The sequence below is a fragment of the Trematomus bernacchii genome, unplaced genomic scaffold, assembly GCF_902827165.1.
Source record: "Trematomus bernacchii unplaced genomic scaffold, fTreBer1.1, whole genome shotgun sequence".
Taxonomy (NCBI): Eukaryota; Metazoa; Chordata; class Actinopteri; order Perciformes; family Nototheniidae; genus Trematomus; species Trematomus bernacchii.
This window is the reverse complement of record NW_022987839.1, coordinates 5225440-5369618: the sequence shown is the minus strand read 5'-3', so window position 1 is coordinate 5369618 and position 144179 is coordinate 5225440.

Here is a 144179-nt window from a genome sequence, read left to right as displayed (position 1 = left end):
GAAATAAACTTCTTGCAGTGGTTACAGACCCTACCATTTAGACTGGCAGTCATATGCAGCCACACTTTAGATTTTCAAAAGTGACTTGGTTGCGGAGTTTCACTGCGAAATTGACATCGTAATTCCGACGGTTTGGGCACAAGTTTAAGGATATTATGCCTCACTTTTATAAAAAAATAAAAAAAGTATCGAAAACCGGATCTGATTTCGGTACGGTATACCGTAGCCACCAGTAACCGGTATTTCGGTAATACCGGGAACCGGTATGCACCCCTAGTGCGTACGCATGGGTTAGAGTTTGTGTGGAGGACCGCACATTTTCCCGTCAAGTTAGTATTTTATAAATCGCAAACATTGCGCAGAAACTGGCGTACGCCATTTTTTTGAGCGTATATCCCTTTATAAATGAGGCCCCAGGTCCTGATCTAAAACCACTATACATAAACTCATCAAACCTAGACTGGATTATCCCAGAGGGTCTAAAGATTCTTTATAACACAGTTTGAGATTTGTGAAACCTTTATTATTTTTGTGAAAATACAAAAACGGGAGATATCAGTGCTTTTTTCGCATTGTCTTGTCTTCCCCTGTGCTCCATGTCTGTTCGTCGTCGTTTCTCGTCTATGATACCTGTTAGTCTCTTTGCAGAGTACGAGGAGGAGCTGTCTCTTTCCAAGGAGGAGAACAAGAGACTCCAGAAACTACTGGACGCTGTTTTACAGCCTCAGCTTCGGATACACAGAACAGGTCTGTTCCCTTTACCCTTAATTAACACTTTACACTCTTCAGTAGCACTTTATTATCACATTAATAACACTTTAGACCAGGGGTGTCAAACTCAATTTCATCGCGGGCCACATTAGAATTATGGTTGCACTCAAAGGGCCGGTGGTAACTTTAAATAAATATACATCGATAAATATATATAATATATATAAAATAATGTATTATTTTACAATATTTCCTCTGCATTGGATTATTATTTAGGGTAATAACTTCATAATTAACTAAGTCTGAAAGCAGAAGTCTAGGGCAAATAATTGCAAGTCTCTTCAGTGCGCATCTCACAAAATGAGATGCATTGTGGGACATGTAGTTTATGGGCAACGTGTTCCTGTAAAGCGGCACGTAACCTTATAATAAATTGATTATATTCTTTGCAAGCTCTTGTGGGCCACATCAAATGAAGTGGCGGGCCGGATTTGGATCCCGGGCCTTGAGTTTGAAACCCCTGCTTTGGACCCTTTATCAGCACTTGCTGCAGGTAGTAGATCCTGAAGTAAAAGTACAAACACCACACTGAAAATACTCCATTACAAGTTAAAGTACTGCATTCATATCTTATTTAAAGGGGACCTATCATGCAAAATGCACTTTTGTAGGTCTTTTATACATGAATATGTGTCCCCGGTGTTCCAGGGAACTCACCAAGTGTCAGAAAACACAACCCTCTCTCTTTTCCTCCATACCCAAATCTCTAAAAACGGGGCTGCAACGGATCTGATAAAAACTGATCCAGATTTGAACATTCATCTGACGTCAGGACGGCGGAGCTGACCTATCAGGGGAATGAGAGGTTGCCGTGGCATGGTGACAGCATGGTAACACAACGCTTGTAACTCGGCCCCCTCCTTTGCAGGGGGGCGTGGTCAGCTGCAGCTCATGCAAAGACAGGGTGGAGGAAAGCAAAATAGAGCAAAATGAGGCATGGCTAAAATGCATGATCCGTTTGGTATTTTGAAAAAGAAAACGTGTAAATATACCTTTTTATATAGGTATGGCCCTACAATATATTATTCAAATATAGCATGATAGGTCCACTTTAAGTAAAAGTATGTAAGTATTATTACACACATGTACTTTATTATAATAATGAAAATGTATTACGGAAGAGTAAACTATATATTCATAAAAATACATACATTGAATAATATGCCATTTAAAGGTGGGGTAGGTCATTTTGGAGAAACCAGCTCGAGTGCGCTAGAATTTGAAAATACACAGCTGGAAAAAATCTGCCACTTCCTTACAGAGCCCCTCCTCCAACACACACAAACGCGCACATGACCAATGAGGGCATGAGATAAGTTTGTGCACAGATGGAAGGCTGACAGGCAGGTAGGCCATCCAGTTATTTTAGCCGGGCCGGCTAAAATGATTGGTCGTGCTTTTTCCAGTACTACGGCTTCCACAGATGACATTTTTTTTATGGATTTATTGTCAAAGCACTTCATATATTCATTCACGGTGGGAACCACTCATGCAGAAACCATCCGCTCACCTTCTCTGCGTCTCACAAAGACACGGAGGTTGGAACCAAAAATCTCTAATTTGGACCCATCAGACCAAAGTACAGATTTCCACTGTCGAATGTCCAATCCTTGTGTTTCTTGGCCCAAACAATTCTCTTCTTGTTGTTCATCCTCAATAGTTGATCTTTGCAGCAATTGGACCATGAAGACCTAATTCACGCTGTCTCCACTGAACAGTGCATGTTAAAGGTCCCATGTCATGCTTTTCCTGTTATTACCCGTCCCCTTGTGTGTTAAGCAGCTTTTTCTGCAAACGGTCTGCAGAGTCACAAACCCTCAAAGTACACCCTGTAGCGAGTAAAACTCTAACACAGAAAATACATGTCTATTGTTACGACCCACCCTCTACTCCGTGGTAGTGGCTCGTGGGGAGACCCGCAACATAAAATAATACACGAAAAAAACAGTACTTATCATGCAGGGGACCTATCATGCAAAATGCACTTTTGTACGTCTTTTATACATGAATATGTGTCCCCGGTGTTCCAGGGAACTCACCAAGTGTCAGAAAACACAACCCTCTCTATTTTCCTCCATACCCAAATCTCTAAAAAAAGGGCCTGCAACGGAGCTGATAAAAACTGATCCAGATTTGAACACTTTACTGACGTCAGTAAAGTGGCGCTATGGCTATTTGGTCAACTCCACCAATCAGGAGGAGACAGCCACGGCCATTGCCGTTCGAAAGCGCTGGAGAGGCTGTAGTACATATTCCAGGCCTGTAGGTGGTGCTGTTCTCACAGAATCAGCCCTTGCAAAAACAGGGATAAATAAGTGCAAATTGAGCGAAATGAGGCATGGCTAAAATGCATGATCTGTTTGGTATTTTGAAGAAAAAAAAGTATAAATATGCCTTATATAGGTATGGTCCTACACTATATTATTATAATATAGCATAATAGGTCCACTTTAAATAAGGTTTGAATGCAGGATTTTAATTTGTAACAGAGTATTTTAATGTTATACTGTAGGCGTAGTGTATCTCTGAACGATCCCAAATACAATTCCTTGTTTACATTGCAGCCAGTGCTACGCCAGAAGAAAAAACCCTTTTTAATTTTTAACTGGAAGTGGAAAGGGGCTGGGCTACATGAGGTGAATTGAGCCAACAAATATACACAATAGGTGGGACTAAGAAAGATAATGTGAAAATATAAAAACAAAGGCATTAATTAGGGCTGCAAAATGTCTCATTTTAATGGTGATTAGATTTTGAAATGCTAACACTTAACAGTTTGTTCTGACTGTGTGTTTCCTGTTTCCTGCAGATGTCCAGCTGCTGGTGGTGGTTAAAGAAGAGCTTCTCCCTGAACAGCAGGAGTGGAGCACCAGTCTGGACCAGGAGGACCCAGAGCCCCCCCCACACATTAAGCAGGAACAGGAGGAACTCAGGATCAGTCAGAAGGGAGAGCAGCTTCAGGAGCTGGAGGAGGCTGATATCACCAAGTCCACTTTCACTCCTGACCCTGTGAAGAGTGAAGATGATAAAGAGAAACCTCAGTCCTCACAGCCTCATCAAAGACAAACTGATCACATGGAAACAGAAGCTGATGGAGATGACTGTCGAGGACCAGAACCAGCCAGGAACTCAGATCCAGAGAGCAGTTTACAACCAAAGACTGAGGACGACACTGAAGACTCCTCTGAACCTGACACTGGAGACTCTTCTGAACCTGACACTGAAGACAGTGCTGATTGGAAAGATACCAGAGAACCTGCATCAGGCTCAAACTCACTGAAAAATAGACATGAAGCTGTCAGTGATCCACAACGTAGTGCTGAAAATAAACCATTCAGCTGCTCAGTCTGTAAGAAAGCTTATTCACGGAGTGGACATTTAAAGAGACACATGAGAATCCACACAGGAGAGAAACCATTTAGCTGTACAGTCTGTAAGAAAGCTTTTTCACAACGTGAAAGTTTAAAGGAACACATGAGAATCCACACAGGAGAGAAACCACACAGCTGCTCAGTCTGTAAGAAAGCTTTTTCACACCGTGGAAGTTTAAAGGAACACATGAGAATCCACACAGGAGAGAAACCATTTAGCTGCTCAGTTTGTACCAAATCTTTTTCCCACAGTGGAAGTTTAAAGTCACACATGAGAATCCACACAGGAGAGAAACCATTCACCTGTACAGTCTGTAAGAAAGCTTTTTCACATAGTGAATATTTAAAGAAACACATGAAAATCCACACAGCAGAGGAAAAATAGAGCTTCAATGTTTGTGACAAAAGATTTAAATGGCATAATCGTTTCAAAAGACACAAGTGTGTTGGTCGTCAGCTGCTTCTGTAACTGTAAGGGAATGCATTTGTCTATTTTGTATCCTGATGACGTAATGCCGTTACATGTAATACGTTACTCCCTAAGCCTGATTTCACCCACCTGCAACCGATTCGGGAATAATCACAAATGTTCATTTATTTGACCCCTTGACTTGACTATTTCTTGTTTAATAATCGTTACATCTCCTCAGGACCAAGTTCCGGTGTCCTGCCTTTCACCTGCTGATCACCCACTGCTCACTTAAGGTGGACTGACCTTTACAAGGGACCAGCTAGTCTTAGCGTTTTAATGCAAACGTTTTGTAAAGTGATGCTGGACCAAAAACGTGCTGTTGGGTTGTGTGCTCTCTGCAGGACGGTGTCTGTACTCAAAGATTGTTTATGAAATGAGAGCTTCATTCTGTTTTTGTTGTTTAAACAACGCCAACAGAGCGATACGTCTTCTTTCCAGCAGATGGCATAAATGTTACATCATCCAGTTCAACTATCATCCACATATTAATGATTCAAAACAGCAATGTGTAAGATATGGCTAGTAATTGACTATTTCAACAGAATGTGAAGAGGTTACAGTCTTGAGTCCATGTCCAATATGTTTTTGTTTTGTTTGATTAAATCTACTGAAATGAGCATTCAATGACTAAATGATTCTTAATTACTGTCCTTACATCATGGGTTTGCATTGCAATATTAGAACGCATAAAACCCAACTTTATTTCTTCCAAGTTGCGGGTGTTCATTGTTTAGAAGTCCGCTGTGTTTCATCCAAGCTGTGCAAGTGTAATTCACTGGACAGAGACAAGAGATAGTGGATGAATCCAGAAAAGAACCAGAAGATAGTCTGTATAGAGCCTTCAGGTTCTGAAAATGATCAGGGATAGAGCTAGAAAAAAACCTGAATAGAGCTAGGAGATAGCCAGTACAAAGCCAAGAAAGACCCAGTAGAAATACAGGAAGGAGCCAAGCTCTTCTCTTAAGGTATTAGAACTTTCTATCTCAACATGTATCCTTTTATTCCAATTAAACATTTTTTTACATTTTTGCTGCCAATTATTGAGATTGTTTCACAGCTTTATCTTAAATATTTAGACTTTTTTTCTTTACATACAGTTGAGGCCTAAATTATTAGCCCCCCAGGAGTTATGGAACATTTTCCTAACATTCTTCCTAATGTTTCCAGCATTGATAAAACTTGATATAATCAAACATTCACCAGTGCTATTTAGTAGCTTTTGGTACATTTTGGAAAATAAAATACGTTTTTAGGCTGGCTTTATATCAAATATAGTGAAAAATGGGTTGGTCAAAAATATTAGCCCCCATGTGAATTTTTGCTTTCAAACCACACCTAATCAACAAATCCGCTTTCAAGCCACACCTGAGCATTCAATCAGCATAAAAGGACTCCAAGAAACAGGCAATTGAATACCTTATTGAGAGGGACTATACTACTACTCCTACTCACCATGCCAAACACAAAGGAAATCAATCAATCAATGTTTATTTATATAGCCCAATATCACAAATGTTACATTTGTCTCAGTGGACTTCACAGTTTGTACAGAATATCAGTATGACAATACGACACCCTCTGTCCTTAGACCCTCACATCGTACAAGGAAAAACTTCCAAAAAATGAAAAACCCCACAGTTTAAAGGGAAAATGGGAGAAACCTCAGGGAGAGCAACAGAGGAGGGATCCCTCTCCCAGGACGGACAGACTTGCAATAGATGCCGTGTGTAAATCGAAGAGATAATACATTTTACAGCATAGGCAGACCAAATGTTTGGAAATGCATGTGTCTGTAATAAGAAGATGAATCCACGAAGATGTCAACAATCCTGTGGGAGCCATCAGGGAAGTAGTATGATGAGAGTCAGGCAGGACCGCAGAGACAGGTTCAGCCACGACTCGAAGTCCAGGACTCAAATCCAGAACTCAGGATAGAGGATCCAGGACACAGGACCACAGCAACAGGATCAGCCACGACTCAGGATCCCGGCGTAGATATAGACACCAAAAAGAAATTTGGGGGAAGCTGGGTTATTCGGAACATGAGAGTACACAGGTACAGACAGACAGAAGGAAGAAGTAAGGTGTCCCCCGACAGTCTAAGCCTATAGCAGCTAAACTAACGTGTCTACATACATGCACTCCCTTAGGATAGGTTGAGGGATAAGGGGTAGCAAGTAAGAAGTAAGGAACAGAGGTGGAGAGGCACAACGTGTCTACGTACATGCACTCCCCACTGCAAAAACAGCCCTTCCAAAAACTAGTAAAAAAAGAATGAAAACAAGATGTTTTCTCTTGTTATGAGCAAAAGAATCTGCCAATAGAACAAGTGAACATTAGCTTGGTAAGATTTCTTGAAATAATATGCGATATTTAGATACATGAGATCTTGAAACTAGCTGGGAGAACTAATTTTGAACTTAATTTTACCAGAATTAGGAAATCTTATGTTACAGAAATGAGCCAAAAATGATCAAAAACAGTATTTTTCCCTCAAAATAAACTTTTCGATTTTTTCATTTCAGGACCATTTACCCTTATTTCAAGTTATATGATATGAGACTCTTACTTGAAATAAGATGTGCAAGTATTATTTAAGAAAAATTGCATACACGGCAATGTACTTACATGGAAATGAGCACAAGAAAACACGAGACGTAATTTCCAAAACTGTACAAACTGCTCCAGAATTGAAAAAAACACTTTTCCTTGGCCCATGATATACCCATATACTCAAATTCAAAAATAAAATGGTTAAATTCAACCTTTTTTCTTCTTATCTTATTAAAAATAGGTCATTAAAATGTTTTTACTGTGATAAATATGTTGCCATTGTGCCTGGCCCTTGCATAAGTAATGAATGTGTTGTCAAATTCCACAATAGTACTGGGTAGAACAAATCCATATGGTACTTTCCTAAAATATTAAATACTGCATTCTTGTTGCTTTGGACAGTCAAAATTATCCTGCTACATTTTACACACTCACCTCGAGGACATGCAGCAGAGCCTCACTTACATCTCTTAGCTTTTTTGGAGGAGCAGACGGAGAGGGGAACAGTGATTGCAGCACACGCAGGATCCTTATAGCCTGTTCAGCTGTTTGGAAAAATACATGACTTTTACAGAAATTGCAGGAGGTAAAATCTGAACAACAGTCTAGTACAGATGTGATGCTTTAAAAACATGAACATTCAACAAACAGTTAAACCTCCATCGCAGATGAAAAGAATGAAGCCAATACAACAGCATATGAAGTTGGCAATAAACATGCCTTAATGTATGTCCAACTAACCCTGTTCACATAACATTATAACTTACCTTTGTCCATTCCCAATGGAGGTTTCAGCATCTTTTTCCATATGCCATAAAACTGCACCTTCTGGCAGAAGTCTTGCCATCTTTCCTTCATTTCATCAATGCTGTGGCTGTTATCCTTGTCCAGAAGACGTCGAAGCTCATCCATTGCCTATGAAATATCCAATAAACCAAAACAGAGATTGAAACTATCACTTATAGGAGGAGCGAATTGAAAAATAATACCTGTACCTGAGTGGCATCAGAATCAATGAATGCTCTTCTGGCTGCATACTCCAAATCCAAGAGCTGAGAGACATACTCATAGTCAGGATTTTTCTTTTTATTATACCAAGCCTGAAGGGTCCTGTAGTGCTTGGTCATGGAAGCTCGACTGTCAGTGTCTGGACTATCAATGTTTGTAGACCTGTTCGCTATAAGACACAAAAATACATAATTACTTTTCAGAAACAGAATCAACTCGAAGGGCACACAAGAAAAACACGAGACATCATTTCCAAAACTGTACAAACTGCTCCAGAATTGAAAAAAACACTTTTCCCTGGCCCTTGATATACCCTTCCACAAAGTTTCATATTAAAAAGCCTAGTTGTTTTTACCTTACAGTAATACAAAAACATAACTTCCTTAGCAGAGATAATGAATGTTCTTCTTGGTACATATGCAGAGCTGAGAGACCAACTCATAGTTAGATTTGTATTTCCTTACACAGAGTCTGTAGGGTGCTGTTGGGATTGGCCATGGTTGCTGGACTGTCAGTGTCTGGAGTATCGACTCCTGCATCTGTTTTAAGTGTAAAATACAAAAACACGGATTTAGAATATCACAATATTTGAAATGAATTGGTGTTACAGGACGTAGAAATGTTACAACACATTTGAGTTTCAATGCTTTAGGTCTCTATTTTGACGTCTCAAAAATAAGTATGCCCCAAGCACATATGGCAAGAGCACATCGACTCACATTTGATATATCTTATTTGACCAAAATGCAGCGAGACACTACAGGTGAATAGGGTAATATTTTTTTAACTTAAAGATATCAGCTAGACATTTCTCCAGTTAATTACTTACAATAAGGCAATTGTTTTTTGTATTACAAGTTTTCTGAAATAGCATGTTTAAATATGCAAATGATCCATACCTCACATATTTTAATACATTTTTGTAGTCATATTAGAATCTAAAGTTTTTACAGAAGGGATTTTGGATATCTCTTTTTATCACTCCATAAATCAGAAAATACTGTCAACAGCCCTAAAATATCAATTTTCGCCATGTTTTTAGGTATAACATGTTATATAATTCAGGCTATGAATGATATATGAACAAACCCTTCTGTAAAAGCCTTCATAATATTGATAGGAATATAACTGGAAAGTTTGGTGTATGTAGCCTACGTGCTACTGAAGTGGACATTTCAGACTCAGAGTAGGAGAAAAAACTCATTTTGAGAAAACGACCTTTAAAGATTGCTCGGTGGCGTTAAACCCTCCTGTTCTTTGGATGACAGCTTGCGCCTCGACGCACTCCGTGAAGGTATTTCATGTTCGGGGTCATTTGTTTTTTGTATAACCTTGCTTCGTGCAAGTGACAATTGTTGTTGTCTTCTCTGTGAACGTTTTTTTCGCTGTTCGTTTGCCATTTTGAGATTTAAATTTCCAGCGGAAAGCTAACCAGGAAGTGTTTTAGCACACCACGTGACGCATCTGAACGAATCACGTTGTCAGAAATTGACACCAGCCAATGAGATTTCGTTGTTTTGTTTAAGACCCCTTTGTACTTTCACGATTGGTTGCTGATACAGAGGAAATGACCATATTTGTATCCGATGAGATTGTGCAGGAGAGACGGAGCTTTCCAACGATACCTCTGATTACATGGTGCAAACAGCGGTCGCAGTACTTTATGTTACGTTAGAAAGCTAACTTTTGGTGAATTTAGGAGAAACCTACAGACGCAAATAGACAAACTATAGTCAAAATAAACACCTAAATGTGTATTTTGTACGTTTTCCTTCCAAAAGCCTGAAAGAAAACATGTTATGGAATCAAAATAGCACAACATCTCAAAATTGACCAGTGCATGAAAAACGATGTTTTTGCCTGCCGTGTCTCGCCCGCCTCAAGCGTTGGTGTCAAATGGCCTTTAAGCGCTAAAGCTTTGTCGGAGATTTTAGTTTAGTCGTTGCTTTGACTAGCTTTCCTCTCCACAGCCACATGGTCAGCTGCTCTCATTAAAACAATCTCCAGTGGAGAATTTAAACCTCAATGACATTGTGTTTCTTTTTCTGTCAAAGTGTGAAGTCTCTTATTTCTCCCACTGAGCTGCTGAGAGGAAACAAAGGGGAAAGCTGAGAACTGTTCCAGCGATTTCCACTATAATCAAATGGACTACCAAATTCAGATATTCACAGTTTTTGACTTCCACACTGAGAAAGCAATGGCACAAAAGTCTCAAAGTTGCTATTTTTATTGAATGAGTCTAGTGAGGCATTGCACAAGTTTTACCCCGAGTTAATAACATATATTTGTTTGTTGTTTCAGATCGACCAGAACCCCAGAGAAGACTTCAACCTGACATCAGACGGAGAATTCAACGGCATCAAGTCGCTGGTGCTGGGCAGAGTGCACGGTAAGAGAGAGGCGCAGTAAAGCAGAGGCCTTTTTAGTCAGAGTCAGAGAGCAGCTTTAATGTCATCCAACATATGTTTTCTTATGACAATCTGCAGGAATACATTAAGTATAAGTACTAAGAAGTAAATATAAACACGGTTTTAGTACTGACTGCTGAGTAGAGCTGGGTCACGAGGAAAACAGAAAACTAAAACAGCAGATGGTAAAGATTGAATTAGTCACATCATGTTTACAGAGGACATATGGCTAATGGCCAACTGCAGTCCTTGGGCAGGTACACAATAAAACAATCTCTATCATACTCACTATTATAAAACAGACTAAAGTATAAAATAAAAACCGTAGAAAACAAGCACGCATTGTTTTTCTTTTAGTAACATCCATGGGAGTAATTATTTTTTCCATATGTGAGTGCTTGTAAAGAATGTCTTATCTTATCTTCTGTTGTTTTGAATGGTGGTGCAGACACTTGTGTACAGCATGCTATGCAACGTAAGCCAACTATTTCCTTAGCAATACTTTAAGAAGGTGGAAGACTATTCCCGTATCAACAACCTGGCGACATAAACTCTGACCCAACATGAATAAAATGACATCAAGACCAGAGCTACTCAATATCTGTTTCCTCGTGTGTGTCTGGTTCAACAAAATGTCTTCACAACCAAACTTGACCAAATTAATTCAGACTATTTGTTACAGTTTTTAAGCCTCAGTGATCAATCCTCTTTATTGTCTTAGTGCTCAAACACCATCTTAGTTGTAAAAAGCAACAAGTGATAGAAAACTCTGCTGATTTCTCTGAGATGTTTCAGGTACATTAGTTACTGCCTCAGTTCTATTCTCATATCAGTTTCACATTTTCTCCATCAGCTTTGTATGATAACATAAAATGAAGACCAAAACAACCTTTTATTTAAACACCTTTATTCATTATGTAAACCTCCATTTTAGATCAAGCATCCCATCAGTAAAGTCTGTTCAATGATTACAAGATCAGATTCACTTCATCCACAATCAATGTGTTTAACCAGAATCTCAGCTATTAAAAGAGAATGAGAAATTATTAACTTAAAGTTTTATAAAACATCATAACACTACATTTGTACAGTGATCAGGCAACAACAACAACAACAACAACAACAACAACTACAACAACAGGTAGTCTGCAAAAATAATGAATGTTATAATAAAGGTGTAGATGTTGGAGTTTCTTTAGGCGGCGCTCCTTCCTGTGTCTGTTTAGCCATGGAGGCTGTCACTGCTCAGGAGGATTTCTGTTAACCTCAACTGATATTTCTCTGCTTTGAAATGTAAACTTTGCTCTAAATATTTGTTGAATATCGACATTTTATTCTCACTGCTCTGTAAAAAAAAAAAAAGACACAATTATAATGACATGTATTATTTTGACAGATTAAATATTATTGTTGCTGCCCATATTAAGTAACAAATGAGGTATACCCAGATCTTTTAAAATGTATTTAATCATAAAGTGTTTATTTTAAATGATATTACTTACTCTCAGGATCATAATCAATAAGTAAATCATTTTTTATTCTCCTGTCAATATTCAAGAGTCTTTGTGTGGGATTTTTTAATATATATTATTACAATTTCTTATTGCAGACTTACTGTGGTTGTTGTTGTACACATTAACTACTATGATGTTTTATAAAACTGTAAATATCATGATAATAATCAACAAGTAAATCATTTCTTATTCTGTTTTAAATAGCTGAGATTCTGATTGTGTGGATGAAGTGAATCTGATCATGAAATCATTGAACAAGAGTCATTGCACAGACTTTACTGATGGGATGTGTGATCAAATTAAATGTTTAGATATTAATAAAGGTTTTGGATTTTTCAAATATAAACAAAGGATGTTGTTGTATTATTTCCACGGTGCCATACATCGCTGATGGAAAACTCACAGTTGCTTTGTACACATAATAACACATATATGCTGAGTGATATGGTATAATGCAGTACTGTACTTATTATCTACAGTGTCTACATTTCGTCCACATTTATCAACTACAATTCTCTTATAAAATGCTCTTATATGTATAAAACAGGATAAAACAATAACCATCATGATACTGTGAAAACACACATTCTGCATATGGAGTAGTCACCAGCAGAATACTTTTACTTTTTGTACTTTAAGTACATCTTGATAGTGTTTGTAATTGTTCTTAAGTAAAGGATCTGAGTACTTCTTCCAACACTGCCAGAGAGGTTGTGCTTTGATTGACAGGTGTGCTTTCTCCTCAGCATCCAAACTCATTGTGAAGAATAGCTCGACGCGTGCAGCTTCACAAACTGCAGCGGCGTGAAATGAGCTTTAATTACTGCCAGTTGTTACAGCTCTGATGGGGTTTGTGCTTTGTTCCGCTCCAGAGGAGGCGTGTGGTTTGTAGAGGAGCTCAATATGTTGCTGAAGGTGAACATCTTTATAGGAATACATTTATCATTTATCCCTTTAAAATGATCCAAGGCAACATGTTCTGTCAGGAGAGTCATGAGTATGAACACCATGGGTGCAATAGAGTATTTTATTACAAAGGGGAGCGGCAGAGATTGTTAGAGTTCAGGAATGACTTTATTGTAACTCATGACCTGTTATCTCCCTTCTAAAGAACTGACAGGGAGGAGCCAGCTTCTTCCATGCCTATCACCCCATGTAGCCACGCCCCTTTTGATCTAATATGCAGACCTTTTTCATAACTCTTGTTTTGTCTTGCTGGCTCTGCTATGACGACCAAAACTACAGAAGCAGGTCAACCGGTCGGACTGCATACTAAAGCTCATGTCAACAGTTTATAATAACTCTCACTGCCAGAAGGGTAGAAACTTGTCCACAGTGATATCATGTAAAATAAAACGACCTTAGTTTAGTTAACCTAGTCCTAGAGGCTGAATTTAAGTAACCTATCAGTGTTCTACTAAGCTATTAAAACTAAAAAGGGCCCAAATAACCAATCAGTTTATACAGCAGAAATACTCGCAGCAATTATTGGGCTACAATGGGTTGAAGAGGTCAGACCTGATAGGGTGGTGATATGCACAGACTCACTATCTGCTTTGGAAAGCATACAGTCGACAATAACAGTTAGAGAAGATGTAATCATTGAACTTAACCACTGCTTACTGAGACTTCAGAGGAGGGGAATAGATGTGCAGTTATGCTGGGTGCCTGCACATGAGGGGGTTCAAGGGAATGAGCATGCTGATAAATTAGCAAAAGAGGCGTTACAAAAGGAAATAGCAATACCAGTGTCACTTGGAAAAGGAGAAGGAAAAGCAATAATTAAGAAGGGTATGGAAATATGACAGAAAAGGTGGGAGGAAGATCAGAAAGGGAGGACATACCACAAGTTACAAAAATCAGTCATAATAAAGATCTCCACAGAAAGGAACAGACGGGAGGAGATCATCACCACTAGACTCAGATTGGATCATACAGGATTAAACGGCACAATGTTTTTAATGGGAAAAAGCGAAGTTGAAGAATGCAGGGGGTGTGGAGTGAAAGACAAATGTGGAACACATCATATTACACTGCAACATGTACAAAACAGAGAGGGACAAACTAAGAGACAGGGTCAGAGAGGCAGGAAGGGAGTGGAGCCTGATGGGGATACTGGGAACAGAAGGTGAGGGGTAAGAGCTACCAGGAAGGCCATTCTTAAGTATTTGAGTGAAACAGGATTGATTGGAAGAATTTAAAACAACGTAAATACAGTGGTATAATTCGACAAGTGGTGATAGGATGATATGGTGATCCACACACTTGTACAGTAGGTGGCGGTATGCACCTTAAAGTTGTTTGCAATCCGCCAAAAACTGAGAGAAGAAGAAGAAGAAGAAGAAGAAGAAGAAGAAGAAGAAGAAGAAGAAGAAGAAGAAGAAGAAGAAGAAGAAGAGAAGAAGAAGAAGAAGAAGAAGAAGAAGAAGAACAGAAGAAAGAACAAGAACAAGAACGAAGAACAAGAACAAGAACAAGAACAAGAACAAGAACAAGAACAAGAACAGAACAAGAACAAGAACAAGAACAAGAACAAGAACAAGAACAAGAACAAGAACAAGAACAAGAACAAGAACAAGAACAAGAACAAGAACAAGAACAAGAACAAGAACAAGAACAAGAACAAGAACAAGAACAAGAACAAGAACAAGAAGAACCTTTTTAACCTGGATCGAGCATGGTATCGAGGTGGCGTCTCGTCGCTACGGTTCTCTCTCTGTGTTCCTGAGAAAGTGTGTGTGAGCTCCAGCACTACTGATCCATCATCTGTGTGTTTGGATACACCTCTGAATTGACTGCGTGCTCTTTTTTCTGGAGCGTTTACCTCGGACTATAGGAGCTAGCTTAGCATGCTAGCTGAAAGAACGTGAGCAACACTAGTCGGATTGAGCGTTTGATGTAGAGAGAAACGGTGTGTTTCACGGAGTTTGCAGGAAAATGTGATCTAGTAAACACGAGTAAAGTCCAAATGCTGCTGTCGTTGAAGAAGCAGCGACTCACTGCTGCTGCTGAAGATATATTTGCTCTGTTTGAAAAAACGATAGCCGAGTACGAGGAGGAGCTGTTTCTTTCCAAAGAGGAGAACAAGAGACTCCAGAAACTACTGGACGCTGTTTTACAGCCTCAACTTCGGATACACAGAGCAGGTCTGTTCCCTTTACCCTTAATTAACACTTTACACTATTCAGTAGCACTTATTGTCACATTAATAACACTTTAGACCCTTTAGATTCTTTATAACACAGTTTTAGATTTGTGAAACCTTTATTCTATTTGTGAAAATATAAAAAAAGGGAGATTTCAGTGCTTTTTTCGCATCTTGACCACATTGGACCAGGTCCTGATCTAAAACCACTATACATACACTCATCAAATCTGGACTGGATTATCCCAGAGGGTCTAAAGATTGTTTATAACACAGTTTGAGATTTGTGAAACCTTTATTCTTTTTGTGAAAATACAAAAACGGGAGATATCAGTGCTTTTTTCGCGTTGTCTTGTCTTCCCCTGTGCTACATGTCTGTTCGTCGTCGTTTCTCGTCTATGATACCTGTTAGTCTCTTTGCAGAGTACGAGGAGGAGCTGTCTCTTTCCAAGGAGGAGAACAAGAGACTCCAGAAACTACTGGACGCTGTTTTACAGCCTCAGCTTCGGATACACAGAGCAGGTCTGTTCCCTTTACCCTTAATTAACACTTTACACTCTTCAGTAGCACTTTATTATCACATTAATAACACTTTAGACCAGGGGTGTCAAACTCAATTTCATCGCGGGCCACATTAGAATTATGGTTGCACTCAAAGGGCCGGTGGTAACTTTAAATAAATATACATAGATAAATATATATAATATATATAAAATAATGTATTATTTTACAATATTTCCTCTGCATTGGATTATTATTTAGGGTAATAACTTCATAATTAACTAAGTCTGAAAGCAGAAGTCTAGGGCAAATAATTGCAAGTCTCTTCAGTGCGCATCTCACAAAATGAGATGCATTGTGGGACATGTAGTTTATGGGCAACGTGTTCCTGTAAAGCAGCACGTAACCTTATAATAAATTGATTATATTCTTTGCAAGCTCTTGTGGGCCACATCAAATGAAGTGGCGGGCCGGATTTGGATCCCGGGCCTTGAGTTTGAAACCCCTGCTTTAGACCCTTTATCAGCACTTGCTGCAGGTAGTAGATCCTGAAGTAAAAGTACAAACACCACACTGTGAAAATACTCCATTACAAGTTAAAGTACTGCATTCATATCTTATTTAAAGGGGACCTATCATGCAAAATGCACTTTTGTAGGTCTTTTATACATGAATATGTGTCCCCGGTGTTCCAGGGAACTCACCAAGTGTCAGAAAACACAACCCTCTCTCTTTTCCTCCATACCCAAATCTCTAAAAAAGGGGCTGTAACGGATCTGATAAAAACTGATCCAGATTTGAACATTCCTCTGACGTCAGGACGGCGGAGCTGACCTATCAGGGGAATGAGAGGTTGCCGTGGCATGGTGACAGCATGGTAACACAACGCTTGTAACTCGGCCCCCTCCTTTGCAGGGGGGCGTGGTCAGCTGCAGCTCATGCAAAGACAGGGTGGAGGAAAGCAAAATAGAGCAAAATGAGGCATGGCTAAAATGCATGATCTGTTTGGTATTTTGAAAAAGAAAACGTGTAAATATACCTTTTATATAGGTATGGCCCTACAATATATTATTCAAATATAGCATGATAGGTCCACTTTAAGTAAAAGTATGTAAGTATTATTACACACATGTACTTTATTATAATAATGAAAATGTATTACGGAAGAGTGAACTATATATTCATAAAAATACATACATTGAATAATATGCCATTTAAAGGTGGGGTAGGTCATTTTGGAGAAACCAGCTCGAGTGCGCTAGAATTTGAAAATACACAGCTGGAAAAAATCTGCCACTTCCTTACAGAGCCCCTCCTCCAACACACACAAACGTGCACATGACCAATGAGGGCATGAGATAAGTTTGTGCACAGATGGAAGGCTGACAGGCAGGTAGGCCATCCAGTTATTTTAGCCGGGCCGGCTAAAATGATTGGTCGTGCTTTTTCCAGTACTACGGCTTCCACAGATGACATTTTTTTTATGGATTTATTGTCAAAGCACTTCATATATTCATTCACGGTGGGAACCACTCATGCAGAAACCATCCGCTCACCTTCTCTGCGTCTCACAAAGACACGGAGGTTGGAACCAAAAATCTCTAATTTTGACCCATCAGACCAAAGTACAGATTTCCACTGTCTAATGTCCAATCCTTGTGTTTCTTGGCCCAAACAATTCTCTTCTTGTTGTTCATCCTCAATAGTTGATCTTTGCAGCAATTGGACCATGAAGGCCTAATTCACGCTGTCTCCTCTGAACAGTGCATGTTAAAGGTCCCATGTCATGCTTTTCCTGTTATTACCCGTCCCCTTGTGTGTTAAGCAGCTTTTTCTGCAAACGGTCTGCAGAGTCACAAACCCTCAAAGTACACCCTGTAGCGAGTAAAACTCTAACACAGAAAATACATGTCAATTGTTACGACCCACCCTCTACTCCGTGGTAGTGGCTCGTGGGGAGACCCGCAACATAAAATAATACACGAAAAAAACAGTACTTATCATGCAGGGGACCTATCATGCAAAATGCACGTTTGTACGTCTTTTATACATGAATATGTGTCCCCGGTGTTCCAGGGAACTCACCAAGTGTCAGAAAACACAACCCTCTCTATTTTCCTCCATACCCAAATCTCTAAAAACTGATCCAGATTTGAACACTTTACTGACGTCAGTAAAGTGGCGCTACGGCTTTTTGGCCAACTCCACCAATCAGGAGGAGACAGCCACGGCCATTGCCGTTCGAAAGCGCTGGAGACGCTGTAGTACATATGCCAGGCCTGTAGGTGCTGCTGTTCTCACAGAATCAGGGATAAATAAGTGCGAAATGAGGCATGGCTAAAATGCATGATCTGTTTGGTATTTTGAAGAAAAAAAAGTATAAATATGCCTTATATAGGTATGGTCCTACACTATATTATTATAATATAGCATGATAGGTCCACTTTAAATAAGGTTTGAATGCAGGATTTTAATTTGTAACAGAGTATTTTAATGTTATACTGTAGGCGTAGTGTATCTCTGAACGATCCCAAATACAATTCCTTGTTTACATTGCAGCCAGTGCTACGCCAGAAGAAAAAAACCTTTTTCATTTTTAACTGGAAGTGGAAAGGGGCTGGGCTACATAAGGTTAATTGAGACAACACAAATACACAATAGGTGGGACTAAGAAAGATAATGTGAAAATATAAAAACAAAGGCATTAATTAGGGCTGCAAAATGTCTCATTTTAATGGTGATTAGATTTTGAAATGCTAACACTTAAAGTGGACCTATCATGCTATATTTGAATAATATAGTGTAGGACCATACCTATATAAGGCATATTTATACATTTTGTTTTTTCAAAATACCAAACAGATCATGCATTTTAGCCATGCCTCATTTCGCTCAATTTGAAAAATGTTAGCTCTGTTTTTGCAAGGGCAGATTCTGTGAGAACAGCACCATCTACAGGCCTGGCATATGTACTACAGCATCTCCAGCGCTTTCGAACGGCAATGGCCGTGGCTGTCTCCTCCTGATTGGTCGAGTTGGCCAAATAGCCGTAGCGCCACCGTCCTGACGTCAGGACAGTGTTCAAATCTGGATCAGTTTTTATCAGATCCGTTGCATCCGCTTTTTTAGAGATTTGGGTATGGAGGAAAATAGAGAGGGTTGTGTTTTCTGACACTTGGTGAGTTCCCTGGAACACCGGGGACACATATTCATGTATAAAAGACGTATAAAAGTGCATTTTGCATGATAGGTCCCCTTTAACAGTTTGTTCTGACTGTGTGTTTCCTGTTTCCTGCAGATGTCCAGCTGCTGCTGGTGGTTAAAGAAGAGCTTCTCCCTGAACAGCAGGAGTGGGGCACCAGTCTGGACCAGGAGGACCCAGTGCCCCCCCCACACATTAAGCAGGAACAGGAGGAACTCAGGATCAGTCAGGAGGGAGAGCAGCTTCAGGAGCTGGAGGAGGCTGATATCACCAAGTCCACTTTCACTCCTGACCCTGTGAAGAGTGAAGATGATAAAGAGAAACCTCAGTCCTCACAGCCTCATCAAAGACAAACTGAACACATGGAAACAGAAGCTGATGGAGATGACTGTCGAGGACCAGAACCAGCCAGAAACTCAGATCCAGAGAGCAGTTTACAACCAAAGACTGAGGGCGACACTGAAGACTCTTCTGAACCTGACACTGGAGACTCTTCTGAACCTGACACTGGAGACTCTTCTGAACCTGACACTGGAGACTCTTCTGAATCTGACACTGAAGACAGTGCTGATCCACAACGTAGTGCTGAAAATAAACCATTCAGCTGCTCAGTCTGTAAGAAAGCTTTTTCACAGCGTGGACATTTAAAGAGACACATGAGAATCCACACAGGAGAGAAACCATTCACCTGTACAGTCTGTAAGAAAGCTTTTTCACACTGTGGAAGTTTAAAGGCACACATGAGAATCCACACAGGAGAGAAACCATTTAGCTGCTCAGTTTGTACCAAATCTTTTGTGCAGAGTGGAAGTTTAAAGTCACACGTGAGAATCCACACAGGAGAGAAACCATTCACCTGTACAGTCTGTAAGAAAGCTTTTTCACATAGTGGAAATTTCAAGGAACACATGAGAATCCACACAGGAGAGGAAATATACAGCTGCAATGTTTGTGACAAAAGATTTAAATGGCATAAACGTTTCAAAAGTCACAAGTGTGTTGGTCGTCAGCTGCTTCTGTAACTGTAAGGGAATGCATTTGTCTATTTTGTATCCTGATGACCTAATGCCGTTACATGTAATACGTTACTCCCTAAGCCTGATTTCACCCACCTGCAACCGATTCGCGAATAATCACAAATGTTAATTTCTTTGACCCCTTGACTCGACTATTTCTTGTTTAATAATCGTTACATCTCCTCAGGACCAAGTTCCCGTGTCCTGCCTTTCACCTGCTGATCACCCACTGCTCATTTAAGGTGGACTGACCTTTACAAGGGACCAGCTAGTCTTAGCGTCTTAATGCAAACGTTTTGTAAAGTGATGCTAGACCAAAAGCGTGTTGGGTTGTGTGCTCTCTGCAGGACGGTGTCTGTACTCAAAGATTGTTTATGAAATGAGAGCTTCATTCTGTTTTTGTTGTCTAAACAACGCCAACAGAGCGATACGTCTTCTTTCCAGCAGATGGCATAAATGTTACATCATCCAGTTCAACTTTCATCCACATATTAATGATTCAAAACCGCAATGTGTAAGAAATGGCTAGTAATTGACTATTTCAACAGAATGTGAAGAGGTTACAGTCTTGAGGCCATGTCCAATATGTTTATGTTTTGTTTGATTAAATCTACTGAAATGAGCATTCAATGACTAAATTATTCTTAATTACTGTCCTTACATCATGGGTTTGCATTGCAATATTAGAACGCATAAAACCCAACTTTATTTCTTCCAAGTTGCGGGTGTTCATTGTTTAGAAGTCCGCTGTGTTTCATCCAAGCTGTACAAGTGTAATTCACTGGACAGAGACAAGAGATAGTGGATGGATCCAGAAAATAACCAGAAGATAGTCTGTATAGAGCCTTCAGGTTCTGAAAATGATCAGGGATAGAGCTAGAAAAAAACCTGAATAGAGCTAGGAGATAGCCAGCACAAAGCCAAGAAAGACCAAGTAGAAATACAGGAAGGATTTTTTTTTATATTCAAGCTCTTCTCTTAAGGTATTAGAACTTCCTATCTCAACATGTATCCTTTTATTCCAATTAAACATTTTTTTACATTTTTGCTGCCAATTGTTGAGATTGTTTCACAGCTTTATCTTAAATATTTAGACTTTTTTTCTTTACATACAGTTGAGGCCTAAATTATTAGCCCCCCAGGAGTTATGGAACATTTTCCTAACATTCTTCCTAATGTTTCCAGCATTGATCAAACTTGATATAATCAAACATTCACCAGTGCTATTTAGTAGCTTTTGGTACATTTTGGAAAATAAAATAAGTTTTTAGGCTGGCTTTATATCAAATATAGTAATATCAAAAATATTAGCCCCCATGAGAATTTTTGCTTTCAAACCACACTTAATCAACAAATCCGCTTTCAAGCCACACCTGAGCATTCAATCAGCATAAAAGGACTACAAGAAACAGGCAATTGAATACCTTATTGAGAGGGACTATACTACTACTCCTACTCACCATGCCAAACACAAAGGAAATCAATCAATCAACGTTTATTTATATAGCCCAATATCACAAATGTTACATTTGTCTCAGTGGACTTCACAGTTTGTACAGAATATCAGTATGACAATACGACACCCTCTGTCCTTAGACCCTCACATCGTACAAGGAAAAACTTCCAAAAAATGAAAAACCCCACAGTTTAAAGGGAAAATGGGAGAAACCTCAGGGAGAGCAACAGAGGAGGGATCCCTCTCCCAGGACGGACAGACTTGCAATAGATGCCGTGTGTAAATCGAAGAGATAATACATTTTACAGCATAGGTAGACCAAATGTTTGGAAATGCATGTGTCTGTAATAAGAAGATGAATCCACGAAGATGTCAACAATCCTGTGGGAGCCATCAGGGAAGTAGTATGATGAGAGTCAGGCAGGACCGCAGAGACAGGTTCAGCCATGACTCGAAGTCCAGGACTCAAATCCAGAACTCAGGATAGAGGATCCAGGACACAGGACCACAGCAACAGGATCAGCCACGACTCAGGATCCCGGCGTAGATATAGACACCAAAAAGAAATTTGGGGGAAGCTGGGTTATTCGGAACATGAGAGCACACAGGTACAAACAGACAGAAGGAAGAAGTAAGGTGTCCCCCGACAGTCTAAGCCTATAGCAGCTAAACTAACGTGTCGACGTACATGCACTCCCTTAGGATAGGTTGAGGGATAAGGGGTAGCAACTAAGAAGTAAGGAACAGAGGTGGAGAGGCACAACGTGTCTACGTACATGCACTCCCCACTGCAAAAACAGCCCTTCCAAAAACTAGTAAAAAAAGAATGAAAACAAGATGTTTTCTCTTGTTATGAGCAAAAGAATCTGCCAATAGAACAAGTGAACATTAGCTTGGTAAGATTTCTTGAAATAATATGCGATATTTAGATACATGAGATCTTGAAACTAGCTGGGAGAACACATTTTTAACTTAATTTGACCAGAATTAGGAAATCTTATGTTACAGAAATGAGCCAAAAATGATCAAAAACAGTATTTCCAGAATCAAAAACAGTATTTCAAAATACACTTTTCGATTTTTTCATTTCAGGACCATTTACCCTTATTCTAAGTTACATGATATGAGACTCTTACTTGAAATAAGATGAGCAAGTATTATTTAAGAAAAATTGCATACACGGCAAAGTACTTACATGGAAATGAGCACAAGCAAACACGAGACGTAATTTCCAAAACTGTACAAACTGCTCCAGAATTGAAAAAAACACTTTTCCTTGGCCCATGATATACCCATATACTCATATTCAAAACTAAAATGGTTAAATTCAACCTTTTTTCTTCTTATCTTATTAAAAATAGGTCATTCAAATGTTTTTACTGTGATAAATATGTTGCCATTGTGCCTGGCCCTTGCATAAGTAATGAATATGTTGTCAAATTCCACAATAGTACTGGGTAGAACAAATCCATATGGTACTTTCCTAAAATATTGAATACTGCATTCTTGTTGCTTTGGACAGTCAAAATTATCCTGCTACATTTTACACACTCACCTCGAGGACATGCAGCAGAGCCTCACTTGCATGTCTTAGCTTTTTTGGAGGAGCAGACGGAGAGGGGAACAGTGATTGCAGCACACGCAGGATCCGTATAGCCTGTTCAGCTGTTTGGAAAAATACTTGACTTTTACAGAAATTGCAGGAGGTAAAATCTGAACAACAGTCTAGTACAGATGTGATGCTTTAAAAACATGAACATTCAACAAACAGTTAAACCTCCATCGCAGATGAAAAGAATGAAGCCAATACAACAGCATATGAAGTTGGCAATAAACATGCCTTAATGTATGTCCAACTAACCCTGTTCACATAACATTATAACTTACCTTTGTCCATTCCCAATGGAGGTTTCAGCATCTTTTTCCATACGCCATAAAACTGCACCTTCTGGCAGAAGTCTTGCCATCTTTCCTTCATTTCATCAATGCTGTGGCTGTTATCCTTGTCCAGAAGACGTCGAAGCTCATCCATTGCCTATGAAATATCCAATAAACCAAAACAGAGATCGAAACTATCACTTAGGAGGAGCGAATTGAAAAATAATACCTGTACCTGAGTGGCATCAGAATCAATGAATGCTCTTCTGGCTGCATACTCCAAATCCAAGAGCTGAGAGACAGACTCTAATGGCGCGTTTCCACTACAGCCCGCAGCCCGGTTTAAGAGGGCTGTTACGTCAGCGGCCCGTCTTTGGTTGCGTTTCCACTTGGCCTAGTACCGGCCGGCGGGTCCTAATTCACAGTTTTTCTGGCCTCATAAAATCGTGGGTCCAGGGCCAGAGACAACGAGGCTGAGTCGGGCTGAGTATGCTAAACTAGAGAGAGCGTCGCTGGCAAGGGGGCAACAACTACCGTGATTTAATTGTAATACACGTTTCAAAATGATGCAGAAGTAACAACATACTGATACCGGTTAGTAAAAACCATGAATTAATGCTTTGTCAAGTCTGCAGACAGACGGCAGGGGAAAAACCTTTTAAAATGCTTGTTTTCTAAATGGAGATTGGCTAAGCTAACGCAGTATATGCTCCGACCGTCCACACTCACAACAACGGCCTATACAGACATAAATAAAGCAGCGACTGTATTCACCATGACACAGGCAGTCTGTGGTTTGTACTTGTTTAACTTTTGTCTAGTTTCTGAACATATATGAGGAGCTGTGAGCTCTGAGTGCTAACAGCTAACGGCTGTGTTGTTTTTCTGGGGTCCTCTGAAGATCACGTCACGGCTCCGCCTACACTGCGTTACTATAGATACTGCCCCAGTTCCTAAACTGTAATGGAAATGCGCCATAAAGTGAGCCAGTCCTAACGAGGCCCAGCCATACCGAGCGGGGCCGAGCGAGGCCGTGTAGTCGAAACGCGCCAATAGTCAGGATTTTTCTTTTTATTATACCAAGCCTGAAGGGTCCTGTAGTGCTTGGTCATGGAAGCTCCACTGTCAGTGTCTGGACTATCAATGTTTGTAGACCTGTTCGCTATAAGACACAAAAATACATAATTACTTTTCAGAAACAGAATCCACTAGAAGGGCACACAAGAAAAACACGAGACATCATTTCCAAAACTGTACAAACTGCTCCAGAATTGAAAAAAACACTTTTCCCTGGCCCTTGATATACCCTTCCACAAAGTTTCATATTAAAAAGCCTAGTTATTTTTACCTTACAGTAATACAAAAACATAACTTCCTTAGCAGAGATAATGAATGTTCTTCTTGGTACATATGCAGAGCTGAGAGACCAACTCATAGTTAGATTTTTTTTTCCTTACACAGAGTCTGTAGGGTGCTGTTGGCATTGGCCATGGTTGCTGGACTGTCAGTGTCTGGAGTATCGACTCCTGCATCTGTTTTAAGTGTAAAATACAAAAACACGGATTTAGAATATCACAATATTTGAAATGAATTGGTGTTACAGGACGTAGAAATGTTACAATGTAGTGATCACTGATTCATACACTGAGGTTACATAATTCAATCCGGGAACTACAGGTTGGGGGTATTGTTTCCGCCTGGACATATATGTTGACGGTACCTCCGGGGTACCTACTGTGTGTCCTCCTCTTTCACTTTCTCTTCTCCTCTTTCCTGCAACCCGACAGCACGTCGATTTCTGCTCCCCAATAAAGAGAGATTTGCACCTCCGATGCACCGCCTCCGTCTCCCTTCTCTCGGCACTACATTGGTGACCCTGACATAAGTCTCGCGAAGGATCCGAGACTGACTCGAACACGGCAAGAAGCGCAGCTTCTCTCGAAATGCCGGAGATTCTTGGAGACGTCCGTGGCTGCCTCGTGCGCTCGGACTGAGGCTCGGTGCGCCCCACGGAATGGCTGGGAACGTCGCTCACCATTCCCGCTTCGTCTCGGCGCTGGAGGGCAGCAAGCCTTCCTACTACGAGGAGACGATGCACGACCTGCTAGGTATGGAGGGACCCGTCTTCTGCCTCGTGGAGCTGGTTCTTCGGGACATGCTGCATGTCCGGGCTGCGCTAGCTGACTCGGCTAGTGTTGAGCCCCGCGCTTTGGCCGAAGATGCTGGCCGGTTCCTCCTGGCCGCCCGGCGATTTACCCCTAAGGTGCTTGCCACTGCACGCTGCAGCACCTTCCCTGGTAAGGGCACGCCGCCTAGCAGAGGCTCCGGGGCCGCCGCCGCCGTCAGCGACTACCGGCCGTCGAGACCGGCTGGCCTCGACGGCTAACGACAGCTAGCCACGACAGCTAACGGCTAGCTGCTACCAACGGCTAGCGACGACTGCTAGCAACGGCTGACGATGTCTAGCAGCTACCAGCGGCTATCGACATCCGACTGTTTTATTTTTATTTTTGTTTTTTGTGGTGCCGGAGAGGAGGTTCGATCATGTCTGGTCGGCCTCGCGTGGATCCTCTCGCTATTTCGCCCACCTGTTTTTGTTCGTGGACGGGACGACCATTTTTGAGCTTTTTCTGGTGTCTGAGAGGAGGTTCGACTGGTCGGCCTCGTGTGGACCCTCTCGCTTTATCACCACCTCGACGGCGGTTTCGGACGTCACACAGTGGCGCGCTTCTGGACCCCGTCTCGCCTCTTCCCTCGCCTCGGCGGTTCCGGACGTCGCCCATGCCTTCATCGGCCCGTGGGTGGCGCGCTTCGGGACCCTGCCTGGCCTCACCTCTAACCGCGGCTCACGGTTCGCCTCGACGGCGCCCCGTCTGGCCTCTCCCCTGTCCACGGCTCCTTCCTCCCGGGGACACGGCTCCTTCCTCCCGAGGACTTCGTGCCCGCCGCCGCTGTGCCTTCGCCTGCGGCCGGGCAGCGCTCCTCCCTGCTGGGGACCACCCGGTTTTTTCACGCCCGTCCCCTGGTCTCGACACAGCGACCCTGCTTTCTGCGGCCCCCTGACGACGGCCCGTTCCGGCCCGCCACCTGCCCTCCGGTGGGGATGCCCTCGCCTTCGTTGGGGCCCCTACCCTCTCCTGCGGCCCCCTTCCGACGGCCCGTTCCATGGCCCGCCCTCCTCGGCCCCTGTGGTGCTTCCTCCCGACGCGAGGTTGTGTCCATGGTTGAATTCTGGGGGGGCTTGTGTAGTGATCACTGATTCATACACTGGGGTTACATAATTCAATCCGGGAACTACAGGTTGGGGGTATTGTTTCCGCCCGGACATATATGTTGACGGTACCTCCGGGGTACCTACTGTGTGTCCTCCTCTTTCACTTTCTCTTCTCCTCTTTCCTGCAACCCGACAGCACGTCGATTTCTGCTCCCCAATAAAGAGAGATTTGCACCTCCGATGCACCGCCTCCGTCTCCCTTCTCTCGGCACTACAAGTGCACAACACATTTGAGTTTCAATGCTTTAGGTCTCTATTTTGACGTCTCAAAAATAAGTATGCCCCAAGCACATATGGCAAGAGCACATCGACTCACACTTGATATATCTTATTTGACCAAAATGCAGCGAGACACTACAGGTGAATAGGGTAATTTTTTTTTACTTAAAGATAGATAGCTAGACATTTCTCCAGTTAATTACTTACAATAAGGCAATTGTTTTTTGTATTACAAGTTTTCTGAAATAGCATGTTTAAATATGCAAATGATCCATACCTCATTAAATATGCGCATATTTTAATACATTTTTGTAGTCATATTAGAATCTAAAGTTTTTACAGAAGGGATTTTGGATATCTCTTTTTATCACTCCATAAATCAGAAAATACTGTCAACAGCCCTAAAATATCCATTTTCGCCATGTTTTTAGGTATAACATGTTATATAATTCAGGCTATGAATGATATATGAACAAACCCTTCTGTAAAAGCCTTCATAATATTGATAGGAATATAACTGGAAAGTTTGGTGTATGTAGCCTACGTGCTACTGAAGTGGACATTTCAGACTCAGAGTAAGAGAAAAAACTCATTTTGAGAAAACGACCTTTAAAGATTGCTCTGAGGCGTTACCTAAACCCTCCTGTTCTTTGGATGACAGCTTGCGCCTCGACGCACTCCGTGAAGGTATTTCATGTTCGGGGTCATTTGTTTTTTGTATAACCTTGCTTCGTGCAAGTGACAATTGTTGTTGTCTTCTCTGTGAACGTTTTTTTCGCTGTTCGTTTGCCATTTTGAGATTTAAATTTTCAGCGGAAAGCTAACCAGGAAGTGTTTTAGCACACCACGTGACGCATCTGAACGAATCACGTTGTCAGAAATTGACACCAGCCAATGAGATTTCGTTGTTGTACTTTCACGATTGGTTGCTGATACAGAGGAAATGACCATATTTGGATCCGATGAGATTGTGCAGGAGAGACGGAGCTTTCCAACGATACCTCTGATTACATGGTGCAAACAGCGGTCGCAGTACTTTATGTTACGTTAGAAAGCTAACTTTTGGTGAATTTAGGAGAAACCTACAGACGCAAATAGACAAACTATAGTCAAAATAAACACCTAAATGTGTATTTTGTACGTTTTCCTTCCAAAAGCCTGAAAGAAAACATGTTATGGAATCAAAATAGCACAACATCTCAAAATTGACCAGTGCATGAAAAACGATGTTTTTGCCTGCCGTGTCTCGCCCGCCTCAAGCGTTGGTGTCAAATGGCCTTTAAGCGCTAAAGCTTTGTCGGAGATGTTAGTTTAGTTGTTGCTTTGACTAGCTTTCCTCTCCACAGCCACATGGTCAGCTGCTCTCATTAAAACAATCTCCAGTGGAGAATTTAAACCTCAATGACATTGTGTTTCTTTTTCTGTCAATGTGTGAAGTCTCTTATTTCTCCCACTGAGCTGCTGAGAGGAAACAAAGGGGAAAGCTGAGAACTGTTCGAGCGATTTCCACTATAATCAAATGGACTACCAAATTCAGATATTCACAGTTTTTGACTTCCACACTGAGAAAGCAATGGCATAAAAGTCCCAAAGTTGCTATTGTTATTGAAGTAAAGCAGAGGCCTTTTTAGTCAGAGTCAGAGAGCAGCTTTAATGTCATCCAACATATGTTTTCTTATGACAATCTGCAGGAATAAATTAAGTATAAGTACTAAGAAGTAAATATAAACACGGTTTTAGTACTGACTGCTGAGTAGAGCTGGGTCACGAGGAAAACAGAAAACTAAAACAGCAGATGGTAAAGATTGAATTAGTCACATCATGTTTACAGAGGACATATGGCTAATGGCCAACTGCAGTCCTTGGGCAGGTACACAATAAAACAATCTCTATCATACTCACTATTATAAAACAGACTAAAGTATAAAATAAAAACCTTAGAAAACAAGCACGCATTGTTTTTCTTTTAGTAACATCCATGGGAGTAATTATTTTTTCCATATGTGAGTGCTTGTAAAGAATGTCTTATCTTATCTTCTGTTGTTTTGAATGGTGGTGCAGACACTTTTGTACAGCATGCTATGCAACGTAAGCCAACTATTTCCTTAGCAATACTTTAAGAAGGTGGAAGACTATTCCCGTATCAACAACCTGGCGACATAAACTCTGACCCAACATGAATAAAATGACATCAAGACCAGAGCTACTCAATATCTGTTTCCTCGTGTGTGTCTGGTTCAACAAAATGTCTTCACAACCAAACTTGACCAAATTAATTCAGACTATTTTTACAGTTTTTAAGCCTCAGTGATCAATCCTCTTTATTGTCTTAGTGCTCAAACACCATCTTAGTTGTAAAAAGCAACAAGTGATAGAAAACTCTGCTGATTTCTCTGAGATGTTTCAGGTACATTAGTTACTGCCTCATTTCTATTCTCATATCAGTTTCACATTTTCTCCATCAGCTTTGTATGATAACATAAAATGAAGACCAAAACAACCTTTTATTTAAACACCTTTATTCATTATGTAAACCTCCATTTTAGATCAAGCATCCCATCAGTAAAGTCTGTTCAATGATTACAAGATCAGATTCACTTCCTCCACACAATCAATGTGTTTAACCAGAATCTCAGCTATTAAAACAGAATGAGAAATTATTAACTTAAAGTTTTATAAAACATCATAACACTACATTTGTACAGTGATCAGGCAACAACAACAACAACAACAACAACAACAACAACAACAACTACAACAACAGTTAGTCTGCAAAAATAATGAATGTTATAATAAAGGTGTAGATGTTGGAGTTTCTTTAGGCGGCGCTCCTTCCTGTGTCTGTTTAGCCATGGAGGCTGTCACTGCTCAGGAGGATTTCTGTTAACCTCAACTGATATTTCTCTGCTTTGAAATGTAAACTTTGCTCTAAATATTTGTTGAATATCGACATTTTATTCTCACTGCTCTGTAAAAAAAAAAAAAGACACAATTATAATGACATGTATTATTTTGACAGATTAAATATTATTGTTGCTGCCCATATTAAGTAACAAATGAGGTACCCAGATCTTTTAAAATGTATTTAATCATAAAGTGTTTATTTTAAATGATATTACTTACTGTCATGATCATAATCAATAAGTAAATCATTTTTTATTCTCCTGTCAATATTCAAGAGTCTTTGTGTGGGATTTTTTAATATATATTATTACAATTTCTTATTGCAGACTTACTGTGGTTGTTGTTGTACACATTAACTACTATGATGTTTTATAAAACTGTAAATATCATGATAATAATCAACAAGTAAATCATTTCTTATTCTGTTTTAAATAGCTGAGATTCTGATTGTGTGGATGAAGTGAATCTGATCATGAAATCATTGAACAAGAGTCATTGCACAGACTTTACTGATGGGATGTGTGATCAAATTAAATGTTTAGATATTAATAAAGGTTTTGGATTTTTCAAATATAAACAAAGGATGTTGTTGTATTATTTCCACGGTGCCATACATCGCTGATGGAAAACTCACAGTTGCTTTGTACACATAATAACACATATATGCTGAGTGATATGGTATAATGCAGTACTGTACTTATTATCTACAGTGTCTACATTTCGTCCACATTTATCAACTACAATTCTCTTATAAAATGCTCTTATATGTATAAAACAGGATAAAACAATAACCATCATGATACTGTGAAAACACACATTCTGCATATGGAGTAGTCACCAGCAGAATACTTTTACTTTTTGTACATTAAGTACATCTTGATAGTGTTTGTAATTGTTCTTAAGTAAAGGATCTGAGTACTTCTTCCAACACTGCCAGAGAGGTTGTGCTTTGATTGACAGGTGTGCTTTCTCCTCAGCATCCAAACTCCTTGTGAAGAATAGCTCGACGCGTGCAGCTTCACAAACTGCAGCGGCGTGAAATGAGCTTTAATTACTGCCAGTTGTTACAGCTCTGACGGGGTTTGTGCTTTGTTTCGCTCCAGAGGAGGCGTGTGGTTTGTAGAGGAGCTCAATATGTTGCTGAAGGTGAACATCTTTATAGGAATACATTTATCATTTATCCCTTTAAAATGATCCAAGGCAACATGTTCTGTCAGGAGAGTCATGAGTATGAACACCATGGGTGCAATAGAGTATTTTATTACAAAGGGGAGCGGCAGAGATTGTTAGAGTTCAGGAATGACTTTATTGTAACTCATGACCTGTTATCTCCCTTCTAAAGAACTGACAGGGAGGAGCCAGCTTCTTCCATGCCTATCACCCCATGTAGCCACGCCCCTTTTGATCGAATATGCAGACCTTTTTCAAAACTCTTGTTTTGTCTTGCTGGCTCTGCTATGACGACCAAAACTACAGAAGCAGGTCAACCGGTCGGACTGCATACTAAAGCTCATGTCAACAGTTTATAATAACTCTCACTGCCAGAAGGGTAGAAACTTGTCCACAGTGATATCATGTAAAATAAAACGACCTTAGTTTAGTTAACCTAGTCCTAGAGGCTGAATTTAAGTAACCTATCAGTGTTCTACTAAGCTACTAAGAAGAAGAAGGTATCGATGTGGCGTCTCGTCGCTACGGTTCTCTCTCTCTGTGTTCCTGAGAAAGTGTGTGTGAGCTCCAGCACTACTGATCCATCATCTGTGTGTTTGGATACACCTCTGAATGGACTGCGTGCTCTTTTTTCTGGAGCGTTTACCTCGGACTATAGGAGCTAGCTTAGCATGCTAGCTGAAAGAACGTGAGCAACACTAGTCGGATTGAGAGTTTGATGTAGAGAGAAACGGTGTGTTTAACGGAGTTTGCAGGAAAAGGTGATCTAGTAAACATGAGTAAAGTCCAAATGCTGCTGTCGTTGAAGAAGCAGCGACTCACTGCTGCTGCTGAAGATATATTTGCTCTGTTTGAAAAAACTATAGCAGAGCACGAGGAGGAGCTGTCTCTTTCCAAAGAGGAGAACAAGAGACTCCAGAAACTACTGGACGCTGTTTTACAGCCTCAGCTTCGGATACACAGAGCAGGTCTGTTCCCTTTACCCTTAATTAACACTTTACACTATTCAGTAGCACTTATTGTCACATTAATAACACTTTAGACCCTTTAGATTCTTTATAACACAGTTTTAGATTTGTGAAACCTTTATTCTATTTGTGAAAATACAAAAAAGGGAGATTTCGCTGCTTTTTTCGCATCTTGACCACATAAGACCAGGTCCTGATCTAAAACCACTATACCTAGACTCATCAAATCTGGACTGGATTATCCCAGAGAGGCTAAACATTATTTATAACAGAGTTTGAGATTTGTGAAACCTTAATTCTATTTGTGAAAATACAAAAAAGGGAGATTTCAGTGCTTTTTTCGCATCTTGACCACATAAGACCAGGTCCTGATCTAAAACCACTATACCTAGACTCATCAAATCTGGACTGGATTATCCCAGAGAGGCTAAACATTATTTATAACACAGTTTGAGATTTGTGAAACCTTAATTCTATTTGTGAAAATATAAAAAAAAAGGGAGATTTCAGTGCTTTTTTCGCATCTTGACCACATAAGACCAGGTCCTGATCTAAAACCACTATACATACACTCATCAAATCTGGACTGGGTTATCCCAGAGGGTCTAAAGATTGTTTATAACACAGTTTGAGATTTGTGAAACCTTTATTCTTTTTGTGAAAATACAAAAACGGGAGATATCAGTGCTTTTTTCGCATTGTCTTGTCTTCCCCTGTGCTCCATGTCTGTTCGTCGTCGTTTCTCGTCTATGATACCTGTTAGTCTCTTTGCAGAGTACGAGGAGGAGCTGTCTCTTTCCAAGGAGGAGAACAAGAGACTCCAGAAACTACTGGACGCTGTTTTACAGCCTCAGCTTCGGATACACAGAGCAGGTCTGTTCCCTTTACCCTTAATAAACCCTTAATGCTACTTTTCACTCTTCAGTAGCACTTTATTATCACATTAATAACACTTTAGACCAGGGGTGTCAAACTCAATTTCATCGCGGGCCACATTAGAATTATGGTTGCACTCAAAGGGCCGGTGGTAACTTTAAATAAATATACATAGATAAATATATATAAAATAATGTATTATTTTACAATATTTCCTCTGCATTGGATTATTATTTAGGGTAATAACTTCATAATTAACTAAGTCTGAAAGCAGAAGTCTAGGGCAAATAATTGCAAGTCTCTTCAGTGCGCATCTCACAAAATGAGATGCATTGTGGGACATGTAGTTTATGGGCAACGTGTTCCTGTAAAGCGACACGTAACCTTATAATAAACTGATTATATTCTTTGCAAGCTCTTGTGGGCCACATCAAATGAAGTGGCGGGCCGGATTTGGATCCCGGGCCTTGAGTTTGAAACCCCTGCTTTAGACCCTTTATCAGCCCTTGCTGCAGGTAGTAGATCCTGAAGTAAAAGTACAAACACCACACTGTGAAAATACTCCATTACAAGTTAAAGTACTGCATTCATATCTTATTTAAAGGGGACCTATCATGCAAAATGCACTTTTGTACGTCTTTTATTCATGAATATGTGTCCCCGGTGTTCCAGGGAACTCACCAAGTGTCAGAAAACACAACCCTCTCTCTTTTCCTCCATACCCAAATCTCTAAAAATGGGGCTGCAACGGATCTGATAAAAACTGATCCAGATTTGAACATTCCTCTGACGTCAGGACGGCGGAGCTGACCTATCAGGGGAATGAGAGGTTGCCGTGGCATGGTAACAGCATGGTAACACGACGCTTGTAACTCGGCCCCCTCCTTTGCAGGGGGGCGTGGTCAGCTGCAGCTCATGCAAAGACAGGGTGAAGGAAAGCAAAATAGAGCAAAATGAGGCATGGCTAAAATGCATGATCTGTTTGGTATTTTGAAAAAGAAAACGTGTAAATATACCTTTTATATAGGTATGGCCCTACAATATGTTATTCAAATATAGCATGATAGGTCCACTTTAAGTAAAAGTATGTAAGTATTATTACACACATGTACTTTATTATAATAATTAAAATGTATTACGGAAGAGCAAACTATATATTCATAAAAATACATACATTGAATAATATGCCACTTAAAGGTGGGGTAGGTCATTTTGGAGAAACCAGCTTGAGTGCGCTAGAATTTGAAAATACACAGCTGGAAAAAATCTGCCACTTCCTTACAGAGCCCCTCCTCCAACACACACAAATGCGCACATGACCAATGAGGGCATGAGATAAGTTTGTGCACAGATGGAAGGCTGACAGGCAGGTAGGCCATCCAGTTATTTTAGCCGGGCCGGCTAAAATGATTGGTCGTGCTTTTTCCAGTACTACGGCTTCCACAGATGACATTTTATTTATGGATTTATTGTCAAAGCACTTCATATATTCATTCACGGTGGGAACCACTCATGCAGAAACCATCCGCTCACCTTCTCTGCGTCTCACAAAGACACGGAGGTTGGAACCAAAAATCTCTAATTTGGACCCATCAGACCAAAGTACAGATTTCCACTGTCGAATGTCCAATCCTTGTGTTTCTTGGCCCAAACAATTCTCTTCTTGTTGTTCATCCTCAATAGTCGATCTTTGCAGCAATTGGACCATGAAGACCTAATTCACGCTGTCTCCTCTGAACAGTGCATGTTAAAGGTCCCATGTCATGCTTTTCCTGTTATTACCCGTCCCCTTGTGTGTTAAGCAGCTTTTTCTGCAAACGGTCTGCAGAGTCACAAACCCTCAAAGTACACCCTGTAGCGAGTAAAACTCTAACACAGAAAATACATGTCTATTGTTACGACCCACCCTCTACTCCGTGGTAGTTGCTCGTGGGGAGACCCGCAACATAAAATAATACACGAAAAAAACAGTACTTATCATGCAGGGGACCTATCATGCAAAATGCACTTTTGTACATCTTTTATACATGAATATGTGTCCCCGGTGTTCCAGGGAACTCACCAAGTGTCAGAAAACACAACCCTCTCTATTTTCCTCCATACCCAAATCTCTAAAAAAAGGGGCTGCAACGGAGCTGATAAAAACTGATCCAGATTTGAACACTTTACTGACGTCAGTAAAGTGGCGCTACGGCTATTGGGCCAACTCCACCAATCAGGAGGAGACAGCCACGGCCATTGCCGTTCGAAAGCGCTGGAGACGCTGTAGTACATATTCCAGGCCTGTAGGTGGTGCTGTTCTCACAGAATCAGCCCTTGCAAAAACAGGGATAAATAAGTGCAAATTGAGCGAAATGAGGCATGGCTAAAATGCATGATCTGTTTGGTATTTTGAAGAAAAAAAAAGTATAAATATGCCTTATATAGGTATGGTCCTACACTATATTATTATAATATAGCATGATAGGTCCACTTTAAATAAGATTTGAATGCAGGATTTTAATTTGTAACAGAGTATTTTAATGTTATACTGTAGGCGTAGTGTATCTGTGAACGATCCCAAATACAATTCCTTGTTTACATTGCAGCCAGTGCTACGCCAGAAGAAAAAACCCTTTTTAATTTTTAACTGGAAGTGGAAAGGGGCTGGGCTACATAAGGTGAATTGAGACAACACAAATACACAATAGGTGGGACTAAGAAAGATAATGTAAAAATATTAGGGCTGCAAAATGTCTCATTTTAATGGTGATTAGATTTTGAAATGCTAACACTTAACAGTTTGTTCTGACTGTGTGTTTCCTGTTTCCTGCAGATGTCCAGCTGCTGGTGGTGGTTAAAGAAGAGCTTCTCCCTGAACAGCAGGAGTGGAGCACCAGTCTGGACCAGGAGGACCCAGAGCCCCCCCCACACATTAAGCAGGAACAGGAGGAACTCAGGATCAGTCAGGAGGGAGAGCAGCTTCAGGATCTGGAGGAGGCTGGTATCACCAAGTCCACTTTCACTCCTGACCCTGTGAAGAGTGAAGATGATAAAGAGAAACCTCAGTCCTCACAGCCTCATCAAAGACAAACTGAACACATGGAAACAGAAGCTGATGGAGATGACTGTCGAGGACCAGAACCAGCCAGGAACTCGGATCCAGAGAGCAGTTTACAACCAAAGACTGAGGACGACACTGAAGACTCCTCTGAACCTGACACTGGAGACTCTTCTAAACCTGACACTGAAGACAGTGCTGATTGGAAAGAGACCAGAGAACCTGCATCAGGCTCAAACTCACTGAAAAATAGACATGAATCTGTCAGTGATCCACAACGTAGTGCTGAAAATAAACCATTCAGCTGCTCAGTCTGTAAGAAAGCTTATTCACGGAGTGGACATTTAAAGAGACACATGAGAATCCACACAGGAGAGAAACCCTTTAGCTGCTCAGTCTGTAAGAAAGCTTTTTCACAACGTGAAAGTTTAAAGGAACACATGAGAATCCACACAGGAGAGAAACCACACAGCTGCTCAATCTGTAAGAAAGCTTTTTCACACAGTGGACATTTCAAGAGACACATGAGAATCCACACAGGAGAGAAACCATTTAGCTGTACAGTCTGTAAGAAAGCTTTTTCACAACGTGAAAGTTCAAAGGAACACATGAGAATCCACACAGGAGAGAAACCACACAGCTGCTCAGTCTGTAAGAAAGCTTTTTCATGTTGTGGAAGTTCAAAGGAACACATGAGAATCCACACAGGAGAGGAAAAATAGAGCTTCAATGTTTGTGACAAAAGATTTAAATGGCATAATCGTTTCAAAAGACACAAGTGTGTTGGTCGTCAGCTGCTTCTGTAACTGTAAGGGAATACATTTGTCTATTTTGTATCCTGATGACCTAATGCCGTTACATGTAATACGTTACTCCCTAAGCCTGATTTCACCCACCTGCAACCGATTTGCGAATAATCACAAATGTTCATTTATTTGACCCCTTGACTCGACTATTTCTTGTTTAATAATCGTTACATCTCCTCAGGACCAAGTTCCCGTGTCCTGCCTTTCACCTGCTGATCACCCACTGCTCATTTAAGGTGGACTGACCTTTACAAGGGACCAGCTAGTCTTAGCGTTTTAATGCAAACGTTTTGTTAAGTGATGCTAGACCAAAAGCGTGTTGGGTTGTGTGCTCTCTGCAGGACGGTGTCTGTACTCAAAGATTGTTTATGAAATGAGAGCTTCACTCTGTTTTTGTTGTCTAAACAAAGCCAAAAGAGCGATACGTCTTCTTTCCAGCAGATGGCATACATGTTACATCATCCAGTTCAACTTTCATCCACATATTAATGGTTCAAAACAGCAATGTGTAAGATATGGCTAGTAATTGACTATTTCAACAGAATGTGAAGAGGTTACAGTCTTGAGGCCATGTCCAATATGTTTATGTTTTGTTTGATTAAATCTACTGAAATGAGCATTCAATTACTAAATGATTCTTAATTACTGTCTTTACATCATGGGTTTGCATTGCAATATTAGAACGCATAAAACCCAACTTTATTTCTTCCAAGTTGCGGGTGTTCATTGTTTAGAAGTCCGCTGTGTTTCATCCAAGCTTCCACTTCGTGCTCCGATAATGCTGAAAGTATCTGTTGTATGCTTTACCTGCTCCAGTAACACAAGTGTAATTCACTGGACAGAGACAAGAGATAGTGGATGGATCCAGAGGAGAACCAGAAGATAGTCCGTATAGATCCTTCAGGTTCTGAAAATGATCAGGGATAGAGCTAGAAAAAAACCTGAATAGAGCTAGAAGATAGCCAGCACAAAGCCAAGAAAGACCCAGTAGAAAGACAGGAAGGAGCCAAAAGAGTTTGTATTTTTTAATATTCAAACTATTCTCTTAAGATATTATAACTTCCTATCTCAACATTTATCCTTTTATTCCAATTATTGAGATTGTTTCACAGCTTTATCTTAAATTTAGACTTTTTTCTTTACATATAGATTACATAGGATGAACAGCACAATCCACTCTGCTGGATTCTGCCCAAATCTGCTCAAAATGCATGCAAACATCTCGCTTCATCCATACTGCTGCAGTTGTATTGTTCTGGATTCATAGTGAAGTGTATTAAATGTTCTGCACTCTTATTGTTATGTATTTAATATAAAGTGAAATACCCATAAAGTCAGAAAAGAAAAGAGACTCACTTAAGGAAAAAGGTTCTGACCCAGTGAGAGTCCTTCATTTGCACATAAACATGGTCAAATATTTAAAGTTATGACCCGATGGTGTCGCCCTAATCCGTGTATCTACGGTCCATTTGTGTTTCTTTATTACACAAGTAAGCGGAAGAGCGTCTGAGATGGTCTAATGGTCATTGGAGCGAGGGGCGGGGCGAAACTCGCTGATGTGATTTAAAAACAAAAGCCCTCGTTTGCTTGGAACGGTGATATTATAAACAAGGGGAAACAAGGTGAATTTAGCAATCACAACGAAAACGGCCAAGACACATATTGAGCCCAGCAAATGAATGTTATTAAGGGCTGTAAATATAATAGGCCTATGTCTAAAATGGACAACATTGTTAGGAGATTTAAACTATACAGCGATTCTGCACTGCGGTCACCTCAGCCATCTCTCGAGTTTGTTTTTTCAAATCAACTGCTCTTCACTTTTTTTTCTTGCTATATTCAATGAGTGATACAAATATTTTTTACCACAAGTTCTTAATAAAACTGACACCGTTGGACTCGGTTCTCATTTGACTGCTACCAGAAATGAAATGAAGTACTTTTACTGTGTACTTTGTGAGTAATCCTCTGTCAAATTCCCCTCCATAGTACATAATGCATGTTTTCTGCTGTCTTTGATGAGTGATAAAAATACAATTTTACCATTAGTTCTTAATGAAACTGATACGGTTTGACTTTGTATTAGTTAGCCTACTACTAACAATACATTTGTGGGGGAAACTTCTGAGTTTTGATGGCAAACACTGACGGTTTATTTGGAGCTTCGACATATCACGGGCCACGAGTTGACCACACGGTTGAGATGCCACAATCAATTCTGAAGAACTCTACCCCAGACCCATGTATTTAGCTAGTTCAGAGAGAATAATCAACATTGTGCATAACAAGATAGAACCATAACACCTCTATCAGCTGACGCCAACAGGCAGGAACAGGGAGACAAAACACTGAGAGCACAGCAGCCAAGGTTACAGGTGCGTGTGCTCAGTCAGGACAGTATGAACTGATAAACTGGGTCACAGTTATGGGCCTTGGAAAATATTTCCCCAACAGTTCCTCTCTTTTGATCAATTTTGATAACCTAAAAACCTTAGTCTAATAATATTTTGTCCGATACTTAAATCAACGGGAATCTTCAGATTTGAGTGTGGACTTACACAACATCAATTAAATCAATAACAATCACATTAAGAACAACATAATAAGATTGAAACATTCAATCACAATGATTGAGACAGCCAATCATAATAGAAATATCATCTCTCGTCAGTGTTTGGAGCATCTTTTGTCAAAAGCATAATAATGAACACATATACAATCACAGATACATAATAGCAAAAACATTTATTAAACTAATATGTTTTAATATTTAATCATTAGTTAATCTTATTTATCAAACTATAAAATCAAAACCAGCTTGCAGCTTAAAGATTTACTTTAAGGCAACCACTAGTCAAAAGCATTTCAAATCAGGATCATAAGAGATCCAGCTAAGGTATAAGAAATTCACACTGGTGATCTAATCAATCTGTAATCTGTAAACTGTATAGAGAGGCGAAGTCCCCCCCTTTCCGGTGGACCTCATGGCACCTTATTTCGGAAAAATTATGTATTGAAGTCAATGGCGAGAGAAAATTGAATTGTGCCACGAATTACACATATGATGTTTGTCAATCTTAAAAAATCATTTCCAGTTTGTCGTAAAACTGTTGAAATATAAGACTGAAAAATACGCAACTAGAAAGACTACAAATCCCAGAGTCGCGTAAGGGATGTCATAACTGATGTCATAATTGTTTTCCTCCACTAAATATAAGAGATAGCTAAGATAAGAAAACTTTAACAAGATGCCTGTGTGCTTTGTACCAGGTTGTAATCATACCAGCAATGGGTCTTGCTCGTTCTTTCGCTTCCCGTCTGATGAAAGGACCAGGAGTGGTTGGATCAAGTTAGCTAACTAGCTAGTAGTAAGCACGTTAGTTAGCATTACAGCCTTAGCCTTGTCATTTTTATTAGCCTTAACACATAGCCGTGGGAAGTCATTTTACTTAGGGGGTGCTGCCGAAAGGCGGTGTCGACCGTCAGCGAGCGATACGAGCCGGCCCGCTGACATATAGATACAGACATAATCATAGTTATGATTTTACTTTATTTTAAGTCAAATCCTAACTATTTGATGTAGTTTGATCATTTTTATTTAGGTGGTCGCTCAGTTTTTCAAATGTACACCATTCACCAACAGGGGGTGCTGCAGCACCTCCAGCACCCCTACTTCCCGCGGCTATGCCTTAACATGAAGTAACATTAAGTAACCCAAAATGTGAAACAGTAAGAGTAGTAGTCATATTTCGTGAACCCTTTGAAAAGTACTGTCACACCGGTGTGATCATTCTATAATACACCGTTTAAGCCCGGGTGCCCCCGGGGAGATATGCTAACGCTAACGCTACATTAGCATCTGCGATCTTTTGTACTTCATGCTATCTGCACAAATGGTTAACATTGAACATTAAAAAAAACAGGCAGTTCAGGGAGAATCGAAGGGAGGCAGGCAGGCAGGCAGCTTTGCATGACATTCTTCTGGACGTGTTTCATTGTGGTGATAGTGAGGGTAGTCAATCCCTTGTTTGGCAAGACAGTAGTGACGTTTTTTTTTAACTTGCAAAATTATCTTTTAAATTGACAAACATCTATGTGTAATTTGTGGCACAATTCAAACGGGATCAAAAGATAACTTTTCTCTCGCCATTGACTTCAATACATAATTTTCCCGAAATAAGGTCCCATGAGGTCCACCGGAAAGGGAGGGACTTCACCTCTCTATGTTTGGCCGAAAAGCAATGCTTTTCGAACTGGGACAAGAAAACAGCGGAGAAGTAACAGGGCAGAAACTAGGGCTGTGCGATTATGGCAAAAATCATAATCACGATTCTTTTGGTCAATAATTGATATCACGATTATTAAATACGATTATTCATTGACTTTGAAAACATCCATTTATTGAACTTTTAAATACAAATAATAATTTGAACAGTATCTTTTTAACTGTTGATTTCCCTGAACGTATAATTCAACTGAAAAACCAATACAAAAATAAATAAAATAAATGATACATTTATATCTACATTTAAATAAATAATATCAAAATAATAAATACCAATAAACAAGATCAACAAATATTTTGGAGCACACTTCAACAAGCTACTAAACATATATAAATATGATAAATACAAATACATTTGATCAAATATGTTGCAGTACACTGTCACAACCTAGCAAAGCAAAATAATCGTTTTTTTCGATTATGTTGTTTTCGTAATTGTGGCAGGCCAAAATCGTAATTGCGATTAAAATACGATTAATTGCACAGCCCTAGCAGAAACCCTCCTTTTTACACAACGGTCCAGACATAGACATCAAATGGCAAAACATATTCAGTTGCCAGTTACTTTGGCATTAGGGCAGGGATATCTAGATACTTTCCAAGGTTTGACATAATGAATTGTGCTACTTTTAAAGCAAGCAACGATGTTTTCAAATCTGTAATCAAACAGGTCCGCAAAAACACTATCGAAGCAGTTCCTGCCGTTGCCACGTTCAAACAGTAACAACGGACTATTTTTCTTTGTGGATGCATGTCATTTAAAATCAATAATAGCCTACTATTTTTTAAATCAATAAAAACATTTTCTAAATCTATAAAAGCATTTCAATTAATATTGGGAGTCATGTCGTTACTTTGTTGAGAATGTGGCCTTGTAATAAGCGGGATAATGTGCAGCGAGGCGGTCATTAAAAGAACACCCGACAGGCTTAGGGTGGGGGAACAAGTGTTCATTCTGTTTGGCTTAGCCTATTATCATACTAAAAGGAATGTATGCACAACCCCCTTCCAGGTGTCGGGATGCAACAAGTATCTGAATCCTATTTACATTGTACTTAAGTCACACAATACTACCTGGCTTAGCCTATTATCATAATAAAAGGAATACCTACACCCACACATGCAGGTAAACCAGTTCAACAAGTCACACAATGCTGTCTGGCTAATGATAATAGGCTAATTATCATACTAAAAGGGGTACATCAAAGTGTCCCAAAACATTTCAGAAAGAACTGTTTCTGCCAGAACCAGAGAAGAGTTATATGTATTTTTGTAACTAATTAACTGATGAGATACAAGTAGAGTTTATTGCTACAGATTTAATTTCACATACTGCTATCAGAAATAATGTATTAATGTATTCAGTTCTGGTGTTAATTCAACATCTTAACAGAGGACACATTTAGAACCAGTGGCGGCTGGTGGAAAATATTTTAGGTGGGGCTGTGGAAATGGTGATCAAACAATACTAGGGGGGTCCTGGGGGATGTTCCCCCGGTAATTTTTTTTGAGAAAAGACCCCTTAAATGATGACTTCTGGTGATGTTAGAGGGGGGGAAGGACAATTTGAGGCTTAAAAATATGAGAAGACTGATCAATACCTCCATAACTTCAGTGTGGTTAGAGCTATGAATCTTCCAAAACTTCCAAACACCTTGTCCTGGACATAGTTTCTACAGCATAAACTGTGCAACAGTACAGTATGCCCACACAAACTGCAGAACACCGGGGCTTTGGGAACACTGATTTAATTCCCATTTAACCTGTTAAGGGGCTTTTTTCCCCCGTTTTTTTTCTCACGAAACTGTGTCTCAGGGCTTCTTAAAATGTAATAAACTATTCATGTGTCCTACTCAGAGGAAACGCATCTAACTGATGATATGAACCATGTTTACCGAAACAAAACACAAGTCTCACAAGAAGCGTCTAAATGAGCCCTGAGCGAAAAAATGCTAACGCACTCTAGGTATAAATCAATCGATATACTTATCGGATATGCACAAACAAGCTTACAAACTGAGATTCCACAAATTCTAGAAATATAAGTATCATCACTGAGCGATCAGAACTCGCGACAGGGGAAGCAAATACAGACATCACACAATGTTGCTTTAGGTAGCAAAACATGGAGATATGCTCACCTTTTGCAGAATAACAATTCTGATCAAAAACGAGAAAAACGCAGCTGAAGGTTAATCCATAGGTTAATCCAATGTGTCTGTCACTTTGAAAAATGATTGATGATCCATAATTCCATTTTTATGTCAAAAACGGAGTTTTCATTAGCTGCTAATGGTAGCTTCCAGAGTGTATGACAGCTTCCTGTTTTGTCTCCTTGGATGCGAGTCCAAACAACTCACAGACTGCACCGGGCGCTCACGTAGGAGCCCTGTGACTATCAGATTTGACGACGCTGATTGGCTGAAATTATGTTTCGGCGGCATAGTTTAAATATAGCAACAGTTGGCTTCTGCTGCACTTGCTGCACTCTCGTCTGGGCGCTGTGCATAGCGCCAAGACGAGAGGGAGTAATGATACACGGGCAAGGCCAGGCAGGAAACATGTGACTTATCAGTAACTTTAGACATCGTAACACAATTTTAAACGAGATTTTATTGTAGATTATACATTTTACTGATACCAATTATATAATATTTACCTTGTTTATTAAAAATAAAAATAAAAATAAAAAATATATTTTTTAAATATATATATATATTTTTTATGTGGGAAGAGGGGGGGCGGCGCCCCTAGCGCCCCTATGGGCCGGCCGCCACTGTTTAGAACTTAGTTATAGTGAATTATCAAAGACATTATATTTATATTTTATTTCCATATGTGAACATTTAAGAAGGTAGCCAGGGCCTGTCATTAAAGGAGGCAATCCAGGAAGCCTTCACTCTCTCAGACCTGCTGCTGACTCCAGAGCCTCTTTGTGGTCTCTGATAGATTTGGTCATTATGCTGCCATCTTGTTAGGGCCTGAGCACGAAGTGTGCGAAGACCTATTGAAATCGGTAGTGTTCTTATTCTTATTTTACCGGGTCTGCGCTTTGGACCTGTTTTTGAGGGGGTTCCCACACTATTCACGTAGCGACATTTGGCAACGCCGCCAGGACGGGTGAAACATTTTACATTCTGGATTCGATGGTTGCAAAATTTCCGACATGCTCGCTAGCGCCACCTGTCAAAATTCAGTTTTCGAAAAATGTACATAGTCGCAGCGTAAATCGGATGGACCTGAAATTTTGCACACTTATCCGGGTGGAGCAGCCCTACATATTGTCCTCTCATATCCCTAAGCTCCGCCTACTTTGATTTTTTTTTAATTAGCATAATGTGAAAAACAGTGAAATATTAACTACAATTTCAATTTTTGGCTTTTCAACACCAAACTTAGTGTACAGCATCAGTGGAGGGTCAGACACACTACCGTAGAACATGAGCACGACGTGTGGAAAAATGTGCCCGACATCAATCGCAACGTATTAGCAAAAAGGTGTGGCTTAGACATAAATGCTCCTAATTCATCCGCAATGTATCCAAATATCACAGATTTCGGTGGATAGGTGGATCAGTCTGTCTTGGGGAATAGGCACAAAAAAGCATGTTCATTTTGGACAATAGGGGGCGCCAAAAGCACAACAAATTTATACCTCAAGATCCGATGGACGAAATAAATATATTTTGTCATACACATACTGGCAGGATGAGTATGAACTGAGATTTAAAGGGGCGCAACCAATGACGGAAGTGGGCGTGACCTATTCAGTTTTTTGTCGAAATCGAAGGGTTAAAAAACTTACCGGGCCATAAGTAGCGGGAAAATACAGTTACGGCCTTTAAACTTGGAACACACGTCACAGACCACGGCCTCCTCCAGACTGTACAAAAACATTGTGCCTTTTTGCAAATACGGCTCAGTAGCGCCCCCTATTGTGCGGTAGTCACATATAGTTTCTCTGAGCGACCCGAGTCTTGGCACAGACATGCCTCATGGAATTGCCGACATATTTCAAAATGGCTTCTATTAGATCGACGATTTCAATGGCACAAATTTGCTAAAATGAGCTTCGGACGTGAAACTTGGGACACACGTCACCGCCCACAACCTTTTCCAGACTGTACAATAAAATCGTACGTTTTGTGAAATCAGCTCAGTAGCGCCCCCTATTGTGCGGTATTCACATATAGTTTCTCCCAACTACCCGAATGTTGGCACAGACGTTCCTCATGGAATTGCGGACATATTTCCAAATGGCTTCCATTAGCCCCGCCCCCCAGAAAGTTGGCCATTTTCAGAAGTGGCCGTTATTCATGCATTTAACCACATTTTTGCTCACACCTCCAAGGGAAATGATCGGGAAAATTCCAGTCCAGGACACGTTCAGCCCATATCCAACATCATGCTAAATGGCGAATAAAATAGTTGCTAGCTCAATCGGGGCGGACGTTAGCTAACAGAGAATGTACCATTTTTGACGAGGATTAGGGTTAGGGTTAGGGTTAGGGTTAGGGTTAGGGGTTACTCCAAACTACTCGAATATAGTTTTCCCGATATTCACCACACGCTGTATACACATTGCTCTTATGATTGCACACATATTTCAAATTGCTTTTCATTAGCCCCGCCCCCCAGAAAAATGGCCATTTGGAAAGATGGCCGTTTTTCATGCATTTTCTGCACATTTATGCACACTGCTCTTGGGGAAATGATCGTAAAAATTCCACTCCAGGACCAGTTGAGCCCATATCCACAGCCATGCTAAATTGGGAATAAAAAAGTTGCTAACTCAATCGGGGCAGTCGTAAGCGAACAGAGAATGTACCATTTTTGACGAGGGTTAGGGTTAGGGTTAGGGGTTAGTCACTCATCGCATATAGTTTTCCCCATATTCATGACACGCTGTATACACATTGCTATTATCATGGCACACATTTTTGACATGGCGTTTCATTAGCCCCGCCCCCAAGACAAATGGCCATTTTGAAAGATGGCCGTTTGCCATGCATTTTGAGCACATTTTTGCACACTGCTCTCAGGGAAATGATCGGAAACATTCCATTCAAGGACAAATTATGCCCATATCCACAGCCATGCTGAATTGGGAATGAAGAAGTTGCTAGCTCAATCGGGGCGGTCGTAAGCTAACAGAGAAGATACCATTTTTCACCATTTGGTTTCATGCAAAATATCAACTGTTTATTTGTAGATATCTACTAAAGCATACAAATACAGTGTGTAATGTTGGCCTGTTACTTATATTACTGAGTGATATACAGTGGCGTTTTTATATGTACAAAAGTGGTGGGGCACAAAAAACTTAGATGTCTATATATAAGCTTCTGCAGTGACGTGCAGTGACGTGCAGTGAGGTTCATGGCTGGTGAGGCACTGGCACTGACTCTTCAGGTTTACAAATATTATATTTTGACCTAAACCAAAATATAATATTATTTTCAAAAGCTTTTTTTGTCTGATGCTTCGATTAATTTTAAACAGACAGTTCAACAAAAGGATACCCAAAAAATGTCATTTTATCATTTAAATATTGAATTGTTCTCTCTTAGTAAGATCCCATTTTCAATAAAATGGCGGTCTTACCTTGACTTGAAGATGAAGTCCATTTGCCTATCCTTCTGGACAAACATTTCTATTACTTTTTTGTAAAAGTCCTCCTTATGTTCTTGTAGTTTCAAAAGTCTATCATAAATCTAATCCATAGATTTATGATAAAAAAATTATATAAGTAGGGTAGACATGTGGATGTTATCCGGCTAATCAAAACGTGCATTTATCTAACAGGTACGTTTCCCACAGATCTTATTTCGAGCTATTTTCTAAAATCCTCTGGAGAAATCTCATTGCTTTTTTGTGCTTACTTCCTGGTTTTAGGACGCGCCACTGCAGCTCTCTCGTCTCCTCTTCACACAGCACACTTTTCGCGGCACACGTACTTACAGCCAATCAGCTCTGAATGATTTGAGATGACGTATGGTGGGGATGGTAGCTCCATGCCCCTCTGGTCATTATTTTTTTGCCACACACATTTCATTACAAAATACTCTGAGCATGCGCAGTGAAGTTTTTACAGTCACCGTTGACTTCACAGCGAGAGGAAGGGGCATAATCAGGTTTTGTCCCACATGGCTCTAAACAGCTCAATAGGCACACACTGTGACTGTAGACACACTAATTAGAAGAACACAGACTAAAACAGCAATGTACAGACGAATCAGATGATTAAACATGATCTTAAAATATATTTTATATATTTTTTTATTTTATTTTTTTGCATTTTTGTAATCATTATTTGTAATACTTTCTGCTGACACTAGGTGGGGCTGTGCCCCACCTGCCCCTAATGACCAGTCGCCACTGGTGATATATATTATACACACTCTTCTGCTTTCTGCACTGGCCTCAGCAGCTGTTGTCACTGTAAATGTCGGCTCACAATTAAAGCAGTTGTATTAAAAATATACATGGCCTAATATCCAGAGGAGATGCGTTTCTTGAGTAAACAAACGGTAAAGGGCAGAAAGTCTGCACAACCCACTGCATCACACGCCACGGTTACTGCTCCTCCAGACAGCCTCCGCCATAATCGATCCTCGACGAGCCTTTACAGAAATTCCATTTCATTCCAGGCGGCGCGCCCACATCTGTTTCCGGGTCGCTGCCAAGCGGCAAACTCTGGGGAAGAGCCGGGACGCCAATACGGAAGTGCCACAAACTGCAGTTCATATATTGGCCGATAGGCGATGACTGCAGAAAGGAGCAATTTCCATAGACCCCAATGTTAAAATGCCCATTTTCACAGCAGAAAAAAAACGTTTCTAGCCCTGGCTCCATACATTTTATTATGTATATAGTTAGATTCCACCTTCGTGATTATGAATCTGTGAGTGAATTGTTTTCTAACGCGACCCTTTTATTTATATTAGGTCTTAAAGTTTTTGCATAAATTAGGGCGTGGTCACATTGAGTGACAGCTCTGTCAGGTGACTGCTGCTGTTAGCTTTTTGTCTCTCTGCTAGCTGCTCCGTCCGTGAAGCCACAGGGACACTGCCTGCCCAGTTCATCCAGGGAACACAACTTGATCCCGGCCGTGTTTGTTTGTTCTTCATGCTTATATATCGGACTATTGTGACTCGCTCTGCGGTTAAAACAGACGGTGCATGAATGCCGTTTTGCGGTAAGTGAAATTCGAGTACTTTATTTATGTGTTTATGATACGTAATGAATGTTAAGGCTTGGGTTTGCGTGTAAGCGAGTGGTAGCTATGCTCAAGTATGTAGACAAGCTAACGTCGAAGTAGTGTATGTGAAATCAACCTCACAATAAGATGTGTGTATATTACAATTATTAATGTCATATTTTCAAGATGATTACTTAGATATTACAATATGGTTGGTTGAGCTGGAGTTCATTATTGAGTTTACACGTTAACGTCACAGTCATCTGAAGAACGAACCCAAACGTTGTTGTTTTTATTAATTGCATTACCAAATTGGTATCAAATAAACAGTAACACAACAGCATTGGTAACACAACTTCCAAAGTTACAGTAAAATAAAAAGAACCCTGACTCGGACAATACACAATCCAACATGTTCAACAGAAGAGAATAAGTTATATTGTTTGTACACATGGTTCTTTACATATATATCTGTTTGTTTAAAGTTTCCAGGTGATGCAGACAGGATGGACCAGAGAGTGAGAGACAGAACTGGACTCCTCACAGCAGTGAACTTCAGCACAGGTACAAATACTCTTTTTTCATACTGTACAAAGAATCAAGAAAGATATTGGTTTAAATAAATGAAGTATTGACTTTAATACACTGATATACATTCCATTAAACAATACTAAATACTAGATCACCTACACATCAGTGAAGTTGAGGGTTTTTTCCATGCAAAGGGTTACATTTAAATGTTAACAAGCAAGTCAGCTTTCTAATTTAAGGTATTGAAGGCAAAGCTATTAGTGAGAACTGCTATTTATCTCTCAATATTGTCTGTAAAAAACGTGGTAAAAGTTATGATTTCAGTGAGAGAACAGAGCAAGCTTCTACAGTTGCACTAAGTTTTGATAACAGTTCAATATTATTTTGATAATAAAATATATTTCAATGTTGATGAATTTCATACTGTTCATTCATAATCTGATTGTCTTTGTAGCTCACTGTTGAAATAAAATAAAACATTACAATTACAAAATAATTATATCTACAGCCCCTAAACACACAAACACACCTCTTTCATAAATAACACACTTGTTCTGCAATAATATGTTTTATGTTTCCTGTAATTTTTGTTAGGAAAGGACATGCCTGAAAGACACGACTCAACATGTTCTCCTTCTCTGAGGGTCAAGAAGAACATCCAAGAGGAAAATTAAAAGCTGATGTTATGAGATTTTAAGACCAGTACAGGACATTCACTAAGAAACTACTTTTATTGTGAAGTCAGCTGATCGAATGCACCTATTTCCACATCTACACTCCATCAGCTGATTAATTCTATTTGCCTCACTTTATGAGCTTCACAACATGTACCTTGTACCGCAGAGTTTGCAACGCAAATAAATGGGGCCAATCTTCAGTCAGATGTGAATGTGTAATCTAACATTTTCAGTAAGAATAATGGACAAAAGGAGTGCAAATACAAATTCAATTTATTGAAATCTGAACCAAAAGTTAATCAAACATGTTTTAAATAAAAAAGCACATATGGACAGAAGGTGTAAACCTATTAAATGTATAAGTAAACACATTTAGTCAAATAAAGTGACAGACTAGGCCTGATCAGGTGGTATCAGCTATGCATGGGCTCCTCCATCAGGTCTGATCCTCCTCACAGAGGAAAGCCCCTCAGTCCTCTCCAAACCAACAGACTGGACGTCCATCACACGGAGGTTTCTCCCTGAAGTCTCTGCAGCTCTCTGGACACCACGCTGTCTCAATCCGTCCACACTGAATATGAGAGGGGAAAATGAAAATAATAAATGCTTTAGACAATAAGAAATATAAAGTTGACTGTTGAGTTGCTCAGTTTTTTTAGATTGTCAATACTATTACTGTATAACTAATATCCCAGGTTAAGAGGCACCTTCAAATAAAGATTGGTCTTTAAATACATTTTGTCTTTTGTATTGTTTGTCTAAAGTCAAGGATCTAGAACTGGTACTTATAGTTTTAATGATACAGTCTGGTTATAATGCGGTTTGGAGGAGGCCTCACAGGTAAGAGCACTAACTAGCTACCATCACATGCACCTTAGCTTAACTTAAATGTATTAAACGTATAATTAAGTGATAGCAAAATATAAATAACTAATGTCATACAAACATATTAATATTTGCTTGATTCCAGTGTTGCATTTAGCACATTGCATACTGGGATTTCATTGTTAAGGGATTTTAAGATTCTGAAGTATTATGCTAAAAACTCAATAACTTAGATTATTATTTATAGTTTTGCTGAATAGTTTCATGTCCGCTTACCTTAGAAACGTAAAATGTGACGGCAGTGTGCTGATGGGGAAGCATGTTAGCTTAGCTTCTTAGCTTGAGCTAGCTCTGTTACTTCCCAGCTGGAGGCAGCAGGTCCCGCCTCGGCTCCGCCTCTTTGCCCTTATTTGGAGCAGGCTGGAGCAGGCGGGAGTTAGACTCAGACGTCACTGTCGAGCCGTTAGTGGCCGACTCCGCCTACTAAGGGCTTCTCGGCAACTCTGCAGAATCCTATGGGTGACGTCACGGACCCTACGTCCATTTATATATACAGTCTATGGTCGCTGCCGGAGGACCTGGGACTCCGGGACGCAAACATTTGACAAACGGCTCATTTCGGCGGACTCGCGCGCGTCCGCTGGACGCCGGGACGACCGGCGACACTCCCCTACAGGCGCTCGGATGCGAAGGTCCGCCCACAACTGCGTGCACGTCTGTGACCACAGTTTTCATTTTTAGTATTGTTAAATGTGTGTGTGGGAGGGCGAGGATTTGGGTAAGTTTGGGGTTCCCTCTACCTCTCTTCACGTAGGTAAAGTCTGTTAGACACACTAGGTTAGTAGATTGTTGCCACCCTGTAGTTGTTTTGTTTCCTTGTTAGTAGAACAGATAGTGAGGGCTTTTTGTTTGAGTTTTGTTATATTCATTTATTTAATTTGGCATAATCTTCTTTGTCTCCTCACTTAAAGAACATTTGTTGGCATTTATTTTGGTGTAAATAAATAAACTTGTGTTCTCTTTCACCCTGACTGTTATTGGTTGTTGTGTGTTACTGTTTCCATTTCCCCTACACTTTAATAGGGATGTAACAAACACATGAATGTATAAAAAATGAAATAATCCAGTAATTCAATATATATGATTCTAAAATTAGACATTATGCACAGTAAGTAGTAAGTAGTAGTTGATGCCAATACGCCTCAGTTTATGCTGCTTTGTACTTCTACTGCACTACATTTTAGAAGACAGTATTGTACTGTTTACTCCACTGCATTCATTTGACAGCTTTTATTTAGATATAGATTAGTAGATAATTCAAAAATATAAATCAATTATTAAATACACTTTGACAGTTATTTGTAGGATAAGATAGCCAGCAGCAGGACATACAGTTATTCAAATTAGCTCTACATTTACTCACTGATAAAACACATCAATAATCATTATAGTAACCCAGTAACTCAAAATATATATATATACGATTCTGAAAAGGGCCATTATGCATAAGGAGTACTTTTACTTTTGGTACTTTAAGTATATTTTGATACCAATGCTTTTGTACTTTTACTTGTTACACAGTATGTTTACCCTGTAGTATTTCTACTTTTACTTTAGTAGAATATCTGAGTACTTCTTTCACCACTGCTACCATGAGTGTGGAGCTGTGTGCTACAAAAGCCTGCATTTAAAACAAATATTTTACAGCTGAAGACTGTTTTCATATGTAAAGCAGGTTGTAAGCGAGGCTCCGTTTGTAAATGAGGAAACAGTTCAGAGTGTCAGCGCTGCTCCTCCTCCTGGAATGAGTCAGAGTTTGATAAGCCCTCCCTCTTCTTCCTGCTCTCAGACCAAGCGGCAAACTCTGGGGAAGAGCCGGGACGCCAATACGGAAGTGCCACAAATTGCAGTTCATATATTGGCCGATAGGCGCTGACTGCAGAAAGGAGCAATTTCCATAGACCCCCATGTTAAAATGCCCAATTTCACAGCCTAAAAAAACATGTTTCTACCTATGGATCCAATAAATATTATTATAGATATAGTTAGATTCCACCTTCATGATTATGGATCTGTGAGTGAATTGTATTCTAACATGACCCTTTTATTTATATTAGGTCTTAAAGTTTTTGCATAAATTAGGGCGTGGTCACATTGAGTGACAGCTCTGTCAAGTGACTGCTGCTGTTAGCTTCTTGTCTCTCTGCTAGCTGCTCCGTCCGTGAAGCTACAGGGACTCTGCCTGCCCAGTTCATCCAGGGAACACAACTTGACCCCGGCCGTGTTTGTTTGTTCTTCATGCTTATATATCGGACTATTGTGACTCGCTCTGCGGTTAAAACAGACGGTGCATGAATGCCGTTTTGCGGTAAGTGAAATTCGAGTACTTTATTTATGTGTTTATGATTTTAATCAGCTACGTAATGAATGTTAAGGCTTGGGTTTGCGTGTAAGCGAGTGGTAGCTACATCGGTGCTAACGATGCTAATCGTATCCTCAAAGTTAACTTAAAACCATAGACTGTATATATAAAGGTTAAAATGAAATAGACAAGTGTTAAGCGTTAAGTGAGATAGTACTGTAGAACAAAAGGCTTCTGTTTGAGGTTGATAAAATAAGGTCATCCTTGTAACTTAGAGAGATATTTTATTATGTAGGTAGGAACTGTATGCATGCTAAGGTTAATTTAAATTGGCTATGCTCAAGTATGTAGACAAGCTAACGTCGAAGTAGTGTATGTGAAATCAACCTCACAATAAGATGTGTGTATATTACAATTATTAATGTCATATTTCAAGATGATTACTTAGATATTACAATATGGTTGGTTGAGCTGGAGTTCATTATTGAGCTTACACGTTAACGTCACAGTCATCTGAAGAACGAACCCAAACCTTGTTGTTTTTATTAATTGCATTACCAAATTGGTATCAAATAAATAGTAAGCATTGGTAACACAACTTCCAAAGTTACAGTAAAATAAAAAGGACCCTGACTCGGGCAATACACAATCCAACATGTTCAACAGAAGAGAATAAGTTATATTGTTTGTACACATGGTTCTTTACATATATATCTGTTTGTTTAAAGTTTCCCGGTGATGCAGACAGGCTGGACCAGAGAGTGAGAGACAGAACTGGACTCCTCACAGCAGTGAACTTCAGCACAGGTACAAATACTCTTTTTTCATACTGTACAAAGAATCAAGAAAGATATTGGTTTAAATAAATGAAGTATTGACTTTAATACACTGTTATACATTCCATTAAACAATACTAAATACTAGATCACCTACACATCAGTGAAGTTGAGGGTTTTTTCCATGCAAAGGGTTACATGTTAACAAGCAATATTACTTTGTCAGCTTTCTAATTTAAGGTATTGAAGGCAAAGCTATTAGTGACAACTGCTATTTATCTCTCAATATTGTCTGTAAAAAACGTGGTAAAAGTTATGATTTCAGTGAGACAACAGAGCAAGCTTCTACAGTTGCACTAAGTTTTGATAACAGTTAAATATTATTTTGATAATAAAATATATTTCAATGTTGATGAATTTCATACTGTTCATTCATAATCTGATTGTCTTTGTAGCTCACTGTTGAAATAAAATAAAACATTACAATTACAAAATAATTATATCTTCAGCCCCTAAACACAAGCACACCTCTTTCATAAATAACACACTTGTTCTGCAATAATATGTTTTATGTTTCCTGTAATTTTTGTTAGGAAAGGACATGCCTGAAAGACACGACTCAACATTTTCTCCTTCTCTGAGGGTCAAGAAGAACATCCAAGAGGAAAATTAAAAGCTGATGTTATGAGATGTTAAGACCAGTACAGGACATTCACTAAGAAACTACTTTTATTGTGAAGTCAGCTGATCGAATGCACCTATTTCCACATCTACACTCCATCAGCTGATTAATTCTATTTGCCTCACTTTATGAGCTTCACAACACCTGTACCTTGTACCGCAGAGTTTGCAACGTCACAAATAAATGGGGCCAATCTTCAGTCAGATGTGAATGTGTAATCTAACATTTTCAGTAAGAATAATGGACAAAAGGAGTGCAAATACAAATTCAATTTATTGAAATCTGAACCAAAAGTTAATCAAACATGTTTTAAATAAAAAAGCACATATGGACAGAAGGTGTAAACCTATTAAATGTATAAGTAAACACATTTACTCAAATATAGTGACAGACTAGGCCTGATCAGGTGGTATCAGCTATGCATGGGCTCCTCCATCAGGCCTGGTCCTCCTCGCTGAGGAAAGACCCTCCGTCCTCTCCAAACCAACAGACAGGACGTCCATCACACGGAGGTTTCTCCCTGAAGTCTCTGCAGCTCTCGGGACACCACGCTGTCTCAATCCGTCCACACTGAATATGAGTGGGGGAAAATGAAAATAATAAATGCTAATAAGAAATATAAAGTTGACTGTTGAGTTGCTCAGTTTTTTTAGATTGTCAATACTATTACTGTATAACTAATATCTCAGGTTAAGAGGCACCTTCAAATAAAGATTGGTCTTTAAATACATTTTGTCTTTTGAATTGTTTGTCTAAAGTCAAGGATCTAGAACTGGTACTTATAGTTTTAATGATACAGTCTGGTTATAATGCTGTTTGGAGGAGGCCTCACAGGTAAGAGCACTAACTAGCTACCATCACATGTACTGTACCTTAGCTTGACTTAAAAGTATTAAACGTATAATTAAGTGATAGCAAAATATAAATAACTAATGTCATGCAAACATATTAATATTTGCTTGATTCCAGTGTTGCATTTAGCACATTGCATACAAACGTTAAGGGATTTTAAGATTCTGAAGTATTATGCTAAAAACTCAATAACTTAGATTATTATTTATAGTTTTGCTGAATAGTTTCATGTCCGCTTACCTTAGAAACGTAAAATGTGACGGCAGTGTGCAGATGGGGAAGCATGTTAGCTTAGCTTCTTAGCTTGAGCTAGCTCTGTTACTTCCCAGCTGGAGGCAGCAAGTCCCGCCTCGGCTCCGCCTCTTTGCCCTTATTTGGAGCAGGCGGGAGTTAGACTCAGACGTCACTGTCGAGCCGTTAGTGGCCGACTCCGCCTACTAAGGGCTTCTCGGCAACTCTGCAGAATCCTATGGGTGACGTCACGGACCCTACGTCCATTTATATATACAGTCTATGTCTCAGACACAGCCAGCTCCACTCTGTATTCGACAAAGGCCACGCCCCTGATACATCTGCCGACCGTTATAGAATATCACCAGTTGTTCGTCCCACATTGTATTCGGTAACAGCGTCTCGTCGCTACGGTTCTCTCTCTCTGTGTTCCTGAGAAAGTGTGTGTGAGCTCCAGCACTACTGATCCATCATCTGTGTGTTTGGATAAACCTCTGAATGGACTGTGTGCTCTTTTTTCTGGAGCGTTTACCTCGGACTATAGGAGCTAGCTTAGCATGCTAGCTGGAAACACGTTAGCAACACTAGTCAGACTGAGAGTTTGATGGAGAGAGAAACGGTGTGTTTAACGGAGTTTGCAGGAAAAGGTGATCTAGTAAACATGAGTAAAGTCCAAATGCTGCTGTCGTTGAAGAAGCAGCGACTCACTGCTGCTACTGAAGAGATATTTGCTCTATTTGAAAAAACGACAGCAGAGTACGAGGAGGAGCTGTCTCTTTCCAAAGAGGAGAACAAGAGACTCCAGAAACTACTGGACGCTGTTTTACAGCCTCAGCTTCGGATACACAGAGCAGGTCTGTTCCCTTTACCCTTAATTAACACTTTACACTCTTCAGTAGCACTTTATTACCACATTAATAACACTTTAGACCCTTTATCAGCACTTGCTGCAGGTAGTAGATCCTGAAGTAAAAGTACAAACACCACACTGTGAAGATACTCCATTACAAGTTAAAGTACTGCATTCATATCTCATTTAAGTAAAAGTATGTAAGTATTATTAGACACATGTACTTTATTATAATAATTAAAATGTATTACAGAAGAGCAAACCTACCAAAATAAATATATTTATAAAAATACATACATTGAATAATATGCCATTTAATTTACTGATTTAAATATTACCCATACATGTAGGCACTAGTTGGTTAAATGTGACATACATTGATACTTTAGTTTTAATGTGCTTCTTTATTCAGCTATTCTTTTTAAATGTGTAAAAGCAAATACAAAAAACACTTTGGATTCATTCAAATTGCGCGAGAATAATTCATAAAGAAATCAATGAATAAATATGTTCAATAATAAATTAAACACATCTAAAATGTTACTTGATAAAGAATAGGGGAACTAGTACAAAGGCCATTAAGTAATTAAAACATTAATATCAATTAATGTAAAATCTCATCAATCAATTATTGCCGACATTTATTTATAATATATTCTGTATGTGTATATATATTAGGGCTGTCAGTCGATTAAAATATTTAATCGCGATTAATCGCATGATTGTCCATAGTTAATCGCGATTAATCGCAAATTAATCGCACATTTTTTATCTGTTCTAAATGTACCTTAGAGGGATATTTTTCAAGTTTTTAATACTCTTATCAACATATGAGTGGACAAATATGCTTTATATGTTTGTTTATTATCATTTGAACAATGACAAATATTCTCATGAATATTAAACACAACAACCTCTGAACATTACAAATATTCGCCTCAATTCAACCTGGAACCTCTCTCATACAATAATACAGTGTGTGTGTGTGTGTGTGTGTGTGTGTGTGTGTGTGTGTGTGTGTGTGTGTGTGTGTGTGTGTGTGTGTGTGTGTGTGTGTGTGTGTGTGTGTGTGTGTGTGTGTGTGTGTGTGTGTGTGTGTGTTGGAGCTATGTGCAGCTCAAGGCATATATGCTCGAATGGGAGCTGCCTGGACGCTGCAATCATGTTGCGCGTACTATCCGTGCTGAGTGTGCTGACTTTTCGTACAATGTCCCACTGTCTGGCTACCTGCATAAAGTCAAGGGCTCGGCGCAATTGTCGGCGAAATGTCATTGAAACAGCTCCTTATATCCGTTAGCGCTAGCTAGCACCAGATGCTAACAACAACAACAACAAGTAAGGTGTGCCTCGCTCGCGCGAGTCGTGCCACACATACACACTCCCTCCCGGTCCTCCCGATGGCCTGTCCGGGCCTGCCGGTGAGCGTGGAAGTGTGGTCTGCCACACTTCGGGCAGGAGGAGCGGGGCTGTCAGCATCAGCTTGTAGATGGTATTTTACACTCGATGCGCTCTGAAACTACGGCGGCCGAGGACAAAAAATACACATGCGTTAATCGCGTTAAAATAATTAGTGGCGTTAATTTTTTTTTGCGTTAACGCGTTATTAACGCGTTAACTTGACAGCCCTAATATATATATATATATATTTACACAGAATATATATTTTGAGAGCGATATACACTAGTATTAGACGCAATCTTCTCTTTCTAAGTTTTTATTTATTTAAATTGGTTCTACTTTGTAGATTTATACTGAAGACATCAAAACTATAAAAGAACACATATGGAATTATCTAGTAAACAAAAAAGTGTTAAAAAATCCAGAATATGATTTATATTTTGCTGGCTACTACAGAATGCTGTTGTAGCCATGCTGGTTAAGGTTGCCTTGAATTCTGAATAAATCACCAACAGTGACACCAGCAAAGCCCCCCCCCCCCATCTCACCTCCCCCTCCATGCTCCACGGTGGGAACCACTCATGCAGAAACCATCCGCTCACCTTCTCTGCGTCTCACAAAAACACGGAGGTTGGAACCAAAAATCTCTAATTTTGACCCATCAGACCAAAATAGAGATTCCACTGGTCTAATGTCCAATCCTTGTGTTTCTTGGCCCAAACAATTCTCTTCTTCTTGTTGTTCATCCTCAGTAGTGGATCTTTGCAGCAATTGGACCATGAAGGCCTAATTCACGCAGTCTCCTCTGAACAGTGGATGTTAAGATTGTCTGCTCCTTGAGCTCTGTGATCATCTATGTGGGCTCTAATCTGAGGTGCTTTAATTTGCGGTTTCTGAGGCTGGTAACTCTGATGTATTTATCCTCTGCAGCAAAGGTAACTCTTGCTCTTCCTTTCCCGGGGGGGTCCTCATGAGAGCCAGTTTCATCATAGCGTTCGATGGTTTTTGCGACTGCACTTGAGGATACATTCAAAGTTCTTGACATTTTCCGGATCGACTGGCATTCATTTCTTAAAGTGATGATGGTCGGTCGTTTCTCTTTACTGAGTTGAGTCGTTCTTGCTATAATATGGATTACAACAGCAGTCAAATAGGGCTTTCCACTGTGCACTAACTCTACCTCTGCACAACACAACTGATGGTCTCAAACACATTAAGAAGGCAAGTCATTCCACGCATTGACTCTTGACAAGGCACACGTGTTAATTGAAAACCATTCCAGGGTTCTTCCTCATGAAGCTGACTGAGAGAAGCCAAGAGTGAGCTGTCATCAAGGCAAAAGGGGGCTACTTTGAAGAATCTAAAATAAAAATCATATTCTTTTTTTTTTTAACACTTCTTTGTTAACTAGATAATTCCATATGTGTTCTTTCATAGTTTTGATGTCTTCAGTATTAATCTACAAAGTAGATACAAATTAAAATAAACAAAACACATTGAATGAGAAGGTGTCCAAACTTTTGACTGGTACTGTATATAAAACACACACATTTTAATATTTAGCAGGTTCCCTCATCTATAATCATTTATACAAGCGCAACTTTGAACATGTACAGCAGTAAAATGCAACATACGAAATAATCAAGAAACATCATCAATTAAACACTGAAAGGGAACATTTTACTGCACCATCATTACTTTTAAGAAGGTACCGTAAAATGTTCTGTTAATACTTGCATACTTTTACTTAAATAAGGTTTGAATGCAGGATTTTAATTTGTAACAGCGTATTTTAATTTTATACTGTAGGCGTAGTGTATCTGTGAACGATCCCAAATACAATTCCTTGTTTACATTGCAGCTAGTGCTACGCCAGAAGAAAAAACCCTTTTTCATTTTTAACTGGAAGTGGAAAGGGGCTGGGCTACATAAGGTGAATTGAGCCAACAAAAATACACAATAGGCGGGACTAAGAAAGATAATGTGAAAATATAAAAACAAAGGCATTAATTAGGGCTGCAAAATGTCTCTCATTTTAATGGTGATTAGATTTTGAAATGTAACACTTAACAGTTTGTTCTGACTGTGTGTTTCCTGTTTCCTGCAGATGTCCAGCTGCTGGTGGTGGTTAAAGAAGAGCTTCTCCCTGACCAGCAGGAGTGGAGCACCAGTCTGGACCAGGAGGACCCAGTGCCCCCCCCACACATTAAGCGGGAACAGGAGGAACTCAGGATCAGTCAGGAGGGAGAGCAGCTTCAAGAGCTGGAGGAGGCTGGTATCACCAAGTCCACTTTCACTCCTGACCCTGTGAAGAGTGAAGATGATAAAGAGAAACCTCAGTCCTCACAGCCTCATCAAAGACAAACTGAACACATGGAAACAGAAGCAGGAGATGACTGTCGAGGACCAGAACCAGCCAGGAACTCAGATCCAGAGAGCAATTTACAACCAAAGACTGAGGATGACACTGAAGACTCTCCTGAACCTGACACTGGAGATTCTTCTGAACCTGACACTGAAGACAGTGCTGATTGGAAAGAGACCAGAGAACCTGCATCAGGCTCAAACTCACTGAAAAATAGACATGAATCTGTCAGTGATCCACGACGTAGTGCTGAAAATAAAACATTCAGCTGCTCAGTCTGTAAGAAAGCTTTTTCAAAAAGTGGAAATTTCAAGAGACACATGAGAATCCACACAGGAGAGAAACCATTTAGCTGTACAGTCTGTAAGAAAGCTTTTTCACAACGTGAAAATTTAAAGAAACACATGAGAATCCACACAGGAGAGAAACCATTTAGCTGCTCAGTTTGTACCAAATCTTTTGCGCGGAGTGGAAGTTTAAAGTCACACATGAGAATCCACACAGGAGAGAAACCATTCACCTGTACAGTCTGTAAGAAAGCTTTTTCATGTTGTGGAAATTTAAAGGAACACATGAGAATCCACACAGGAGAGGAAAAATAGAGCTGCAATGTTTGTGACAAAAGATTTAAATGGCATAATCGTTTCAAAAGACACAAGTGTGTTGGTCATCAGCTGCTTCTGTAACTGTAAGGGAATACATTTGTCTATTTTGTATCCTGATGACCTAATGCCGTTACATGTAATACGTTACTCCCTAAGCCTGATTTCACCCACCTGCAACCGATTCGCGAATAATCACAAATGTTCATTTCTTTGACCCCTTGACTCGACTATTTCTTGTTTAATAATCGTTACATCTCCTCAGGACCAAGTTCCCGTGTCCTGCCTTTCACCTGCTGATCACCCACTGCTCATTTAAGGTGGACTGACCTTTACAAGGGACCAGCTAGTCTTAGCGTCTTAATGCAAACGTTTTGTAAAGTGATGCTAGACCAAAAACGTGCTGTTGGGTTGTGTGCTCTCCGCAGGACGGTGTCTGTACTCAAAGATTGTTTATGAAATGAGAGCTTCATTCTGTTTTTGTTGTCTAAACAACGCCAACAGAGCGATACGTCTTCTTTCCAGCAGATGGCATAAATGTTACATCATCCAGTTCAACTATCATCCACATATTAATGATTCAAAACCGCAATGTGTAAGAAATGGCTAGTAATTGACTATTTCAACAGAATATGAAGAGGTTACAGTCTTGAGGCCATGTCCAATATGTTTATGTTTTGTTTGATTAAATCTACTGAAATGAGCATTCAATGACTAAATTATTCTTAATTACTGTCCTTACATCATGGGTTTGTATTGCAATATTAGAACGCATAAAACCCAACTTTATTTCTTCCAAGTTGCGGGTGTTCATTGTTTAGAAGTCCGCTGTGTTTCATCCAAGCTGTACAAGTGTAATTCACTGGACAGAGACAAGAGATAGTGGATGGATCCAGAAAAGAACCAGAAGATAGTCTGTATAGAGCCTTCAGGTTCTGAAAATGATCAGGGATAGAGCTAGAAAAAAACCTGAATAGAGCTAGGAGATAGCCAGTACAAAGCCAAGAAAGACCCAGTAGAAATACAGGAAGGATTTTTTTTTTATATTCAAGCTCTTCTCTTAAGGTATTAGAACTTCCTATCTCAACATGTATCCTTTTATTCCAATTAAACATTTTTTTACATTTTTGCTGCCAATTGTTGAGATTGTTGTTTCACAGCTTTATCTTAAATATTTAGACTTTTTTTCTTTACATACAGTTGAGGCCTAAATTATTAGCCCCCCAGGAGTTATGGAACATTTTCCTAACATTCTTCCTAATGTTTCCAGCATTGATCAAACTTGATATAATCAAACATTCACCAGTGCTATTTATTAGCTTTTGGTACATTTTGGAAAATAAAATAAGTTTTTAGGCTTGCTTTATATCAAATATAGTGAAAAATGGGTTGGTCAAAAATATTAGCCCCCATGTGAATTTTTGCTTTCAACCCACACCTAATCAACAAATCCGCTTTCAAGCCACACCTGAGCATTCAATCAGCATAAAAGGACTCCAAGAAACAGGCAATTGAATACCTTATTGAGAGGGACTATACTACTACTCCTACTCACCATGCCAAACACAAAGGAAATCAATCAATCAATGTTTATTTTTATAGCCCAATATCACAAATGTTACATTTGTCTCAGTGGACTTCACAGTTTGTACAGAATATCAGTATGACAATACGACACCCTCTGTCCTTAGACCCTCACATCGTACAAGGAAAAACTTCCAAAAAATGAAAAACCCCACAGTTTAAAGGGAAAATGGGAGAAACCTCAGGGAGAGCAACAGAGGAGGGATCCCTCTCCCAGGACGGGAGAGGGAGAGACTTGCAATAGATGCCGTGGGTAAATCGAAGAGATAATACATTTTACAGCATAGGTAGACCAAATGTTTGGAAATGCATGTGTCTGTAATAAGAAGATGAATCCACGAAGATGTCAACAATCCTGTGGGAGCCATCAGGGAAGTAGTATGATGAGAGTCAGGCAGGACCGCAGAGACAGGTTCAGCCATGACTCGAAGTCCAGGACTCAAATCCAGAACTCAGGATAGAGGATCCAGGACACAGGACCACAGCAACAGGATCAGCCACGACTCAGGATCCCGGTGTAGATATAGACACCAAAAAGAAATTTGGGGGAAGCTGGGTTATTCGGAACATGAGAGTACACAGGTACAGACAGACAGAAGGAAGAAGTAAGGTGTCCCCCGACAGTCTAAGCCTATAGCAGCTAAACTAACGTGTCTACGTACATGCACTCCCTTAGGATAGGTTGAGGGATAAGGGGTAGCAACTAAGAAGTAAGGAACAGAGGTGGAGAGGCACAACGTGTCTACGTACATGCACTCCCCACTGCAAAAACAGCCCTTCCAAAAACTAGTAAAAAAAGAATGAAAACAAGATGTTTTCGCTTGTTATGAGCAAAAGAATCTGCCAATAGAACAAGTGAACATTAGCTTGGTAAGATTTCTTGAAATAATATGCGATATTTAGATACATGAGATCTTGAAACTAGCTGGAAGAACTCATTTTTAACTTAATTTGACCAGAATTAGGAAATCTTATGTTACAGAAATGAGCCAAAAATGATCAAAAACAGTATTTCCCCCTCAAAATAAACTTTTCGATTTTTTCATTTCAGGACCATTTACCCTTATTTCAAGTTATATGATATGAGACTCTTACTTGAAATAAGATGTGCAAGTATTATTTAAGAAAAATTGCATACACGGCAATGTACTTACATGGAAATGAGCACAAGAAAACACGAGACGTAATTTCCAAAACTGTACAAACTGCTCCAGAATTGAAAAAAAACACTTTTCCTTGGCCCATGATATACCCATATACTCAAATTCAAAAATAAAATGGTTAAATTCAACCTTTTTTCTTCTTATCTTATTAAAAATAGGTCATTAAAATGTTTTTACTGTGATAAATATGTTGCCATTGTGCCTGGCCCTTGCATAAGTAATGAATGTGTTGTCAAATTCCACAATAGTACTGGGTAGAACAAATCCATATGGTACTTTCCTAAAATATTGAATACTGCATTCTTGTTGCTTTGGACAGTCAAAATTATCCTGCTACATTTTACACACTCACCTCGAGGACATGCAGCAGAGCCTCACTTGCATCTCTTAGCTTTTTTGGAGGAGCAGACGGAGAGGGGAACAGTGATTGCAGCACCCGCAGGATCCTTATAGCCTGTTCAGCTGTTTGGAAAAATACATGACTTTTACAGAAATTGCAGGAGGTAAAATCTGAACAACAGTCTAGTACAGATGTGATGCTTTAAAAACATGAACATTCAACAAACAGTTAAACCTCCATCGCAGATGAAAAGAATGAAGCCAATACAACAGCATATGAAGTTGGCAATAAACATGCCTTAATGTATGTCCAACTAACCCTGTTCACATAACATTATAACTTACCTTTGTCCATTCCCAATGGAGGTTTCAGCATCTTTTTCCATATGCCATAAAACTGCACCTTCTGGCAGAAGTCTTGCCATCTTTCCTTCATTTCATCAATGCTGTGGCTGTTATCCTTGTCCAGAAGACGTCGAAGCTCATCCATTGCCTATGAAATATCCAATAAACCAAAACAGAGATTGAAACTATCACTTATAGGAGGAGCGAATTGAAAAATAATACCTGTACCTGAGTGGCATCAGAATCAATGAATGCTCTTCTGGCTGCATACTCCAAATCCAAGAGCTGAGAGACATACTCATAGTCAGGATTTTTCTTTTTATTATACCAAGCCTGAAGGGTCCTGTAGTGCTTGGTCATGGAAGCTCGACTGTCAGTGTCTGGACTATTAATGTTTGTAGACCTGTTCGCTATAAGACACAAAAATACATAATTACTTTTCAGAAACAGAATCAACTCGAAGGGCACACAAGAAAAACACGAGACATCATTTCCAAAACTGTACAAACTGCTCCAGAATTGAAAAAAAACACTTTTCCCTGGCCCTTGATATACCCTTCCACAAAGTTTCATATTAAAAAGCCTAGTTGTTTTTACCTTACAGTAATACAAAAACATAACTTCCTTAGCAGAGATAATGAATGTTCTTCTTGGTACATATGCAGAGCTGAGAGACCAACTCATAGTTAGATTTGTATTTCCTTACACAGAGTCTGTAGGGTGCTGTTGGGATTGGCCATGGTTGCTGGACTGTCAGTGTCTGGAGTATCGACTCCTGCATCTGTTTTAAGTGTAAAATACAAAAACACAGATTTAGAATATCACAATATTTGAAATGAATTGGTGTTACAGGACGTAGAAATGTTACAACACATTTGAGTTTCAATGCTTTAGGTCTCTATTTTGACGTCTCAAAAAGAAGTATGCCCCAAGCACGGCAAGAGCACATCGACTCACACTTGATATGACCAAAATGCGGCGAGACACTACAGGTGAATAGGGTAATTTTTTTTAACTTAAAGATATCAGCTAGACATTTCTCCAATTAATTACTTACAATAAGGCAATTGTTTTTTGTATTACAAGTTTTCTGAAATAGCATGTTTAAATATGCAAATGATCCATATCTCATTAAATATGCGCATCTTTTAATACATTTTTGTAGTCATATTAGAATCTAAAGTTTTTACAGAAGGGATTTTGGATATTTCTTTTTATCACTCCATAAATCAGAAAATACTGTCAACAGCCCTAAAATATCAATTTTCGCCATGTTTTTAGGAATAGAATGTTATATAATCAGGCTATGAATGATATATGAACAAACCCTTCTGTAAAAGCCTTCATAATATTTATAGGAATATAACTGGAAAGTTTGGTGTATGTAGCCTACGTGCTACTGAAGGTTCAAGGTTCAAGGTTCAAGGTTCTTTATTGTCAATCTGACATAAGTAGTGTTACCAATCCCGCTTCAATCACATTAGTATGCATAAAAAAGTGACAGGTCACACCTTCTAAGTCCCGCCCCCTAATTATGCTAATGAGCCCCCTTTGATATGCTAATGAGCCCCTTTGTTCGAGGTGTTATCGCGTACAGGTGTTACATCCTCCCGGTAGCCCCCACCCCTCTCAGCCCCCACCCCCCCTTAGCCCCCACCCCTTCTCAGCCCACCCCCCTCCCCCTCACATACAGGTGTTACATCCGCCCTGTAGCCCCCACCCCTCTCAGCCCCCACCCCTCTCAACCCACCCCCTCCTCTCCCCTTACAGTAGGCGTCACATCCTCCCTGTCGCCCCCCACCCCTGAAGATAGTGAGGGGGTGGAGTCAGTCATAAAAATAGAAATCTATGCAAAACTAGATAAAAGCCAGTCATTTGAGCTTTGAAACAAATTGATATGATTCGATATTAAACCAACTAATTATAGTAGATTAATTAACTATTCAAACGTGTACAGTAATTTACAATAACACGGGAATAATAAACGGGTCAGCAACAGCGGGTCTCCCCCGTCAGATTAGACTTTACTAGATTAGACTTTACTAGCGTTTATACCCATATCGATCAGATCTAGCTAGTTCTAGCTAATGATATGACTACCTGCTTATTAAAAGACACCTAAACAATAAGCGTCACTATGCAACGGGGTGAGGCCACAAAGTATAGTACAGCATTATGCATTTTGTTTACATGCCCACCGGAACCCCGAGGCATTACCAACAGATCAACGCGCAATCAACCCATACAGGACATCTCTTGCTACACATTATGTGTAGACATTATAATTGACTATTCTTGTCTGTCACATACTCTTTTGTCTGTCACACACTATTCTTGTATGTCACATAAGTGGCGCAACTGATGCGGTATTGCGCTAAAGGGGGCCAGTCAAGAAACGGGTGCAGTATCTGTGCCGGGTTCAGACCCTCCGTCTGAGGCTCTTCATGAAAAATGGAGTCTGGGTGTGTGAGACTGTCTCCCCTCATACCCCCTCCCACCCCCTCCCCTCCCCCCTGCCTGTCACCTCCTGATCTTGCGATCAGCTGTTAATTCTCATTCACTAAGTCACCTAAAACTTTTATTGGAATTGGGTTTTCTTTAGAGCTGTTTTCAGTGAGACAATGCAGTTTCTGATCATTTTAAGTTTCAAGTTTCAAGGCTTTATGGCATATGCCCATTAGCTACAGTGTAGATATGTCAATGAAAAACATAGGTCACAGGCTCCTCCAACAGTGCACATAAAACAGATAAAATACTGCAATTTGTGCGTAATTCTCTCACAAAGGAACTGTAAGATACACGTTTATGTATGGAAAACTATATAACTTGGTAAAATATTCATTCATTTGTAATGAATTGAGTTTTCTTCAAGAATCAAACTCTAAATGGAGAGTTTGTGATTTTAACACTGTTTCGATGAAACAATGCAGTTTTGATAACTTGACTTGACTAACATTACTTTTTTAAATATATGTTTTTTAGATGCTTTACTTTTTGATTTCTTTCATATTATTTTAACACAACATTACTTTTTTCATATTTTTCAACATACATATATATAACATATATATATATTTTTTTCTCTCCATTATATTTTTGAATATACAGTGATTTTTATCAAAATACAACATGCAACTATTACATTATACAATATTACGACTTTTTGCGATATTTTCAACACAATATACCTTTTTTTTGTAGGGCTTCAGGATATTTGGCATGTCATGCCTAAAACCGGTGTCATCTTTCCTGAAACTGACGTGCTGTCCGTTTTACAAACAAGTTATCTTTCTGCTTCTTCCCCCTATGAATTTTCCTCCCCCGTCCCTCTTACTACAGCCATCACAACAGCAACCAAGTCAGATCTGTGAAATTAAACACCTCTTCCCAAAGCGTGACTTCCCTATTGAGGGAGTGGGGCAGTGGGGCCTAACCCGCTTTGGCCAAATATACTAACATGCAGAACATATGGTATGTTTGAAAAAAGACTAACCATCTATCCAGTTCAAGCTGTCTTTAAGATGTGACATTGCGCTCTGACTTTTCCCCGTAAAATCGTGACAAACTATTACTTATTAAATTTGACCTCATGCTGCTTGGTTGAAAATGATAGATGAGCATTTACCAACAGATCAACGCGCAATCAACCCATACAGGAGATCTCTTTCTACACATTATGTGTTATCACTATAATATCATGTCATTATTTAATGTTGTTTTGTTTGTGTGTGTGTGTACAACGAAGTCTCTTTGAGAGGAAAATTATAATTTAAAGATCTTAATACCCCCTTATTGTTTAATTACTTCACACAACTATTAAAGAATCCCTATATGAAGTTACATGAGGCTACATTTACTGGTGTGCTTCCCTAGATGATGTAAATAGTCTAAGTGTCATGTTAGGGGGGCATTACGGACCTCAGGAGTCCGCCCTTGGAGGCTTGGAGAGCGGATAAAGAGAGGTGTATTTACTGGGGTTGAGCCCTGGATGATATAAATAGTCCACGTGCCATGGAACTCAGGAGTCCGCCCTTTGAGGCGTTGTTAACATTAATGCTTTTTGCTTTTGTTTTTGTTACTAAGATACTTTTTTAGCCTTATGATAGGATGAACTTAAGCTGTAGTCAATAAAGACATGTTTAATAGAGTGTTGCTGTTAGAGAACATACCTGCGCAGCACTCCACCACGTCTTGGCTTTGGCTTCATGGCCTTCACTGTCCTCTCCCTTTGAGTTTTTTCAAAGGCTGGGATACATTTTTCCAAATGATCACTTGTTACATGGTGACAAACATATGGTTATATAACCTTAAAGAACTAACAAAAAATAATTAAGTATTTGCAATGCATAAACATAGAAGTTATCACTGTCAATATTATTCACCTGGGCATTAGTGGGCTTGAGGGTCTCAGGGAGCGTGGACAAAGTGACTTGTCTCTGTATTTGAGGATTCTCAGTGCAGGCACTAACAGGAAGCTGCTGTGCATTAGTGGAGAGTCCTCTGAAGGCAGCTGTTATTTCATTCACACACTCATCTGCTACCTGCTGACTCCTCATAGTAAGTCTAGCCAAGTTAGCTGTTAAGTTGTCCATACCATCGCTTGATAACTGGTAACTTGTGATTGACAGTCCAGCCATGGCAGCTGCCAACTCGTCCATATAATTCTTAAGAACGTGGTGACAATACTACAAAAAAAGTGTATATATTAGGTCAGTTAACCTTGAAGAGCTAAACAGTTCAAGTGGTAAGTAACTAAGTATTTGCAATGAATAAACATAGAAATGATCACTGTCATATTATATAATCACTTAATATGGAGATAAGTAAAACTGACACAGACAGTTTAAACTGCTTGTTAAAACGCTATTGCTTATTGTGTTTTCTCAGCACACTAACATAAATAAGGATGTATAATATAAAAAACTAGAAAACGATATAGTATTTTCAAGTCTTACTTTAGTATGGTAAAATTAAGAATAAGTCACATTAAAGTGTGTCATGATTTTCCGTAAAAAAGTCAAGTATAGTTTGTCAAAAGAATATGAAAAAATCATTTTGTAGAGTAGTATGTTGAAAATCTCAGTGTTTAACTGAACACACCTACATGTGATAACGCCTCGAACAAAGGGGTAATTAGCATACAAAGGGGGGTCACTAGCATCAGTGGGGGAAAGGTGCTACGGGAATGAACTTTGAGGAGGGGGAACTTGTAAGAATTTCCAGCTTCTGAAGATAATTATATGGTACCCGTCCTTACAGCTAAACAAATCCTATGCCAGGTATTCTACAGACCACAAGAAGCACAAGAAGCCCCAGAAAGTATTACATTCAGAGCTAATAATGGTGAAACCGAAGAAGAAGCAAAGCAGATTATAATCGTTGCGGGTGAAAGGATAGAGAATTTGCAAGTGATGTTAATGCACTTATCTGATATAAAAAAATGCATTCATTTACTTCCAAGAGACCCCTAAACATCTACTTGGGCAATGTGAATTGAACGATAAACCGATCACTGTAAATGAAACGCGGAGAGAAGCAGCAGTGCAAATCGTTAAGTCTATTACCTTGAATGCACTACGACATTAACTTGGTCAAATGTAATATGTCTTTCTGAAAATGTGGCGAATGGTGTGTTTTTCAATTAAGCAACCATAACAAATTAAAATGTGTTTTATTCTTGCTTTCATATATAGTAATAGTATTAACTCCTTTGACTAGACTGTACTAAAATAAGACGTTTCACTGTTAAATAAAAAAATGGAAGTAGAAAATCGAGATAATGATGAGGTTCGTTATGTATCCAGTAACTATGAACAGCAGTTGAAAATGTTATTTAACCCTTTAACTCTAATAGACAAATCTAAAATAGCCTCTAGCTTATCTATAAGTTTGTGATTTTAACACTTATTCACTGACACAAGGCAGATTTTGGCTTTTTTCTCATGCCAAGATACTTTTAGACACACTTTGAGGTATGCAAAACCTTAAAACTAGAAAATGAAGTACATTGTCTGATTAGATTTTTTCTTAAAGACTGTTTCTCTAAAAGGCAAGTTTTGTGATTTTTAACACTTATTTACTTTTTTCTCTCTTTTCTTGTGTTACCAAGATACTTTTAGATACACTTTTGATGTATGCAACACTTAACAAAAGGGTATAATATGAAGTACTTTGTAAGGAATGGGGGTTTCTTTAATACCCCGTTTTTTTATTTTTAAAAACACTTGTACAGTTAAATAATGTAGGTTTTCTCTGATATTTTAGTTATTTTCAGCTACCAAGATACTTTTTTGATACACTTTAATGTAGGAACATTTGGCAACTGGTAGAATGTCAATTATTTTGTAATAAAATGTATTTTCTTAAAGACTGTGACTCTAAAAGGGGAAGTTTTTTTTTTTTTTTCTCCCGTTGTCTTTCACTTACTTTTTATGGATACAGTTTTATGTATGACAACTTTACAACTGGTAGAAAGTTAAGTACTTTTTTCTGAACAGATTTTCTTTAAGACTGTGACTCTTAAAGGTAAGACAATCCAGTTTTATGGAAGTAACTTAAATTATTTGTTTTTTTGTTTTTTCTCCTACAAAGATACTTATAGTTACACTTTAATGGATGCAAAACTTTATAACTTGGTAAAATATTCATTATTTTGTAATGAATTGAGTTTTCTTTTTTGTTTTTGTTTTTCAACATACTATTGTACACAATGACTTTTCCATATATATATATATATTTTTTTTTCAGACAAACTATACTTTTGACTTTTTCCGTAAAATCGTGACAAACTATTACTTATTCTTACATTTGACCTCTTGCTGCTTGGTTGGAAATGATAGATGAAAAAGCTACAAAGCTTAAAGAACTTTTCTAAAAACTCTCAATTCTACAGATGACTCCCCCCACTCAACGCAATAAGTCCACCCCCCACTCAGCAAATCATCTAAAACGAAGGACCCCACTAAGACGCCCGTTGAAAACTAGCCAGGGATCTGAGAAAAACCAAGTCTCCCCCCGCGAGATGCAGCCAGGAACAAACTCCTGGACTACTATCGTCCCCAGCATTGTGGACACCCAAATCTTGCAATACTACAGCTGCTGATGTTACTCCTGGGGCCAAGACGTCTCTGTTTTTGAACATAGTGAAATCGGAGTTGGTTGATATTCTGGAGAGGGTGCTGCATCGGTACAGAGAAGAAATCTGCAATGGATCCCGAGTCAGTCACCCCAGCCAGAGGCAACACGATTGTGTGAATGACATTCCAGAATATTTCTTCAGAAACAATTACAACGCGTTAATGAAAAAGACTTTGGCTCGCCGACTTCATTACTGCGATTGACCAGAGTCTTAATGATATAAACATTTACATAGCTGAATGAAGGATCCAAGGCGCTTCGGAGGCTTTTCTGCACAATCTCAAAAACTGCAGACGCCTCAAGGAGAGACTTGAAAAGATCCACGCCGAGCTGGATGGAGAGGAAGAAGACTAATAACCAGCGGTTGATTTGAAGCCGGGGATTTTTTCGATACTTTGACTTTTCTTTAAAGTAAAATAAAAATGGGTAACTACTATGGAAAACAATCTGTATTTATCTATCAGAATGCAGTCAATACCTGTTTAATAAGTGTGTTGTTGATGACGATTGAAAACAGAATGAGTAGTGATCCCCGTGTAAACAGAACGGCTGAAGTTTGTAAACTAGAAGACATTTTGGATATCGTTCATTCTGGCAGTACTATTCCGGGTCATTGGGAAACGATTGTAAACGAAACATTTAAAGTGGTACTGGAATCTTCATTTTCCGAAACATTCTGTAACATTACCGAAGAAATGAAACAAACACCAAAAGTGTATCATGTGCTCGCATTGTATGCTCTGTTTGTAGATGTAATGCATCTTTGTGTCAAAAACAGCATACACATGAATACTTTGGCCGAAGTGCAAAAACTCCATTATAATATTTCCCTTCATCTGGGGGATTCTATGCTGGAAAAGATCCTGGGGATGTTGCAATCAGTATAAATGTATTATTGATTCCTATGGGGTGAAAACAATAAATTGTAAATATGAAATTCTGCAAATAAAAAAGTGTTTTTTACATTTAAAAAAAACTTGTCTTCAAATCATAGTATAGTATTTCCTACATATCATTTTAAAAAAGAGTCACAGTGTAGAATGTCCAAACATTTAATTTAAAAGTACTAGTATAGTATGTTAAAAGTATCTTGAAAAAAGTCCAAGTATAGTATGTAGTTAAGAAATATATTATATAGTTTTGTCTGCAATGTCAGTATAGGATCTCTAATAAAAAAATAAAAAAATGAGAGAAAGTCATAGTATAGTTTGACAAAAAGATCCTGAAAAAGTCATGACACTGTGTGTTGAAATGGTTTTGAATAAACACATCAGTATTTTAAAAAGTAAAATTGTATCAAGTGCATCAGACAACTCAAATTACTTCATTTGAACCATATTATAAATAAGTAAAGAATGGTCATAGTATATAGCAGGGGTGTTTAATAGTTTTCTGTGTGTCGGTGTTTCAGTGTTTCAGTGTTTCTGTGTTTCAGTGTTTCAGTGTTTTGTGTTTTTGTGTGTCAGTATTTCAGTGTTTCAGTGTTTCAGTGTTTTGTGTGTCAGTGTGTCAGTGTTTCAGTGTTTCAGTGTTTCAGTGTTTCTGTGTTTCAGTGTTTCAGTGTTTTCAGTATTTCAGTGTTTTGTGTTTCAGTGTTTCAGTGTTTCAGTGTTTTGTGTTTCAGTGTTTTTTGTGTTTCAGTGTTTCAGTGTTTCAGTGTTTTTGTGTTTCTGTGTTTCTGTGTTTTTGTGTGTCAGTGTTTTCAGTGTGTCAGTGTTTCAGTGTTGCAGTGTTTCAGTGTTTCGTGTTTCAGTGTTTCAGTGTTTCAGCGTTTTTGTGTTTCAGTGTTTCGTGTGTCAGAGTGTCAGTGTTTACAGCCTTTCTTTGCTCTGATCAATCCCCAGGGATCCTCCCCTGGAAGGAATATAGCAGGATGAGAGAAAAACATTTAAAAAAAACGTATCTTAGAAGTGGCTATAACATTTGATGCAATTCTAAAAGATAGTCAGATTCCTAAAAAGTTACAAACGGATGCTGGAAAAGAATTATTTGTTTCTTCAGCAAGGCTTCAAAAATCTTGTTAAATAATTCTTTTCCAGCATCCGTTTGTAACTTTTTAGGAATCTGACTATCTTTTAGAATTGCATCAAATGTTATAGCCACTTCTAAGATACGTTTTTTTTAAATGTTTTTCTCTCATCCTGCTATATTCCTTCCAGGGGAGGATCCCTGGGGATTGATCAGAGCAAAGAAAGGCTGTAAACACTGACACTCTGACACACGAAACACTGAAACACAAAAACGCTGAAACACTGAAACACTGAAACACGAAACACTGAAACACTGCAACACTGAAACACTGACACACTGAAAACACTGACACACAAAAACACAGAAACACAGAAACACAAAAACACTGAAACACTGAAACACTGAAACACAAAAAACACTGAAACACAAAACACTGAAACACTGAAACACTGAAACACAAAACACTGAAATACTGAAAACACTGAAACACTGAAACACAGAAACACTGAAACACTGAAACACTGAAACACTGACACACTGACACACAAAACACTGAAACACTGAAACACTGAAATACTGACACACAAAAACACAAAACACTGAAACACTGAAACACAGAAACACTGAAACACTGAAACACCGACACACAGAAAACTATTAAACACCCCTGCTATATACTATGACCATTCTTTACTTATTTATAATATGGTTCAAATGGAGTAATTTGAGTTGTCTGATGCACTTGATACAATTTTACTTTTTAAAATACTGATGTGTTTATTCAAAACCATTTCAACACACAGTGTCATGACTTTTTCAGGATCTTTTTGTCAAACTATACTATGACTTTCTCTCATTTTTTTATTTTTTTATTAGAGATCCTATACTGACATTGCAGACAAAACTATATAATATATTTCTTAACTACATACTATACTTGGACTTTTTTCAAGATACTTTTAACATACTATACTAGTACTTTTAAATTAAATGTTTGGACATTCTACACTGTGACTCTTTTTTAAAATGATATGTAGGAAATACTATACTATGATTTGAAGACAAGTTTTTTTTAAATGTAAAAAACACTTTTTTTATTTGCAGAATTTCATATTTACAATTTATTGTTTTCACCCCATAGGAATCAATAATACATTTATACTGATTGCAACATCCCCAGGATCTTTTCCAGCATAGAATCCCCCAGATGAAGGGAAATATTATAATGGAGTTTTTGCACTTCGGCCAAAGTATTCATGTGTATGCTGTTTTTGACACAAAGATGCATTACATCTACAAACAGAGCATACAATGCGAGCACATGATACACTTTTGGTGTTTGTTTCATTTCTTCGGTAATGTTACAGAATGTTTCGGAAAATGAAGATTCCAGTACCACTTTAAATGTTTCGTTTACAATCGTTTCCCAATGACCCGGAATAGTACTGCCAGAATGAACGATATCCAAAATGTCTTCTAGTTTACAAACTTCAGCCGTTCTGTTTACACGGGGATCACTACTCATTCTGTTTTCAATCGTCATCAACAACACACTTATTAAACAGGTATTGACTGCATTCTGATAGATAAATACAGATTGTTTTCCATAGTAGTTACCCATTTTTATTTTACTTTAAAGAAAAGTCAAAGTATCGAAAAAATCCCCGGCTTCAAATCAACCGCTGGTTATTAGTCTTCTTCCTCTCCATCCAGCTCGGCGTGGATCTTTTCAAGTCTCTCCTTGAGGCGTCTGCAGTTTTTGAGATTGTGCAGAAAAGCCTCCGAAGCGCCTTGGATCCTTCATTCAGCTATGTAAATGTTTATATCATTAAGACTCTGGTCAATCGCAGTAATGAAGTCGGCGAGCCAAAGTCTTTTTCATTAACGCGTTGTAATTGTTTCTGAAGAAATATTCTGGAATGTCATTCACACAATCGTGTTGCCTCTGGCTGGGGTGACTGACTCGGGATCCATTGCAGATTTCTTCTCTGTACCGATGCAGCACCCTCTCCAGAATATCAACCAACTCCGATTTCACTATGTTCAAAAACAGAGACGTCTTGGCCCCAGGAGTAACATCAGCAGCTGTAGTATTGCAAGATTTGGGTGTCCACAATGCTGGGGACGATAGTAGTCCAGGAGTTTGTTCCTGGCTGCATCTCGCGGGGGGAGACTTGGTTTTTCTCAGATCCCTGGCTAGTTTTCAACGGGCGTCTTAGTGGGGTCCTTCGTTTTAGATGATTTGCTGAGTGGGGGGTGGACTTATTGCGTTGAGTGGGGGGAGTCATCTGTAGAATTGAGAGTTTTTAGAAAAGTTCTTTAAGCTTTGTAGCTTTTTCATCTATCATTTCCAACCAAGCAGCAAGAGGTCAAATGTAAGAATAACTAATAGTTTGTCACGATTTTACGGAAAAAGTCAAAAGTATAGTTTGTCTGAAAAAAAATATATATATATATATGGAAAAGTCATTGTGTACAATAGTATGTTGAAAAACAAAAACAAAAAAGAAAACTCAATTCATTACAAAATAATGAATATTTTACCAAGTTATAAAGTTTTGCATCCATTAAAGTGTAACTATAAGTATCTTTGTAGGAGAAAAAACAAAAAAACAAATAATTTAAGTTACTTCCATAAAACTGGATTGTCTTACCTTTAAGAGTCACAGTCTTAAAGAAAATCTGTTCAGAAAAAAGTACTTAACTTTCTACCAGTTGTAAAGTTGTCATACATAAAACTGTATCCATAAAAAGTAAGTGAAAGACAACGGGAGAAAAAAAAAAAAAACTTCCCCTTTTAGAGTCACAGTCTTTAAGAAAATACATTTTATTACAAAATAATTGACATTCTACCAGTTGCCAAATGTTCCTACATTAAAGTGTATCAAAAAAGTATCTTGGTAGCTGAAAATAACTAAAATATCAGAGAAAACCTACATTATTTAACTGTACAAGTGTTTTTAAAAATAAAAAAACGGGGTATTAAAGAAACCCCCATTCCTTACAAAGTACTTCATATTATACCCTTTTGTTAAGTGTTGCATACATCAAAAGTGTATCTAAAAGTATCTTGGTAACACAAGAAAAGAGAGAAAAAAGTAAATAAGTGTTAAAAATCACAAAACTTGCCTTTTAGAGAAACAGTCTTTAAGAAAAAATCTAATCAGACAATGTACTTCATTTTCTAGTTTTAAGGTTTTGCATACCTCAAAGTGTGTCTAAAAGTATCTTGGCATGAGAAAAAAGCCAAAATCTGCCTTGTGTCAGTGAATAAGTGTTAAAATCACAAACTTATAGATAAGCTAGAGGCTATTTTAGATTTGTCTATTAGAGTTAAAGGGTTAAATAACATTTTCAACTGCTGTTCATAGTTACTGGATACATAACGAACCTCATCATTATCTCGATTTTCTACTTCCATTTTTTTATTTAACAGTGAAACGTCTTATTTTAGTACAGTCTAGTCAAAGGAGTTAATACTATTACTATATATGAAAGCAAGAATAAAACACATTTTAATTTGTTATGGTTGCTTAATTGAAAAACACACCATTCGCCACATTTTCAGAAAGACATATTACATTTGACCAAGTTAATGTCGTAGTGCATTCAAGGTAATAGACTTAACGATTTGCACTGCTGCTTCTCTCCGCGTTTCATTTACAGTGATCGGTTTATCGTTCAATTCACATTGCCCAAGTAGATGTTTAGGGGTCTCTTGGAAGTAAATGAATGCATTTTTTTATATCAGATAAGTGCATTAACATCACTTGCAAATTCTCTATCCTTTCACCCGCAACGATTATAATCTGCTTTGCTTCTTCTTCGGTTTCACCATTATTAGCTCTGAATGTAATACTTTCTGGGGCTTCTTGTGCTTCTTGTGGTCTGTAGAATACCTGGCATAGGATTTGTTTAGCTGTAAGGACGGGTACCATATAATTATCTTCAGAAGCTGGAAATTCTTACAAGTTCCCCCTCCTCAAAGTTCATTCCCGTAGCACCTTTCCCCCACTGATGCTAGTGACCCCCCTTTGTATGCTAATTACCCCTTTGTTCGAGGCGTTATCACATGTAGGTGTGTTCAGTTAAACACTGAGATTTTCAACATACTACTCTACAAAATGATTTTTTCATATTCTTTTGACAAACTATACTTGACTTTTTTACGGAAAATCATGACACACTTTAATGTGACTTATTCTTAATTTTACCATACTAAAGTAAGACTTGAAAATACTATATCGTTTTCTAGTTTTTTATATTATACATCCTTATTTATGTTAGTGTGCTGAGAAAACACAATAAGCAATAGCGTTTTAACAAGCAGTTTAAACTGTCTGTGTCAGTTTTACTTATCTCCATATTAAGTGATTATATAATATGACAGTGATCATTTCTATGTTTATTCATTGCAAATACTTAGTTACTTACCACTTGAACTGTTTAGCTCTTCAAGGTTAACTGACCTAATATATACACTTTTTTTGTAGTATTGTCACCACGTTCTTAAGAATTATATGGACGAGTTGGCAGCTGCCATGGCTGGACTGTCAATCACAAGTTACCAGTTATCAAGCGATGGTATGGACAACTTAACAGCTAACTTGGCTAGACTTACTATGAGGAGTCAGCAGGTAGCAGATGAGTGTGTGAATGAAATAACAGCTGCCTTCAGAGGACTCTCCACTAATGCACAGCAGCTTCCTGTTAGTGCCTGCACTGAGAATCCTCAAATACAGAGACAAGTCACTTTGTCCACGCTCCCTGAGACCCTCAAGCCCACTAATGCCCAGGTGAATAATATTGACAGTGATAACTTCTATGTTTATGCATTGCAAATACTTAATTATTTTTTGTTAGTTCTTTAAGGTTATATAACCATATGTTTGTCACCATGTAACAAGTGATCATTTGGAAAAATGTATCCCAGCCTTTGAAAAAACTCAAAGGGAGAGGACAGTGAAGGCCATGAAGCCAAAGCCAAGACGTGGTGGAGTGCTGCGCAGGTATGTTCTCTAACAGCAACACTCTATTAAACATGTCTTTATTGACTACAGCTTAAGTTCATCCTATCATAAGGCTAAAAAAGTATCTTAGTAACAAAAACAAAAGCAAAAAGCATTAATGTTAACAACGCCTCAAAGGGCGGACTCCTGAGTTCCATGGCACGTGGACTATTTATATCATCCAGGGCTCAACCCCAGTAAATACACCTCTCTTTATCCGCTCTCCAAGCCTCCAAGGGCGGACTCCTGAGGTCCGTAATGCCCCCCTAACATGACACTTAGACTATTTACATCATCTAGGGAAGCACACCAGTAAATGTAGCCTCATGTAACTTCATATAGGGATTCTTTAATAGTTGTGTGAAGTAATTAAACAATAAGGGGGTATTAAGATCTTTAAATTATAATTTTCCTCTCAAAGAGACTTCGTTGTACACACACACACAAACAAAACAACATTAAATAATGACATGATATTATAGTGATAACACATAATGTGTAGAAAGAGATCTCCTGTATGGGTTGATTGCGCGTTGATCTGTTGGTAAATGCTCATCTATCATTTTCAACCAAGCAGCATGAGGTCAAATTTAATAAGTAATAGTTTGTCACGATTTTACGGGGAAAAGTCAGAGCGCAATGTCACATCTTAAAGACAGCTTGAACTGGATAGATGGTTAGTCTTTTTTCAAACATACCATATGTTCTGCATGTTAGTATATTTGGCCAAAGCGGGTTAGGCCCCACTGCCCCACTCCCTCAATAGGGAAGTCACGCTTTGGGAAGAGGTGTTTAATTTCACAGATCTGACTTGGTTGCTGTTGTGATGGCTGTAGTAAGAGGGACGGGGGGAGGAAAATTCATAGGGGGAAGAAGCAGAAAGATAACTTGTTTGTAAAACGGACAGCACGTCAGTTTCAGGAAAGATGACACCGGTTTTAGGCATGACATGCCAAATATCCTGAAGCCCTACAAAAAAAAGGTATATTGTGTTGAAAATATCGCAAAAAGTCGTAATATTGTATAATGTAATAGTTGCATGTTGTATTTTGATAAAAATCACTGTATATTCAAAAATATAATGGAGAGAAAAAAATATATATATATGTTATATATATGTATGTTGAAAAATATGAAAAAAGTAATGTTGTGTTAAAATAATATGAAAGAAATCAAAAAGTAAAGCATCTAAAAAACATATATTTAAAAAAGTAATGTTAGTCAAGTCAAGTTATCAAAACTGCATTGTTTCATCGAAACAGTGTTAAAATCACAAACGCTCCATTTAGAGTTTGATTCTTGAAGAAAACTCAATTCATTACAAATGAATGAATATTTTACCAAGTTATATAGTTTTCCATACATAAACGTGTATCTTACAGTTCCTTTGTGAGAGAATTACGCACAAATTGCAGTATTTTATCTGTTTTATGTGCACTGTTGGAGGAGCCTGTGACCTATGTTTTTCATTGACATATCTACACTGTAGCTAATGGGCATATGCCATAAAGCCTTGAAACTTGAAACTTAAAATGATCAGAAACTGCATTGTCTCACTGAAAACAGCTCTAAAGAAAACCCAATTCCAATAAAAGTTTTAGGTGACTTAGTGAATGAGAATTAACAGCTGATCGCAAGATCAGGAGGTGACAGGCAGGGGGGAGGGGAGGGGGTGGGAGGGGGTATGAGGGGAGACAGTCTCACACACCCAGACTCCATTTTTCATGAAGAGCCTCAGACGGAGGGTCTGAACCCGGCACAGATACTGCACCCGTTTCTTGACTGGCCCCCTTTAGCGCAATACCGCATCAGTTGCGCCACTTATGTGACATACAAGAATAGTGTGTGACAGACAAAAGAGTATGTGACAGACAAGAATAGTCAATTATAATGTCTACACATAATGTGTAGCAAGAGATGTCCTGTATGGGTTGATTGCGCGTTGATCTGTTGGTAATGCCTCGGGGTTCCGGTGGGCATGTAAACAAAATGCATAATGCTGTACTATACTTTGTGGCCTCACCCCGTTGCATAGTGACGCTTATTGTTTAGGTGTCTTTTAATAAGCAGGTAGTCATATCATTAGCTAGAACTAGCTAGATCTGATCGATATGGGTATAAACGCTAGTAAAGTCTAATCTAGTAAAGTCTAATCTGACGGGGGAGACCCGCTGTTGCTGACCCGTTTATTATTCCCGTGTTATTGTAAATTACTGTACACGTTTGAATAGTTAATTAATCTACTATAATTAGTTGGTTTAATATCGAATCATATCAATTTGTTTCAAAGCTCAAATGACTGGCTTTTATCTAGTTTTGCATAGATTTCTATTTTTATGACTGACTCCACCCCCTCACTATCTTCAGGGGTGGGGGGCGACAGGGAGGATGTGACGCCTACTGTAAGGGGAGAGGAGGGGGTGGGTTGAGAGGGGTGGGGGCTGAGAGGGGTGGGGGCTACAGGGCGGATGTAACACCTGTATGTGAGGGGGAGGGGGGTGGGCTGAGAAGGGGTGGGGGCTAAGGGGGGGTGGGGGCTGAGAGGGGTGGGGGCTACCGGGAGGATGTAACACCTGTACGCGATAACACCTCGAACAAAGGGGCTCATTAGCATATCAAAGGGGGCTCATTAGCATAATTAGGGGGCGGGACTTAGAAGGTGTGACCTGTCACTTTTTTATGCATACTAATGTGATTGAAGCGGGATTGGTAACACTACTGACATAGCTACAGAGTAATTATGCAGTTGAAAATCTTATGTCACAGGCTTCTCCAACAATGCAACATAATAACATAACATAATAACAATAAGAGCATGAGCAATACAAAAATAATAATAGTTATAAAAATGAAATAAAGTTATGATGTGGAATAGTGCAGTATGAGTCTATATACAAGTTATTGGAATGATATATATATATTAGGTATTAGATACATACTACTGAGTAGCAGTTGAATGTTTGAAGTTGTTTCAACAGTTCAATTTTTTAACAGTCTCACTGCCCGCGGGAAGAAACTGTCTCCGAATCTTCTTGTCCTTGCCAGGATGCTGCGGTAACGTCTGCCAGACGGCAACAGAAAGAACAGTTTGTGGCTGGGGTGATGGGGGTCTTTGATAATCCGTAGTGATTTCTTCCTGAGCCGCTGGGAGTAAAGGTCCTCCATGGATGGCAGCTCCGTCCTGGTGATGTGCTGTGCAGTTTTCACCACCCTCTGTAAAGCCTTACGATCGAGGTCGGTGCAGCTGCCGTACCAGGCCGTCATGCTGCCAGTGAGGATACTCTCTATCGTGCACCTGTAGAAGTTGCAGAGTATCCTGGAATCCATTTTGAACCTCCTCAACCTGCGGAGGAAGAAGAGCCGCTGTCGAGCTTTCTTAGTGATGGTGGTGGTGTGAAGAGACCATGTCAGGTCCTCAGTGATGTGGACCCCAAGGAACCTGAAGCTTTTGACTCTCTCCACCGTAGTCCCATTGATGGCGATGGGGGCGTGTCCCTCTCCCTGCTGCTTCCTGTAGTCCACAATCAGCTCCTTTGTTTTGCTGATGTTGAGATGGAGGTTGTTCTCCTGGCACCAAGATGTCAGGTTTTCGACCTCCTCTCTGTATGCCGTCTCGTCATCGTCTGTGATCTGGCCGATGACGGTCGTGTCATCAGCAAACTTCACGATGGTGTTGGAGCTGTGTGTGGCCACGCAGTCGTGGGTGAACAGGGAGTAGAGGAGAGGGCTGAGCACGCAGCCTTGAGGGGCACCGGTGTTGAGAATCAGGGTGGAGGATGTGATATTTCCAACCCGCACTGCCTGGGGTCTGCCCGTCAGGAAGTTCAGGATCCAGTCGCAGAGGGCGCTGTTGAGTCCGAGGTCTCTGAGCTTGATGGCCAGCTTGGAGGGCACAATGGTGTTGAATGCTGAACTGTAGTCAATGAACAGCATTCTCACATATGTGTTCCTCTTCTTCGGGTCCAGGTGTGAGAGGGCAGTGTGGAGGGTGAGGGCTATGGCGTCGTCTGTGGACCTGTTTGCTCTGTAGGCAAACTGCAGGGGGTCCAGAGATTCAGGGAGGGAGGAGGTGATGAATAATTTGACTAACCGCTCAAAGCACTTCATTATGATGGAGGTGAGTGCTACTGGGCGGTAGTCGTTGGGGCAGGTGATGATTGTCTTTTTGGGGACAGGAATGATGGTGGAGTGTTTAAGACATGTGGGGACTACAGACTGCAGCAGGGACCTGTTGAAGATGTCTGTGAACACCTCTGCCAGCTGAACTGCACACACCCTGAGAACACGGCCAGGGATGCCATCAGGTCCAGGAGCCTTGTGTGGGTTAACCCTTTTAAAGGATTTACACACATCTGCCCTATTTAAAACAAAAGGGCAGTGTAGCTCCTGGTCCCTCTGTACCTCCACAGCCTGGCTGCTCTCGAAGCGTGCAAAAAAACTGTTTAGCTCATCTGGGAGAGATGCGCACGCAGACACTCCCGCAGCACCCCCCGCTGCTCCTTTGTAGTCAGTCATTGTCCTTAGTCCCGCCCACATATTCCTAGTGTTACAGCCTTTGAAGTCAGATTCCACCTTCTCTTTGTACTGTCTCTTTGCATTTTTTATTGCTCTCCGGAGATCATACCTAGACTTCCTGTACTCCTCCAAATCTCCCGCTGTGTGCGCGAGAGTGCGCGCTTTCAGTTTGCCGCGCACCTCACCGTTTACCCAGGGCTTTTGATTTGGGAATGTCCGTACAGAAACCTTCGGTACCACGTCATCGATGCATTTCCCAATGTAGCAGATGACAGTGTCCGTGTGTGTGTTGATGTTATTGTCCTCAAACACACTCCAATCCGTAGATGCAAAGCAATCCTGCAGTGCTGAATCTGACTCCTCGCTCCATCGTTGTACTGTCCTTGTTATCGGTCTGTCCCTTTTAAGTTTCTGCTTGTAAGCAGGCAACAACAGTAGTGAGATATGGTCTGATTTGCCGAAGGGAGGGCGAGGGAGAGCCTTATATCCATTCCGGAAAGGGGAATAAACATGGTCCAGTATGTTTCCCCCGCGCGTCGGGAAGTTGATGTGTTGGTAATATTTTGGCAAAACCTTCTTCATGTTGGCGGTGTTGAAATCTCCGGCCACAACGAACGCCGCATCTGGCCGTGAAGTCTCGGTTTTATCAATAAACCCAAACAGCTGATCGAGTGCCGTGTTGTTGTCGGCGAGTGGCTGCGGCGGGATATACACTGCTGTTATCACAACAGATGTGAATTCCCTCGGCAGATGGAAGGCCCGACATGAGATCATGAGGTGCTCTAGCTGTGCGGAACAGTCCGATGAAATAATCTTCACATCTGAGCATCAGTTGTTGTTAGTCATTACACACACACCACCTCCCTTACTTTTCCCCGAGTTTGCAGTCCGGTCCTGACGAAAAATAGAGAATCCGTCAGGGACAATAGCGGAGTCCGGGATAGCGGGGTTGAGCCAAGTCTCAGTGAGAATTAACACGTTACAGTTCTTAATGTCCCGTTGAAAAGCAATCCGGCTTCTGAGTTCATCTAGCTTATTTTCAATGGATTGAACATTAGCCAGAAGAATACTCGGAAGAGGGGGCCGATTCTCACGTTTTCTCAGTTTGACCAGCAACCCGGCCCGGCATCCCCGCTTTGTCTTCTTCTTGCGTCTCTCAGGTAGAACAGCAACAGGTAGCCATGGTGAATCTCCATTGTCTGTCGGAGGGTTAATATTGTCCACGAAGTTTCGCAATTGGAAAAGTTCCTCTCTGCTATATTGTATGGCAGAGTAGGTGCTGTCGGCTAGCATGTTGCGAACCATGTTAAAAGTAAAACGGCAAAAGTAAAAGAAATATGTACAAAATACGAAAATGGGCAAAGTTGGAGAGGGGCACAAAGACGATGCGGCCATCTTCATCGGCGCATCAGTATATGAAGTGGACATTTCAGACTCAGAGTAGGAGAAAAAACTCATTTTGAGAAAACGACCTTTAAAGATTGCTCTGAGGCGTTACCTAAACCCTCCTGTTCTTTGGATGACAGCTTACGCCTCGACGCAATCCGTGAAGGTATTTCATGTTCGGGGTCATTTGTTTTTTGTATAACCTTGCTTCGTGCAAGTGACAATTGTTGTTGTCTTCTCTGTGAACGTTTTTTTCGCTGTTCGTTTGCCATTTTGAGATTTAAATTTCCAGCGGAAAGCTAACCAGGAAGTGTTTTAGCACACCACGTGACGCATCTGAACGAATCACGTTGTCAGAAATTGACACCAGCCAGTTTTGTTTAAGACCCCTTTGTACTTTCACGATTGGTTGCTGATACAGAGGAAATGACCATATTTGGATCCGATGAGATTGTGCAGGAGAGACGGAGCTTTCCAACGATACCTCTGATTACATGGTGCAAACAGCGGTCGCGGTACTTTATGTTACGTTAGAAAGCTAACTTTTGGTGAATTTAGGAGAAACCTACAGACGCAAATAGACAAACTATAGTCAAAATAAACACCTAAATGTGTATTTTGTACGTTTTCCTTCCAAAAGCCTGAAAGAAAACCTGTTATGGAATCAAAATAGCACAAAATCTCAAAATTGACCAGTGCATGAAAAACGATGTTTTTGCCTGCCGTGTCTCGGCAAGCGCAACAGGTAAAAATGTCCGTATGATGTCCGCATGACTTTTTGTTGATATTGATAAAGAAAGGGAAAGCAGCTTTGGCTTGTGCTTCAAACTTCCAAAAAGGCCAAAAACTGGTACAAAGTAATATTGCTAAGTTCATCAACAAATGGTCACATTTTACTGGGTTATTTTGTGAACAAACATCTGTATTCAGCAGTGACGTGCGGTGAGGTCAATGCCTGGGGAGGCACGGACAGTATATTACACTTTTTTTTTTACTAACTACCGCTATTCATACATTCAACACAAATGAAAATATTAAATGGCCAGGCCCTTACCTTTACTTGTAAATGAAGTCCATTCGCCTGTCCTTCTGGACAAAGATGTCCGTGACTTTGTTGTAGAAGTCCTCTTTATTGTGTTTCAGTTTTAAAAGTCTCTCTGTTTCTATAGAGATGATCGCCAGGGATGAAAGTCGTCTTTGGTCAGTCCGATTCCGACTGTATGTTTTGAGTCGTTTCAAAGCGGAGAACGACCTTTCGACAGACGCTGTTGTAGCAGGTATTGTGAGTACCAGCTGGAGTAACTTTGTCGCCTCGGGAACCGTCTGCATCAGATCATTCTGGTCCAAAAAGCGGAGGAGTTGTCCGGGTGATTTGCATTCATTCCTCACCGTTTGTGAGCTATACAGTCCGGTAAGATCAGTCTTCAGTCTAACAAAGTCAAAGTGCCTTGCATATTTTGATAGGCTCTGCAGTTTGGTGTCATCAAAATGTTGTGACATTTCATTGAATTTTGTGCAATCGACCAAACCAAGGAAAGCTAGCTCACCGAAATGATCAAACCTAGCTTTCAGTTGAACACTGATATTTTCCAGAATGCAATGAAACATTATTTTCCTCTCATCTCTGATCGGATGTTTACTTCGGACATTGTCTGTCAGGCCAAGTGTGATGCATTTCTGCTCGAACCCATCATAGAAACTGTCAAACTCTTTTCTCTGACGTTCCACAACTCCCATTGTGTCGCGGATTCGCGCACAGCAGAATCCAATGTCCATGACTTTATTCTGCAGCACACGAAAGAGTGCATCGGTTTCACAGAAAATGCCCTCATATGCCATTATGAAGAAGCAGGTTGATGCTTTTGACAGCCAGAGATCATATCCAGCAGCCATCATCAGGGTGTCATTGTCCCAAACATCGGGATGTTCGCTCATGATCCGGAACACAGCACGCAGATCCGATTGGTACATGCTGATAGTGTGCACTAGTCTGGAATTTGAGCTCCATCTCGTCGGCGCTGCTCTTGGCAAACGTCGCTTCACAACTTCATCCAGTAGGTGGGTGCGCTTGGTCGATTTGTTGAAAAACGCCGCAAGTCCCTCAACTGTTTTAAAAAACGTCCTGCACTCAGGCATACATTTTGCTGAATGCGAGAGAACGAGGTTCAATTTGTGTGCATAACAATGGGTGAACATGGCCTCAGGCACCTTTTCTCTGATCTTGGCCTGCACCCCGTTAAGAGCTGATGCCATCACAGCAGCTCCGTCATACGTTTGAGCTACCAGCTTTTCAACGCAATTGTATTTCCCCAGCACCCCCAAAACATAATCAGCAATAGCCGGTGCTCGCTTGTCATCACTCACATCATCAAATCCCAAGAACGCCTCCTTCACATCACTTGTGTCCACATAACGCAGAATGACAGAGACCTGGGCTTTGTTTGTGACATCCGTTGTCTCATCTACTTCCACTCCAACAAATGGGGCTGCATTAATCTCATGCCTGATATCATTTTTAATGACATCACTGACTGCTTCTATGAGATCATTCTGTATTCTATTTGAAAGGCCAGAAAATACTGTGGATGTTTCCAAATGCCTTGCTAATTTCTCATCTTTTTCAGCGAAGGCATGTAACAGCTCGACATAGTTGCCGCGATTCGAAGATGTTGCACTCTCATCATTCCCCCGAAATGCCAACTCCTGTTTAGCTAGGAAGCAGACAGCATTAATAAGGTCTTTTAAGATCTCACGATTCTCCTTTACCTTGGCATTGTGGATGCTGACATTTAATCTCTGCTGGTCATTGAGGGCCAGATCTATCCGAGAAGTGCCGAAAGTTTTTAATGCGATTTGGCTTTGAATGTGAGTGATCGATCTCTCATGTTTGTTGAGGCTCCTTGGTAGATTTTTCAAGTCACCAAATCCAATGTTAGTCCAAACGTTGACGCTAGTGGAGAACAAAAGGCAGGGAAAGCAGTAAAGTCGATTCTTCGTAGCACAGCCAGTCTTTTCTTTGGTACCACTCAGTTTGAAACGAACGTGTTATTTTCTGTCCGTTAGTTTGAAGAAGGTCCTTAAGCTCAGGCATCGGTCTTCCATTGTTTATCACTGCTTGTTTTGATTGAAAGTCCAACTTTGAGAAATGTTTAAGGGTAGATATAAGGTTTTCCATTTTTGAAGTCCATTTGGTGGGAGTAAATCCGTGAATGAAACAACAGTTAATTTTTTTTAAGTGGAGCTGTAACCGAAGTGCATTTTTCAATGTTTTGATTTTTTTGATAGAGCTAGCTCTCAAGATCGCCCCCTTCAGTGCGGCAGAGGTTATGGCTGCCTCCCCTGGCGCTTTCTCAGTGCCGTTGAGAACAGCGAGCCTAAATATCATATATACGTGAAATAAGTTAATATTTAGAGACTATGGATGGCGAGGATAAATGTAATAAAGGGATCTACAAACATTACATTGGTGACCTACAGTGAGATGGGAACAGGCATGCGCTTAGGGCCCACTTTCCAGACAGTTTCTGTGGGGTGACGCATTCTGAGGTGAGGCAGATCTCATCTGTGCCTCACCTCACCCCACAGTAACTGGCTTGAGCGCGCTCACAAAATAAGTGCTCGCGCTAAATTAGTGCCCGCGTTCCAGCAAGTTGATGTGGGGTGACGAGAGGCAGAGCTCGTCCCTGCCTCAATTCTCAATCTCATCGCTCCCCGTAGTTGTAGCGGAGCTCGGCAAATTAGCCGATTTTTACTATAAAAAGCGATTGGAATCATACAGAAATCACATTTACAACACAGATCAGTAGATACATTTTATTATTATAATTATTTGTAATATTATTCTTTTTTTCCGTTACATTGGAGAATGACAGGTGAGGCTCTGCCTCCCCTGCCTCCCCTGACTGCACGTCGCTGGTATTCAGTGTACGTGGGTCCAACTCTGGTTGGATAAAGATAAAGACTCTTATATGTCACCATAATCATCCAATCACATCAGGTTGTCCATCATGTCTGTGCAGATTCGTCCTTTCGTTTCCATCCAATCAGAAAATATATAATTTATCCTCGTCAGTTAAGTAAGCAAATTAAGTAGGCTACCTTACGTGTAAATGTAACCCTGGCTATAGAAATGCTGTGTTTATTTGTAAAGGACAAAACAGCAATATGAACAATCATACAGCAGTCAGTGTAGCAGAAATGTGAAGTTAAGTATCTAAAGGCTATTCTTAAAAAAAAAATACAGCTTACGTGTGTGCTATTATCTGTGACTGCTTCACGTAATCCTTATGGAAATAATTTGCCATTTTGAATATCCATTTTATTTGGTTCTGTCCGCAGACAAAGCTGTATATTTGTAAGCAATTTAATCACTTTTTTGTAACACAACATTTGCTTCATTATGGCAATCAATTTCTAAAAGAAATAATGAATGTTTTCCCCCTTTTCCACTGTCACTCCATCATTTCATTAATGTAATTTCATGTCTTAACTTCTTAAAGTATTTATTTATTTACTGTGAGAACACTTTTTCAAAGTGACTATATTGTACATTTAAGAAGATGTTTAGAAATGGTGTTCTTCAGTATTTGGTTAGAGGAATATTTAAATGATTGCCATATAGGAGAGAGTATGGATATACAGCAGCAAAGTATTCTTCTGTCTTTTGTTCTTGCTGTGACTTCAGTGCAGTTGGGTGTTTTTGAGGCTGTTCCACTGTAACTGTAATTAAAGCATTGTCTCTAGAAATGATATGTTAAGGACTGGTGTCTCAGCATTTATAGATATGTTCTATTTCTATTTTGAAGGTTATTTCCCTGCAGCTCTGTACTGCCATTTCTCTCTCTGGTGTCACAACTGTCCACTAGAGAGCGCTGCAGCTCCTGAGATTTAACACTGATGCTGCAGAAAGCTTTCTTACTGCTGTTGAATACATTCCAGTAAGCTCAAAAATATTATTAATGCCACTATTCAAAGAAGATCTGTTTGTTTTATGGCACCCGTTATGCCATTTTAAATCAACACAGTGCCCTCTTCTTAAGGAATGTACATCCCACATGCTATTTCCCTTTGTGGACATTTTATTTGGTGCCTATCTTAAGAAGCTGTTTGATTTCAGTATATTATTCTTAAAACTCTGCAATGGTTTTTGTTGACATTTTGAGAGAGAAAATAACTTGTACTCTTTGATTCTGAAATGTGCTTTGCCTTAGTTTCAAGAAAATGAAAGGTATAAAAAAGCAAACAGTGTGTGTGACGGGCTTCTTCCCTCTTAGTCTTCTTCCCCATTTATAAATAGATATCACGTCCACTTCCTACTGTCCTTCCTACATGACACCTACTGAACAATTTCATAACAGCTGTTTATATCCTAAAGCAGGTGGTGGATAGTAACTAAGTACATTTACTCAGTTACTGAACAATTTTTAGGTAATTTACTTGAGTATTTACTTTTCCTGCTACTTTATACTTATAATCAAATAATTGTTCATGTATAATTATAGAGCGTTATTGGCCCCTATGATAAATGTACAAGCTACCCTGCAGTATATAAAGGTAAACTTGCTTCCTATTTATCAGAGGCAACATTTGAGCATTAATGGATTGGGATTTACGATTTAAAAATATGACATACATTTTTCTGAATATTACGTTTTTCAGGTACTTTTACTTTTACAAATATAAGTATAATTTGACGACTTAAGGACAAAGTATTCAGCACTTCAACTTAAATAAAAATAGTAATACCACGGTGTGTAGAAATGATCAACACAATACAAATACGTCCAGCATTTAAATCTGATAAACACATTAATGCATCAATGATTATAATCAAAACATATCATATATATTATTCTGAAATGGGCCGATCTGCATATTGAGTACTTTTACTTTTGGAACTTTAATTATATTTTGATGCCAATACTTGTGTACTTTTACTTCAGTAACATCTTGAATGCAGGACTTTTACTGTAACAGAGTATTCCTACACTCTGGTACTTCTACTTTTATTTAAGTACAAGATCTGAGTACTTCTAATTTTACTCAAGTAAGATCTGAGTACTTCTACTGTTACTCAAGTACAATACCTGAGTACTTCTACTTTTACTCAAGTACAAGATCTGAGTACTTCTACTCAAGTACAAGATCTGAATACTTCTACTTTTACTCAAGTACAAGATCTGAGTACTTCTACTTTTACTATACAAGACCTGAGTACTTCTACTTTTACTCAAGTACAAGATCTGAGTACTTCTACTTTTACTATACAAGATCTGAATACTTCTACTTTTACTCAAGTACAAGATCTGAGTACTTCTACTTTTACTCAAGTACAAGATCTGAGTACTTATACTTTTACTCAAGTACAAGGTCTGAGTACTTCTACTTCTACTCAAGTACAAGATCTGAGTACTTCTACTTTTACTCAAGTACAAGATCTGAGTACTTCTACTTTTACTATACAAGATCTGAATACTTCTACTTTTACTTAAGTACAAGATCTGAGTACTTATACTTTTACTCAAGTAAAAGACCTGAGTACTTCTACTTTTACTCAAGTACAAGATCTGAGTACTTCTACTTTTACTCAAGTACAAGACCTGAGTACTTCTACTTTTACTCAAGTACAATATCTGAGTACTTCTACTTTTGCTCAAGTACAAGATCTGAGTACTTCTACTTTTACTCAAGTACAAGATCTGAGTACTTCTAATTTTACTCAAGTACAAGATCTGAGTACTTATTCCACCTCTGCAGCTTACAATAAATCAATCAACCACAATAATGCAAACTCCAAACAGCACGAAGCATTAGCATTAGCTTCAGATATGCCACACATTTGTAATTGCTATACAGATATTTGATTTGTGTACTGCGACCTGTTTAGCTTAATTATGTTTATTTATTTTCCCTTTTTTCTTTATGAGTATTTTCTGTTAGTTATAAGAAATCCTTCCCGCTTTTATTTTGACGTCCTCAAACCGCACCGGAAGTGAAGTTCCCAGCTCTTTCTAACCTATATCGCGTTTCAGGGGCGTGGGTTTGGATGGACAAGTATAGGAAAAATAAGGACATACGGCATGCATGAGTTAGAGTTTCACCATCAAATCCATTCAGTAGTGTACCCCCATGGCTTTTTCCAATAGCAAATATAGATGTGAGTAGTGTAGAAAAGAAAAGAGATTGGCAAATAAATGAAGTAGGATTCAAAACAAGTTTGTACCTCAGGAGTAATTATCACAATTACCTCAAAATATACACAGATGGTTCTAAGAACAAGGAAGAGTGTGTCGGAATTGGTATATATATCCCAGAATTTAAAATATCGATATCAAAAAGAGCGTCAGACCAACTTTCAGTGTATACAGCAGAAATGCTGGCAGTAGTAATAGGATTACAGTGGGTGGAAAAGGTCAGACCAGATAGGGTGGTGATATGCACAGATTAATTATCCAGTTTACAAAGCATACAGTCAACAACAACTGCCAGAGAAGACATACTCATAGAAATCAATCACAGCTTGTTAAGACTTCACAGAAGCGGCATAGATCTTCAGTTCTGCTGGGTGCCCGCACATGAGGGGGTGAAAGGGAACGAGTGTGCTGATAGATTAGCAAAAAGTGCACTACAAAAGGAAATAACATTACCAGTTAAACTTGGAAAAGGAGAAGGAAAAGCAGTAATTAAGAAGAAAGGGATGGAGATCTGGCAGAAAAGGTGGGAGAAAGACCAGAAAGGCAAAGAGTATCATAAAGTGCAAAAGACAATTACAATTAATATTTATAAAGAAAGAAACAGAAGGGAGGAAATCCAACCCGGTATCACGGCAAGACGTGAACATGTGACGATCTACCATGCTGAGAGACGTGAATATGTCACGGTTTCGTCCCTTCAAACGTGACAGTTACACGGTATTGTTAACATGGCCCAACCAGTGGAGAAATACCCGGAAGTGCCTAGCAAATGGTCTACCGCGCCTATTGGTTGGTTTTTATTGTCAAAATTAGATGTTTTTAATTTATTTTTTAATCGTCACACTCGATTTTGCCGATTTTCTTGTTGCCCTAGCTGGTCGACACCTCTTTTAGCAGAAACAAAGGCTACATTAATGTATTACATCGATGTTAATCCATGTGTGTGGAGGTGAGGATGTGGAATTAACGGACGTGACATTGTGCGATTGCGTTGCCAGGCAACGCAATTTACAAACTACAACCCTAATTATATTTAAAAACATTTTAGACAGCCTCACGAAATACTTTAATGTAAATTAAAATGTAAATGTGAAGGAATGTGTGTAATGTGGTGATTGACATTATTCACCCACGGATATATGGCGCTGGGTTGGGGGTATTGTTCCGCAGCACGGACATCTTAATTAACCGGACTCCTGTTGATGTGAAATCCGAAAACATTTAATAAAAATAAAATAATACTTTATTCCGAGTTTGCTTGCTTTTCTCTTTGGAGGTCATCACATAACGGCATTGTAATACACGGTTTGGCTGCATTAAATATGACATATCTGCCGTAGTTCTGTATTTATAGAGCCCTGATGAGAAGACTTCTGGACAAACAGGAAGCACTGCCGCCAAAACTGAAAACGTGATGTGGATCATAAATATATCAGCAATTAAACCACATCTTACATTTATTTTCACACAATACGTCTCCTTGCAGTATCAATACTAATTCGGCTGACTTTTATATTTGATCCAATTGGTAGATAGGCTGTATTTACACCATAACGGTGCACAGCTGATAGAAAGGCACATCTAGTGGTTAAAGCACGTTATTGAATTTGATTATTTTATTATTTTTCACAAAAATGAAACCATCAATAGCAGAAACAGAATTAACTGTCATTAGTAAACCACCCAAAAAAAAAGATCATAAATCGTTTTGTTTTATATATATTTTAAGGATAATAATAGCAATGTAACACTGTCTATGACACTTACTGTATAACACTGATTTGAAAAACATACAGAAAAAACTAATTCACTGCCCTTAATAAAGTATTTATTACATTTCAGGTGTGCTGTTTTGTTTAGATCATTGACATCTGGAGCTCTTTTAATGTCCTTTTTGATTATTGTTACACCAGGTCTTGTCAAAACCTTTATTCCATATTCAATATCCATTACTAAACAAAACAGCAATTCTACTCCACTACAATTCAGAGGTTAACCTGGTATTTTTACTCCACTACATTTATTTTAGTTACTTTGCAGATTCTGATTAATGATGTGAAATATAAACAACCCTTAAATCAGGCTTTAGTTACACCTGAGTAAAATTCAGGGAAAGGTGATTGTCAAGTGCCAACAATCAGAAGAGATATTTGATAGTTGCTGCTTGAGAAGACTAAACATTTATCTGCAGATCCCTATAAAGTATATTCATTACTCGTTATTCTCTACTAATAGTTAATTAAAGACTATATATAATGGCTATTTTGCATATCCCTTTCAAGATTTCAAGATTTTCTAAGGATCATTGACATATCATATACACAACTAATTCAATAACGTGCTTTAACCACTAGGCGGTGCACACAAGGTACACACAGCCATAATAACTTTGTATTATTAGTGTAGGACACTTGTGTATGTATAACATCTGAAGATGTGTAGTTTTATTCATGTTTTCACATAATTGTACAGGATATTGCTATATTATTTCACATGTTTTACTTATAATATCTGATTTGTAAAACATCACAGACAGAAAGGTATATCCGTCATTTAACAGTAAGCTATTGAAATTCTGAATCCATAGATGTGTCTCCCATCACCCAAATCCCCTGACTATTCTCTCAACTCAGTATTTACATTCTTATATTCAAAGAAAATCAGTAATATCTTTAAAAACTACAAGTCCTTTTATATCAGCTGTGCACCGTTATGGTGTATAATGTATTTTTTTTCGGATTTCACATCAACAGTAAGTCTGTTTAACTAAAATGTCCGTGCGGAACAATACCCCCAACCCATAGATCCGTGGGTGAATAATGTCAATCACCACATTACACACACCCCTTCACATTTACATTTTAATTTACATTAAAGTATTTCGTGAGGCCTTCTAAAATGTTTTAAAATATAATTAGGGTTGTAGTTGAAGAGTTTGTAAATTGCGTTGCCTGGCAACGCAATCACACAACGTCACGTCCGTTAATTCCACATCCTCACCTCCACACACATGGATTAACATCGATTTAATACATTAATGTAGCCTTTGTTTCTGCTAAAAGAGGTGTCGACCAGCTAGGGCAGGGCTTCTCAAACTCCGGACCAAGGTCCGGATCCGGACCGAACTGCAAATCAATCCGGACCGAACCCTGTGTCCCATTATAAAAAAAAAAAAAAATTATTAAAAAAAAAAAAAAAAAAAAAAAAAAAAAAAATTTGATTCTGATAAATATATGTACATCATTGTGTACGCGCGTCTTGTGTCTGACGCGTGTCTGATTGTGAGAATGAACGTGCATATATATTTACTTGTGTGCGCGAGCGTGACACGCATTGCAGACCGCAAGTTAACCGCAAGTTTACCTTGACTTTCTAATGCTTCTAATGCCTTTTTTGCCGAGGTTCAAGGCATTGGCTACAGACAAACAGTGCCATTTCTCCCACTAGTTCAAGCCATCATACTGTATGTATGTATTGAATGTGTGTGTGTATATTACAGGGGCGCCGTTTGCCGACAGGCAAGGCAGGCAAGTGCTTGGACCAGAAGGGGGCCCCCAAAGAAAGTAGATTAAGAAGGTCCACAGCAACGACAACATGAAACACCCTTTAATTTACTGCAACAACATGTCGGGAAACCCCCTCAATGTTAAGAAACATTTTCTTAATTTCAGTTTCGTTGCACCGCTCCGGGGGGGGGGGGGGGGGGTGACTTTACTGGCATTGACCCGGACCAGTGACCTTGTATAAAGTTCACAAGTGGACCTTTAATAAAAAAGTTTGAGTACCCCTGGGCTAGGGCAACAAGAAAATCGGCGAAATCAAGTGTGATGATTAAAAAATAAATTAAAAACATCTAATTTTGACAATAAAAACCGACCAATAGGCACGGTAGACCATTTGCTAGGCACTTCCAGGTATTTCTCCACTGGTTGGGCCATGTTAACAATACCGTGTAACTGTCACGTTTGAAGGGACGAAACCGTGACATATTCACGTCTCCCAGCATGGTAGATCGTCACATGTTCACGTCTTGCCGTGATACCGGGTTGAGGAAATCATGATAGCTAGGCTCAGACTAAATCACACTGCATTGAATGGTACGCTGTATGTCATGGGGAAAAGTGACAGTGACAAATGTGGGAACTGTGGAGTTAGGGAAAATGTGGAACATATTTTATTACATTGTGTCACCTATAGAGTTGAAAGAGGAAAATTAAGGGATAAAGTTTTAGAGGCAGGGAGGGAGTGGAATGTAGCAGGTATTCTGGGAACAGAAGGAGAGGAGTAAGAGCTACCAGAAAGGCACTGTTCACCTTTTTGAGGGAAACTGGGATAGGGAAAATAATCTAACAGTAGGTTAGAATAGATCATGGATGATTTGTTTTTTGTTTTTGTTTTGTTTTATTTATTTTATGGTTTCTTAGTTTTATGTTTTCGATATGCTGGTTTATTAGAGGGATGACATGATGATACACACTCGTGTACAGTAGGTGGCGGTATGCAACCAAAAGCTGTTTGCGATCCGCCATTAAAAAGAGAAGAAGAAGAAGAAGAAGAAAAATTGAGAGAAGAAGAAGAAGAAGAAGAACCTGGATCGAGCATGGTATCGAGGTGGCGTCTCGTCGCTACGGTTCTCTCTCTCTGTGTTCCTGAGAAAGTGTGTGTGAGCTCCAGCACTACTGATCCATCAGTGTGTTTGGATAAACCTCTGAATGGACTTTGTGCTCTTTTTTCTGGAGCGTTTACCTCGGACTATAGGAGCTAGCTTAGCATGCTAACTGGAAACACGTTAGCAACACTAGTCAGATTGAGAGTTTGATGGAGAGAGAAACGGTGTGTTTAACGGAGTTTGCAGTAAACATGAGTAAAGTCCAAATGCTGCTGTCGTTGAAGAAGCAGCGACTCACTGCTGCTGCTGAAGATACATTTGCTCTGTTTGAAAAAACTATAGCAGAGCTCGAGGAGGAGCTGTGTCTTTCCAAAGAGGAGAACAAGAGACTCCAGAAACTACTGGACGCTGTTTTACAGCCTCAGCTTCGGATACACAGAGCAGGTCTGTTCCCTTTACCCTTAATTCACATTTTACACTATTCAGTAGTACTTATTGTCACATTAATAACACGTTAGACCCTTTAGATTCTTTATAACACAGTTTTTAGATTTGTGAAACCTTTATTCTATTTGTGAAAATACAAAAAAGGGAGATTTCAGTGCTTTTTTCGCATCTTGACCACATAAGACCAGGTCCTGATCTAAAACCACTATACCTAGACTCATCAAATCTGGACTGGATTATCCCAGAGAGGCCTAAACATTAATTATAACACAGTTTGAGATTTGTGAAACCTTAATTCTATTTGTGAAAATAAAAAAAGGGAGATTTCAGTGCTTTTTTTCGCATCTTGACCACATTGGACCAGGTCCTGATCTAAAACCACTATACATACTAGGGATGCTCCGATCGCCAATTTTGGGGCCGATCGCCGGAATCAGTATCGGCCGATACCGATCGCCGATCAGATCGAGTGGGCGGGGCCTAAATGGAAGATTTAAACATCACTTTAAATCTTCCATTTAAAGTGATGTTTAAAACTCAGTTAATGGGGCTCATTCACTGGAGCTTCCACAAACAACAATCAACTTAATTATTACATTCAAATTATGTATATTATTCAAGTTTACATTCACTTTGGATAATACCACTGGAGAAATGAGCGGAAGCGCTCTCTCCCTCTCTCTCCCCCTCTCTCTCCCCCTCTCTCCCTCTCCTGACAGCCCGTCAGTATCGTCTCATGCAGCTCGCTGATCCAGTAATGTGTGAGGCCGACAGTGAAGAATAAACATATTTATAACTAGTTTAGCTTGTTCCAGAGGGAGATAAAATAGCTAAGTGTGTTAGGTCTAACTCTTGTGTGTTTCGCTCCGCTCACCGGTCCGTCACAGCAGTGGAGCTGCAGGATTTCTGCTTCACACACACGTTGCATACCGCTATTTTACTGTCTTTTTCGGACACCTTAAAATAATGCCAGACCGGTGAAGCCATTTTGGCGAGCTTGTTTTGCCGCGTACAGAGAAAAGTGTCATGTATTTTACGTCATGCGATCGGCCCTCGCAATCGGCATGTTTAGAGAGCACCGATCGATCGGGTAGAGAGTGAGTATCGGCATGATCTCGATCGGTGGACCGATCGATCGGAGCATCCCTAATGCATACACTCATCAAATCTGGACTGGATTATCCCAGAGGGTCTAAAGATTCTTTATAACACAGTTTGAGATTTGTGAAACCTTTATTCTTTTTGTGAAAATACAAAACGGGAAGATATCAGTGCTTTTTTCGCATTGTCTTGTCTTCCCCTGTGCTACATGTCTGTTCATCGTCATTTCTCGTCTATGATACCTGTTAGTCTCTTTGCAGAGTACGAGGAGGAGCTGTCTCTTTCCAAGGAGGAGAACAAGAGACTCCAGAAACTACTGGATGCTGTTTTACAGCCCTCAGCTTCGGATACACAGAGCAGGTCTGTTCCCTTTACCCTTAATTAACACTTTACACTCTTCAGTAGCACTTTATTATCACATTAATAACACTTTAGACCAGGGGTGTCAAACTCAATTTCATCGCGGGCCACATTAGAATTATGGTTGCACTCAAAGGGCCGGTGGTAACTTAAATAAATATACATAGATAAATATATATAATATATATATAATAATAATGTATTATTTTACAATATTTCCTCTGCATTGGATTATTATTTAGGGTAATAACTTCATAATTAACTAAGTCTGAAAGCAGAAGTCTAGGGCAAATAATTGCAAGTCTCTTCAGTGGCATCTCACAAAATGAGATGCATTGTGGGGACATGTAGTTTATGGGCAACGTGCTCCTGTAAAGCGGCACGTAACCTTATAATAAACTGATTATATTCTTTGCAAGCTCTTGTGGGCCACATCAAATGAAGTGGCGGGCCGGGATTTGGATCCCGGGTCTTGAGTTTGAAACCCCTGCTTTAGACCCTTTATCAGCACTTGCTGCAGGTAGTAGATCCTGAAGTAAAAGTACAAACACCACACTGTGAAATACTCCATTACAAGTTAAAGTACCTGCATTCATATCTTATTTAAAGGGGACCTATCATGCAAAATGCACTTTTGCACGTCTTTTATACATGAATATGTGTCCCCGGTGTTCCAGGGAACTCACCAAGTGTCAGAAAACACAACCCTCTCTATTTTCCTCCATACCCAAATCTCTAAAAACGGGGCTGCAACGGTTCTGATATAGACTGATCCAGATTTGAACATTCCTCTGACGTCAGGACGGCGGAGCTGACCTATCAGGGGAATGAGAGGTTGCCGTGGCATGGTGACAGCATGGTAACACGACGCTTGTAACTCGGCCCCCTCCTTTGCAGGGGGGCGTGGTCAGCTGCAGCTCATGCAAAGACAGGGTGGAGGAAAGCAAAATAGAGCGAAATGAGGCATGGCTAAAATGCATGATCTGTTTGGTATTTTGAAAAAGAAAACGTATAAATATACCTTTTTATATAGGTATGGCCCTACAATATATTATTCAAATATAGCATGATAGGTCCACTTTAAAGGGGACCTATCATGCAAAATGCACTTTTGTATGTCTTTTATACATGAATATGTGTCCCCGGTGTTCCAGGGAACTCACCAAGTGTCAGAAAACACAACCCCTCTCTATTGTTCCTCCATACCCAAAATCTCTAAAAAAAGGGGCTGCAACGGATCTGATAAAAACTGATCCAGATTTGAACATTGTCCTGACGTCAGGACAGTGGCGCTACGGCTATTGGGCCAACTCCACCAATCAGGAGGAGACAGCCACGGCCATTGCCGTTCGAAAGCGCTGGAGACGCTGTAGTACATATGCCAGGCCTGTAGATGGTGCTGTTCTCACAGAATCTGCCCTTGCAAAAACAGAGCTAAAAAATGTCAAATTGAGCAAAAATGAGGCATGGCTAAAATGCATGATCTGTTTGGTATTTTGAAAAAAAAAAATTATAATATGCCTTATATAGGTATGGTCCTATACTATATTATTCAAATATAGCATGATAGGTCCACTTTAAGTAAAAGTATGTAAGTATTATTACACACATGCATTTTATTATAATAATTAAAATGTATTACGGAAGAGCAAACTTACCAAAATAAATATATATTCATAAAAATACATACATTGAATAATATGCCATTTAAAGGTGGGGTAGGTCATTTTGGAGAAACCAGCTTGAGTGCGCTAGAATTTGAAAATACACAGCTGGAAAAAATCTGCCACTTCCTTACAGAGCCCCTCCTCAAACACACAGGAACGCGCACATGAACCAACTGAGGCCACGAGATAAGTTTGTGCACAGATGGAAGGCTGCAGGCAGGTAGGCCATCCAGTTATTTTAGCCGGGCCGGGCTAAAATGATTGGTCGTGCTTTTTACAGTACTATGGCTTCCACAGATGACATTTTTTTTATGGATTTATTGTCAAAGCACTTCATATATTCATTGCGATCGGGATGTTAAGAGCATTCCATGAATATAACAAAAAGTGTATCTCGAGCCGGTTTCTCAAACTTACCTACACCACCTTTAACTAGAATATCTAGTAACCAAAAAGTGTTGTTAAATCCAGAATATGATTTATATTTACTGGCTACTGCAGAAGCTGTGGTAGCCATGCTGGTTAGGGGGTCCTTGAATTCTGAATAAATCACCAACAGTGACACCAGCAAAAGTCCCCACCCCCCCACATCTCACCTCCTCCTCCATGCTTCATGGTGGGAACCACTCATGCAGAAAACCATCCGCTCACCTTCTCTGCGTCTTCACAAAGACCACAGAGGTTGGAACCAAAATCTCTAATTTGGACCCATCAGACCAAAGTACAGATTTTCCACTGGTCTAATGTCCAATCCTTGTGGTTTCTTGGCCCAAACAATTCTCTTCTTCTTGAAGGCCTAATTCACCTGTCCTCCTCTGAACAGTGCATGTTAAAGGGTCCCATGTCATGCTTTTCCTGTTATTACCCGTCACCTTGTGTGTTAAGCAGCTTTTTCTGCAAACAGTCTGCAGAGTCACAAACCCTCAAAGTACACCCTGTAGCGAGTAAAACTCTAACACAGAAAATACATGTCTATTGTTACGACCCACCCTCTACTCCGTGGTAGTGGCTCGTGGGGAGACCCGCAACATAAAATAATACACGCAAAAACCAGTACTTATCATGCAGGGGACCTATTCATGAAAAATGCACTTTGTACGTCTTTTATACATGAATATGTGTCCCCGGTGTTCCAGGGAACTCACCAAGTGTCAGAAAACACAACCCTCTCTATTTTCCTCCATACCCAAATCTCTTTAAAAAAAGGGGCTGCAACGGAGCTGATAAAAACTGATCCAGATTTGAACACTTTACTGACGTCAGTAAAGTGGCGCTACGGCTATTGGGCCAACTCCACCAATCAGGAGGAGACAGCCACGGCCATTGCCGTTGTGAAAGCGCTGGAGACGCTGTAGTACATCATGCCAGGCATGTAGGTGGTGCTGTTCTCACAGAATCAGCCCTTGCAAAAACAGGGATAAAATAAGTGCAAATTGAGCGAAATGAGGCATAGCTAAAATGCATGATCTGTTTGGTATTTAAAAAAAAAAAAGTATAAATAATGCCTTATATAGGTATACACTATATTATTATAATATAGCATGATAGGTCCCACTTTAAATAGGTTGAATGCAGGTGTTAGAGCCATTTTCTGTGTTGACAATGAGTGTATTATTTTCTTATTAATTAGATCTTTAATATATTCTTTCCATTTATGTATTAGTACCAAATTAAATATTCGGAGGAAAACTTTGATTTACTGTGGAGCCACAATCTGTTATATAGGAAGGGGTGGGAACTGAGCGTGAGGGGGAAATTGTCTCCAGCAATGAACGGGAATCGGAACAGTCCTTTGACCTCACGTTACACTGATCATTTTGTTTTATTTTGTTTGTTTAAAATATATGGAAGTAAATAAATCGGCCAAGGAAGGAAAAGAAATCAGCGCCTACAGAGCTTTATTTGGATGGTTTTTAACGTGTGAGTCAAGAAGCGGATCCTGTTGACGTGGCACAGTTTTAGATATCCCACAAGAATGGGCCCCGCATAGTCAAAAGACCCGGACCGCTGGAATAACTGATGTTAAAGACGCATCACTGACTGGAATCCCGGTTTTGTGAGATTTGTGAATGGAAGAAGGAGACTCCGCGGACAGAGCGTAAGGATTGCGCAACGATCAGCTGTTGAGCCATGCGGAGGGCCGCGAGTAAACAAAGGACGGATCAAGAACAGTGAGTAAATGGACTAATATAATGAATGAGATGAACTCTTAAGCCAGAAGAAAGATAACCAAGATGATCGGGATATGGATATATGTTGGATGCCTGCCAAGATAAAAGGAAACTGAATGGAGCAGAGAGAAATGTTTGTTACGACGCAATGTTTGGGTTAAAGTGCGGATTGAACGATCAAAAGGATTGATAAAGTGTTATCCAAAGGGACAAGGAAATGATGTCATGATGGCTGAAGAACCTGATAAAATAGACAATGAGTTAAAAACTCTCAGTGCGAAGCGCAGAGGGAGACTGGGCGCGTGCACGCGCAAACTGAATGAACTCAGACCACTGCTTGCTGATAGTGGAAATAGTGAAAGGGTTTTACGAGGTGTGGAACAATTAAAAGTGACTCTGGATGAATTTAAAGATGCTCATGCTGCTGTCCAAATGCTTTTACCTTCTGAAATAAAGGAAAATGAGACGTTGGACTGGTATGAGCCCAAAATGGAAACATTTGAGAATTTCCTAAAGGAAGTGGATTCATGGAACACTTTTCCACCAGACCCTCAGATGTTTGTTAATCCTCATGATAGTATCTCCAATGTATCCGATGAGTCTAGGATATCAAAATGTTCAAGACAGACAAGACAATCTGCAACTTCAATATACTTAGCTCGTCTTAAAGTAGCCACGGAGAAAGCTGCATTACAAGTAAGGATGTCCACATTAAAACGGAAACAGGCAATGGAAATGAAGAAAAACAGGTTACAAGCTGAATTGGAGAGAATGGAACTGGAGGAGCATATAGCCGAATCTGAAGCCAAATTAAAGGTGTTTGACAGTTTTTATGTGGGCCCTGAAAGACATTCTACAGTACAGGAAAGAGATGGAATGAATGAATATTTGACAAGCCACATTGCTAAAACATCACTTCACAGACTTCCCGGAGCTCAAATACCTGCACTTGCATTAGACCCCTCTGAACCAGCTCCATTGTTTAGCCCGAGAACATCAGAGCCACCAAGGAGTGAAAGTTCTGAGGAATCAGACTCTAGTAGTCATAGTAAAGATTTGATAACTGTGATCCAAAGGCAAAATGATATTGCAGATTTACTAATGTTACATCAAAAACAATCCTCACTTCCCTCCAGACAAATACCTGTATTTGATGGTGACCCTTTAAGTTTCCAAACATTCATGCGAGCATTTAAATATGGCATTGAGAATAAAACTAGTTGTGATGATGATAGATTTTATTACCTTGAACAATACACTAGTGGCCAACCAAGGGAACTGGTGAGGAGCTGTTTTCACATAAAACCAGAGAGAGGTTATGCTGAGGCACGAAGACTTCTGAAAGTTCATTTTGGAGATGGATTGAAAATTGCAAATGCCTACATGGAGAAAGCTCTCAACTGGAGCATGATTAAGCCTGATGATGGAAAAGCATTACATGCCTATGCCCTTTACCTGAGAGGATGCTGCAATGCTATGACGGAACTAAAAAGCATGGAAGAACTGGATCTTGTATCTACTTTAAAGCTCATAGTGTCAAAACTGCCATACAAGCTGAAGGAAAAGTGGAGAAATACAGCATTCGAGCTTCTGGAACGAAAACCACAGAGGGCCACATTCTCTGACCTTGTTTGTTTTATAGAAAAGCAAGCCAGCATTCTGCAAGATCCCCTCTTTGGTGATATTCATGATGTTATGCCATCCCAGAGAGCCATCCCAAAAGCTACTACATCCTACTCCAAACAGCAAATCAGCCAACAAGGTAAAAGTAGTAGCTTTGCCATAGCAATAGAAAGGATGAAACTGTAACACTGCAGAGTCCAAAAAGCTATCAACGACCTGAAATCCTGATTACAAATAGGTGGATGGTAATTGTTGCATTTGCAAGAAAGGCAAACACTCACTGAATGAATGTGGAAATGTTAAAACTGCAACCAAGTGATGTAAAGGTGCAAACTATTGAAGGAAAAAGGCATATTGCGTTGGATGTCTAACCAGGGGACACATGAGCAGAACTTGTAGGAAGAGGATGACATGCCTACACTGCCAAGGAAAGCACCCTAGCATTCTACATATTGATAAACCAACAGAGAATGAAAACGACCACATGACTAATTGGCCTAAACGATCAGTCAGTGGGACTCCTGTCATTTTGGATAAAGAAGAGGATATCGGGGCTGGAAAAGATTGTAAACTGTCAATAGTACCAGTACAAATAAAAGCTTCCAAAGGCAGCAAAACTATACAAACATATGCCTTTTATTGATCCTGGCAGCACATCAACCTTTTGCACAGAAAATCTGATGCGACGGCTGAATACAACAGGACGGAAGACTACAGTTCTCCTGCAAACAATGGGTCAAAAGAAACCAGTGGATAGTTTATGAAATAACTGGACTACAAGTGGGTGATTTGGATGGAAATAACTTTATTGAGCTGCAGAAGACATACACACAAACAAAGATACCAGTGACAAAGAGGACCTTTTCCTCTCAAAAGGATCTCAACAGTGGCATTACTTGAAGGAAATAAAACTACAATAAATTGATGCGGATGTGGAACTCTTAATCGGAGTAGATGTCCCAAAGGCAATGGAGCCCTGGCAAATCATAAATAGCCAAGGTAATGGTCCTTATGCTGTAAGAACTCTCTTAGGATGCATCGTCAATGAACCGCTTAGTTCAACTACAGCTGTGGACAAATTTGGAAGACCAGTGGCATCAGTAAACCGCATCTCAATTGAAAAAACTGGAAAAACCTTCTTGTAAATCAGTACCATCATGATTTCCCGAGAGAGAATATGACGGAAAACTATCAAATGTCAGCTGAAGAAAGTAAATTCAGGCAGCTGGTATCAAGTGCAGCTACACTGAAGGATAATCACTATATCTACCTTTGCCACTTCGTAATAGTGATGTCATCATGCCCAATAATCACCATATAGCTGAGCAAGAGCACATTACCCCTCGCTAGGAAATTCAAGAAGGATGCTGCTTTGCTGAAGAGTACAAGGTTTTCATGGAAGATGGAATCACAAAAGAGGCTATGCGGAGAAGGTGCCATTGAAGGACCTTCATCAAAATGATAGCAAGGTGTGGTACATACCCCACCACAGGGTGTATCACAAGTGAAAAAAGACACTAAGAGTAGTATTGATTGTACATCTTCATACAAAGGAACATCACTCAACAATGGAAACTCTTTACAAGGACCTGAATTCCTGCAAGAGGAGGAGTCTCAGTGGCCAAGGAACCCAGACAAAATATCACGAAGCTCTCTTTCTCCAGATGATCCCTGTATGTGAAAAGGAATGTCACTGTAAATGTGATGAGTATTGAGGGGAAAAGTCCCACAAGGCGAACTACTTTGAGCACTACTCAGATTGGAACAGCCTGAAAAAAAGCTGTAGCTTGGATCCTGAAATGGAAAAGATTGCTCTTGGAGATCATCACTGATGCCCCCTTTCACACCGGCGCTTTTCCAGCTCCTGCTCGGAGCTGGAGCTGGAAAAGCGCGCGGTTTTTCCGGTTCACACCGCAGCGGCGGCGCGTCATAGCTCGGAATGCGGTTCACTTCCAGCTCCAAAAAATTGTCGGTCCAGAGGCAAGAGCTTCGGAGCTATGACGCGGCGTCGCTTACGTCTCTTACGTCGAGGCGTGCAGGAAACCTTACTTTGACCATCCGTTCGCTGTTATTGATCATTGTGGAGATACATGGGCTGTACAGGTTGTCATGTCCGACTATCACAAGTAGAATCATAATGAAAAATACGCCGGTAAAATGTGCCTGTAGAAAACGGCTTAGCAAGTAGTCAGTTTAGCTTCGGTTGCTATGCTAACATCACCCATGTTATACCAGAGAAACTTTCATAACAGCGTTGTGATGCCAAACAGCGTCAATTCAGACTGACACACATTCACTTAAGGGGAACTGGGGATATGTATCAGCTGCTTGTGTGACAGTCAGACAGTGAATACTTTAGAGCCGTGTGAGCTAACCCGGAGCTAACGGGAGAATAAACTCCCGTGGAAGTGCAGCCAGCACTGCAGCGGTCGGTAAATGCCGCTGAAACACATTAATAAACAATGAACCACGGCACTCTGGAGAAAAGTATAAGGTTGGAGAAGTCGTTATTTAATTTAATCTGGCTTCGTATGATTAAAAGCAACACGATCATCGACCCGACGCAGTCCCCGGCCCGTTGTTGTTGTGGGAGAAAATCAGCGACGTAAACTGTGACGTCATGACGCAGCAGCGGCAGCTCTGGGCAGTGTGAACAGAGCGGGAGCTGAAAAGGGAAACCGGAGCTGAACCAGAAAAGCTCTCGCTAGGAGCTAGAAAGGGAAAAGCGCTGGTGTGAAAGCCGCATGAAGGAACGGGCCATAAACCTTAAAGTGACCGTCAACACAAATCTGACTGTGGAAGATATGGACAAGGCTGAAATGGCCATACTTGCATTTGAACAAAGGCAACACTTTGCACAGGACATTAACCTCCTTCCAACAATGCAACAGCGAAATAAATGGAACTTTCTTTCTGGAGATCTCGTTGTTATGGTGGACGATTCAGCTCCCAGAAACTCCTGGGTGGTGTTCTAGTCAAAACAAAAACTCTGTTTGCTCCTGGAAACTGGAGATTAACTGGACTACTACTACTGGCTAGGGATGGGAACGATTAATCGAATATTCGAATATTCGAAATTATTCAGGTATTCGAATAATTATTCAGGTATTCGAATATGAGTTATGAATATTTGTATTGATTTTTTTTAATTTTTTTTTTTTGGGAGCGATGCCTAAGTTGATTACATATTATCAAATTGAATAATTCAATGTATACGACCGTGCCATAGCTAAATGTGTTAGGTGACGTCTAAAGGTGTGTTTTGCTCCGCTCACCGGTCCCTCACAGCGGGCAGAGCTGCAGGTGCTGATCTCTCTCTCTCTCTCGCGCCCGGTACTTCACTCGCGTTTATGTCCAAATCCATCAGATCTAGCTAGTTCTAGCTAATGATATGGCTGCTGTCCCTGCCTACACGCAAATCACGCAGACTCAAACCTCATCTTATGCCCAAATGCGGCGCAAATGCGCTCCGCAGCCGTTGCGAGGTTCCGGCGCTAATAGTTCATGAGCGTGCTCCCCCGCCCCCTGTCAACACTCGCGACACATGAGTGGCCAGCCTAAACAACAATAAGCACTGCTTGGCAACCGTGTGTGGCGGAAAAGTACATAGACATTTTGTCAGAGATTTCGTTTTTGCCGTTTTGGGCCGCTAGTGACTTATCCCAGCGGCCCACATCGTCCGACCGGCCCACTTCAGTACCGGCCCAGTCCGCCCCTGCCGGTATTCAACATATTTTACCAGTCATAGTCTGGTAATTATTTACACTCTAAGAAGAGTCCTACACAACAGACATGGCGTCAAAAAGGAGTAATGTGTGGAAATATTTCGACCAGGTTAGCGAGTGCGGTGTAGAGTGCAAACTATGCCAAATTAAACTTATATATATATACACATACATACACCTTGCTATACCCGCAACCTCCGTTCCAGCTGAGAGGGTCTTCTCTACAGCTGGCCTGATTGTGAATCGCCTCCGCACATGAAAGCTGTAGGCCTATAGCTGTCAAACTGTGATCACCAGTTCAATAAATTTGACAAATTCGACTTGGTTTCTATACTTATTTGAACATGTATATATTTATTCCCAAAAGTTACTGAAAAAAAATCTTTGAATTTTTTTTGACCCACATTTTTTTTTATAGGATATGTACATTTCGGTTAACCGTTTTTTGGGGGGTCGAATATTCAAATATACATTTGCTTTCAAATTCCCATCCCTACTACTGGCTGAAGCTAGAAAAATCGATTTTTCTTTTTCTTTTATGAAACTCAAGATGAATTTCATCTATGAACTCTGACAAGAAGAAAATGAATATATTTGTTTTGAATATTGGCTTTATTTGTTATAATTGCTATATTCTATGCAATTAGGGGCTGGAATGTTAGAGCCATTTTCTGTGTTGACAATGAGTGTATTATTTTCTTATTCATTTAGATCTTAATATATTCTTTCCATTTATGTATTAGTACCAAATTAAATATTCGGAGGAAAACTTTGATTTACTGTGAGCCACACCTGTTATATAAGGAAGGGGTGGGACTGAGCGTGAGGGGGAAATTGTCTCCAGCAATGAACGGGGAATCGGAACAGTCTTTGACCTCACGTTACACTGATCATTTTGTTTATTTTGTTTTTTAAATATATGGAAGTAAATAAATCGGCCAAGGAAGGCAAAGAATATCAGAGCCTATAGAGCTTTATTTGGATGGTTTTTAACGTGTGAGTCAAGAAGCCGGATCCCTGTTGATGTGGTGCACAGTTTTTTAGATATCCCACGAGAATGGGCCACGACAGCAGGATTTTAATTGTGTAACAGAGTATTTTAAATTCTTAACTGTAGGCGTAGTGTATCTCTGAACGATCCCAAATACATTCCTTGTTTACATTGCAGCTAGTGCTACGCCAGAAGAAAAAACCTTTTTTCATTTTAACTGGAAGTGGAAAGGGGCTGGGCTACATAAGGTGAATTGAGACAACACAAATACACAATAGGTGGGACTAAGAAAGATAATGTGAAAATATAAAAACAAAGGCATTAATTAGGGCTGCAAAATGTCTCATTTTAATGGTGATTAGATTTTGAAATGCTAACACTTAACAGTTTGTTCTGACTGAGTGTTTCCTGTTTCCTGCAGATGTCCAGCTGCTGGTGGTGGTTAACAAAGAACTTCTCCCTGAACAGCAGGAGTGGAGCACCAGTCTGAACCAGGAGGACCCAGTGCCCCCACACACATTAAGCAGGAACAGGAGGAACTCAGGATCAGTCAGAAGGGAGAGCAGCTTCAGGAGCTGGAGGAGGCTGATATCACCAAGTCCACTTTCACTCCTGACCCTGTGAAGAGTGAAGATGATAAAGAGAAACCTCAGTCCTCACAGCCTCATCAAAGACAAACTGAACACATGGAAACAGAAGCTGATGGAGATGACTGTCGAGGACCAGAACCAGCCAGGAACTCGGATCCAGAGAGCAGTTTACAACCAAAGACTGAGGAAGACACTGAAGACTCTTTCTGAACCTGACAATGAAGACTCCTCTGAACCTGACCATGGAGACTCCTTCTGAACCTGACACTGAAGACAGTGCTGATTTGGAAATGAGACCAGAGAACCTGCATCAGGCTCAAACTCACTGAAAAATAGACATGAATCTGTCAGTGATCCACAATGTAGTGCTGAAAATAAACCATTCAGCTGCTCAGTCTGTAAGAAAGCTTTTTCACAGAGTGGAAATTTAAAGAGACACATGAGAATCCACACAAGAGAGAAACCATTTAGATGCTCAGTCTGTAAGAAAGCTTTTTCACAGAGTATAAATTTAAAGAGACACATGAGAATCCACACAGGAGAGAAACCATTTAGCTGTACAGTCTGTAAGAAAGCTTTTTCACACAGTGGAAGTTTAAAGGAACACATGAGAATCCACACAGGAGAGAAACCACACAGCTGCTCAGTCTGTAAGAAAGCTTTTTCACAACGTGAAAGTTTAAAGGAACACATGAGAATCCACACAGGAGAGAAACCACACAGCTGCTCAGTCTGTAAGAAAGCTTTTTCACACTGTGGAAGTTTAAAGTCACACATGAAAATCCACACAGGAGAGAGAAGAAACCATTTAGCTGCTCAGTTTGTACCAAATCTTTTGCGCGGAAGTGGAAGTTTAAAGTCACACATGAGAATCCACACAGGAGAGAAACCATTCACCTGTACAGTCTGTAAGAAAGCTTTTTCACATAGTGATATTTAAAGAAACACATGAAAATCCACACAGGAGAGGAAAATAGAGCTGCAATGTTTGTGACAAAAGATTTAAATGGCATAATCGTTTCAAAAGACACAAGTGTGTTGGTCGTCAGCTGCTTCTGTAACTGTAAGGGAATGCATTGTCTATTTTGTATCCTGATGACCTAATGCCGTTACATGTAATACGTTATTCCCTAAGCCTGATTTCACCCACTGCAATCCGATTCGCGAATAATCACAAATGTTAATTTCTTTGACCCCTTAACTTGACTGTTTCTTGTTTAATAATCGTTACATCTCCTCAGGACCAAGTTCCCGTGTCCTGCCTTTCACCTGCTGATCACCCACTGCTCTTTTATGGTGGACTGACCTTTACAAGGGACCAGCTAGTCTTAGTGTCTTAATGCAAACGTTTTGTAAAGTGATGCTCGACCAAAAACGTGCTGTTGGGTTGTGTGCTCTCTGCAGGACGGTGTCTGTACTCAAAGATTGTTTATGAAATGAGAGCTTCATTCTGTTTTTGTTGTCTTAACAACGCCAACAGAGCGATACGTCTTCTTTCCAGCAGATGGCATAAATGTTACATCATCCAGTTCAACTGTCATCCACATATTAATGATTCAAAACCGCAATGTGTAAGATATGGCTAGTAATTGACTATTTCAACAGAATGTGAAGAGGTTACAGTCTTGAGGCCATGTCCAATATGTTTATGTTTTGTTTGATTACATCTACTGAAATGAGCATTCAATGACTAAATGATTCTTAATTACTGTCCTTACATCATGGGTTTGCATTGCAATATTAGAACGCATAAAACCCAACTTTATTTCTTCCAAGTTGCGGGTGTTCATTGTTTCGAAGTCCGCTGTGTTTCATCCAAGCTTCCACTTCGTGCTCCGATAATGCTGAAAGTATCTGTTGTATGCTTTACCTGCTCCAGTAACACAAGTGTAATTCACTGGACAGAGACAAGAGATAGTGGATGGATCCAGAGGAGAACCAGAAGATAGTCCGTATAGAGCCTTCAGGTTCTGAAAATGATCAGGGATTGAGCTAGAAAGAAACTCCAAAAACCTGAATAGAGCTAGAAGATAGCCAGTATAAAGCCAAGAAAGACCCAGTAGAACGACAGGAAGGAGCCAAAAGAGTTTGTATTTTTATTTTTTTAATATTCAAGCTCTTCTCTTAAGATATTAGAACTTCCTATCTCAAACATTTATCCTTTTATTCCAATTATTGAGATTGTTTCACCGCTTTATTCTTAAATTTAGACTTTTTTCTTTACATATAGATTACATAGGATGAACAGCACAATCCACTCTGCTGGATTCTGCCCAAATCTGCTGAAAATGCATGCAAACATCTCGCTTCATCCATACTGCTGCAGTTGTATTGTTCTGGATTCATAGTGAAGTGTATTAAATGGTTCTGCACTCTTATGTTATGTATTTAATATAAAGTGAAATACCCATAAAGTCAGAAAAGAAAAGAGACTCACTTAAGGAAAAAGGTTCTGACCCAGTGAGAGTCCTTCATTTGCACATAAACATGGTCAAATATTTAAAGTTATGACCCGAAGGTGTCGCCCTAATCCGTGTATCTACGGTCCATTTGTGTTTCTTATTACACAAGTAGCGGAAGAGCGTCTGAGAGGCCTTTTTTGTTTTGTTTGTTTACCTTACTAAATGGTCTAATGGTCATTGGAGCGAGGGGCGGGGCGAAACTCGCTGGATGTGATTTAAAAACAAAAAGCCCTCGTTTGCTTGGAACGGTGATATTATAAACAAGGGGAAACAAGGTGAATTTAGCAATCACAACGAAAACGGCCAAGACACATATTGAGCCCAGCAAATGAATGTTATTAAGGGCTGTAAATATAATAGGCCTATGTCTAAATGACAACATTGTTAGGAGATTTAAACTATACAGCGATTCTGCACTGCGGTCACCTCAGCCATCTCTCGAGTTTGTTTTTTCAAATCAACTGCTCTTCACTTTTTTTTCTTGCTATATTCAATGAGTGATACAAATATTGTTTACCACAAGTTCTTAATAAACTGACACTGTTGGACTCGGTTCTCATTTGACTGCTACCAGAAATGAAATGAAGTACTTTTACTGTGTACTTTGTGAGTAATCCTCTGTCAAATTCCCCCTCCATAAGTACATAATGCATGTTTTCTGCTGTCTTTGATGAGTGATAAAAATACAATTTTACATTAGTTCTAATGAAATTGATACGGTTTGACCAGGTTGTAATCATACCAGCAATGGGTCCTTGCTCGTTCTTTCGCTTCCCGTCTGATGAAAGGACCAGGAGTGGTGGATCAAGTTAGCTAACTAGCTAGTAGTAAGCACGTTAGTTAGGCATTACAGCCTTAGCCTTGTCATTTTTATTAGCCTTAACACATAGCCGTGGGAAGTCAATTTACTTAGGGGGGTGCTGCCGAAAGGCGGTGTCGACCGTCAGCGAGCGATACGAGCCGGCCCGCTGACATATAGATACAGACATAATCATAGTTATGATTTTTACTTTATTTTAAGTCAAATCCTAACTATTTGATGTAGTTTGATCATTTTTATTTAGGTGGTCGCTCAGTTTTTCAAATGTACACCATTCACCAACAGGGGGTGCTGCAGCACCTCCAGCACCCCTACTTCCCGCGGCTATGCCTTAACATGAAGTAACATTAAGTAACCCAAAATGTGAAAACAGTAAGAGTAGTAGTCATATTTCGTGAACCCTTTGAAAAGTACTGTCACACCGGTGTGATCATTCTATAATACACCGTTTAAGCCCGGGTGCCCCTGGGGAGATATGCTAACGCTAACGCTACATTAGCATCTGCGATCTTTTGTACTTCATGCTATCTGCACAAATGGTTAACATTGAACATTAAAAAAAACAGGCAGTTCAGGGAGAATCGAAGGAAGGCAGGCAGGCAGGCAGCTTTGCATGACATTCTTCTGGACGTGTTTCATTGTGGTGATAGTGAGGGTAGTCAATCCCTTGTTTGGCAAGACAGTAGTGACGTTTTTTTTTAACTTGCAAAATTATCTTTTAAATTGACAAACATCTATGTGTAATTTGTGGCACAATTCAAACGGGATCAAAAGATAACTTTTCTCTCGCCATTGACTTCAATACATAATTTTCCCGAAATAAGGTCCCATGAGGTCCACCGGAAAGGGAGGGACTTCACCTCTCTATGTTTGGCCGAAAAGCAATGCTTTCGAACTGGGACAAGAAAACAGCGGAGAAGTAACAGGGCAGAAACTAGGGCTGTGCGATTATGGCAAAAATCATAATCACGATTCTTTTGGTCAATAATTGATATCACGATTATTAAATACGATTATTCATTGACTTTGAAAACATCCATTTATTGAACTTTTAAATACAAATAATAATTTGAACAGTATCTTTTTAACTGTTGATTTCCCTGAACGTATAATTCAACTGAAAAACCAATACAAAAAATAAATAAAATAAATTATACATTTATATCTACATTTAAATAAATAATATCAAAATAATAAATACCAATAAACAAGATCAACAAATATTTTGGAGCGCACTTCAACAAGCTACTAAACATATATAAATATGATAATTAGCCTATTATCATAATAAAAGGAATACCTACACCCACACATGCAGGTAAACCAGTTCAACAAGTCACACAATGCTGTCTGGCTAATGATAATAGGCTAATTATCATACTAAAAGGGGTACATCAAAGTGTCCCAAAACATTTCAGAAAGAACTGTTTCTGCCAGAACCAGAGAAGAGTTATATGTATTTTTGTAACTAATTAACTGATGAGATACAAGTAGAGTTTATTGCTACAGATTTAATTTCACATACTGCTATCAGAATAATGTATTAATGTATTCAGTTCTGGTGTTAATTCAACATCTTAACAGAGGACACATTTAGAACCAGTGGCGGCTGGTGGAAAATATTTTAGGTGGGGCTGTGGAAATGGTGATCAAACAATACTAGGAGGGTCCTGGGGGATGCTCCCCCGGTAATTTTTTTTGAGAAAAGACCCCTTAAATGATGACTTCTGGTGATGTTAGAGGGGGGGAAGGACAATTTGAGGCTTAAAAATATGAGAAGACTGATCAATACCTCCATAACTTCAGTGTGGTTAGAGCTATGAATCTTCCAAAACTTCCAAACACCTTGTCCTGGACATAGTTTCTACAGCATAAACTGTGCAACAGTACAGTATGCCCACACAAACTGCAGAACACCGGGGCTTTGGAACACTGATTTAATTCCCATTTAACCTGTTAAGGGGCTTTTTTCCCCCGTTTTTTTTTCTCACGAAACTGTGTCTCAGGGCTTCTTAAAATGTAATAAACTATTCATGTGTCCTACTCAGAGGAAACGCATCTAACTGATGATATGAACCATGTTTACCGAAACAAAACACAAGTCTCACAAGAAGCGTCTAAATGAGCCCTGAGCGAAAAAATGCTAACGCACTCTAGGTATAAATCAATCGATATACTTATCGGATATGCACAAACAAGCTTACAAACTGAGATTCCACAAATTCTAGAAATATAAGTATCATCACTGAGCGATCAGAACTCGCGACAGGGGAAGCAAATACAGACATCACACGACGTAGCTTTAGGTAGCAAAACATGGAGATATGCTCACCTTTTGCAGAATAACAATTCTGATCAAAAACGAGAAAAACGCAGCTGAAGGTTAATCCATAGGTTAATCCAATGTGTCTGTCACTTTGAAAAATGATTGATGATCATAATTCCATTTTTATGTCAAAAACTGAGTTTTCATTAGCTGCTAATGGTAGCTTCCAGAGTGTATGACAGCTTCCTGTTTTGTCTCCTTGGATACGAGTCCAAACAACTCACAGACTGCACCGGGCGCTCACGTAGGAGCCCTGTGACTATCAGATTTGACGACGCTGATTGGCTGAAATTATGTTTCGGCGGCATAGTTTAAAGATAGCAACCAGTTGGCTTCTGCTGCACTTGTTGCACTCGTCTGGGCGCTGTGCATAGCGCCCAGGACGAGAGGGAGTAATGATACACGGGCAAGGCCAGGCAGGAAACATGTGGACTTATCAGTAACTTTAGACATCGTAACACAATTTTAAACAAGATTTTATTGTAGATTATACATTTTACTGATACCAATTATATAATATTTACCTTGTTTATTAAAAATAAAAATAAAAATAAAAATATATTTTTTAAATATATATATATATATATATTTTTATGTGGGAAGAGGGGGGGCGGCGCCCCTAGCGCCCCTATGGGCCGGCCGCCACTGTTTAGAACTTAGTTTATAGTGAATTATTAAAGACATTATATTTATATTTTATTTCCATATGTGAACATTTAAGAAGGTAGCCCAGGGCCTGTCATTAAAGGAGGCAATCCAGGAAGCCTTCACTCTCTCAGACCTGCTGCTGACTCCAGAGGCCTCTTTTGCCCCTTTCACACCAACGCAACTCCGGTTTCAAGCTCCGTGCTAGAGCTTTTCTGGTTCAGAACCGGTTCTTCGGTTTAGCGCCGGCTCTTTTCACACCGCTCAGAGCCCGACTGGTGCTGCCGCTGCTGCGTCATGACGTCACAGTTTACGTCGCTGAGTTTTCTCCCCAACGCCGGAGCTCACCTCACACAACAACAACGGGCCGGGGACTTGCGTTGCTTTTAATCATACGAAGCCAGATTAAATTAAATAACGACTTCTCCAACCTTATACTTTTCTCCAGAGTTGCCGTGGTTCATTGTTTATTAAGTGTTTTCAGCGGCATTTACTGACCGCTGCAGTGCTGGCTGCTCTTCCACGAGTGTATTCTCCCGTTAGCTCCGGGTTAGCTCACTACGGCTCTAAAGTATTCACTGTCTGACTGTCACACAAGCAGCTGATACATATCCCCAGTTCCCCTTAAGTGAATGTGTGTCAGTCTGAATTGACGCTGTTTGGTGTCAGTCTGAATTGACGCTGTTTGGCATCACAACGCTGTTATGAAAGTTCTCTGGTATAACATGGGTGATGTTAGCATAGCAACCGAAGCTAAACTGACTACTTGTAAGCAGTTTTCTACAGGCACTTTTTTACCGACGTATTTTTCATTATGATTCTACTTGTGATAGTCGGACATGACAACCTGTGCAGCCCATGTATTGATTCCATCCGATAGCTGCTATAATAACAAACAAAACGTCATGCCTGCCTCTCCACAATGATCAATAACAGCGAACGGATGGTCAAAGTAAGGTACAAATAAACAGAATCACACGTTAGTGTTGCCTGACTTTATAAAGTGTGTTTTTTTTAACAAGTGTGTGGTTGCGTTCTAGTCACTTTGCTCAGCACTACTGCTTGTTACAACTTTTATTTGCCGTACTCGCCTTAAGTGTTAGCTCAGGTTAATCTCGCCCTCCTCCGACGTAAGCGTGACGTATGCGGTTCTTGCTTCTAGACGGACAACTTTTTGGTGCTCGAAACGAACCGGATTCCGGAGCTATGACGCTGCTCCGCTGCGGTGTGAACAGGAAAACCCGGTGCTTTTCAAGCACCAGCACCGAACCGGCCCTGAAACACCGTTGGTGTGAAAGGGGTATAAGTGGTCTCTGATAGATTTGGTCATTATGCTGCCATCTTGTTAGGGCCTGAGCACGAAGTGTGCGAAGACCTATTGAAATCGGTAGTGTTCTTATTCTTATTTTACCGGGTCTGCGCTTTGGACCTGTTTTTGAGGGGGTTCCCACACTATTCACGTAGCGACATTTGGCAACGCCGCCAGGACGGGTGAAAATGTTTACATTCTGGATTCGATGGTTGCAAAATTTCCGACATGCTCGCTAGCGCCACCTGTCAAAATTCAGTTTTCGAAAAATGTACATAGTCGCAGCGTAAATCGGATGGACCTGAAATTTTGCACACTTATCCGGGTGGAGCAGCCCTACATATTATCCTCTCATATCCCTAAGCTCCGCCTACTTTGATTTTTTTTTAATTAGCATAATGTGAAAAACAGTGAAATATTAACTACAATTTCAATTTTTGGCTTTTCAACACCAAACTTAGTGTACAGCATCAGTGGAGGGTCAGACACACTACCGTAGAACATGAGCACGACGTGTGGAAAAATGTGCCCGACATCAATCGCAACGTATTAGCAAAAAGGTGTGGCTTAGACATAAATGCTCCTAATTCATCCGCAATGTATCCAAATATCACAGATTTCGGTGGATAGGTTCAGTCTGTCTTGGGGAATAGGCACAAAAAAGCATGTTCATTTTGGACAATAGGGGGCGCCAAAAGCACAACAGATTTATACCTCAAGATCCGATGGACGAAATAAATATATTTTGTCATACACATACTGGCAGGATGAGTATGAACTGAGATTTAAAGGGGCGCAACCAATGACGGAAGTGGGCGTGACCTATTCAGTTTTTTGTCGAAATCGAAGGGTTAAAAAACGTATCGAGCCATAAGTAGCGGGAAAATACAGTTACGGCCTTTAAACTTGGAACACACGTCACAGACCACGGCCTCCTCCAGACTGTACAAAAACATTGTGCCTTTTTGCAAATACGGCTCAGTAGCGCCCCCTATTGTGCGGTAGTCACATATAGTTTCTCTGAGCGACCCGAGTCTTGGCACAGACATGCCTCATGGAATTGCCGACATATTTCAAAATGGCTTCTATTAGATCAACGATTTCAATGGCACAAATTCGCTAAAATGAGCTTCGGACGTGAAACTTGGGACACACTTCACCGCCCACAACCTTTTCCAGACTGTACAAGAAAATCGTACGTTTTGTGAAATCAGCTCAGTAGCGCCCCCTATTGTGCGGTATTCACATATAGTTTCTCCCAACTACCCGAATGTTGGCACAGACGTTCCTCATGGAATTGCGGACATATTTCCAAATGGCTTCCATTAGCCCCGCCCCCCAGAAAGTTGGCCATTTTCAGAAGTGGCCGTTATTCATGCATTTAACCACATTTTTGCTCACACCTCCAAGGGAAATGATCGTAAAAATTCCACTCCAGGACCAGTTGAGCCCATATCCACAGCCATGCTAAATTGGGAATAAAAAAGTTGCTAACTCAATCGGGGCGGTCGTAAGCGAACAGAGAATGTACCATTTTTGACGAGGGTTAGGGTTAGGGTTAGGGGTTAGTCACTCATAGGGATGGGTATCGTTAAGGTTTTAACGGTACTACTACTTTTATCGATACCGCTTATCGGTCCGGTCTTTTAACGGTACTCTTATCGGTTCTTTTGGAGAGAAAAATGAGGTAAACTAACTATATGTTGTATGTCAGGGACGACGGATGGAAATTAGCTCAAAGCTAAAATCCGGCATATTTACACTTGAAGCTAGGGTGACCAGATGTCCCGCTTTGCGCGGGACTGCACAGGATTTTCACGACTTTTGGTGCGTCCCGCAAATTGAGACGGATGTCCCGCACGCATATTTCATTTTGATTGGCCAAAACGCTTTTCTGCCATTATGATTATGTTTTAAACGGCATTATGTAAGTTGCGCTGACAGGCGACAGAGGTCCACAGTGTACCCCCCCCCCCCCCGTTGACAGTTCATGCGTCAACATTACATTTACATGTCCCACATTGTCCCACACAAATATACTCTCTGTCCCACTTGTGGCTTTCTGTCACCTGGTCACCCTACTTGAAGCATTATTTGTCTAAAGTGTTCATTAATGTGCATTGTCCCTATTCAAATAAACGATTAAATGAAAATTAACAAATTGTGAACAAAACTAACATTGCTTTTTATTTAAATGAAATGCATAATATTTCACATCAACAGAAACAACAACGTTTTAACAAATCATATTAAATAATCTGATGACAGAACTGTGAACAGAATGGCTGAAACTTTAACAAACTAAATAACTCAGTTCCCTCTAATCATTAACCCATGTTTGAATCATTGAGTTAGCTCCGTGTGTTGCTGCTAGCATACATAACACCTGACGTGGAAACGTTACTCGTGGATGGGGCTACAGAGCTACCAGAGAGACAGTCGAACCCGGTGCATTTCTCCGTCTGAACGTGGTGCACTTTTGCAAGATGTTTAGACAAATTGCTCGTGTTACCGCCCTGACATGCTAAACTCTTATTGCACTTTAGGCAACGAGCGAGACGGGTAAAGTTTAACCACACCTCGGAGCGCGTTTCTCTCCCGCCATCTCCTCCGTGTGTGTGTGTGTGTTGCTGCATGGAGCAGCTGCGTGTGTGTAAACTGCCCGCCCCCTCGCAAGGCAGGCGGGGGAGGAGAGAGATCTCTCGTCTGGATTGGAGAGATCGAAAATACTAAAATGACGCATTTTGCAGTCTTTTTGCGTATTAGAAACGGAGTTGGCGACACTAAAACTGCAATATAATGTTTGTGTAGCAATAATACACATGACATATTTTTTAGATGTCTCCAGTACCGATAAAAAGACCGATAACGTCGGAGTTTAACGGTACCACGGTCTTTAATAATTCAGCCCTGGGGCCCGTTTAATACCGGGGCTCGGTACCCATCCCTAGTCACTCATCGCATATAGTTTTCCCCATATTCATGACACGCTGTATACACATTGCTATTATCATGGCACACATTTTTGACATGGCGTTTCATTAGCCCCGCCCCCAAGACAAATGGCCATTTTGAAAGATGGCCGTTTGCCATGCATTTTGAGCACATTTTTGCACACTGCTCTCAGGGAAATGATCGGAAACATTCCATTCAAGGACAAATTATGCCCATATCCACAGCCATGCTGAATTGGGAATGAAGAAGTTGCTAGCTCAATCGGGGCGGTCGTAAGCTAACAGAGAAGATACCATTTTTCACCATTTACACTATTTGGTTTCATGCAAAATATCAACTGTTTATTTGTAGATATCTACTAAAGCATACAAATACAGTGTGTAATGTTGGCCTGTTACTTATATTACTGAGTGATATATATTATACACACTCTTCTGCTTTCTGCACTGGCCTCAGCAGCTGTTGTCACTGTAAATGTCGGCTCACAATTAAAGCAGTTGTATTAAAAATATACATGGCCTAATATCCAGAGGAGATGCGTTTCTTGAGTAAACAAACGGTAAAGGGCAGAAAGTCTGCACAACCCACTGCACCACACGCCACGGTTACTGCTCCTCCAGACAGCCTCCGCCATAATCGATCCTCGACGAGCCTTTACAGAAATTCCATTTCCTTCCAGGCGGCGCGCCCACATCTGTTTCCGGGTCGCTGCCGGAGGACCTGGGACTCCGGGACGCAAACATTTGACAAACGGCTCATTTCGGCGGACTCGCGCGCGTCCGCTGGACGCCGGGACGACCGGCGACACTCCCCTACAGGCGCTCGGATGCGAAGGCCCGCCCACAACTGCGTGCACGTCTATGACCGCAGTTTTAATTTTTAGTATTGTTAAATGTGTGTGTGGGAGGGGGAGGATTTGGGTACGTTTGGGGTTCCCTCTACCTCTCTTCACGTAGGTAAAGTCTGTTAGACACACTAGGTTAGTAGATTGTTGCCACCCTGTAGTTGTTTTGTTTCCTTGTTAGTAGAACAGATAGTGAGGGCTTTTTGTTTGAGTTTTGTTATATTCATTTATTTAATTTGGCATAATCTTCTTTGTCTCCTCACTTAAAGAACATTTGTTGGCATTTATTTTGGTGTAAATAAATAAACCTGTGTTCTCTTTCACCCTGACTGTTATTGGTTGTTGTGTGTTAATGTTTCCATTTCCCCTACACTTTAATAGGGATGTAACAAACACATGAATGTATAAAAAATGAAATAATCCAGTAATTCAATATATATGATTCTAAAATTAGACATTATGCACAGTAAGTAGTAAGTAGTAGTTGATGCCAATACGCCTCAGTTTATGCTACTTTGTACTGCACTACATTTTAGAATACAGTATTGTACTGTTTACTCCACTGCATTCATTTAACAGCTTTTATTTAGATATAGATTAGTAGATAATTCAAAAATATAAATCAATTATTAAATACACTTTGACAGTTATTTGTAGGATAAGATAGCCAGCAGCAGGACATACAGTTATTCAAATTAGCTCTACATTTACTCACTGATAAACACATCAATAATCATTATAGTAACCCAGTAACTCAAAATATATATATACGATTCTGAAAAGGGCCATTATGCATAAGGAGTACTTTTACTTTTGGTACTTTAAGTATATTTTGATACCAATGCTTTTGTACTTTTACTTGTTACACAGTATGTTTACCCTGTAATATTTCTACTTTTACTTTAGTAGAATATCTGAGTACTTCTTTCACCACTGCTACCATGAGTGTGGAGCTGTGTGCTACAAAAGCCTGCATTTAAAACAAATATTTTACAGCTGAAGACTGTTTTCATATGTAAAGCAGGTTGTAAGCGAGGCTCCGTTTGTAAATGAGGAAACAGTTCAGAGTGTCAGCGCTGCTCCTCCTCCTGGAATCAGTCAGAGTTTGATAAGCCCTCCCTCTTCTTCCTGCTCTCAGACACAGCCAGCTCCACTCTGTATTCGACAAAGGCCACGCCCCTGATACATCTGCCGACCGTTATAGAATATCACCAGTTGTTCGTCCCACATTGTATTCGGTAACAGCGTCTCGTCGCTACGGTTCTCTCTCTCTGTGTTCCTGAGAAAGTGTGTGTGAGCTCCAGCACTACTGATCCATCATCTGTGTGTTTGGATAAACCTCTGAATGGACTGTGTGCTCTTTTTTCTGGAGCGTTTACCATAGGAGCTAGCTTAGCATGCTAGCTGGAAACACGTTAGCAACACTAGTCAGATTGAGAGTTTGATGGAGAGAGAAACGGTGTGTTTAACGGAGTTTGCAGGAAAAGGTGATCCAGTAAACATGAGTAAAGTCCAAATGCTGCTGTCGTTGAAGAAGCAGCGACTCACTGCTGCTACTGAAGAGATATTTGCTCTATTTGAAAAAACGATAGCAGAGTACGAGGAGGAGCTGTCTCTTTCCAAAGAGGAGAACAAGAGACTCCAGAAACTACTGGACGCTGTTTTTACAGCCTCAGCTTCGGATACACAGAGCAGGTATGTTCCCTTTACCCTTAATTAACACTTTACACTCTTCAGTAGCACTTTATTACCACATTAATAACACTTTAGACCCTTTATCAGCACTTGCTGCAGGTAGTAGATCCTGAAGTAAAAGTACAAACACCACACTGTGAAGATACTCCATTACAAGTTAAAGTACTGCATTCATATCTCATTTAAGTAAAAGTATGTAAGTATTATTAGACACATGTACTTTATTATAATAATTAAAATGTATTACAGAAGAGAAAACCTACCAAAATAAATATATTTATAAAAATACATACATTGAATAATATGCCATTTAATTTACTGATTTAAATATTACCCATACATGTAGGCACTAGTTGGTTAAATGTGACATACATTGATACTTTAGTTTTAATGTGCTTCTTTATTCAGCTATTCTTTTTAAATGTGTAAAAGCAAATACAAAAAACACTTTGGATTCATTCAAATTGCGCGAGAATAATTCATAAAGAAATCAATGAATAAATATGTTCAATAATAAATTAAACACATCTAAAATGTTACTTGATAAAGAATAGGGGAACTAGTACAAAGGCCATTAAGTAATTAAAACATTAATATCAATTAATGTAAAATCTCATCAATCAATTATTGCCGACATTTATTTATAATATATTCTGTATATATATATATATATATATATTTACACAGAATATATATTTTGAGAGCGATATACACTAGTATTAGACGCAATCTTCTCTTTCTAAGTTTTTATTTATTTAAATTGGTTCTACTTTGTAGATTTATACTGAAGACATCAAAACTATAAAAGAACACATATGGAATTATCTAGTAAACAAAAAAGTGTTAAAAAATCCAGAATATGATTTATATTTTGCTGGCTACTGCAGAATGCTGTTGTAGCCATGCTGGTTAAGGTTGCCTTGAATTCTGAATAAATCACCAACAGTGACACCAGCAAAGCCCCCACCCCCATCTCACCTCCCCCTCCATGCTTCACGGTGGGAACCACTCATGCAGAAACCATCCGCTCACCTTCTCTGCGTCTCACAAAAACACGGAGGTTGGAACCAAAAATCTCTAATTTTGACCCATCAGACCAAAGTAGAGATTCCACTGGTCTAATGTCCAATCCTTGTGTTTCTTGGCCCAAACAATTCTCTTCTTCTTGTTGTTCATCCTCAGTAGTGGATCTTTGCAGCAATTGGACCATGAAGGCCTAATTCACGCAGTCTCCTCTGAACAGTGCATGTTAAGATTGTCTGCTCCTTGAGCTCTGTGATCATCTATGTGGGCTCTAATCTGAGGTGCTTTAATTTGCGGTTTCTGAGGCTGGTAACTCTGATGTATTTATCCTCTGCAGCAGAGGTAACTCTTGCTCTTCCTTTCCCGGGGGGGGTCCTCATGAGAGCCAGTTTCATCATAGCGTTCGATGGTTTTTTGCGACTGCACTTGAGGATACATTCAAAGTTCTTGACATTTTCCGCATCGACTGGCCTTCATTTCTTAAAGTGATGATGGTCGGTCGTTTCTCTTTACTGAGTTGAGTCGTTCTTGCTATAATATGGATTACAACAGCAGTCAAATAGGGCTTTCCACTGTGCACTAACTCTACCTCTGCACAACACAACTGATGGTCTCAAACACATTAAGAAGGCAAGTAATTCCACGCATTGACTCTTGACAAGGCACACGTGTTAATTGAAAACCATTCCAGGTGTCTTCCTCATGAAGCTGACTGAGAGAAGCCAAGAGTGAGCTGTCATCAAGGCAAAAGGGGGCTACTTTGAAGAATCTAAAATAAAAATCATATTCTTGATTTTTTTCACACTTCTTTGTTAACTAGATAATTCCATATGTGTTCTTTCATAGTTTTGATGTCTTCAGTATTAATCTACAAAGTAGAAACAAATTAAAATAAACAAAACACATTGAATGAGAAGGTGTCCAAACTTTTGACTGGTACTGTATATAAAACACACACATTTTAATATTTAGCAGGTTCCCTCATCTATAATCATTTATACAAGCGCAACTTTGAACATGTACAGCAGTAAAATGCAACATACAAAATAATCAAGAAACATCATCAATTAAACACTGAAATGGAACATTTTACTGCACCATCATTACTTTTAAGAAGGTACCGTAAAATGTTCTGTTAATACTTGCATACTTTTACTTAAATAAGGTTTGAATGCAGGATTTTAATTTGTAACAGCGTATTTTAATTTTATACTGTAGGCGTAGTGTATCTGTGAACGATCCCAAATACAATTCCTTGTTTACATTGCAGCTAGTGCTACGCCAGAAGAAAAAACCCTTTTTCATTTTTAACTGGAAGTGGAAAGGGGCTGGGCTACATAAGGTGAATTGAGCCAACAAAAATACACAATAGGCGGGACTAAGAAAGATAATGTGAAAATATAAAAACAAAGGCATTAATTAGGGCTGCAAAATGTCTCTCATTTTAATGGTGATTAGATTTTGAAATGCTAACACTTAACAGTTTGTTCTGACTGTGTGTTTCCTGTTTCCTGCAGATGTCCAGCTGCTGGTGGTGGTTAAAGAAGAGCTTCTCCCTGACCAGCAGGAGTGGAGCACCAGTCTGGACCAGGAGGACCCAGTGCCCCCCCCACACATTAAGCGGGAACAGGAGGAACTCAGGATCAGTCAGGAGGGAGAGCAGCTTCAAGAGCTGGAGGAGGCTGATATCACCAAGTCCACTTTCACTCCTGACCCTGTGAAGAGTGAAGATGATAAAGAGAAACCTCAGTCCTCACAGCCTCATCAAAGACAAACTGAACACATGGAAACAGAAGCAGGAGATGACTGTCGAGGACCAGAACCAGCCAGGAACTCAGATCCAGAGAGCAATTTACAACCAAAGACTGAGGATGACACTGAAGACTCTCCTGAACCTGACACTGAAGACTCTTCTGAACCTGACACTGAAGACAGTGCTGATTGGAAAGATACCAGAGAACCTGCATCAGGCTCAAACTCACTGAAAAATAGACATGAATCTGTCAGTGATCCACGACGTAGTGCTGAAAATAAAACATTCAGCTGCTCAGTCTGTAAGAAAGCTTTTTCAAAAAGTGGAAATTTAAATAAACACATGAGAATCCACACAGGAGAGAAACCATTTAGCTGTACAGTCTGTAAGAAAGCTTTTTCACAACGTGAAAATTTAAAGGAACACATGAGAATCCACACAGGAGAGAAACCACTCAGCTGCTCAGTCTGTAAGAAAGCTTTTTCACACAGTGGACATTTAAAGAGACACATGAGAATCCACACAGGAGAGAAACCATTTAGCTGTACAGTCTGTAAGAAAGCTTTTTCACACTGTGGAAGTTTAAAGGCACACATGAGAATCCACACAGGAGAGAAACCATTTAGCTGCTCAGTTTGTACCAAATATTTTGCGCAGAGTGGAAGTTTAAAGTCACACATGAGAATCCACACAGGAGAGAAACCATTCACCTGTACAGTCTGTAAGAAAGCTTTTTCACATAGTGGAAATTTAAAGGAACACATGAGAATCCACACAGGAGAGGAAAAATAGAGCTGCAATGTTTGTGACAAAAGATTTAAATGGCATAATCGTTTCAAAAGACACAAGTGTGTTGGTCGTCAGCTGCTTCTGTAACTGTAAGGGAATACATTTGTCTATTTTGTATCCTGATAACCTAATGCCGTTACATGTAATACGTTACTCCCTAAGCCTGATTTCACCCACCTGCAACCGATTCGCGAATAATCACAAATGTTAATTTCTTTGACCCCTTTACTCGACTATTTCTTGTTTAATAATCGTTACATGTCCTCAGGACCAAGTTCCCGTGTCCTGCCTTTCACCTGCTGATCACCCACTGCTCACTTAAGGTGGACTGACCTTTACAAGGGACCAGCTAGTCTTAGCGTCTTAATGCAAACGTTTTGTAAAGTGATGCTAGACCAAAAACGTGCTGTTGGGTTGTGTGCTCTCTGCAGGACGGTGTCTGTACTCAAAGATTGTTTATGAAATGAGAGCTTCATTCTGTTTTTGTTGTCTAAACAACGCCAACAGAGCGATACGTCTTCTTTCCAGCAGATGGCATAAATGTTACATCATCCAGTTCAACTATCATCCACATATTAATGATTCAAAACCGCAATGTGTAAGATATGGCTAGTAATTGACTATTTCAACAGAATGTGAAGAGGTTACAGTCTTGAGTCCATGTCCAATATGTTTGTTTTGTTTGATTAAATCTACTGAAATGAGCATTCAATGACTAAATGATTCTTAATTACTGTCCTTACATCATGGGTTTGTATTGCAATATTAGAACGCATAAAACCCAACTTTATTTCTTCCAAGTTGCGGGTGTTCATTGTTTAGAAGTCCGCTGTGTTTCATCCAAGCTGTACAAGTGTAATTCACTGGACAGAGACAAGAGATAGTGGATGGATCCAGAAAAGAACCAGAAGATAGTCTGTATAGAGCCTTCAGGTTCTGAAAATGATCAGGGATAGAGCTAGAAAAAAACCTGAATAGAGCTAGGAGATAGCCAGTACAAAGCCAAGAAAGACCCAGTAGAAATACAGGAAGGATTTTTTTTTTATATTCAAGCTCTTCTCTTAAGGTATTAGAACTTCCTATCTCAACATGTATCCTTTTATTCCAATTAAACATATTTTTACATTTTTGCTGCCAATTATTGAGATTGTTTCACAGCTTTATCTGAAATATTTAGACTTTTTTTCTTTACATACAGTTGAGGCCTAAATTATTAGCCCCCCAGGAGTTATGGAACATTTTCCTAACATTCTTCCTAATGTTTCCAGCATTGATCAAACTTGATATAATCAAACATTCACCAGTGCTATTTATTAGCTTTTGGTACATTTTGGAAAATAAAATAAGTTTTTAGGCTGGCTTTATATCAAATATAGTGAAAAATGGGTTGGTCAAAAATATTAGCCCCCATGTGCATTTTTGCTTTCAAACCACACCTAATCAACAAATCCGCTTTCAAGCCACACCTGAGCATTCAATCAGCATAAAAGGACTCCAAGAAACAGGCAATTGAATACCTTATTGAGAGGGACTATACTACTACTCCTACTCACCATGCCAAACACAAAGGAAATCAATCAATCAATGTTTATTTATATAGCCCAATATCACAAATGTTACATTTGTCTCAGTGGACTTCACAGTTTGTACAGAATATCAGTATGACAATACGACACCCTCTGTCCTTAGACCCTCACATCGTACAAGGAAAAACTTCCAAAAAATGAAAAACCCCACAGTTTAAAGGGAAAATGGGAGAAACCTCAGGGAGAGCAACAGAGGAGGGATCCCTCTCCCAGGACGGGAGAGGGAGAGACTTGCAATAGATGCCGTGTGTAAATCGAAGAGATAATACATTTTACAGCATAGGTAGACCAAATGTTTGGAAATGCATGTGTCTGTAATAAGAAGATGAATCCACGAAGATGTCAACAATCCTGTGGGAGCCATCAGGGAAGTAGTATGATGAGAGTCAGGCAGGACCGCAGAGACAGGTTCAGCCATGACTCGAAGTCCAGGACTCAAATCCAGAACTCAGGATAGAGGATCCAGGACACAGGACCACAGCAACAGGATCAGCCACGACTCAGGATCCCGGTGTAGATATAGACACCAAAAAGAAATTTGGGGGAAGCTGGGTTATTCGGAACATGAGAGCACACAGGTACAGACAGACAGAAGGAAGAAGTAAGGTGTCCCCCGACAGTCTAAGCCTATAGCAGCTAAACTAACGTGTCTACGTACATGCACTCCCTTAGGATAGGTTGAGGGATAAGGGGTAGCAACTAAGAAGTAAGTAACAGAGGTGGAGAGGCACAACGTGTCTACGTACATGCACTCCCCACTGCAAAAACAGCCCTTGCAAAAACTAGTAAAAAAGAATGAAAACAAGATGTTTTCGCTTGTTATGAGCAAAAGAATCTGCCAATAGAACAAGTGAACATTAGCTTGGTAAGATTTCTTGAAATAATATGCGATATTTAGATACATGAGATCTTGAAACTAGCTGGGAGAACTAATTTTTAACTTAATTTGACCAGAATTAGGAAATCTTATGTTACAGAAATGAGCCAAAAATGATCAAAAACAGTATTTCCCCCTCAAAATAAACTTTTCGATTTTTTCATTTCAGGACCATTTACCCTTATTTCAAGTTATAAGATATGAGACTCTTACTTGAAATAAGATGTGCAAGTATTATTTAAGAAAAATTGCATACATGGCAATGTACTTACATGGAAATGAGCACAAGAAAACACGAGACGTAATTTCCAAAACTGTACAAACTGCTCCAGAATTGAAAAAAACACTTTTCCTTGGCCCATGATATACCCATATACTCAAATTCAAAAATAAAATGGTTAAATTCAACCTTTTTTCTTCTTATCTTATTAAAAATAGGTCATTAAAATGTTTTTACTGTGATAAATATGTTGCCATTGTGCCTGGCCCTTGCATAAGTAATGAATGTGTTGTCAAATTCCACAATAGTACTGGGTAGAACAAATCCATATGGTACTTTCCTAAAATATTGAATACTGCGTTCTTGTTGCTTTGGACAGTCAAAATTATCCTGCTACATTTTACACACTCACCTCGAGGACATGCAGCAGAGCCTCACTTACATCTCTTAGCTTTTTTGGAGGAGCAGACGGAGAGGGGAACAGTGATTGCAGCACCCGCAGGATCCTTATAGCCTGTTCAGCTGTTTGGAAAAATACATGACTTTTACAGAAATTGCAGGAGGTAAAATCTGAACAACAGTCTAGTACAGATGTGATGCTTTAAAAACATGAACATTCAACAAACAGTTAAACCTCCATCACAGATGAAAAGAATGAAGCCAATACAACAGCATATGAAGTTGGCAATAAACATGCCTTAATGTATGTCCAACTAACCCTGTTCACCTAACATTATAACTTACCTTTGTCCATTCCCAATGGAGGTTTCAGCATCTTTTTCCATACGCCATAAAACTGCACCTTCTGGCAGAAGTCTTGCCATCTTTCCTTCATTTCATCAATGCTGTGGCTGTTATCCTTGTCCAGAAGACGTCGAAGCTCATCCATTGCCTATGAAATATCCAATAAACCAAAACAGAGATTGAAACTATCACTTATAGGAGGAGCGAATTGAAAAATAATACCTGTACCTGAGTGGCATCAGAATCAATGAATGCTCTTCTGGCTGCATACTCCAAATCCAAGAGCTGAGAGACATACTCATAGTCAGGATTTTTCTTTTTATTATACCAAGCCTGAAGGGTCCTGTAGTGCTTGGTCATGGAAGCTCGACTGTCAGTGTCTGGACTATCAATGTTTGTAGACCTGTTCGCTATAAGACACAAAAATACATAATTACTTTTCAGAAACAGAATCAACTCGAAGGGCACACAAGAAAAACACGAGACATCATTTCCAAAACTGTACAAACTGCTCCAGAATTGAAAAAAACACTTTTCCCTGGCCCTTGATATACCCTTCCACAAAGTTTCATATTAAAAAGCCTAGTTGTTTTTACCTTACAGTAATACAAAAACATAACTTCCTTAGCAGAGATAATGAATGTTCTTCTTGGTACATATGCAGAGCTGAGAGACCAACTCATAGTTAGATTTGTATTTCCTTACACAGAGTCTGTAGGGTGCTGTTGGGATTGGCCATGGTTGCTGGACTGTCAGTGTCTGGAGTATCGACTCCTGCATCTGTTTTAAGTGTAAAATACAAAAACACAGATTTAGAATATCACAATATTTTAAATGAATTGGTGTTACAGGACGTAGAAATGTTACAACACATTTGAGTTTCAATGCTTTAGGTCTCTATTTTGACGTCTCAAAAAGAAGTATGCCCCAAGCACGGCAAGAGCACATCGACTCACACTTGATATGACCAAAATGCGGCGAGACACTACAGGTGAATAGGGTCATTTTTTTTAACTTAAAGATATCAGCTAGACATTTCTCCAATTAATTACTTACAATAAGGCAATTGTTTTTTGTATTACAAGTTTTCTGAAATAGCATGTTTAAATATGCAAATGATCCATAGCTCATTAAATATGCGCATATTTTAATACATTTTTGTAGTCATATTAGAATCTAAAGTTTTTACAGAAGGGATTTTGGATATTTCTTTTTATCACTCCATAAATCAGAAAATACTGTCAACGGCCCTAAAATATCAATTTTCGCCATGTTTTTAGGAATAGAATGTTATATAATCAGGCTATGAATGATATATGAACAAACCCTTCTGTAAAAGCCTTCATAATATTTATAGGAATATAACTGGAAAGTTTGGTGTATGTAGCCTACGTGCTACTGAAGTGGACATTTCAGACTCAGAGTAGGAGAAAAAACTCATTTTGAGAAAACGACCTTTAAAGATTGCTCTGAGGCGTTACCTAAACCCTTCTGTTCTTTGGATGACAGCTTACGCCTCGACGCAATCCGTGAAGGTATTTCATGTTCGGGGTCATTTGTTTTTTGTATAACCTTGCTTCGTGCAAGTGACAATTGTTGTTGTCTTCTCTGTGAACGTTTTTTTCGCTGTTCGTTTGCCATTTTGAGATTTAAATTTCCAGCGGAAAGCTAACCAGGAAGTGTTTTAGCACACCACGTGACGCATCTGAACGAATCACGTTGTCAGAAATTGACACCAGCCAATGAGATTTCGTTGTTTTGTTTAAGACCCCTTTGTACTTTCACAATTGGTTGCTGATACAGAGGAAATGACCATATTTGGATCCGATGAGATTGTGCAGGAGAGACGGAGCTTTCCAACGATACCTCTGATTACATGGTGCAAACAGCGGTCGCGGTACTTTATGTTACGTTAGAAAGCTAACTTTTGGTGAATTTAGGAGAAACCTACAGACGCAAATAGACAAACTATAGTCAAAATAAACACCTAAATGTGTATTTTGTACGTTTTCCTTCCAAAAGCCTGAAAGAAAACCTGTTATGGAATCAAAATAGCACAAAATCTCAAAATTAACCAGTGCATGAAAAACGATGTTTTTGCCTGCCGTGTCTCGGCAAGCGCAATAGGTAAAAATGTCCGTATGATGTGTATGACTTTTTGTTGATATTGATAAAGAAAGGGAAAGCAGCTTTGGCTTGTGCTTCAAACTTCCAAAAAGGCCAAAAACGGGTACAAAGTAATATTGCTAAGTTCATCAACAAATGGTCACATTTTACTGGGTTATTTTGGGAACAAACATCTGTATTCAGTGTACGTGGGTCCAACTCTGGTTGGATAAAGATAAAGGCTCTTATATGTCACCATAATCATCCAATCACATCAGGTTGTCCATCATGTCTGTGCAGATTCGTCCTTTCGTTTCCATCCAATCAGAAAATATATAATTTATCATCGTCAGTAAGCAAATTAAGTAGGCTACCTTACGTGTAAATGTAACCCTGGCTATAGAAATGCTGTGTTTATTTGTAAAGGACAAAACAGCAATATGAACAATCATACAGCAGTCAGTGTAGCAGAAATGTGAAGTTAAGTATCTAAAGCAGGGTGGGCAAACTTTTTGGCTCGGGGGCCACTATGAGTTTTAAAATGTAACAGACGGGCCGGGCCAGTAGCAGATCGGTGAAAAAATATTTAGCTGTCCACTCCTCATTAAACACTCGGCACTCATTGTCGACTTTTCTTTTCTTTGGTCCACTCATTGTTACAGATGCAGGTTCAAAGGTGAATTAGGTTCAAAAGTGAGTTATTGCGTCATTGCGTCATCGTTTGCGTCATGACGTAATCGTTTACGTGCCTTCTTATGACCCACACGGAGTTTTACGTCGCTGATTTTCTCCGCAACACCGCGTCGGGTCGTTTTTAATCATACGAAGCCAGATTAGATTAAATAACTACTTCTCCAACCGTACTTTCTCCAGAGTGCCGTGGTGCATTGTTTATTAATGTGATTCAGCGCCGGTATTACCACCCGCTGCAGTGCTGCTCGTGCACCGGAGTGTATTCTACTGTTAACTCAAGGCAGCGGCCGCTGTGAAGTATTCACTGTCCGACTGTCACACAAGCAGCTGATAAATATCCCCCATCCCCATCAGTGAATGTGTTTCAGTATGAATTGATGCTGTATGGCATCGCAACGCTGTTATGAAAGTTTCTCTGGCATTCTACAGGTGATGTTAGCATAGCAACCGAAGCTAATCAGACTATCTCGACTACTTGTTGCTATCATATTGTGGCATAAGCCGTTTTCTACACAAAATAAACAGAATCACACTAAGCTGGTTAGTGTTGCCTGACTTTATATAAATGTGTTTTATAAGTGTGTGGTCGCGTTCTAGTCCCTTTTCTCAGCGCTACTGCTTGTTACAATTTGTATTCGCTGTACTACTAACCGTGAACTGACCCCCTCCAATGTAAGCGTGACGTATTTGGTGGGTTGCCGACTCCAGCAAAAGGTAATTTGTGTCTAGAGTGCGCCATCTAGTGGGATCAACTGAAATGCCGGGTATTGCAGGAAAAAGGCTAAATGAATGCGGTCTTTACTATACTTTGGACAATTTTGTACCAATATTCGGCGGGCCGGATTAAAAAGCCCAACGGGCCGTATATGGCCCGCGGGCCTTAGTTTGCCCATGCCTGATCTAAAGGCTATTCTTAAAAAAAACAAACAGCTTACGTGTGTGCTATTATCTGTGACTGCTTCACGTAATCCTTATGGAAATAATTTGCCATTTTGAATATCCATTTTATTTGGTTCTGTCCGCAGACAAAGCTGTATATTTGTAAGCAATTTAATCACTTTTTTGTAACACAACATTTGCTTCATTATGGCAATCAATTTCTAAAAGAAATAATGAATGTTTTCCCCCTTTTCCACTGTCACTCCATCATTTCATTAATGTCATTTCATGTCTTAACTTCTTAAAGTATTTCTTTATTTACTGTGAGAACACTTTTTCAAAGTGACTATATTGTACATTTAAGAAGATGTTTAGAAATGGTGTTCTTCAGTATTTGGTTAGAGGAATATTTAAATGATTGCCATATAGGAGAGAGTATGGATATACAGCAGCAAAGTATTCTTCTGTCTTTTGTTCTTGCTGTGACTTCAGTGCAGTTGGGTGTTTTTGAGGCTGTTCCACTGTAACTGTAATTAAAGCATTGTCTCTAGAAATGATATGTTAAGGACTGGTGTCTCAGCATTTATAGATATGTTCTATTTCTATTTTGAAGGTTATTTCCCTGCAGCTCTGTACTGCCATTTCTCTCTCTGGTGTCACAACTGTCCACTAGAGAGCGCTGCAGCTCCTGAGATTTAACACTGATGCTGCAGAAAGCTTTCTTACTGCTGTTGAATACATTCCAGTAAGTTCAAAAATATTATTAATGCCACTATTCAAAGAAGATCTGTTTGTTTTATGGCACCCGTTATGCCATTTTAAATCAACACAGTGCCCCCTTCTTAAGGAATGTACATCCCACATGCTATTTCCCTTTGTGGACATTTTATTTGGTGCCTATCTTAAGAAGCTGTTTGATTTCAGTATATTATTCTTAAAACTCTGCAATGGTTTTTGTTGACATTTTGAGAGAGAAAATAACTTGGACTCTTTGATTCTGAAATGTGCTTTGCCTTAGTTTCAAGAAAATTAAAGGTATAAAAAAGCAAACAGTGTGTGTGACGGGCTTCTTCCCTCTTAGTCTTCTTCCCCATTTATAAATAGATATCACGACCACTTCCTACTGTCCTTCCTACATGACACCTACTGAACAATTTCATAACGGCTGTTTATATCCTAAAGCAGTGGTGGTGGATAGTAACTAAGTACATTTACTCAGTTACTGAACAATTTTTAGGTAATTTACTTGAGTATTTACTTTTCCTGCTACTTTATACTTATAATCAAATAATTGTTCATGTATAATTATAGAGCGTTATTGGCCCCTATGATAAATGTACAAGCTACCCTGCAGTATATAAAGGTAAACTTGCTTCCTATTTATCAGAGGCAACATTTGAGCATTAATGGATTGGGATTTACGATTTAAAAATATGACATACATTTTTCTGAATATTACGTTTTTCAGGTACTTTTACTTTTACAAATATAAGTATAATTTGACGACTTAAGGACAAAGTATTCAGCACTTCAACTTAAATAAAAATAGTAATACCACGGTGTGTAGAAATGATCAACACAATACAAATACGTCCAGCATTTAAATCTGATAAACACATTAATGCATCAATGATTATAATCAAAACATATCATATATATTATTCTGAAATGGGCCGATCTGCATATTGAGTACTTTTACTTTTGGAACTTTAATTATATTTTGATGCCAATACTTGTGTACTTTTACTTCAGTAACATCTTGAATGCAGAACTTTTACTGTAACAGAGTATTCCTACACTCTGGTACTTCTACTTTTATTTAAGTACAAGATCTGAGTACTTCTAATTTTACTCAAGTACAAGATCTGAGTACTTATTCCACCTCTGCAGCTTACAATAAGTCAATCAACCACAAGAATGCAAACTCCAAACAGCACGAAGCATTAGCATTAGCTTCAGATATGCCACACATTTGTAATTGCTATACAGATATTTGATTTGTGTACTGCGACCTGTTTAGCTTAATTATGTTTATTTATTTTCCCTTTTTCCTTTATGAGTATTTTCTGTTAGTTATAAGAAATCCTTCCCGCTTTTATTTTGACGTCCTCAAACCGCACCGGAAGTGAAGTTCCCAGCTCTTTCTAACCTATATCGCGTTTCAGGGGCGTGGGTTTGGATGGACAAGTATAGGAAAAATAAGGACATACGGCATGCATGAGTTAGAGTTTCACCATCAAATCCATTCAGTAGTGTACCCCCATGGCTTTTTCCAATAGCAAATATAGATGTGAGTATTGTAGAAAAGAAAAGAGATTGGCAAATAAATGAAGTAGGATTCAAAACAAGTTTGTACCTCAGGAGTAATTATCACAATTACCTCAAAATATACACAGATGGTTCTAAGAACAAGGAAGAGTGTGTCGGAATTGGTATATATATCCCAGAATTTAAAATATCGATATCAAAAAGAGCGTCAGACCAACTTTCAGTGTATACAGCAGAAATGCTGGCAGTAGTAATAGGATTACAGTGGGTGGAAAAGGTCAGACCAGATAGGGTGGTGATATGCACAGATTAATTATCCAGTTTACAAAGCATACAGTCAACAACAACTGCCAGAGAAGACATACTCATAGAAATCAATCACAGCCTGTTAAGACTTCACAGAAGCGGCATAGATGTGCAGTTCTGCTGGGTGCCTGCACATGAGGGGGTGAAAGGGAACGAGTGTGCTGATAGATTAGCAAAAAGTGCACAACAAAAGGAAATCACATTACCAGTTAAACTTGGAAAAGGAGAAGGAAAAACAGTAATTAAGAAGAAAGGGATGGAGATCTGGCAGAAAAGGTGGGAGAAAGACCAGAAAGGCAAAGAGTATCATAAAGTGCAAAAGACAATTACAATTAATATTTATAAAGAAAGAAACAGAAGGGAGGAAATCATGATAGCTAGGCTCAGACTAAATCACACTGCATTGAATGGTACGCTGTATGTCATGGGGAAAAGTGACAGTGACAAATGTGGGAACTGTGGAGTTAGGGAAAATTTGGAACATATTTTATTACATTGTGTCACCTATAGAGTTGAAAGAGGAAAATTAAGGGATAAAGTTTTAGAGGCAGGGAGGGAGTGGAATGTAGCAGGTATTCTGGGAACAGAAGGAGAAGGAGTAAGAGCTACCAGAAAGGCACTGTTCACCTTTTTGAGGGAAACTGGGATAGGGAAAATAATCTAACAGTAGGTTAGAATAGATCATGGATGATTTGTTTTTTGTTTTTGTTTTGTTTTATTTATTTTATGGTTTCTTAGTTTTATGTTTTCGATATGCTGGTTTATTAGAGGGATGACATGATGATACACACTCGTGTACAGTAGGTGGCGGTATGCAACCAAAAGCTGTTTGCGATCCGCCATTAAAAAGAGAAGAAGAAGAAGAAGAAGAAAAATTGAGAGAAGAAGAAGAAGAAGAAGAAGAACCTGGATCGAGCATGGTATCGAGGTGGCGTCTCTCCTGGACGTAGTGAGCAAACATACAGCGACTGACACATGCGGAGGATCCCAGATCCGACTGGACTGTGAGAGCTTACGCTGGTGGCGGCCGGAAGAAGGAAGTGAAGTTGGAGACGCGTGGCAGAAAGTTCACAGAGAATCGGAAATTCGGATACATACAGAAACGGTAGCATTGGACTGTTATTTTGGCGGATTTGCATAAACTGTACATTGAGTGTTTCATCATGTCAACCAGCTCAGATGGTAGCCAAAGAAACAATATGGAATGGATGATAGCCAAAGCTGCGAAGAAGAAAAGATCTTTGAGAGACAGAGATAGTTCAGTAAGAGCTCGAAGTTGGTCGGATTGGTCGGGTGAAGCAGACGAGGCTAAGCAAAACAAAAAATCAAGAGTCAGTCAAAATGACAGTCAAGCAATGTTGAATAAAGAAATAGAACACGAGTGGAAAGTGGTAATAGAATTCAATCAGGATGGTGGGCATTACCACCCGATTAAACTTAACAAAGCAATTGAAAAAGAGATTGGAAAAATTCAATTTGCTAAATTCATGAACAATAAGCGGGTATTGATACATGCCAATAACAAACAGCAGCAGGAAAAGATTCTGGGAATGAACTCACTGAATGGGGAGAAAATGAAGGCGCATGTTCCAGGAGCAATGGCGAAACTGAGAGGAGTAATCTCAGGAGTACCATTGGACATGTCAATGGAAGATGTGAAAAGTGAATTAAAAGGAGGCAAAATAGTGGAAGTCACAAGGCTTAAAAGCAAACGGGATGGTACACTCAAAGAAACATTATCAGTTCTCATTCAGTTTGAGAGAATCTTACCTAAGGCAGTACAAATGGGATATTTGAACTTCATGGTTAGGGAGTACATCCCCAAACCTCTCAGGTGCTACGCATGTCAACGAATGGGGCACACAGCGCAGCAGTGTAAAGGACAGCTAAGGTGTGCGAGATGCGGAGGAAAACATGAGTATGGAAAATGTGAAAAGGATGCAAAGGTTAAATGTTGTAACTGCGGAGGAGATCACAGTGCTGCGTTTGGAGGTTGTGAAGTGCAGAGAGAGGCCAGAGAGGTGCAGAGAGTTAAGATTACAAACAAAGTTTCATACGCAGAAGCAATAAAGAAAGTAAGGGGAACAGTAACAATCAATAAGAACCCTAGTGGAATGGAGCAGAGCATTACAATACAAAATGTCAGGAACACACCAAAAAGTAATCTTCAAATCCAACCCCACAGCGCCACCAAGAGTAAAGAGGATGATGATGTTTTAGGAGTGAAAAAGGTGAATTTTGTGGTATTTATATGCCATACTGTAAATGTTGCATTGCAGTTAAAAAAGAAAAGTGATAGAATCAAAGCCATTGTGGAGGCAGCTGGAAAATTCCTTGACATGAAAGATATTAAAGCAGATCAGATACATGCAATGCTAACTATAAATGGAGCTGGGGAAAATGAAAATCAGGATGAGGGTTAGATCCTTAATCATGGTGCTGCACATACTACAGTGGAACGCAAGAAGCCTCATAGCTAATGGTCAAGAATTCAAGAAATATATATATATGATCTAGAGGTAGTCCCTGAGGTAATATGTGTGCAAGAAACCTGGTTACGACCTCAATTAGACTTTGTCATTCCAGGATTTAGCTGTATAAGGCATGATAGAGATAATAATCAAAATGGTGGAGGGTGTGCCACGTTTCTCAAAGATGGTGTGGCATATAGGGAGGTGCAATCTCCTGATGATATAGAGTGTATTATAGTGGAAATCTGCAACCCTAGGAAACAAGATAACATTAGGATAATCAATTTATACAACCCATGTAAAAATCTAACCACTGATATATTTAAAGAAATAGCAGGCAATAAACATAGGAAGGAAGTTTGGTGTGGTGATTTCAATGCACACAACAGTCTATGGGGCAGCAACCATACAGACAGTAACGGAAATATAGTGGAAGAAATGCTGGAGGAAAGAACACTAGTATGCCTTAATGATGGACATGGCACAAGAGTAGATGTACACAGGGGGAAAGTATCATGCCTGGATCTGACATTAGTGTCAAACTGTTTGGTTCATACATGCGAATGGTTTGTTTTGAATAAATCCACAGTAGGAAGTGACCATTATCCAGTGCTTACTAAAATGAATACTAATGTATATATACAGGAAGGAGGTGCAATAACCAGGTGGTGCTTTGCTAAAGCTGATTGGGGGAAATGTAGGATATGGTGTGAGGAGTCGGTACACCTGCTAACATCAGAGGGAAGCATAGAGGTCATTACAAGCCAAATAACGCAACATATTCTAAATGCAGCAGAGAACAGTATACCCAAAACAACAACCAAGGGTAGGAAGGAAGTGGTGCCATGGTGGAATGAGGAATGCAGCAGGGCTATTAAAGAGCGAAATAATGCATTTAGAGAATTAAAGAAAAACATGACACAAAATAATGTTATAGAGTTTCAAAGGAAAAGGGCAGCTGCTCGAAGGACAATCAAATACACAAAAAAAAGAACATGGAGAGAATTTTGTTCTACCATTGGCAGAGGAGTAAAATTAGGTGATGTCTGGTCCATGTTTAAGCGGATGAGTGGGAAAAGGAAATCCATTAAAATTCCAGCTTTGGTTGATGGGGAGAGGCTGGCAGTGACAGATAAAGAGAAGGCAGACATGTTAGGAAGGACACTTGCAGCAGTACATAGCGGGGAGCATCTCAGTGATATTCATAGGCAGCAAAAACAGCAGTTACTAGCAGAGAATGAAAACGTGAAGGAGAAGAGACAGGATAATAGGTCAGCTCTTGATGTGGAATTTACAATGTCAGAACTCAAAATAGCCTTACAAGGTACAGGTTATACAGCCCCAGGACAAGACCAGCTATGTTATGCTATGTTTAGACAGTTGCCTATGGAAACTATGACTGGTGCTGAGTCTTTTCAATAAAATCTGGAGAGAAGGAGATATGCCAAGTTTGTGGAAAACAGCAGTCGTGCTACCATTCAATAAGCCAGGGAAAGATACAGCTAACCCTAGTAACTACAGACCAATAGCTCTTACATCACACCTATGTAAATGGATGGAAAAGATCATTGTCCGTAGGCTCTCACATGTACTGGAGCAGAAAGGGCTGCTGAGTAGTTTTCAGAGCGGATTTCGTAAAGGGCGGTCCACAATAGATGCTTTAGTAAGAGTGAGTAATGATGTGGAAAAAACATTGAAAATGAAAGAGATAATGGCAATAGTGTACTTTGACATTGAAAAGGCCTATGACTGTATGTGGAGGGATGGGTTACTGATCAAATTGAGTAGAATGGGTATTGGAGGGAGAATGTACAATTGGGTAAGGGCCTTTTTAACAGACAGGACATTTAGAGTAAAGGTTGGAGCAGATATTTCCAACTATTTTGAAATAGAAAATGGTATCCCCCAAGGGAGTGCAGTCAGTCCAATATTATTTAACATCATGATCAATGATATATTTACATGTTTAGACACATGCATTCAATCGGCTCTATACGCAGATGATGGGGCTATTTGGATGAGGGGAAGAAATGCCCCATACGTAATGGAGAATATAGCTAGAGCGATTAAAAAAGTGGAGAGGTGGTCATATAACTGGGGATTCAAAATGTCAGAAAGCAAGTCATGCTACATGGTATTCACAAACAAATGCAAGATTGATGGCCAACAGCTAACACTATATAATCGTCCAATGACAAAGGTGAATGAGTTCAAATACCTAGGACTGTGGTTTGATAGCAAATATACATGGAAAATGCATATTAAACAAGTGGAAACAAAATGCAAAAAAGTATTACATTTATTGCGAGCTGTAGCTGGATGCAACTGGGGCGCAGACAAACAAGCATTAATAGACATTTACAGATCAATTATGAGGTCCACAATAGATTATGGTTGTATAGTGTATGGAGCAGCAGCAAAAACATCGCTTTTAAAAATTGATAGAATACAATATAAAGCATTGCGGTTGTGTATTGGAGCGATAAAGTCATCCCCTATCAATGCAGTTCTGATAGAAGCAGGAGAGACACCTCTGGAGATCAGAAGAGAGAAACTTGCTCTGTCATACTGGGTCAGGCTACAAGGAAGTGGAGAAGAAAATATTTCAAACAGAATATTACAGGATTGCTGGGAATATGCAAAATTCTAGGGACGTGGGTTTGGCTGGACAAGTAAGGAGAGAACGAGGGCATATGGAGTGGAGACCATAAAGTTTGCTAAAGCAACCCCATTTAGCAGTGTTCCCCCATGGCTTTTCCCAGAAGCTAAAATAGATATGAGTATTGTAGAAAGGAAAAAAGAGTGGCAAGTAAATGAAGTGGGAATTAAAACAAGTATGTATCTGAATGAAAAGTATTACAATTGCCTACAAATTTACACAGATGGTTCTAAGAACAAGGAAGAGTGTGTTGGAATTGGTATATACATCCCAGAATTTAAAATATCTATTTCAAAAAGAGCGTCTGATCAATTATCAGTGTACACAGCAGAAATGCTGGCAGTAATAATAGGATTACAGTGGGTTGAAGAGGTCAGACCAGATAGGGTGGTGATGTGCACAGATTCATTGTCCATATTACAAAGCATACAATCAACAACAACTGCCAGAGAAGACATTCTCATAGAACTGAATCATAGCCTGTTAAGATTGCACAGAGGCGGCATAGATCTGCAGTTCTGCTGGGTGCCTGCACATGAGGGGGTGAAAGGGAACGAGTGTGCTGATAAATTAGCAAAAAGTGCACTACAAAAGGAAATAACATTACCAGTTCAACTTGGAAAAGGAGAAGGAAAAGCAGTAATTAAGAAGAAAGGGATGGAGATCTGGCAGAAAAGGTGGGAGAAAGACCAGAAAGGCAAAGAATATCACAAAAGACAATTACAATTCATATTTATAAAGAAAGAAACAGAAGGGAGGAAATCACGATCGCTAGACTCAGAATAAATCACACAGCATTGAATGGTACGCTGTATGTCATGGGGAAAAGTGACAGTGACAAGTGTGGGAGCTGTGGAGTAAAAGAAGATGTAGAACATATCTTGATACATTGTGACATATATAAAGCGGAAAGAGAAAAACTAAAGGCTAAAGTTTTAGAGGCAGAGAGGGAATGGAGTGTGGTTGGTATTTTGGGAACAAAAGGAGAGGGAGTAAGAGCTACCAGAAAGGCACTGTTTACATTCTTGAGTGAAACTGGGGTAGGAAAAATAATTTAACATTAGGTCAAGAAAGAACATAGATTTTTATTTTTGTTTTATTTATTTCATGTTTTGTTTTTTGTTTTTGTTGATTTATTTATTTATTTGATTAGATCATAGGTTAAAGAGTTGGTATGATATGATGATTCATACTCATGTACAGTAGGTGGCGGTATGCACCTTTTAAGTTGTTTGCAATCCGCCAAAAAACGAAGAGAAGAAGAAGAAGAAGAAGAAGAAGAAGAAGAAGAGGTGGCGTCTCGTCGCTACGGTTCTCTCTCTGTGTTCCTGAGAAAGTGTGTGTGAGCTCCAGCACTACTGATCCATCATCTGTGTGTTTGGATAAACCTCTGAATGGACTTTGTGCTCTTTTTTCTGGAGCGTTTACCTCGGACTATAGGAGCTAGCTTAGCATGCTAACTGGAAACACGTTAGCAACACTAGTCAGATTGAGAGTTTGATGGAGAGAGAAACGGTGTGTTTAACGGAGTTTGCAGTAAACATGAGTAAAGTCCAAATGCTGCTGTCGTTGAAGAAGCAGCGACTCACTGCTGCTGCTGAAGATACATTTGCTCTGTTTGAAAAAACTATAGCAGAGCTCGAGGAGGAGCTGTCTCTTTCCAAAGAGGAGAACAAGAGACTCCAGAAACTACTGGACGCTGTTTTACAGCCTCAGCTTCGGATACACAGAGCAGGTCTGTTCCCTTTACCCTTAATTCACATTTTACACTATTCAGTAGTACTTATTGTCACATTAATAACACGTTAGACCCTTTAGATTCTTTATAACACAGTTTTAGATTTGTGAAACCTTTATTCTATTTGTGAAAATACAAAAAAGGGAGATTTCAGTGCTTTTTTCGCATCTTGACCACATAAGACCAGGTCCTGATCTAAAACCACTATACCTAGACTCATCAAATCTGGACTGGATTATCCCAGAGAGGCTAAACATTAATTATAACACAGTTTGAGATTTGTGAAACCTTAATTCTATTTGTGAAAATAAGAAAAGGGAGATTTCAGTGCTTTTTTCGCATCTTGACCACATTGGACCAGGTCCTGATCTAAAACCACTATACATACTAGGGATGCTCCGATCGCCAATTTTGGGGCCGATCGCCGGAATCAGTATCGGCCGATACCGATCGCCGATCCGATCGAGTGGGCGGGGGCCTAAATGGAAGATTTAAACATCACTTTAAATCTTCCATTTAAAGTGATGTTTAAAACTCAGTTAATGGGGCTCATTCACTGGAGCTTCCACAAACAACAATCAACTTAATTATTACATTCAAATTATGTATATTATTCAAGTTTACATTCACTTTGGATAATACCACTGGAGAAATGAGCGGAAGCGCTCTCTCCCTCTCTCTCTCTCCCCCTCTCTCTCTCCCCCTCTCTCCCTCTCCTGACAGCCCGTCAGTATCGTCTCATGCAGCTCGCTGATCCAGTAATGTGTGAGGCCGACAGTGAAGAATAAACATATTTATAACTAGTTTAGCTTGTTCCAGAGGTAGATAAAATAGCTAAGTGTGTTAGGTCTAACTCTTGTGTGTTTCGCTCCGCTCACCGGTCCGTCACAGCAGTGGAGCTGCAGGATTTCTGCTTCACACACACGTTGCATACCGCTATTTTACTGTCTTTTTCGGACACCTTAAAATAATGCCAGACCGGTGAAGCCATTTTTGCGAGCTTGTTTTGCCGCGTACAGAGAAAAGTGTCATGTATTTTACGTCATGCGATCGGCCCTCGCAATCGGCATGTTTAGAGAGCACCGATCGATCGGTAGAGAGTGAGTATCGGCAGATCTCGATCGGTGACCGATCGATCGGAGCATCCCTAATGCATACACTCATCAAATCTGGACTGGATTATCCCAGAGGGTCTAAAGATTCTTTATAACACAGTTTGAGATTTGTGAAACCTTTATTCTTTTTGTGAAAATACAAAAACGGGAGATATCAGTGCTTTTTTCGCATTGTCTTGTCTTCCCCTGTGCTACATGTCTGTTCATCGTCATTTCTCGTCTATGATACCTGTTAGTCTCTTTGCAGAGTACGAGGAGGAGCTGTCTCTTTCCAAGGAGGAGAACAAGAGACTCCAGAAACTACTGGATGCTGTTTTACAGCCTCAGCTTCGGATACACAGAGCAGGTCTGTTCCCTTTACCCTTAATTAACACTTTACACTCTTCAGTAGCACTTTATTATCACATTAATAACACTTTAGACCAGGGGTGTCAAACTCAATTTCATCGCGGGCCACATTAGAATTATGGTTGCACTCAAAGGGCCGGTGGTAACTTAAAATAAATATACATAGATAAATATATATAATATATATAAAATAATGTATTTTACAATATTTCCTCTGCATTGGATTATTATTTAGGGTAATAACTTCATAATTAACTAAGTCTGAAAGCAGAAGTCTAGGGCAAATAATTGCAAGTCTCTTCAGTGGCATCTCACAAAATGAGATGCATTGTGGGACATGTAGTTTATGGGCAACGTGCTCCTGTAAAGCGGCACGTAACCTTATAATAAACTGATTATATTCTTTGCAAGCTCTTGTGGGCCACATCAAATGAAGTGGCGGGCCGGATTTGGATCCCGGGTCTTGAGTTTGAAACCCCTGCTTTAGACCCTTTATCAGCACTTGCTGCAGGTAGTAGATCCTGAAGTAAAAGTACAAACACCACACTGTGAAAATACTCCATTACAAGTTAAAGTACTGCATTCATATCTTATTTAAAGGGGACCTATCATGCAAAATGCACTTTTGCACGTCTTTTATACATGAATATGTGTCCCCGGTGTTCCAGGGAACTCACCAAGTGTCAGAAAACACAACCCTCTCTATTTTCCTCCATACCCAAATCTCTAAAAAAGGGGCTGCAACGGATCTGATAAAAACTGATCCAGATTTGAACATTGTCCTGACGTCAGGACAGTGGCGCTACGGCTATTGGGCCAACTCCACCAATCAGGAGGAGACAGCCACGGCCATTGCCGTTCGAAAGCGCTGGAGACGCTGTAGTACATATGCCAGGCCTGTAGATGGTGCTGTTCTCACAGAATCTGCCCTTGCAAAAACAGAGCAAAAAAAATGTCAAATTGAGCAAAAATGAGGCATGGCTAAAATGCAATGATCTGTTTGGTATTTTGAAGAAAAAAAAAGTATAAATATGCCTTATATAGGTATGGTCCTATACTATATTATTCAAATATAGCATGATAGGTCCACTTTAAGTAAAAGTATGTAAGTATTATTACACACATGCATTTTATTATAATAATTCAAATGTATTACGGAAGAGCAAACTTACCAAAATAAATATATATTCATAAAAATACATACATTGAATAATATGCCATTTAAAGGTGGGGTAGGTCATTTTGGAGAAACCAGCTCGAGTGCGCTAGAATTTAAAATACACAGCCGGAAAAAATCTGCCACTTCCTTACAGAGCCCCTCCTCAAACACACAGGAACGCGCACATGACCAATGAGGCCACGAGATAAGTTTGTGCACAGATGGAAGGCTGACAGGCAGGTAGGCCATCCAGTTATTTTAGCCGGGCCGGCTA